Raw genomic sequence first — 144179 nt, 5'->3', positions numbered from 1 at the left:
CGGTCAGTTGAGTCATAGGCTTTCTTAAAATCTACAAATGTACAAATTATGGGAGCATTTCTAATTGCTTTGTGTTTTAATATTGTCTTTAAATTAAATATTTGTTCTATGCATGAGCGACCGGGTCGGAAGCCTGCTTGATAATCACCAATTTGGCATTCCAGCTGCTCTTGTGTTCTTTTCAGCAGGCATGTTGAGAGAATTTTGTAGGTGACTTGTAAAAGTGAGATTCCCCTGTAGTTATTGACATTTGTTCTGTCTCCTTTTTTATGTAACGGGTGAATAAGGGCACATTTCCACTCCTCTGGTAATTTTTCTGTTTCCCATATTTTTGTTATTATTTTTGTGAGCTCTTGCAACGTCTTTGGTCCTAGGTTTTTTAATAGCTCTGCAACAATGCCATCTTCGCCAGATGTTCTATTATTTTTTAAGTTTTTAATGTGACATTTGATTTCTTCCTGTGTTGGTGGTAATGAATCCGGTTGAGCGTTGGCACAGATTTCTTTGGGAAACCTTAAACTAGGTTCTGGGCAATTTAGTAGGTTAGAAAAATATTGAGCCAATACTTGACAGTTTTCCTGGTTTGTTAGGGCTAATTTACCATCTGGTTTTCTGAAACATAAATTTTGAGGGATATATCCTCGTATTTTATCTGCGAAAGTTCTGTAGAAGTCTCTTGTATTATAGTTTTGGAAATTTTCTTCTATGGCATCCAGTTGTGCCTTTGTGTACTTCCTTTTTGCTTGCCTAATAGATTTTGAAACCTGTTTTCTAACCTCGTTAAATAAATGTAGACTTTCTTGTGATTTTTTACTGTTATATTCTTGAAATGCCTTTTTTCTCCTTTCCAATGCATTTTCACAGTCCGAATCCCACCAAGGGTGTTTGAATATCTTTTTCAAGGGAATAGTTTCCTTAGCTATTCGCGTGATTTTAGAATGAAATTCTTCCCATGTGTTTGCCTTTTCCTTCTCCCATTCTTCTTTTACTTTAGATTCTTTAATCTTCTTGGTGTCATATTTCTGTATTTCTGTTTTCTTCTGATGACTTCTTCGTGCTGTAAACTTGATTTTAATTCTAGTTAGGTAATGGTCTGAATCAATGTTTGCTCCTCTGCGTACTTGGACGTCGTTAATTTCTTTTTGTACTGGGTATGAAATCGCCACATGATCTATTTGAAACTCGCCAATTTGTTGTATAGGAGATCTCCATGTCTTTTGTTTTCTTGGACATTTTCTTAGAGATGTTGACATTATCTTCAGGTTATTCTGCTTACATAGTTCGACGAGCCTTGTACCATTTTTATTGGTAAATTTATGTGCAGGATATTTGCCTACGGTTTTTTGGTGGATTTTCTCTCTACCCATTTGGGCATTATATATATATATATATATATATATATATATATATATATATATATATATATATATATATATATATATAATAAGAGAAATATGTGAGTAAGGAATGAAAGATTACATAAGAATTTCAGTTTAAAAGAAAACATTTGTGATGAGTTAGAACACGTGAGTACAAGACGTTAAATGTGAATCTATTTTCAGTGCCCTCGAAAATGAACGAATGCAAGAAAAGCAGAGTTAACATAATGAAAATGAAGGAATGCAAGAAAAGCAGAGTGAACATAATGATGATTACAGCTGTTGAAAGAAGTGTAATAAGAATGTAACTTGGAAACACATTAGCTTTAATTTATTTCAGAAGCGTGTAACTTACAAGGGAACCTCCCCATCGCACCCCCCTCCGATTTAGTTATAAGTTGGCACAGTGGATAGGCCTTGAAAAACTGAACACAGATCAATTGAGAAAACAGGAAGAAGTTGTGTGGAACTGTGAAAAAATAAGCAAAATATACAAACTGAGTAGTCAATGGGAAGATAAGCAACATCAAGGACTCTATGAACACATGAGCGCCGTGGTCTCGTGGTAACGTGAGCAGCTGCGGAACGAGAGGTCCTTGGTTCAAATCCTCCATCGAGTGAAAAGTTTAATTTTTTTTATTTTCAGTTTATGTGACAAACTATTGTGTTTTCATCACTTTTTTGGGAGTGATTATCACATCCACAAGAAAACCTAAATCGGGCAAGGTAGAAAAATCTTTTTACCCATTCGCCAAGTGTACAAGTTAGGTGGGTCGACAACATATTCCTGTCATGTGACGCACATTCCGTTACCAGTGTCGTATAGAATATATCAGATGTGTTTTCCTGTGGAGGAATCGGTTGACCTATGACCTTGCGATCAAATGTTTTCGGTTCCCATTGGAGAGGCACGTCCTTTCGTCTACTAATCGCACGGTTTTGCGATGCGGTCGCAAGACATAGACACTAAACTTATTGCAGTGAACAGAGACGTCAATGAACGAACGGACAGATAATAACGATGTAAAAATAAAGAAAGTAAAATTCTCACTGGAGGGAAGACTTGAACCAAGGACCTTTCGTTCTGCAGCTGCTCACGCTACCACAGGAAGACTTGAACCAAGGACCTTTCGTTCTGCAGCTGCTCACGCTACCACGAGACCACGGCGCTCCTGAGCTCACATTGTCCATGATGTTGCCTATGTGGCCCATGGACTACTCAGTTTGTATATTTTGCTTATTTTTTCACAGTTCCACGCAACTTCTTCCTGTTTTCTCAATTGATCTGTGTTCAGTTTATCAAGGCCTATCCACTGTGCCAACTTATAACTAAATCTGAGGGGGGTGCGATGGGGAGGTTCCCTTGTTAGTAACCTTTCGTTAAGTTTTGTTAAGCCACTGTTTGGAAGAAAACATTTATAGTTCATGTACAGACAGGAGAATGACATTATAAGGAACTTTAGTTGAAATATAGTTTTTACACAGCGCTCATGTGAATACACTTGTATGAAAAAAAAATTACGAAAGTGAAATTTAGTGGCATGTCAGCCTTTATTATACTTACACACGACAGATAACCCTGAGGAAGCAAAAGGTAGGAGAGTTATTAAGGCCGTTTTGCGACTCGTACAACACCTCCACTTAAGTGAACAGATGACAAAATTACATCTACGTTGACGACATTTGACTTTTCAGGCTATGCAAGGTAAGTGCAAAGGAGCAGTGACCACCGTGCAGCCGACGTCGAGCAACAGACGCTGAGAAAGAGATATTTTACTGTCAATTATAGTACTACGTTCTTTATTTATGTTTTATAGAAAGAAATTATATATATAACATGTCGGCTGCACGGTGGTATATACACTCCTGGAAATGGAAAAAAGAACACATTGACACCGGTGTGTCAGACCCACCATACTTGCTCCGGACACTGCGAGAGGGCTGTACAAGCAATGATCACACGCACGGCACAGCGGACACGCCAGGAACTGCGGTGTTGGCCGTCGAATGGCGCTAGCTGCGCAGCATTTGTGCACCGCCGCCGTCAGTGTCAGCCAGTTTGACGTGGCATACGGAGCTCCATCGCAGTCTTTAACACTGGTAGCATGCCGCGACAGCGTGGACGTGAACCGTATGTGCAGTTGACGGACTTTGAGCGAGGGCGTATAGTGGGCATGCGGGAGGCCGGGTGGACGTACCGCCGAATTGCTCAACACGTGGGGCGTGAGGTCTCCACAGTACATCGATGTTGTCGCCAGTGGTCGGCGGAAGGTGCACGTGCCCGTCACCTGGGACCGGACCGCAGCGACGCACGGATGCACGCCAAGACCGTAGGATCCTACGCAGTGCCGTAGGGGACCGCACCGCCACTTCCCAGCAAATTAGGGACACTGTTGCTCCTGGGGTATCGGCGAGGACCATTCGCAACCGTCTCCATGAAGCTGGGCTACGGTCCCGCACACCGTTAGGCCGTCTTCCACTCACGCCCCAACATCGTGCAGCCCGCCTCCAGTGGTGTCGCGACAGGCGTGAATGGAGGGACGAATGGAGACGTGTCGTCTTCAGCGATGAGAGTCGCTTCTGCCTTGGTGCCAATGATGGTCGTATGCGTGTTTGGCGCCGTGCAGGTGAGCGCCACAATCAGGACTGCATACGACCGAGGCACACAGGGCCAACACCCGGCATCATGGTGTGGGGAGCGATCTCCTACACTGGCCGTACACCACTGGTGATCGTCGAGGGGACACTGAATAGTGCACGGTACATCCAAACCGTCATCGAACCCATCGTTCTACCATTCCTAGACCGGCAAGGGAACTTGCTGTTCCAACAGGACAATGCACGTCCGCATGTATCCCGTGCCACCCAACGTGCTCTAGAAGGTGTAAGTCAAATACCCTGGCCAGCAAGATCTCCGGATCTGTCCCCCATTGAGCATGTTTGGGACTGGATGAAGCGTCGTCTCACGCGGTCTGCACGTCAAGCACGAACGCTGGTCCAACTGAGGCGCCAGGTGGAAACGGCATGGCAAGCCGTTCCACAGGACTACATCCAGCATCTCTACGATCGTCTCCATGGGAGAATAGCAGCCTGCATTGCTGCGAAAGGTGGATATACACTGTACTAGTGCCGACATTGTGCATGCTCTGTTGCCTGTGTCTGTGTGCCTGTGGTTCTGTCAGTGTGATCATGTGATGTATCTGACCCCAGGAATGTGTCAATAAAGTTTCCCCTTCCTGGGACAATGAATTCACGGTGTTCTTATTACAATTTCCAGGAGTATAATGTTTAACCTTCACTAAAGTAGAAGGAAGTTCATGGTTGAATTCGTGAGAGGAAATTTGGTACGTTAAAATGTTCAAATGGCTCTGAGCACTATGGGACTTAACATCTATGGTCATCAGTCCCCTAGAACTTAGAACTACTTAAACCTAACTAACTTAAGGACATCACACACATCCATGCCCGAGGCAGGATTCGAACCTGCGACCGTAGCAGTCGCGCGGCTCCAGACTGAGCGCCTAGAACCGCTTCACCACCGCGGCCGGCTTGGTACGTTATATAATACACATTATGAGAGAGACAATCTCTGTGAGATATAGTTTCAATTTGTATAGATGGTATCCATAAGAAGTGGAGATATCGAGTAAGTACTGAGCAGATATGTGATTTACTCATGCAAGGATTTGTTAAGGTATGATACACTTAGTCATATGAAGTCAGAACACAAACTGAGAATCTGTCATGATGTTACACTACACAGACTTGACGTAAGAACACTTAGGCCTACATTTACCCATGATTTGGTAAATTGTAAGCACCTCCTTTCACACGCCCCTTGAATGTGATGCAAACGTTATACTGTATTATGTTCTCTTTTTATGTAGTAGCTGTATGATTTGGTAGTTTATAGGTAGTGAATAGTTTCTTCCATTCTATCTTTCTTTCTTTCTCCATTATCCTACCACCTCCTGCAGCTGGGTATTGTTTTTTTATGGAATGTAATAGTATGTTGTGTGACAGTAAACTTTCAGGTATGAATAAAAAGACATGAAGAAATTTAAGTATTTTGGAAAAGGATTATTGATGGGTATTACAAGTCTGGGCAACCACTAGCCAGATACGGGATCAAAAGAAAGAAATAAATAATAAATGAAGGAAAGCCCGTGCTTTAAATATTAAGTCTGATATCCCATGGCACCCCCAAACCTGAATAAAGAAACTTAAAATGACCATAAACCCCAATAAAAGAAAGCCAATGGGACTTGGTATAATTTTTAGTGTAAATATTGCACATGCATATTCTTGTAAATTTATATGTATTTGTATATGTGTTAAAACTTTGCATACTGTCAACATATTTTGAAATGTGACCACGAAATGTAAGCTTTCATAATTAACTATGTAAACATGCTTGGACAAAGTGACCTTTGTTAAAATGTAAATATGGCAAAAAGTGTTGCAAACTGTGTTGAACTCTGAACGTTATAAACGACGAATTTTGTGTTATTTGTGAAACTTATGGTGCATAAACCAGATAACTGTTTGTAAACCGATATGAACTGCAATTTACTTCGACGATAATGAGGATTTTCACACTGCAAATGAACTTTTGTTGGCGAGTATAAACAACGTGATACAACACCTACATTTGCGAACTTCGACGCCGTTGTTCCTGGCCGGCCTTCAGATGCTTTGGACACAACAAACTCAGCACCTGTCGTAGGCGATGTGGAGCTTAAAACTACATCGACCAGGAACAATAGTCATGAAAACGCACAAGGACCTGGAGTGTTGTGTCTTAACAGAAGACATGGACATTGCTTCAGATCACGCACACGCTCCGTCTTATGGTGGCACAGGACTTAACATTCCATTTATGCTGGAATAATAACTTGTGATGAACACTATGTGAAAATGAATACTGTGGAAGACAGTTATAACACAGCGATTTTGAAACTGCCGCACGCGAGAATACAGTGACGCTATTACGCATGCGCAGAGACTACGTGCTGCCAGAGATGCATTGGGAAACCAACGCTGGAAGCACACAACATTAACTGTGCTGGCGAGCAGCTTGCTCAAAGAAACTTTATGTAAATATATGTATATTAATATTGTAAAAAGGATCAAAACTGTAACAACTGTATTTAGTTTATAAGTTTAGAAAGTAAGTATTGACAAAGATTATCCCCTATGAATGCACGTGGCCTTTCCTATGAAAATATGTATATATTGACATTTAGGTATATCTATTACATTGTTTGCTAGCCTGCCACGCTTAAATGTTTTAGCGTGACAGTCGAGGGGGCGATGTAGCGGGACTTTGAATTTCGCCGCGCTACACTCGTTCCCTCAGATATAAATTATACCGTCGCAGCTGTATGAGCGCTCGACGGCAGAGAAAATATTTATAAGAAAATGAAGGTACAAAAATTGTAACCCTTTTTGTTTTCTACCCGCTCTTGTCTCTTGAGAGCGGAAGCTTAACTTCAGTTATTCGCTAGTCTTGGTCTGATTAAGATGTAAAAACTTTTTCATGTGCAGACATATAGTATTGTGGAAACTTGTATGAAATTTGGAGGATGGAAGCAGCCGTAAAATACATTGCATTCAATATCAAGATGGTTTTAATTCGTAGACATTAGTAATTCCTGGACGATGAAATTTACTGCAAGATTTTGGAGCAGCTACGACTTTTTCATGCAGAAATGAAGCAGGAGATTGTTGGAGAACAAGACCTGAACGCCGCACGAGAGGAGACATATTAACTTGGTAATGAATGAACTCTTATCTACGCCATTTCCCCCTGTTAATCACATTTTGTTATTCTCTGTTCTCTTTCAAATAATTTTTGTAGTGAAAATTGGTTTGACTTTTGCTCAGAAACGCCACAAGGACCACCCCAACAATAGCTTTTCCGAATCACGAAGTCCGATAGCTTTTCTGTAATACGGAGTCTGATTTGTATTTCACTCTTTCCCCTTTTCACGGTCATAAACGATTTTAAAGCCCCTTTTTATTCACCATTTCTTCCCACATTTTCAACTTTTTCTTTTCTTCTCTTTCTTTTTTATTAACCACTACAATTCTTTCATAACTGATTGACTTTCATCTAATCCTCTGGACAGATATTGGAGACATACTTTGTTATATCTGTGATGCAATTGTCCCTTCAACATTTATTCACTATAAAACTAGTTCAGGTCATTCATTCTCTGGATTCACCCAACCATGAATTAGACTATCCGTTTATGGTGTATCCCTTTATGTTTATGTGCTAACTCCCTATATATCTGGATACACTTCATCTAATTTGTGTAATCGTATGTGCAGTTTCTGACCTTTGCTTTCTCCTGAGCACAGTGACCTTACCGAGCTATAAAACACACCAGTTTTGAATATTTCTCGGGTATGCAGCCAGGTAGCGTCGTCCAAAATGCGCGATATTTCAGCAAGCCGACTTCTTGTCATCTACAGGCGTTCTTGGTGTCTTATTGATTTATGATGGATGCCGACTTTATATAATCTGCACCCCTCTCTGGATGCATGACGAACTAATAAATAAAGACAGCGGTTTCCAGTTAAGCAAAACATGGGATCCAGCTTTGAGTATGATTAAAACACAACGACAGTCTGCACGGAAATCCGCTCCTGTCAGGACACCTGAAGAAGAAGAGGAAGAAAAAGAAGAAGAAGGAACATTGTCACCATGACAGCAGAGTTCCACAAGCGGCCGTAGCCGTGGAAGGACTGCGGCCCATGATCTGTCGCGGAGCGCCGCCCTTCCCCCACCATCGGCCGCAGACCGCTCGGAAGCACCCAGATGGAGGCTACGAGAGAGGGGTGGAGAAAGTCGGCATCCATCAGAGATCAAACAGACACCAAGAACGCCTGAAGATGGCAAGAAGTCGGCTTGCCGAAATATCGTGCCTTTTGGACGACGCTACCCAGCTGAATACCCGAGAAATTGGAAATACAGAAGCGTCCGATCTTACCCGTCGGCTTTGACCCATGACGTCACAAATACCGCGGAAACGACCATAAACAACAATTCCAATATGGCGGATATAAAAACATCGAATACGTATTGTAAACACTGAAATACACAAGTTTCACAAAAAGCCTAATGACTGTAACGGGACAAGCGTGGGAAATTGGGGGTTTTTGGGTGGGGAGAAACTAAATATGTCGTTATGCGGTGGGGGGAGTCTGCAGTGCCCCCCCATCCCCCCACAGGCTTCATTAGTGTCAAATCAATATTTTCGAATCATAGGCGGCCGCTGCCGCGGCCGCATTCCAAAAAAAAAAACTCCCAACCTAACCTCAAGTGGGCTACGCTACACATCAATATGTTCATCAAATTGCTTCATATTACGTATACATGTTCTTTAAACAAGAGTACATCAAACCATGTATTAGGTTTTCCGCGCCGTAATGACGTCACACACCACAACACGCTTACGTCACGGGTCAAAGCCGACGAGTAAGATCGGACCTTTCTGTTGACCCGAGAAATTTTCAAGATTTCTGTACGGCGGGAAAACATCAGATCACACACCAGTTTTGTTTTCCTCCCCTCAACACTTCAAATGATCATTGCAATACCCCTATCTTGCATGCAATAGGTAGCACATTCTTATTATTAGCCAAGCAACAAGAGTTGCCACATACCTCTGCCCTATGTACCTTACCTCCTGTGTTTACATGTTACGATGTCATAATATCTTTCACCGGATTCAAGCATACTACTCTCCCTCTTTCACCAGATGCTGTGACTTCCTAACATTTGCCTTTAAATATGATTGAATTAATTCTAACTCTCTTTGCCATTTGTCCATGTCCCTGTGTTATGTGTGTGATACCTTACATCTCTAACTTACTCCCTGAATACAGGTTGTAATGACCTTTATTTGCTGCAGATAAAGGTAGGGTTACAGCGATAGTAATGTTTGCATATGGGAAGAGGGAAAATGGTGTTGGTACTCCTATCGGGGAAGAAAGAAGGGGAAGGGAAAAGAATAGGCATTGTAAGATTGAAGAAAGAAAGATTATAGACCCCAAAGACTGACTCCCTTCCCATCCTCCACTCCAAGGTCCCCTACTTGATGAATACTTCACCATGACACTACAGAATGAACTTGTCACCGTATCACTTTTACAGGCCCCAGAAACTTAACACACTGCTACTAATAGTGTGTAGATATGCAGTGGTGACATGTCAGTTGTCAGTCATTTGTAGTTGGGCATCTTAATGTCACTGTTAGTCACATACTATCACATGAAGCATATGTATGTATGCAGATCATTACACAATATATTCCATGTACATAATTTGTATTTTGTACATAATGATTTATAGGATTTATTACTTTGCTCTGTGGAGGAATTACGCATTCATTATTTGTTTATTGCTACTACTGCCCTTGATGCTGTATAGTAGCTGCCTTGGGGAATTGAATTCCTCTGAAAAGGATCGGATTCTCCTGAGGTTATGAATTTCTCTAATGTATTGACATTGTAAAGTCGTTTTTCTTTACCTGTTCTTGGGTTTACCAAAACCTCCGCTTTAGGATGTGTCATCCCCACTACCTTGGAAGGTCCACTACACACAGGAGAAAACTTGTCATACATCTGGAATGAGGACGTATGAGCTTCCTCACTGTATTTCCTTAATTGTAACTCTGCCTGTTGTATAGATAAATCACCTGTTATATTATGTAGCTCATTTGAGTCCATCTTTCTTAAAGTAAACCATTTAAATAGTTTTAATAATGGCTCACCAATAAAATTCTTATTCATTACACCTACAGGGAATAGTCCTGTAGATATAGGTGGCAGCTCATTCAAGATTACATTGAACTTCAGGATCATTTGAGCCCAAGTTGTATATCAGGACAGTATCTCTTACATAAACGTCGAGTCTCTTTCACAACTCACTCACATGGATTTGATTTTGAATGGTACTTCGATATACAAATGTGTCTAACTCTTTCCACACTAAGAATTCTTTGAAATTATTACTACTTAACTGTGGCCCACTATCTGTTAACATTGCCCGTGGTTTTCCTACATTTACAAAATATTCCTATAAGCAATTTAATGCAGTGGCTGTCACAGCCTGTATAATTGAATATAACTTTATGTATTTGTATCAACATTCTATGGCGACAAAAATTTGTGTCACTCCTCCTCTTTCTTCACTAACTGACCAAAAAAATCTGCAGCTGTTAAATCATGTACTGCCTCTGGAATTATAGGACACATTGTGTATGCAACATTAGTGTTCCAGAAAGAAACTTTCACTCTGCAGTGGAGTGTGTGCTGATATGAAACTTCCTGGCAGATTATAACTTTGCCAGACTGAGACTTGAACTGTGGACCTTTGCCTTTCACAGGTAAGTGCTACCAACTGAGCTACCCAAGCACAACTCACGACCTGTCCTCACAGCGAGTTACCCTAGGTTTAGACTAGGGAGATTATGGGAGTTAAGGATGTGGTGTAAGGATAGCTCCCATCTGCACATATGGGAGCTACCCTTACAGTACATCCCTTTCCCATTTTCCCCTCCCAATATTTGTGAGGTTTGTGTATCTGCCAATGACGCAATGCTTCTGCCTTTCAGTGAGACATCTCTTTATTCCTAAGTCATTCTGTTCACATCTTTCTTATTTATTACCAAAATATTCACCAGTTTTTTCGCCTTGTTTTATTCGCAATGCTACTCTCCTCACTTCATCACTAGTGCAGCTTATATCCAGAAAATCAATCAAAAAAATAACTCGTGGTCCACTAGTATGTGTAATTTCATTCATGCCTAATGGTAATTGTGAAAATGCATCTGGTACTATATTCTCTGGGTATTTTATGTAATTTATTTCTATTTGAAGTTCTTGTTGCAATAAGTCTCAACACATTAATCAAATAGGTACTAACAGCTTCCCATTAAGAGAGGAAAAGGCTTGGCGGTCCATATACATTACGACATTAGATCCCCAAATGAGCATCTGAAACTTTTGTATGCTGAATACGATTGACAACAATTCCTTCTCCATCACTGAGTAGCTGAATTCTTCTTTACTGGTACTCCTATCAGTGAAAGCTAGTGTCCTATGACCTTCTAATGTTGGATTCCACTAAACCTTGAAACAATTCACAAGCAATACCATACCCAGAAGCATCAGCTCATAACTTAAAAGCTTCATTCACTACTAGGTGTTTTGAAATGAAATGTCGTGTGACGAGGGCCTCCCGTTGGGTAGACCGCTCGCCTGGTGCAAGTCTTTCGATTTGACGCCACTTCGGCGACTTGCGCGTCAATGGGGATGAAATGATGATGATTAAGGACAACACAACACCCAGTCCCTGAGCGGAGAAAATCTCCGACCCAGCCGGGAATCGAACCCAGGCCCTTAGGATTGAACCACTCAGCTACCGGGGGCGGACACTAGGTGTTTTAAGATGGTGACTAAAACTAATTTAATATTATTAAATGCTTCTGATGCTCCTTCATCCCATATCCACTTTGTTCTTTGTCTTAACAAGGATAACAACACTGGATCATTCTTTGGTTCACATTTGTTTAACAGCTATAGAACCCAGCTAAAAAAAAATAAAAAAATAAATAAATAAAAAGGATCATAACTGTTGGACATTTTTAGGTTCAGGCACTCTTCGATGGCTCTTATTCTTTCTGGATATGGCCTAATTTCTTTTGTTCCTGCCAGGTGCCTAGAATTTTAGTTGTTCTCTTCTGAAGTGTAATTTTGAAAGATGCATTCTGATGCCATTCCATAAAATTTATCTGAAATTAAGTTAATAATATACAGTGTTCTTCTCAAGTCTGGGATAGTAGCAAATAATGATCTACATATATAATTAATTCCTCTAATAATTCCTTACTCAGAGCTTTATCTAGTGCTCGTATGAACATCAACACCAATATGTTTCAGTAAAAAGATAATACTTTAAACTGTTAAGATTTACCAACTCAAAGAGAAAAGCAGTATAGTTTCTTGAGTCATTATGTAATTTAACCTTACAATACCCAGCCATCATATCCATCAAGCTCAAGTATATTCCTTGCTCAAACTTACCTAGCAAATCATCAATACATATTGTTCTGCCCCTTTCTGTTTCTATATATTTGTCCAATATATGAGCATCTAAAACTAAGCTCACACTACCTGTGGCTTTTTTCACTTCTAGTAAAGGGTTCTTATTCATGCTTAGACTACTTTCTATTACCTTATTTTCTACCATCTTATTTATTTATTCATTCAAACCTGATCTTAAACTTTGTGTAACTGTGTATGGCTTACAAAAGATTGCTTCATAATCCCTTATCTTAAAGCCAAAAATGCAGTCTCCTATAAACCCTGGCTTATCAGGCAACACACTCCCATACTTAAATAAAATATAGTATAAATCTTTTGTTTCTCCTGTGTTAACAGACGTGATTCATGAGGATGAAACATTGTGTGTTCCTTCAACACATTAATGTCTTATATTGGTTCTTCATTACTTTCTATTTGAGCTGTAGCAGCTAACTGTATCATATTTAATGATAAGTCAACATTATGTTCTATGAGATTTGCCTTAAATGATGTAACATAATTCTGACAACTGTGATTCCAATATAATAATGTATTGTCGATTTTTAATTTGTACTTTACTAACCAATCAACACCTAATAATACAGGTAATGTTAGGTACCATTAATGAAGTCTGGATAAACTTAAAATGACTTAGTTCTGTAGGTAATTATCTCTCTTGTCTAATTTGTTTTCCCTTATTGGCAATGATTCCTATAGTGTACACTCCAGTAACTGGTAGAATAGGACATGTATTTCTAATTCTTTCCAGGCATTCCTGTGATAATAATGAAATTTCGCTTCTGTTTTCTATGTGTATATTTACACTCTTCCCCCACACCTTTCTTCTTATTAATGGTTTTGCTTGTTCCTTCTCTATTTTATCCTTTTGTAAAGTCTCTCCCTTGTAGGTATTGTTTGAGTAAAACATCATCTAATACGTGGGGCTGTAATTGGTCTGTTATAACCTGGATCCTGCCTATGTTCCAGGATGTTGAATGTTTTCCATCACTACTACAGGAATATTTATTTTTCCAAACATTGGGCCTCCTATCTACATAACAAGAATTACTTTATTTTGCTCTTTGATGTAGAGTGATCATCCTCATTACTCTCTGGATATTGAACTCCAGTACTCAAATTTTCTCCCTGACTATAATCTCCTCTTTCTTTATTTAATGTATCTAACCTTTCAATGAATGTTAACAAATCATCCACATAAGTCCATTCACTATATAATATCTCCTCTAGTATATGGTAATCACCCCTCAGGAAACTACTGAATGCTTCTCATGTAGTGGGTTGTCTAAATATTTTGATCTGGTTAAATGGCATTCAATATACTTCTTATATGTTCCTCATGAGCTATTGTAGTACTTTGGGTCTAATAGTTCCAAAAGTTTATTTCTCTTGCATACTTGCTGACCAATATTTTCTCTTAAATTTTTCCTGTAAGTTCAATTCAATTCAATTTATTAGCATCCTCGTAGTACATCATCAAAATGACATAGGACTTGTCAATAAACATTACAATTTAAAATACACGTACATTAAAATTTATAATTGAATTCACTTGTCACTTAGACATTACAATTTTAATAGAACTATAAGAACATTAACATAAAAATATACAAGTAGGAAAAACAACATACAAAAAAAAGGTAGTGATTCTCACATCAAAGATTATTTCCGTTCTTACATTAACACTGTTTCACACTTTCATAGAAACAGCAAGTATTTAAATGTGAGCAATTACACATATTTATTATGTCAGGGAAATATTAACTACACTTTTATTGTCAATGATTCATAAACTCTTCAATACTGTAAAAACTATTTCTCAATAACATGTTTAATAATTCTCTTTTAAATATGTGAAGTTTTGGTATTATTTTTAGTTCTTTGGGGAGAGCACTGTAGAGGGTTTTGGGTTGGTATAGTACACTTTTGTGATACATAGCTGTTTTATGAATTTCTCTGTGGAAATCATTTCTATTCCTCGTTTCGTAGTTGTGAAATTCTCTGTTTAATGTAGAAAATTCCTCGTGTTCTTTTTAGAAACATATGCTTTGAAAGCATGCCTACTATAGTCTCTATATCCTATACCTTTTATTATTCTGACTGCCTTCTTTTGTAGTCTAAATGAATCTTTTGTTAGACTGTTGTTCCCCCAAAACTGTACACTGTATCTTAATAAACTGTGCATGAATGAGAAATAAACACATAACACTGTTTTAATATTAAATGTGCTTTTAAGCATTCTAAGTATATAACATGTTTGACTTAATTTTTTGTTCAATGATATTACCTGCTTTTCCCATCGTAAGTGTTCATCAAACCATATTCCCAAGATTTTAGTGTATGATGCTAGTTCAATCTTACACTTACCCAGTTCTACTGTGAGGTTAGTTTTTATTTTATTTGTGATATGTCTGAAGTTGATCCACATTGTTTTTTTGGCATTCACAATGAGTCTGTTTTCATTAAACAATCTGTCTGCTTCGTCTGTTGCTAACGTGACTTTTTCCTGTAAGTCAGCTTCACTATTTGCTTTAACAAACAAACTTGTATCGTCAGCAAACAGTGCTGCCTGTGCTTCAGATAGTTTACTTAGTAGGTCATTGATAAATATTAAAAACAGTAATGGCCCTAATACAGATCCCTGGGGTACTCCGTACAAAACTCTCTCGAATCTTGATGAATGTGTCCTATCTGCATGGCTTATCTCCACCTTCTGATACCTGTCCAACAGATATGATTCAAACCATTTGTGGGCAACTCCACGTATCCCATAGGCATATAACTTCCTAAGCAGTAACTTATGGTCGATGACATCAAAGGCCTTTGATAAGTCTAAAAACAATCCACAATTTAATTCCTTTCTATTTATGGAATTTAGAACAAGTTGCAAAAAATTGCAATTGAAATCCTCCTGTGATTTAAATTCCTCAGAAACTGCTGACCACCACTCTGTGGCATGTGGTGGTACATGTTGCTATTCAAGGAAGCTATACGTCTACCTTCCTTTCTACTATGTCGATGAAAGATGGTCATGCAGAAATCTTAATTTATGATAGCAGTGGCAGAGGAAAGACCACCTACTGTGCACGCATTTTTTATTTATATGGAGATACAAAACACAAATGAAAGCACAGTACAGCCGCAAGATGCAATGGAGACTGAGTGTTTTACTGGTGAGCTTTGACATCGTGACTTGGGGGTGCCATAGACACCAATGAACAAGAGGTCATGACAACAATGGCTGTGGCTCTGAAAAAGAAAAATGAAAGACAACTGAATGGAATTACTTAACGAATTACTAACTTCTTGACTTTGGGATACTAACAGCGTACCCATCGACAAGTTTTGTTATTAAGAGCTTAAATGTGAATGTTTAATTGATGTGGTAAAAGTGTTGTGGTGACTGTAACATACAGAAGGATTCTGAAAAGAATGATTTCGTAGCTAGTGGGTAGCAAACATAATCGTCAATTATCACAGCACTTTTCTACAGACGGTGAAGAAGTTCAACATAGCTATAAGTGACACTGCATAGCAGGACCACAATTTCAAGGAGCAACACAAGTGCAGAAAGAGAAGATTTGAAGGTAAAGGTACGAACATACGACTGACAGATCACATTAACAGAAATGGTACCCTAGTTAAGTACTCTCCAGCAGCGAATAACAGCAGTAACATTCCAGATAGTATCTTTCTGTTTGACTACTGACTATTATACAGTGAGGCAGCAAACTGAAGACAATCTCACAAATTCCCCACTGTCAATTAATCTACACCTGGGGCAACGGCCTTGCCGCAGTGGCTACACCGGTTCCCGCGAGATCACCGAAGTTAAGCGCTGTCGGGCGTGGCCGGCGCTTGGATGGGTCACCATCCCGCCGCCATGTGCTGTTGCCATTTTTCGGGGTGCACTCAGCCTCGTGATGCCAATTGAGGAGCTACTCGACCGATTAGTAGCGGCTTCGGTCAAAGAATACCGTCCTAACGGTCGGGAGTGCGGTGTGCTGACCACACGCCCCTCCTTATCCGCATCCTCCTCGGAAGATGACACGGCGGCCGGACGGTCCCGGAAGGGCCACTTGTGGCCTAAAGACGGAGCTTTTTTTTTTTTATCCTATCATATCATTTGATACTAACCATTGCACTAATGGCTGCCTAATAAGTAAGGAACAAAATGGAATCAAGATACCAATCAGTTGTCAGCTTAACAGTGCAGAAATTAATTACAGCTGCTAGCTGTGGCATTCGGTGCAAATTACTTCAAGTACTACTTTTATGGCACACGTTTTCCAATAGTCACTGACCATGCTGCACTACTATGGCACCTACATATGAAAGCTCAAAGTATTTGATTGAGTTGATAGACCCTAAAGCTGCAAGAGTATGATTATGAGGTTTGTCATAAACCAGGCAGACTTCACCAAAATGCCAATGCACTGAATGGAAAAGCCAACATATTACAAATGAACAAAGTACGTACAGTTGAACTGTAGAAGACACAGGAACAGGATGAAAAATGCCAGCAACTTCCTTTTTACTGGAATTTGTGTCAAAAGGCAATATTTTATAACATAAAACTCTGCAAGGAAACCAATTCACAATACCAAAAGTTCTTCAGCAGCAGATTACAGAACAATGTAATCACAGTATTCAGTCTTGTCAAAGGAGAAAGCAGGTAACTGTTGTGGACTGGGGCGCATCCACTTTGATGAGAATCTCACTGCCAGTGAAAAGACTAATACAGGAGTCCCAGTAGGAAAGATGTATGGGTTCTAGGGCAGTGAACACATAATGAAAGTATTATTCAGCTTTGGTAACACTGGTTACAGCAATTGTAGAAAGCAAATTTAGCCTTCTGTCCTGTGTTGATTACAGTTCCAAGAACACAAACTAAATAATGTTCTCTGAACTAAAGATGGAAGAAAACTAATCTTCTTTTTTGATGTACTATTGGAAGAATTCCAACTAATAGTATTCAGTTAAATCTCTAGGCAGGTGATCTCTGTCCATACATGACAATTTTATTTACTGTTCTGTTTCTACTGAAGACTAACCGCTGTCTATCAGGCACTGTTTCTCTTACACTCAGTGACTTGAAGACATGATGAAAGTTCTGCAGGAACTCCCTAGAAAGACTCAGACTGCCTTACAACATCCAACTGGGAACTTTTGCTTGTACCCAGTTACTTAAGCACTCGTCTCTCTTCTTGGTAGTATTGCCTTTCCATGGGGCATGATTCTCATGGCCAGCATGATTGCTTTACACCCAGCCATGTTCCTGTTGTGGATGGACGTCCCAGGTACTTCTGGTACCAACAGTAACACTCTCTTCTTGTGCGGTACCTCAGTAGACCACAGCAATAAATGTCTGTGTGGCAATGAGGCATTCGTGGAAAGGTTGATAATGAGACACTAAAAATTATATCCATACCTGCATCCTTTCTGCATAGATCACATAAAATGTGAACTATAACAGCACACAGCTTTAGGGAAGTGGAACATCCTGGAGGTTTACTGAACACCAAAAAAACTTTTAAAAACATTTATTCGATGTCAGTAGCCCAAACAAGAATCAAACATTGCTGAACAAGTGTAATATTGACTAAACAAGTAAATTCTCTTTTAAATTTTATGTAGAATGCAAGTTAATGAAGTTCATAAAATAAAAACTCCTTATGCTGAGCTTTGAACAACTGCACTCTGAACACACTTGTTTCACAAAAAGGCAGAAAATTTATAAACCTTTTCTTGTCATTAGCAAGCATATACACCCATTTAAAAACCATACATTGAAATTCAATTTATACCTGATAATTAAAAGAAATTTACTTCTTAAGCACTAACCATCCCTCTGACTGGTTTATTTCTCAAAACTTCAGGCAGTTTTACTCTTTCTCTCTGACTTTACATGAACAAGACAGCAAACTTGAACGTAGTTTATCAAATTACCAATTGTCAGCCCTGACAGTCACATTCTACCTCTATTGAATTAACTATTATACACTCTAATCACGTATGTTAGTGCAATCATATGGCATAACTGTCACTTCTCTGGTTACTAAACCTGCCAATTTCCCACATTCACATACCGTCTGTATTAGCATGTAGGTGAACATCAGCTGTGCTCCTCTGTCCTTAAGGATGCCTTGCCAATCTACGCACGGTGATATACGATAGTTGAGCAGCAACTAAGGGATACAACTTCTGTCTCCACGCTGTCCACCTCACCAACAGTTGCCAAGTCCACTGCTCTCCTTGCTACGTGTGTCAGTGCCCAGGAGTATCATACTGTTGGGCTCGGTGCATCCTCTTTGTTGATCACAGTCACTTCCAGATGACAGAGTCAAACTCGTACCCACTATTCTATCCGCAACTCCACTCCCCATCTCATTTCCCTTTGCTCTCTCTCTACAGCACTCAGATATTGATTATATAGGCTAGGTGCGTAGCTGGTGCGTCTGAAAAACAGCTGAAAAACTATGGCTCAACCCCAGTCTAGAAAGGTCGATACTTCAATACAGCTCAAAACCAGACCTAAAATTCCACTGCAAATACTCTCCAAACCCTTTCAAATAGTAGCTTTGAACACACTAAGACTGTTCCCACAAATGCATTTAAAAAACAATTACACATTATCAGTCATTTATCACTTCTCCTAATTTCTAGTCCTGGTCCACACTGTAGTCACGGCAGCAGAAACTGTGGCAAAAGCATTCATTATATATTTAGTTCCACATTTTGGAAGTTCTGACATGATATTTACAAATAAATAGACAAATTTCAGGTCTTAATTATTCCTACACATTCGTAAACTTCTGAGACTTAAGAAATGGAGGACAACACCTTTTCATACTAATGTGAGTGGAAGGTTGGAGCACGAACACAAAACCGTAACTAATAGCTTTCTTACTATATTAGCATAACCCAAAACAGCTGGGTTAAGTATTTACCTTACATTAAATCCGTCTATAAAAGTCCAGTTCATGAGTCGACTGGGTATACTCCCTAAGAGGCTGTGTAGAGATGAAAAATGAGCTACCCTTTTGAATTAGAAAAAATACTGGCAGGTACTGATTCATGTGAAAGAGAGTGCAGGAGAACAACTCTTGATCAATCGCAAGACAAATACAAAGAGATAATAAACTCCAATTTTACCATCCTATTGATGGGGGAGTGGGTCTATTGAGAAATTTTGCAATTATACAGTTTGAAATGCTGAACTCATATCATGGTCATCCGAGTCCCCCTACACTGCCACACCAATTGTGAGTTCTGCTGATCCTCCATGATCTGAATCTAGTACCTCAAAATGGACTAAATGATTAAAAAGTTAGACATCGAGTCTTCCTCACTCAAATTACGATTTTCTTAATCTTAGTCGTGGCAATAGCTGCATTTTGTGGTGATGGCAGTAGTGGGTGCACCTAGTGTGTTGAGGTGGAATCCCACATGCAGAGCTGCATTTTGTGGTGATGGCAGTAGTGGGTGCACCTAGTGTGCTGAGGTGGAATCCCACATGCAGTGTAGCTTGGAGACCTGATGTATGCACCTCTTCTAACAGCAGCCGGTACCCCCACTGACACAGCACTCTCACATACTGCCCGCTTACCTCATGCCCCTCATTTCTGCCAAGCCAGCAGACCCCCCCCCCCCTCTACCCCCGCCCCCACCTCTTTTGCCATCTCTTGTCCAATACAGCCTTGGTACTGATGGTCTTCTTTATATAATGGCAGCCATGTGCACCCCTTTTTCCTTACACATACCCTCCATCCAAGACCAAGCTTCCCTTTACCAGAAGTTTTACCCTCTTCCTTGCTACTCCTTGGCCTCCATCTTGCATTAGTGACGTAGTGTAAGTGCCATCCCTAATTGCTGCCCTTACCTTACCAACACATGGTCTTTTGTTGAAGCACTTTCAAACAACTTTTGACAGCACCTGGCCACGTATTCATAGTGTGCCACTGTCTTACACATCTCATCTCTGCCAGGCCAGAAAAGTACAAATAATCACGTTCCCTAACATGCTCCTGATCTCTTTTCCTTCACTGATAGCTGCACTCCTGTTAGGAGTGGCTGTAAGATTTTTAAATTAACAGGTTTTGTAAATGTTTTGTGCCACTACAATGAAATACTTACCGAAAATCAACCCTGTAGTAATTATAATTAATAGGGTTTGCTTTACTCTAAATCGGCATCCCCATAATCTTGCCTTAGTATGTCAAAAAATTTCAGGCAGCTGAAATGCCTACTTCATTTTACACTTTTTCAGTGCAATTGTATCATTTTGTGCTAATCTTCCATTTTGTTGGAATAGGATGAGGGTTCATTCCCTTCATCTTTACGTCATTGTTCTAATTAAACCAAAGCATGAACTTACTTGCATAGCCTTCAGAAAATAAGCTTTCAGTAGTTTGCCACAGCTGTGACTTCTTTCATCACTTCCATAATTCTAATGTATGTATGATATGTCTAATAATTACATGAAAATCATTAACAGCTGTGGATGTATAGTGGCCATCCTGTAATTTTGTATTAAAAACAAATCATGTCACATGACATGAGCCACACATATGCTGCAATTTGCTTACTTAATGCTGAATCAGCTTCACATATTTTATTGGGACTATTTCTTCTTAACTTTTAGTTTCAAATAACTGCTGTACTTTGGTAAATAAAAGTGCTTACATCTATGCACACTTTTTACACTTTCCCTTTAATCTCAACTACCTTGCATCTTTATGTTTTTATGTTTATTGTTCAACTGTAATTGGCTCTGTGTACTTTCAATTCTGCTTAGTGAAAGTTTAATTTTGACTCTGAATTTTGATTTCTTGCCAGACCTTGTGATATTCGCTATTTTTGGCTTCATTAAAACAGCAAATAGTTAATACTTTCAGCCAGAAGGCAAATACTTGTTTATAAAGAATTATTAATGTATAATAAGGCATCGCATAGCGATGGTGGAATTTCCTAAATAAAGTAATTCGTCGTCTTTGGGCGGCAACATAAACAGAAAAATACGGATAGATATGCGATCCTTCACTATTTTGTTCGCTAGAGAACAAATGAAGCCTTGAGCGCTAAACACTTGTACTGTTTTTCTTAAGTAAGACGGACGCAGATTTGTGGCGGTCTGATCTAATTTTTTTTACTAAATAAATAAAAACGTGTTCCGTCTAAGTTTGAGTGGAGTGTGAAAAGAAGAACTGTTATAACATATCGTGACGATGCACGAGCGACTCAAGAGGACAATGGCTATCTATATAAAAAGAGCGCTCAATGGACATGAAACGGACATAAAAATCTACCGTCACTGTAGTACTAAGCTTAAGGTACGATACATGTTTTAGTTATAATAAATATTTGTTCTGGAAATATTGGATCATTTAGCAGTGCTCATTCCTATCATCTCCTCAGTATTATTTTCATTTTAATTATGCATTTTGCTAAGATTCCAGACACCAAGATCAGCAGTCCAATGTGCGTGTTACATTGACAAAAAGAAAACTGTTTTATCGTTTTCTTGCATCAGCTTTAATATTGAATTTCCCTTTTGTGTGATGTTACAGGTGTTTTTGCACCCTTAAGAACTTTCTGGTCCCCTAGGAAATTGTTTTGTCATAAGAATAACTTCACAACCGGGTATGATCGTATCTACGATCATGAAGTAATTAGAAAGACGATAATGCAATTTCTTAATCAATAGCACGCTAGCTGTGACTGCTTCAAGCCACGTGAAAGTGCAAGTAATGACTATTCACATTTCATAATGCAATATTTTATGATAATGGTCAATCCATGATTCTTACGCCAATTGTGATTGATAAAACAGTAAGCGAAATCTCAATTTCCAACTTTTCCATTGAATAACAATATCACTTTTATTTTGTTACATCACAACCTGTAAAGTCACTATACCTATGGCCAAGGGTTTTACTTACTAACTTTCAATTATCTTGTTTATTATATTTAATACACATGCTATTATGAGAACATACTTTTGTTCATTATCGGCCAGTTGTGATTATATATCTTAGTAACTAATGGACTCAATTAGCTGTCTTCTTTAAGTCAAGTTTAAATAACTTAACAAGACATTTAAGTCACAGCTGTTGCATTTGCCACTCAAGGCAGACTTTTATCTTCAACTTATCTGAGTAACTGCTATTAAGGTTTGCCACTGAATTCTTTCATTTTTTCGAGTGACCAATTCCATGAATTTGTTGTATCTAATGTGCTATATTGTGACACACTCATTTTGAGTATTTGGTTTATTGTAATGGGTTTTCCAAAACTGACCACAGTAGACTGAATTATCTTAATATTAATATATAAATGTCCTTTATCAGAACAACCCTCCACTATGGAAACACGATAATAAAATGCTATGCTGCTCTCATTAATGGAAACAACACTTGTTGCTGCATGAACAAGACCCTGATCCAGAAAGGCTAGTTGACAATTCCTTTTACTCCAAAGACGGGCTAGATCATAACACTCGTTACATTGCATCCAAGTATCATCTCTCCTTACAGGTGACATGGAATTTGATGGTATTAAGATAAGCCAAACATGCTGAGATGGTTCTGATATCTGGGAGAAGGAATACCCACGTTGTCAAAGACGATTTGAGCCAATGACCCACAACAGACCAGCCTTTACCAATCAAAGATGGATGATGGAAAGCAGCTACAGAACAAGCAATATCAAATAGTATTCTGGCATCGCAGGATGGGTGCAGAGTGCAGTTGTAGTGTTACATGTCTAGTATAATGGAAAGTGGCACTGTACACCTTTTAGGCTCTACGAGAGGTGGAAAGTATCTGCATGAAGAAAGAGAAAGGTTTTAAGTTAAGGAAGACTGATCAGAAGCAGTAGACTGCCCTAGGCTTTCTGTTTGTGCAGAGCTGCCCACCTAGCACAAGTGGATATTCATCATGCATCTCCACCTGCTGGAGAAGACAAAAGACTTTAATTAACAATTAATCTTTGATATATTCTTCAGTTTTTCTTCTTCTTCCTCTTCTTCTTCTTCTTCTTCTTCTTGAACTTGGTATGGAGTGAGTACTTGAGGCAGAAGTAAATTTTGAAATGAGGTCCACAAGGCTGGACAATATAACATAACCAAGTTGTATTGTCCACTGATGAGAGAATACAAGTTTTAAAAGGAAAAAGGTGTTCAGGTGCTTTTGCAGCTAGATCAAGACTTAAGCTCATTCTCAGCGTATTTCTTAAATCTTTGGAGAAGAGGACCCGGTCACAGCACAAAGAAGACGAGAGAATGGAACTGAATAGCACGGCCAGCTCTGGATTCTGAAATAAATAATATAGGCAACCGTATATTCAATGAAGTTGTGTCGGGCAAGTATACATGGACCTCAAGACATAAAGAAACTTCGATCGTTGAATTTGGTACACATGTAAGCAATCTGAGAACAAACTAAGACCCAAACCAAGTGAAAACAACTCACATGTCAACCATATTGGCCAAGACAAAGGAAATACTGTAGAAGGAGAGTGAAGATTAAACAGAGCAGCAATTTACAGAAGATTCTACGTTAATATTCAAGGAGAAATCTAAAAGAACACATATTTTTTATAATGACGTGAGAAGAGTTGATAAAATAATAAATACAAACAAATATGCCAACAAATGGTTCAAATGGCTCTGAGCACTATGGGACTTAACATCTGTGGTCATCAGTCCCCTAGAACTTAGAACTACTTAAACCTAACTAACCTAAGGACATCACACACATCCATGCCCGAGGCAGGATTCGAACCTGCGACCGTAGCAGTCAAGCGGTTCCAGACTAAAGCGCCTAGAACCGCACGGCCACACCGGCCGGCAATATGCCAACAATTTTGAGAGAAAAGGAAGATTGTTAATAAAGGCTAAAGAGAAAAATGTAGTCGAGTATAGCAACAAAGTCCACTGCTACAGAATTGTGTTTGTGAGACAAAAAGAAAAAGACGTATCACACATGTACAGTTGGTGTTATGATAAGGAAGAGGTCTCAGCAAGTTCGGTGAAGAAGAGTAACAACAGGGTAACAATTGATGGACGTCGCGCTCATCGCCTGACTCAGCACCACAAAGTCCCAGGCACTGGCTCCACTACAACAGCAGCTGATTAATGGGACACAACTACAGGATGTCAGCACAGAGTAAAGAAATTAATTTTTGATATCAGCTAAGTGTCAAACAACATGACTTTATGCAGAGTGTACTATAACTAACAAGTAATTTTAAATTCAGTAGACAGAATCTGCCGAGGGACAGGGAACGAATATGGATATTTTACTAGCAAAGTGTGAGGAGAAGCTCACTAGCAATAAGAAAATAGAAAAAGATAATTAAGATTCAAGGTATAACCTTAATAGCAAGATGCTTCAAATGCAAGAAAGTATAACTAAGCTAGAAAAGAATAATGAGAAATTAGAAGAAGATGATTTGGGAAAGTTATGAGGTTCTGAAATCAGACCTCAAGATGAGGCTAGATAATAAATTAGGTGACAAACTGTCAGCATTAAAAAAAAAAAAAAAAAAAAAAAAAAAAAAAAAAGAGTACAATTTGGTGAGATGTGGAATACATGGTCATATTAAAGAATTACTCACTAATGTAGATCATTTACATGATATCACTGAGAAGGAATGCAAATATGTAAAGGATCAAATCTCAGAGGCACAAGACTGCATCAAATTATTAGAACAGAGAAATAAACAACAGTGATAGCATTTGTTCACAAGACACACTTACTAGTTTGGAGGAAAATGCACAAGAATTAGTAGACCAAAAATTTCAAGAAAAGGCAGAGAATGTGAGTAGTATCAACATTTAAGGGGTCAGGCTACTCAACGAAACCATAAAAGAACTTAAAGAAAATCAATGTGTGGGAAGATTTCGTAACACTATCACCTTACTTGAAGATTTGCAATTAGGAAGTGGACAGAATCTGCCGAGGGCATGATTTTGTATAAACATTTTCCAAAATTTAAACCTGATGGCAAAGTGCATCCTACTTCCTTCTTGGGTTTAGTTTCTAGGTCCTTACCACAAAAGTGGGAGGATTATAAAAAGATAATTAGGCATTGATTTACTTGGGAGGGTATGCAGAGGAATTGGGAGACACTCACTCTTCGGACGATTTTCAGGAAAAAGTAGACGAAAATAATGGCCAGAAGCTATGCAGGAGAAACTGACGTCAGAATTACGGGACCCAAAATGTTTTAACAGTTCATGGGGCCATTTAAAGATGCATATAGAATGGCACCTTACATGATTTAAGTATTTAGATAACCCACTCAATAAAGTACATTTAGCAAAGGTACTAGTTAGTCATTTATAATAGTATGTCCATAAAGAAATTTTGTTTGGAGGCTGCTCAACAGTAAATGAATTACATACCTTTGTAGAACGTTTAGATACCCTGAACAAGAAGAGAGGAAACCAAAATGAAGAAGAGCCAAGTCACAACAATAGTAGACCTAATTCGAAATTTCAGTAAGGGAAAGAAGCACACTTTTGTCAAGTAATGAACTATACATGCGGTAAGAATAAACAATGGAAGAATAGACTGACAAATTCAAATACACAAACACTTAGTGATATTGAAAGCATAATATGATAACACAGATAGCTGCACTGTAGGTGCAACCACAATGGAGGTGCTTCTGTTGGGAGGCCAGACAACAAATGTGTAATTCCTGAAGAGGGTAACAGTCTTTTCAGTAGTAGCAGGGGCAACAGTCTGGATGACTGACTGATATGTCCTTGTAACATCAACCAAAATCAGCCTTGCTGTGCTAGTATTGTGAACAGCTGAAAGCAAGGGGAAACTAAAGCCATTATTTTTTCCCGGGGGCATGCAGATTTACTGTGTGGTTAAATGATGATGGCATCCTCTTAGGTAAAATATTCCAGACCTAAAATAGTCCCCCAATTCGGATATCCAGGCAGGGACTACTCAGGAGGATGCAGTTATCGGGAGAAACAAAACTGGCTTTCTACAGATTGGAGCATAGAATGTTAGATCCCTTAATAGGGCAGGTAGATTAGAAAATTTAAAAAGGGAAATGGATAGCTTAAAGTTATGTATAGTGGGAATTAGTGAAGTGTGGTGGCAGGAGGAACAGGACTTCTGGTCAGGTGAATACAGGGTTACACATACAAAACCACATAGGGGTAATCCACGAGTAGGATTAATAATGAATAAGAAAACAAAAACATGGATAACCTACTGTGAACAGCATAGTGAATGCATAATTGTAGCCAAGATAGACATGAAGCCCACACCCACCACAGTATTACAAGTTCATAAGGCAATTAGCTCTGTAGTTAATGAAGAGATTGAAGAAATGTATAATGAGATAAAAAAAATTATTCAGATAGTTAAGGGAGATGCAAATTTAATAGTCACAGGGGACTATAATTTAACAGTAGGCAAAGGAAGTGAAGGAAAAATAGTAGATGAATACAGACTGGGGGAAATGAATGAAAGAGGAAGCCGCTTGGTACAATTTTGCACAGAGGGTAACTTAATCATTGCTAACACTTGGTTTAAGAATCATGAAAGAAGGTTGTACACGTGGAAGAGACCTGGAGACACTGGAAGGTTTCAGACAATGGTAAGCCAGAGATTTCAGAACCAGATTTTAAATTGTAAGACATTTCCAGGAGCAGATGTGGACTCTGACCTCAAATTATTGATTATGAACAGTAGATTAAAACAGAAGAAATTGCAAAAAGGTAGGAATTTAAGGAAATGGGACTCGGATAGCAGAAGAAGAATGGTTAGCTTTGAGGGAGAAAATAGTGAAGGCAGCAGAGGATCAAGTAGATGAAAAGCCAACAACTAGTAGAAATCCGTGGGTAACACAACAGATACTGAATTTAATTGATGAAAGGAGAAAATACAAAATGAAGTAAACAAAGCAGGTGAAAGGGAATACAAACAGCTAAAAAATGAGGTTATTTAATTCGATAGATAAAAAAATCTACTCACCAAGTGGCGGCAGAACACACTCATAAAAGACTATTGTGATTGGCAAACTTTTGGAGGCAGTGGCTCCTTCTTCAGGCAGAAGGGTTGAAGTGGAAGGAAGAAGGGTGAAGGAGGAGGACTGGAGAGGTCTAGGAAAAGGGGTAGATTTTGGGAAAGTCACCCAGAACCGCAGGTCAGGAGAGACCGTATGGAACGAGAAGGAAAGACTCCGAGATGAGATTGATAGAAAGTGTAAAACGGCTAAGCAGGAATGGCTAGAGGACAAATGTAAGGATTTAGAAGCCTATGTCACTAGGGAAAAGATAGATATTGGCTACAGGAAAATTAAAGAGACACTTGAAGAAAAGTAACCGTTTTTTTGAACATCAAGAGCTCAGATGCAAAACCAGTCCTAAGCAAAGAAGGGAAAGCTCAAAGATGGAAGGGGTACATAGAGGGTCTACACATGGGAGATGAACCTTAGGGCAATATCATAGAAATGGAAGAGGGTGGAGATGTCATGGGAGATAAGATACTGCGTGAAGAATTTGACAGAGCACTGAAAGACCTAAGCTGAAATAAGGCCCTGGGAGTAGACGACATTCCATCGGAACTACTGATAACCCTGGGAGAGCCAGCAATGACAGAACTCTTCCATCTGGTGAGCAAGATGTATGAGACAGGCGAAATACCATCAGACTTAAAGAAGAATATAAAAATTCCAATTACAAAGAAAGCAAGTGCTTACAGATGTGAGAACCAAAGAACTATCAGTTTAATAATTCATGGTTGCAAAATACTAACATGAATTCTTTACAGAAGAAAGGTAAAACTGGTAGAAGCCAACATCAGGTTAGATCAGTTTGGATTCCAGAGACATGTAGGTGCAAATGAGGCAATACTGACTCTATGACTTCTCACAGAAGATAGATTAAGGAAAGGCAAACCTACATTTATAGCATTTGTAGACTTCGAGAAATGCTTTTGATAATGTTGACTGGAATACTCCCTTTCAAATAATGAAGGGGGCTGGGGTCAAATATAGGGAACAAAAGGCTATTTACAACTTGTACAGAAACCAGATGGCAGTAATAAGAGTCAAGGAAGATGAAAGGGAAGCAATGGTTGGGGGGAGGGGGATAGAGAGAGAGGGAGAGGGGGATAGAGGGAGAGGGGGGGAGGGAGGGCAGGGGGGGGGGGGCGGGGGTAGCCTATCACTGATGTTAATCAATCAGTACACTGAGCAAGCAGTAAAGAGAACACAAGAAAAATTTGGAGCAGGAATTAAAGTCCAGGGAGAAATAATAAAAACTTTGAGGTTTGCCGCTGACATTGCAAATCTGTCAGACCGCAAATGACTTGGAAAAGCTGTTGAACAGAATGGACAGCATCTTGAAAGGAGCATATAAGATGAATATCAACAAAAGCAAAATGACAACAATGGAATGTAGACTAATTAAATCAGGTAATGCTGAGGAAATGAGATGCTTAAAGTAGCAGATGAGTTTTGCTACTTGGGCAGCGACATAACTGATGAAGACCGAAGTAGAGAGGATATAAAATGTAGACTGGCAATGTCAAGCAAAGCATTTCTGAAGATGAGAAATTTGTTAAAACTGAGTAGAAATTTAAGTGTCAGGAAGTTTCTTCTGAAAGTATTTGTATTGAGTGTTGGCGTGCATGGAAATGAAACATCGACAATAAACAGTATGGACAAAAAGAGAATAGAAGCTTTTGAAATGTGGTGCTACAGAAGAATCTTGTAGATTAGATGGGTAGATCATGTAACTAATGAGGAGGTACTGGACAGAACTGGAGATAAAAGAAATTTGTGGCACAACCTGACGAGAAGAAGGGATCAGTTTGTAGGATACATTCTGTGACATCAAGGGAAAACCTGTTTAGTACTGGAGGGAAGCGTGGTAGGTAAAAATCATAAGGGGAGATCAAGAAATTAATGCAGAAAGCAGCTTCAGGAGGATGTAGATTTCAGTAGTTACTCAGAGATGAAGAGGCTAGCACAGGATAGAGTATAATGGAGAGGTGCATCAAACCAGTCATACTACAATATTTCAACAATATTCACCATCACAAACCACATTAGTTGCACAAAATGGACATCGTACTGGTCAAAGGGCCATCACAAGGTGTCTCACTGTAAGATGAGGCCCATATATAGAAAAATTAGTACTAAAGAAATGGTTGCTGGAGGAGGAACAGAAAAATCATTACTAAACCCATTGTTAAAGGATTCGTGAATAATTATGGAATCGAAATACATGCTGATTCAAAAAGCGGAAACTCTATTGTTTCTGAATCTTCACTGGTCCTGCTGAGACAAAGAACATTATATACTAAACTTCCAGCGGCTGGAGTGTATGTTACTGCTACACAGAAGCCAAAGCCAGACAAATCAAACAAGAACTTCCTGTAAGTCTTACTCTAAGAATAACCAATCTTTTGTTTATCCAAACATGTTTGGTAGCCCCTAATGTTAACGTACAATATTGCTACTTGGGATAGACTGGATCATTACATATAACATAATCTTAGATTTTGCAACTTAGCTATAATGTAGCTATAATAACCAGGTGTTGAGATAACATTTAAAAATAAGAATATTGTAGACATGGGAGATTATGAAATACGCTTAACTGCTACAAGAAAGACAGTAAGTTCTGAGGATCCAATCAATCCTCAAAATGCGCTACAGGCGCAGACAACGATTATTCAGCTCTATGGATTTGACTGCCAGATTCTGATTGGTGAAACTGGATGCAGCATCTAAGAAATTCACAGCTTTTTTATGTAAAGCTAAGTCATCAGTTTAAAGTGTTGCCATTTGGACTGAGCATCTCAGGATCTGTATTTATTCAAGCTTTAAATGCTGCCTTAGGGAATGAGTTACTACAAGACTTAGTCATTTATGTGGATTATATACTTCTAGTATCCAAAATTTGGGAAGAACATTGTGGTTATTAACAAATACTTTGTAAAGCTTTTATGTGAGCAAAGACATACTTTGCTGCAGAAGAGTTAAAATTTTTAGGACATCGAGCAGCAATAAACAGGTTTAAACTGGATCCAGAAAGAATTAGAGCAATTAAAGATTCTCCAGAAAGGCAATTTAATTCATTTTTTGAGTTAACAGGGTTCTACTGTTGCTACATTCATGGTCAATCTGTGAATGATCCGTGTCTATTGAAAATTTAGCAACAGAAATCAAAATGGATTTGGGAAGAGGAAGAATCAGAAACCTTCAACAACATTAAGTTAGCACTGGTGAGTTCACCCATTTTACAACATCCATGTATGAATAAACAATTTCAACTAGGTACTGATGCTTCAGAGTATGGGATAGCTCGTGGACTATTTCAGACCCAATAGGACAGTGCAATACATGGGCATTTGCCAGTAGAGCATTAAGCAAACACAAATTAATATATACATCCACACTCCGTCTTCAGACCACTAGTGGCCTACTGGGACCATCCGACCACCATGTCATCCTCCGAGGAGGATGCAGATAGGAGGGGTGTGGGGTCAGCACACCGCTCTCCCGGTCGTTATGATGGTATTCTTGACCGAAGCCGCTACTATTCGGTCAAGTAGCTCCTCAATTGGCATCACGAGGCAGAGTGCACCCTGAAAAATGGCAACAGCGCATGGCGGCTGGATGGTCACCCATCCAAGGGCCGGCCACGCCCAACAGCACTTAACTTCGGTGATCTCACGGGAACCCGTGTATCCACTGCGGCAAGGCCATTGCCCAAACTATACAGCCACAGGAAAGCATTATTAGCTACAGTGTTGAGTATACACTAGTTTCAAACTTTGACCTGGAGACCTAAAATAATCATATAGACAGATCACTAAGCACTAGCATTCCTCATGGAAAGCCATTTGTTACAGAGAAGATGTGGTACTATTCTTGCACGAGTATCATATGGAGATCAATTGCATAAAAGGTTCACAAAATGTGCTTCCTGATGCACTATCACATCTTCCATTAGGAATGATTGGTATGGTACGGACAGAAGGTCCTGGAGTTACTTTTAATGTAAATTTTTTAGCATTAAGTTACAGCAACAATAAATCTTGGAACCTTGTGTTATGTATTAAACAAGCTATAATGGATGACCCATACTTTTAAAGATAAATGGTTAACACTCAAACAGGGATTAGCCTTGGATGATAACACATCTGAATGGACTATTCACAAAGATGCAGTGCTCTGAAGAATTACTAAAATAAGACTCGAATGGAGGGGGTATACCTTGCACAGATGAATTAGATCTTAACCCCTGGCGCATACTGTGCCAGATATGGCACATACCCCTTTTCTCTTTGTCAATCTCATATCTGAGAATATATTTCCAAACTGCATGTTGGGACAGATATGGCACACAGTCAAGAGCAGCTGTGCAAGTAGTGTATACCATCTGTTGGGAGAGTAAGGAATTACGTGTTATGAATCTTTGCTTTGTGTTGCTAGCTGTTTACATCCAAGTTTGGTCACACAAACAGCTGCAGTAAACGACTGATTTCAGTGTTTATATTATTTGCAGAGGGAAAAGGGCATCTGTGGACAGTTATAAAGAGGTAAGTTTATATATTTGTTCATTAGAATACATATAATATTGAAAAATAGGTCTGTGAAAGATATGGCACAACATGCAGCCTTGAAAGCGTAGAGTAAAAATTGAACATAACCTAACCTTTCCTACTAACATATAGCACTTCGTTTTCTTTCTTTTCAGCTTTGTTACTGCAATGAACGTAAGAAAGTTTTATGGCTCTTCGGCCACAATAAGAGTTATAGAGGACGGAAATGCTAGTGAGGATCCTGATATGTCAGATGACGAAACATTGTCCATGGAAAAAAACTTGCAAAATAGACATCTCGTTTTCTGTTTGGAATCAGACAGTGATGATGATATTAGGCCTAAGAGTTACAATACAAAAAAATAAAAGTACTGTGATATCAGAAACAGAGTCAGAAACAGAAGACAACAGTGAGATTTGGTCTACTGATTGTGACCTTGAAAGCATTCCTCTTGCAGACAGGATGACAGCAATGCAATGAGATTCAAAACCTTCAACTAAGGTGGGGAAACCTACCATACATTGGAAACCAGGACATATGATTAGAGGGGATGATGAGACGAAATTCGCCGGAAATACTGCTCTTCCTCAGGAAGTATTGGAACTTGACACTCCAGTGGAATATTTCCAGTATTTCTTCACTAAAGACATAGTGCAGTACATAGTCCAACAATCCAATCTGTATTCGATACAGTGCCGACACAATAAATATGTAAATGTTAGTGCTGGAGAAATTGAACAATTTATTGGTACTGCCTTGTTTATGTCAGTCATTCAACTCCCAGCAACAAGACATTATTGGTGCAAATATCTTGGCCACCCTGTTGTGAGTGACATAATTAGTTGTAATCGATGGGAAGAAATAAAGCATTTCATACACTTCTGTGATAACAGTAATCTAGTTCCCGCTGGTGAACCCAACCATGGCGAACTTTTCAAAATTCGCCCACTGCTAGACCAACTGCGTGAAAGACTCTTGAGAGTACCAAAAGAGGAATTCTTAGCTGTGGATGAACAGATTATTCCAACAAAATGCAGATCTTCACTAAAGCAATACAACCCCAGTAAACCACACAAATGGGGCTTCAAAGCTTTTGTCCTCAGTGGAGTGTCAGGCTTCAGCTATGATTATGAAAGTTTTGCTGGAGCTCAGAGTAATATCATAATACCTGGTGCTATGGATCTAGGAGCTAGCAGCAATGTTGTTGTGCGTCTTACACAAACAGTCCCACGACATGTGAATCACAAGTTATTTTTTGATAACTGGTTCACTAGTGTACCCTTGGAAGTGTATTTGCACAAGGAAGGTATACAATCACTAGGGACAGTCCGGTCCAATCGAGTACGTGGTTGCATTTTACCTAAGGAGGCAGCAATGAAGAAGAATGGTCAAGGCAGCATGGAGGAAAAGATAGCAACAGTAGATGGTGTGCAACTGTCAGTAGTGTCCTGGTTTGATAATAAAGTAGTCAACACTTTGTCAACTTACGTTGGATGCAAACCAGAAGGCGAGATCAAGAGGCTTTTCAGGAAGGAGAAAGAACACAAAATGGTACCTTGTCCACACTCTGTGATGATCTACAATGACTACATTGGGGGTGTCGATCTATTAGATTCTATGCTAGGATATTACAGAATTCAAATCAGATCAAAGAAATGGTACTTGAACATATTCTTTCATCTAGTTGACTTGGCTTGTGTGAACAGCTGGCTGTTATGGAGAAGAAGAAATATGGACTACATGCCCCTTGTTGATTTCAAGGTCGCAGTTGCAGAGGCCCTATGTAAAACTGGGAAGTCCTTATCCAAGAAACGTGGTAGGCCAAGCAATGAACTACAAAAACAGCTTGACTGCAACAAGAAGAGGGGCCCTACAGCAGATCTTCCACAGCGTCAGGTGCGACTGGATGGGATAGATCACATGCCTATCGGCTGGAAAACCGTGGTCGTTGCAAGTATCCAGAATGCAAGGGAAAATCCTATATAGCGTGTATGAAGTGCAGTGTGACATTGTGCTTGAATAAGGAGAGGAATTGCTTCATCAAGTTTCATAATGAATAGAGAAAAATGGAAACAGAATTTGTGTTATTTTCTCAAAATATGTGTATTGTAATGCATAGAAAGTGTAGTTGTTTTATATAAATACAGTTCTGCTAGTTCATGTACGTATCTTATTGTATATTTTCCACATTGTGCATCATCAATCCCAAAACTGGTATCACATGGTATTAATCATTACTGCATGCTGTCCCGTATATGGCACAAACCCTTAATTCTGAAATAACCGCCCCTACATAAGATTTAGAATTTTTTAAGCATTTTTTATGAAATCAGAACATCGAACGTAACATGTAACATTTTTTTCAGAAAAATTAAAAAAATCATGCAGTAAGGGGTTAAGTTTATTCAAAATGGTTGTGGACATTTTGGTGTGAGTAAGTGCATAAAGCATAGGATGAAATACTTTTACAAAGAAGTCTTGACAGTAATCAAGACCTGTGAAGTGTGCCAGGGAATGAGGATGACAATCAAGCAGTGATGTATAAGTTGTATCCTGTAATACCCAAAGGATTACATGCCCTCACTGCAGCAGGTTTCTTCGGTCAACTGCCAGCAGGCAGAGGAAGTGTGTCTACACATTTTTATTGACTGAATGTTGGTCGAAATATGTGAAATTTGATCCTTAATCAAGCATGCAAATACAGAAACAGTAATGCAATGCCTAAGAAAATACTTCATAGATATAGGGAAACCTGATAGCCAGTGGGCCGCAATTTATCAGTCAGGCATTTAAAGAATTTTCAGTGTGGGGAAATATAAAACATATTGCTATCTCAAATTACCACCCTCACAGAAAACCTGTGAAAGAGTAATGAAGGAAATTCCAAGTCTTTGTAGAAAATATTGTTCCACAAAACATACATCTTGGACTCAGCTGTTCTTGGGTTTTCAGGTGGTGATGCACAAACTGCCACACATAACAATGGGGTTATCACCTGTGGAGGTAATGGATAAGTCATTTAAAGGAGAGATTATTGAAAATGTTTAGTTGGAATCAGAGTAGCAACTAGTAACAGTAATGTAGGAGATTGTGCAAAAAAAGAAGAGTGGAGCGATACAATGCTCACTTACCAGAATTTCAGATTGGTGACTTAGTTTTAATTTGTGGCCATCTTTTAAGTTTGAAAGTTAAAACAGAGGCAAGCAAATTTTTTCCTAAATATGGGGGACCATATAGAAATAGTGATATTCCTCAACCAAAAGCATTATTGATGTGACTTGCAGAGCACTGTATTTCATTGGGACATTCAATGGAATACAATGGAACAAAAATTTTATCCCCGGTTTCCGGTTTTTGGGATTCCGTAATCAAGGAATCAGCGGAAATACGTCTTGCCAATAATCTTATAAATCGTGACAACGGCTTTCAGCTGGATAAAAATTGGAATCCTGTTATTAAAATTATACAATCACAGCGGAATCGACAGTGTCATTCGATACTCAATGACTAGATGAACTTTTATTTTCACCACCGAGGGCAGCACGTACAACTCGGCTATACTGCGCATGTCAACACCTGATGCATGCGCTGTAGGATGCCAGTACATTTCACATGCGCGAGAATCGGCATAAATACCGCGACTGCACCTGGGCTCTTCAGTAGTTGTGTACTCACCTGATGATGGCCGGACGTCTCTGGGCCGAAATATCGTGGCAGAATGTCGACGGGATCCGGCTGCATACCCGGAAATTATTAGAAAAAGCATTATTCTTTGCAGATCCAACCACTGAGAAGGAGAAACAACTATATAATGTAGAAATGGTGAAACAATTTAAATCTAAAAAATAACCAGTGAAGATCGTGAATATAATGTTATCTTAAATAGCTTAAGTGCTACTTATTAGAAAAAACATTTAGTCAAATTGAAGATACAGCCACAGAGGGTATTTGGACTTGCCTCACACTGTCATCTGCTTCTGTAAAGACCACTTTGCAGTATTGTACTAATGTTGAATTGATATAATCCTGGAACTGATATAATGAACACATTTAGAATAAAGTGACGTCTGAGAATTTTATACCTTTTGCGAGTAACAAAGAAGTGTTTGGGTTAATATACGGTTTTATAGGGGAAGTTTAGAATAGGGACCGGGGTTCGGTTTACATATACTGAACATGATACAGGACATAACATCAAGTGGTATTACTTGCTCTCTATAAGCATGCAATAGTGTAGTGTTGTATTCACTCTTCAGGTCCTGTCCAGGACACGTCCATTCTGTACAGCATGTCAACCACTCTGCATCCTTCGGTGTCACGATGATGCACCCAGCAGGGAGAGTGTCCTAGGGTAAAGAGTGGGAATGGATTCAGTCTTTGGGTTCTATCATCTTTTCTTCTTGATGTCTATCACTCTGATTCCTCCTTTCATTCCTTACTTCTCAGCTCCTAAGGAGTGGCTCCAATTCCCTCTTTACAGATTCATACATTCTATAGATGAAACCATTCCTTTTTTCTGGGTTTATATCTTACTATAAATCCTTACTGATTGACTATAAAGCCTATTTTTGTAGGTTGGACAAAGAGTATGCCTCCCCCCCCCCCCACACACACACACACACATACACACACTGAAGAGCCAAAGAAACTGGTACACCTGCCTAGTATCGCATAGGACCCTCGCAAGCATGCAGAAGTGCTGCAACACAACGTGACATGGACTCGACAAATGTCTGAAGTAGTGCTGTCCATAAATCTGAAAGAGTACGAGGGGGTGGACATCTCTTCTGAACAGAACGTTCCAAGGCATCTCAGATATGCTCAATAATGTTCATGTCTGGGGAGTTTGCTGGTCAGCAGAAATGGTTAAACTCAGAAGTGTGTTCCTGGAGCCACTCTGTAGCAATTCTGGATGTGTGAGGTGTTGCACTGTCTTGCTGGAACTGCTCAAGCCTGTCGGAATGCACAATGGACATGAATGGATGCAGGTGATCAGACAGGATGCTTATGTATGTGTCACCTGTCAGAGTAGTATCTAGACATATCAGGGGTACCATATCACCCCAACTGCACACATCCCACGCTTCCACCAGCTTGAACAGTCCCCTACTGACATGGAGGGTCCGTGGATTCATGAAGTTGTCTCCATGCCCACACATGTCCATCCACTCGATGCAATTTGAAATGAGACTCATCTGACCAGGCACCATGTTTACAGTCATCAACAGTCCAATGTCGATGTTGACAGGCTGAGGTGGGACATAAAGTTTTGTCGTGCAGTCATCAAGGGTACACGAGTGGGCCTTTGGCTCCGAAAGCTCATATTGATGATGTTTCGTTGAACAGTTCGCATGCTGACACTTGTTGATGGCCCAGTATTTAAATCTGCAGCAATTTGTGGAAGGATTGCACTTCTGTCACGTTGGACGATTCTCTTCAGTCATCATTGGTCCTGTTCTTGCATTACCTTTTTCCGGGTGCGGCGATGTCGGAGATTTGATGTTTTACCGGATTCCTGCTATTCACTGTACACTCATGAAATGGTTACAAGGGAAAGTCCCCACTTCATCGCTACCTCAGATATGCCGTCTCCCATCGCTCATATACCGACTATAACACAACATTCAAACTCACTTAAATCTTGGTAACCTGCCATTGTAGCAGTAGTAACCAATCTAACAACTGCGCCAGACACTTTGTCTTATATAGACATTGCCGACAACAGTGCCATATTCTGCCTGTTTACATATCTCCGTTTTTGAATATGCATGACTATGCCAGTTTCTTTGGCACTTCAGTGTGTGTGTGTGTGTGTGTGTGTGTGTGTGTGTGTGTGTGTTGGGGAGGGGGGGGGGCGGTACACATACACAAAAAAATCAGTACTTGCACTTACAGTAATAGTAAGAAGTAATTGTGATCAAGTTGTTAGCTATGTCCTATTTTTCATGGGGAGGAACAACGAGTTGTGATGTTTCTAGATAACAGAAGGGATGAAATGAAATGTTGTGCGGCTAGGGCCTCCCGGTGGGTAGACTGTTTGCCTGGTGCAAGTCTTTCGAGTTGATGCCACTTCAGTGACTTGCGTGTTGATGAGGATGAGATGATGATGATTTGGACAACGTAACACCCAATCCCTGAGTGAAGAAAATCTCCAACCTAGCCATGAATTGAAGCCAGGCCCTTTGGCATGACATTCCATCGCGCTGACCATGCAGCTACCGGGGCAGACACACAAGGGATGACAAACTAACAAGGGAGAGATATAAAGAACACATTCCCACAAATACATGTTTGCATGTGAATAAGGAAGAACACAGGATAGGTGAGAAGGAAAGTGCTGAGTGAATTGTCAGAAGGATTTTGTGGAAGTACTTGTGGGATGTATCTGTTAGATATAAAGGAAAGGCCAGTATAGAGATGTGGAAGTCACAAAGGCCCTGGGGAGAATACATACTTGGAAAGTTGTGGCCAAGTAGAATACCTAGAAGGGGAATAGTGCTGGAGTACTCACTCAAGTAGTAGGCAATGGATGTGTTGCACCTTGTAGATTGAGAATAAGGAGGTTTATTGATAAGTTTCCCCATAGAAGGGAAACATACAACGTTCAAGTGGACCCAGAGAAGGGATCATCAAAACCATATTTATATAGAAGTAGAAGGAGATACATTATATCATAAAGGGAGTAAAAAGGGAAAGGACACTCATCCCTAGAAATACTGAGAAATGAGTAGTTGTTGCAAAGGGAAATTATTGAAGTGCATAGGTTCGAAACAATGAAAAGCTCCCTTTAAAAAAAAAAAAAAAAAAAAAAAGGAATAATTAGTAATTTAGTGTGACCAACTTGTTTCAAGCTTCATGATTAAGTACCTCTGTTTTTTGGAATTTGATCCTTAGGACAAGGCCTTGCCTAATAAAGCAATATACAAGAATAATATGAAAGCCAAGGCACCTTATGCACAATGTATCTGTGGGGATGTGAGAAGGCAACTTTGTATGCAGTGAAGATAAGACACCTAGCACTTCAGGGATTGCACTGTTGCCGATTGTGCACACATTCCAGTACATGTATTTGTTCAGAACCCTGAGATATGGTGAAGCAGATAACAAGAACCTTACAATGTGTTGAACAATATGTAAACCATATCCTACAGACTTTAAATGTCTCCAACATTTGTCTTGTTCTGTGCAAAATGTGACAAAAATCGAGAACAAGGAAAGCTATGCTCAGCTGAAAGACACCATTGTTCTTCTCGAGGTTAACACAGATAGCTCAGAAAAGCAGCCAGAAGTGATCAACATGGTGCAAGGTTGCAAACAGCAGGCAGTTGTGATGCAGCAGCACCATCGCTACCAGATGACACGTATAAATGGCATAAGAGGGGGGTGGGGGGGGGGGGGGGGGCAGTGGCAGCAGCAGTGTATGTCAGTACAAGAATGCAGACGATACCATGCAGTGAAATGCACACATCAACAGCAGCAGCACCAGCAGCTGCAGACAGCAGCACGAGAACCACAGGCAACACTTTGTAATAGACAGCACATGGCAACAACTGGGCAGCAGAAAGAATTCCCATGGTGACTGGAATAGACTAGCAGGCATGTCACATGACAGAGACAGTATTTCATCTATGGTATTGACATGCAACTGTCACCCAATAGGCAATTTCTCAGTTTATCAGAAGCACTCAAATTAATACTGCTGTTGTTGCACTGTACTCACAGTACACTTAACAGGTTCCTGAATAGTTGCAGTATTGCAATGGAACTCATCAATCCAGAGCAGCATGATACTGTGCTGAAATTTGTAAAAACTAAAATAGTACATGTGGCGCATAGTAATTGTTAGGCAGAGACCTAAGTGCCTCTTGGATAGGTGTGCATGCCATGTTAATTGAAAATTATGCCAAAAAAAGACACTCAGTAGTATGTATATCAGATGTTTGCCAGGCAGGAAGAAAGTGGCAAAAGCATTGCACAGAGAGGCTCATGGGTATTGGGATTTGGGTAATCACTAACAAAGTTGCAAGAGCAGAGGAAACTACAACCTTCAGATTACGAAAGGGAAGCTGAATGCCAGGGAGAGGCATTGCTTTAAAGTTATTGAGGAAAATGGAACGTCCGTTTGATGGGCTGACAGACTGAGATTTCTTTACAGAAAATGGAGTCATGATCAATTACACCACCTGAAGGCTGTAGATCCACAGGGAAGGGATCAAAATAAATGCAGAGCGGGAGTGTGAGCTCTACACAATGTAATTACGTATTAGAAATCAGATTATTGCTAATACAATTGCACAACTACAGGAAAGTGAGGGCTCTTTCAGAATAGGCTCAGACATGGCAAGACACTCACATAGAGAAATGAAGACAAGAGACACAAGGTGAGTCCTGCACAGTGCAGAGGGCTCATAAGGTAAAGGCTTGAGTGTGAAGTGAAAAACATGTAGAAATACGAGGGCAAGTAGGGGCAGAAAGCAAACTGCCCATCCACAACAGAGGCAGGCAAAAGAGATTGCTGCAGAAAACCATAAGCGACACAAGCAAGGTGAAGGAAGACTGACTATAGGAGTCTGAGAGGAATGGGTGTGTTGAATAAGAACAAAAGTAAACAGAATGAAGGAGGCTATCAATCCAAAACAGATCTCCAAGGATGTGTATCTACCTGAGGCATTGGTAAAAGTGTACTGAACATTACAGACGATAATGGGTGGAATTCCCTTAGCTGGTAATTGATGAATTCGATTTTGACAGGGCTACAGGGTGACAAGTTGGATGACTTGGTGATATTTGGCTGCTCCTGTTAGCAAATGTAATGTGTGGCTGAGGGAAGTATTTGAAAGAATCTAGATTCCACACTTTAAAGCTACTTGTGAAAACTCAGATTACAAAATGCTATTTGGGCCATATCTTGTCGGCCAATGGCTTGAAGCCAGATCCATAGAACATCACATTAATAAATGAATATCCACAGATTAAAACAATGAAACAACTGAAGGCTAATCAGGGTCTTGTGGGATACCTTAACTATTTTATAAGCAACTTCAGCAAAATTGCAAACATTACACAAATTATTAAAGAAGGAAACCCTTACACATGGGGTGTCAAGCAGGAAAACACTTTACATTTATTACAATAGAAGCTTATCCATTGATATTGCAGTATCCAGACTTTGAAAATGATTTCATAATCACCACAGACACTTGTCAGATATCTATTGGGCTGGCTTTAAGTCAAGCAAAAATAGGAAGGGGCCTACCTGTTGCACATGCTTCAAGGACACAGAATAAGGCAGAAAGAGAGTACAGTACTACTGAGAGGGAGACGTTAGCCATTTGTTGGGCAGTCAAATACTTTAGACCATACACATTTAGCAGAAAGTTCTTGATATGTATTGGCCATAAATCCCTAAAATTGGTAGGTAGTGTATCAGGTCCATTATCAAGATTTAAAAAAATTAGATTAAAGCTGGAGGAATATGACTATCAGGTAACATATAAAAGTAGCAAATGAAACCAAGTAGCCAACACACTCCCGCAAATGAGAAACGCCAGGACTGCTGGCACACAACTGGAAGGCGACAGGAGCCTACATTAGAGGGCAACAGAAGAGGAAGCTGTTGCGTGGGTCAGGGATCCACATGCAGGCAACAACAGCAGTGCTGTTGACACAAGTCAAGAGATGGCAGGTTGTCTGCCAAGTATACACAACAAGAGACAGCTGAACAAGACCTGTGAATGGCATAAATGAGAACAACACATCCCATGATACCATAACAGTGTCACGATCATCCAGTAGGTCATCAAGGAATAGGAAGAACTTACGAACAAATAAAAAAGTGCCGACCATGGAATGGTATGAAGATGGATATAGCAGAATAAATCTAGAGATGCAAGAGCTATCATTATAATAAAATCTTTAGGAGGCACATAAAGATGCTCTAAAGATCACTAAGGCACCGGAAAAGGTTTTTGAGAAGTGCAGCATTGATACAGTAGGTCCATTCATCAGATGGACCAAAGAAATAAGTATATTCTCACATTTCATTTCAGGTTGTGCTGACCATGTTTATGGTAGCTGCCGGCCATTGTGGCCGAGCGGTTCTAGGCGCTTCAGTCCGGAACCGCGCAACCACTACAGTCGCAGGTTCGAATCTTGCCTCGGGCATGGATGTGTGTGATGTCCTTAGGTTAGTTAGGTTTAAGTAGTTCTAAGTTCTAGGGGTCTGATGACCTCAGATGTTAAGTCCCATAGTGCTCAGAGGTATTTGAACCTTTTTTTATGGTAGCTGAACCTTTTAAACAGCAAGATCCTGACATGTTAGCACAAATGCTAGTCGAGAAAATTATACTAAGGTAGTGCTGAGTGACAAATCAAGTAATTTCATGAGAAAAACCATGGAAGGAGTATGCAAATTGAGAAGATACAGAGCTCAAACAAATAGGACAGATGAATTCCATATACAATTTTTGTATTTTATATGATATTGCACAGTGCAACAGGATATACGCCACATGTATTTTTCTTTGGAAGAGCCTGTAACATTCCAGGGATATTACAGAAGGATCCGGCCAACTAAGGTACAATTTTGACCATTATGTGGCAGAACTAAAAGAGCAAATGCAAGAAATGCATCAGTGTGTGAAAGAACACACAGTACAAAATAAGGAACAAGGAATATTATGATAAGATACAGAATTCAAAACAGTTCTGTTTTAGCGATACAATTTTGTTGTTTGATGAGAGCGTATGATGAGGCAGATCAGGTAAGTCAGATACACAATGACAAGGTATGTACACAATAGTATGAACATGGGGATCTAGTGTAGTACTCTGTCTGAAATGAACAGACTGAAGGGATTTTTCTAATTCCAGATGTCAGCATCATAGTGGTTATCAACATTGTTGTCTAGCTAATTGGCATGAGTACGCAGAAGAACTGTACACACAGCTAACAAAGTTCCAGTTTTCATCCAGACTGTATTATGACAACATAGAAAGAGTGAAAATTTACAATGTAACTTAGAGATTTTTTTTTTTTTTTTTCAATTTGCTAGAGTTGAAAGAGAAAATTTTCATACTGAGGTCCTTGAAAGGTGAGCAATCTAATTCCGTAAAGGAAGATTGCCGATGTTTAATAGGAGTACAGTGGAATGTAAAAGTACGGAACGTGCATTACATTGGTATTTAAGGTAAATTAAAAAAGTGCAAGGTCTGGTTGGACAATTGGCATGATGCAAATCAAATTTGAGGAAGCTATGAATCTTGAATTTTATGGGCAAAGTCAGCAAAATCTTGGTGGAAGTGCTTGATGAACATGACGTCACACACTTCTAGGTGAAGAGGTGTGTTCTAGAAGGGAAACAGAAACAGCTTCTAATACTTTTGAAAGAGCAAGTGACCACAGTTAAAACAACTTTAACTAGGTTCGACTAAACAGTGAAAAATTAAAAACTTATCATGCAAGTAATGAAGCACTCTGAGCTGACACATTGTGGAACATATATGACCATGAGAGGTGAGAGGCTAAGACACAGCAACCACCCACAAACTTCTTAAGGCCTGTATGTAGAAGCCTGTATGCAGAAGCGAAGTTCGTACTTTTCACACGTATTTGGGTGTATTTTTGAATAATTTTTCGGACGTAATTCTACGTATTTTTTCGCATTTTTGCACCACCATGGATCCTTGCTCTTTCCATCTGCGTCAATGCAGAAAAGTTTCCTGGTCCCTAGCCAGATCCCAGTCCCACATAGTGTTCCTGAGTTTTTGCTTGGCTCATGAAATCCCCCCTAATGGCCTTACCATAAAATTACCCATCTCTGGTTGCCACCCCTCCTTCCACAATGACCTCCACCTGTTCAGATTACGCCAATCCTTAGCCCTCACCAACATAGTCCTGCAAAACCATATCAACCAAGCCCAATCCTCCTTGCAGTACCTTCTCTCCATCTGCAAAATTCTCCTGCTATGTAATCACAGATTCCTGGAACCCATTACACACACTGAAACTCTTGCCCTGCAGGAACTTGAGCAACATACACAATGCCACCTCAAAAAGCTCTCCATCCTGCTAACTTCCTACTCCCACCTCAAAGTACCACTGTCCACCACTTCTACAACAACCTCCAAACATCCCCCACGCCCCCTCATAGCTGACAAACCTTGTCTCGCAGACCTACTACACTTACTCCACCCTCCGAAACTCCTTCCCACCACCACACAGAACTCAAATCCTAAACAGAACCGCAACACAGTCATGAACCTTTCCTCCAGAAGCCTTAGTCCCACAGAAATATCAGTCCTTTCCAAAGGCCTCACCTTTTGCCCCACTCCCAAATTCAACCATGAATGACTATTTAAAGACCTTCTCTCCTTCTCCCGGTCCCTGCAGTGGAAACACTTTTTCGCCACCAACCCGACCAATCAGACTCAACGAAAGACCAACACTGAACCTTGCCTAACTCGGTTCACTCCTCCATCCAACCATGATCCACCCCCACTGACTCCAAACCATCCCCTGTTAACTTTCCAGAATTTCTTATCCTCGAACCTTGCCTCACCATCATTCCCCAAATCCCTCAACATGCATACTAACCTTACATCCGCACAAAGAACTGCAGTCCGCCATCTAAAAACTGATCCTGATCTTATAATCCTACCTGCAGACAAAGGCTCCACCACCATAGTTTTGAACCACAAGGATTACGTGGTGGAAAGACTCCGTCAGCTGCCAGATACTTTCACCTACAAACCATGCCACAGTGATACCATTCCAGCAATCCAGCAGGATCTCCAGTCACTACCCAAATCCTTAGGCCCATCCCAGAACCTCTCCCCAGAGTCCGTCTCTCTACTTACCCCCACCACTCCCTGCACTCCCACCTTCTAATGCTTCCTTAAGTCCACATCTCAACCACCCAGGACGCCCCATTGTGGCCGGTTACTGTTCCCCCACTGAGAAAATCTCTGCTCTCGTATACCAACACCTTCAACCTATTACCCAGAACCTATCCTCCTATATAAAAGATACCAACCATTTCCTCAACCGACTCTCCACAGTTCCTCTCACTTTACCGCATGGTGCCCTGCTCGTCACTATTGATGCCACCTCCCTGTACACTAACATTCCTAATGCCCATGGCCTTACTGTTATTGAACACTACCTTTCCAGACGCCCTATGGATTCCAAACCAACAACCTCCTTCCTAGTCTCTATGACCAACTATATCCTCACCCACAATTAATTCTCCTTTGAAGGCATTACCTATCAACAAATCCGCAGTACAGCTATGGGAACCCCCATGGTACCATCCTATGCTAACCTATTCATGGGCCATCTAGAGGAATCCTTCCTAAAAACCCAGAATCCTAAACCCCTCACCTGGTTCAGATTCATTGATGACATCTTTGCTATCCGAATTGAAGGTGAGGACACCTTATTCACATTCCTCCAGAACCTCAACAACTTCTCCCCATTTGCTTCACCTGGTCATACTCAACCAACAAGCCACCTTCCTAGGTGTTGACCTCTGCATCAGAAATGGCTAACATCACTACCTCCGTCCATATCAAACCTACTAACCACCAGCAATACCTCAGAAGTCCCTTCCGTACAGCCAAGCCACCCATGGTCATCGCATCTGCAGTGACGAGCAGTCCCTCTCTAAATATACTGAGGTCTCACTGAAGCCTTCACTGACCGTAATCATCCTCCCACCCTTGTACAAAAACAAATCTCCCATGCCTTATCTTTCCAGTCTCCCACCACCTCCCAAAGTCCCACAGTCTGGCCACAGAGGAGCATTCCCCTCGTAACTCAGTACCATCCGGGACTGGAACAGCTGAATTACATTCTCCGCCAGGGTTTCAATTACATCTCGTCGTGCCCTGAAATGAGAAATGTCCTACTCAGTATCCTTTCCATCCCTCCTACCATGGTATTCCGCCGTCCACCAAACCTATACAATAAACTCCTCCACCCTTACACAACCCCTGCTCCCAATCCCTTACCTCATGGCTCATACCCCTGTAACAGACCTAGATGCAAGACCTGTCCCATACATCCTCCTACCATCATCTACTCCAGTCCGGTCACTAACATTACCTATCACATCAAAGGCAGGGCTACCTGTGAAACCAGTCATGTGACCTACAAGCTAAGCTGCAAACACTGTGCTGCATTCTATGTAGGCATGACAACCAACAAGCTGTCTGTCTGCATGAACGGCCACTGACAAACTGTGGCCAAAAAACAAGTGGACCACCCTGTAGCTGAACACGCTGCCAAACATGACACCCCTCATCTCAATGACTGCTTCACAGCCTGTGCCATATGGATCCTTCCCACCAACACCTGCCTTCCCACCAACAGCTGCTTTTCTGAATTACGCAGGAGGAAACTTTCCCTGCAATACATCCTACATTCCTGTAACCCTCCTGGCCTCAACCTTCGTTAGTCACTATCCTCACCCATCCAGTCCCCTCCCTGTTCCCATTCCGGCGCTACACAGTCGTCATTTCACCGCCACACCCAGTCTTTTAATTTATTTTATTTTTATTTCTCTCCTTTCCACTACTTACCCCCTCCCCCCTTCGCACCTTCTCTCCTACCCTCCGTCTAAACTGCAACACTTCACTGTCCGCCACTCCCACCATACTATCCCTCCTGCTCCCCGCCCCACCCAGTCGTCACTCCCATCATACACTGGTGTTGCTGCTCGCAGTGTAGTTTCAGCTCTCTGAGACTGCAGATGTGTGTGCAAGTAGCGCGCGCGCGTGCGTGTGCGTGCGTGTGCGTGTGTGTGTGTGTGTGTGTGTGTGAATCTTTTTATTGTGCCTATTGCGGCTTAGCATCTCTGCTATATGGTGAGTAGCAACTTTCCTTCTCTTGCATTGCTACAGTCCATCCTGGATTTTTCATGTAATGGACTCTCAATGCCAAAAGGTGTGGCCGGTAGAGCTAGGCCACCCATGAGAGTTAAAAGCAGTGGCATGCTGCCTGCAAGAAAATTCTACTGGAGTAGACACTACTCTGTTCAGACCAGGCCTGGGGCTTGGACTGTATTTCCACTCATTCAGTTCTGCTCAGACAAGCATTGAAGATAGTTGTTCAAGTCTTTCCTATTGTGTGCATATTTCCTGCCAGAGTTCCATAATTCCTCCAAAACAGTCAGTTAGCCATCACCAGCTTAACTAACCAAACAGATCTTCCTCAGAATTTATGTCATTAAGCATCTAGACTGCTCACTGGACAATACAGTTCTCCATCTTTGGATATGGCTTTCACAAACTGTTTCATTAAGGCCAACTTGACTTGTAAAGCTGGTAACAGATTTTTTTTAGATCCAGAGTGTTGTTCGGTTAGTTTATTCTGGACCAATAATGAGCCCCTGCCCTACTATTGCATACATTAATTACATTACTAATTGAAACCATATACAAAATACATACAGACAACTCATTAAAATATGTTTTCTTTTCCAAATACTGAGTCTTACTGCAAATAACTGTGGGTTACAGAGGTTTTGTTATCACTGTGGGATTCAACACCCCAAAATCCACAAGGAAAAGTAATTTTCATTAAAAAAAAATGTTCGTTTGTAATTGGTATGCTTAATAAATCTTACTATATTTTCCACAAGGTTGCAGTGCCATATTAGAGTCACTCACATCAGTGACCTAATTGGGGGAAAAAAACTGCACTGGAGTATCTCTGTTTCTGCCACCTTTATCATTCCTGTCACCAGAAAGAAGACTCTTCTGTCCAATACAATGCTGGATCTACTCGGGGAACTGACAGCACAGTTTCACACAAAAACTTGGCAGGCACATTGATTAATCTGAAATAATCTCTAACACGACAACATTTACGACTGGTTTAAGGATTGTAAGGCCTACAATCTGCACAAGCTGCAGAAGATTGAAGAGGAAGTACCCTATCACTTGAGCATTCCATTGCTGCATGTACTAGTGGTGTAGTGGTTCATGGCAAGAGTAATGCAACAGAAACATATTCATACAGTCATTAGAACAATCGCTATACAACTTTTTCTTAACACTTTGTTTTGCTTTACTCTAAAATTATGCAAGCACAGTAAAGAAATCATTATTTACTTCACATTCTGGCACATTAAAAATAGCAGTTATGTCCAAAAAGGTCTTTACAACATTATTTTTTGTTGCTATACAGCTATGAACATCTCATTCTGCAGAGATCTCTAAGCCCACACTTTTCACTTTCTAGCATCAGGTATCATTCACTACCACATGCTGTGGTCTGTAACATGTGCTGTGACTAATCACTTTGCACAATGGAAAGTGCTTTATTATTGATGTAATTTTTTTATTATTTCCATAGATGATATAAATGATAAATTTGGTGAATACTTTTTCATGCACATTTGATGGAAATGCAGGAAGGCCATATACTTTTCAGATTCATGAAGAACTTAAGTTGACTGAAAGTGGTATTACAGGATTTTAACATGATTTTATCAACATCTACCTGTTTTTCAAACACATAGCACAGAAGAGTGTAAGAACTTTGGAGTTGCTAACATCTGTGTCAGAAAATTTTGACACAAACATGGCAAACTTTGCTATGTGCTTATTATTCATGTGCGAGATCTGGAGTAAGTAGCATTAAAACACACTTTTATGATTAAATTTATTTTAAAAAAACCAAATACAAGACAAATCTAAAAATATTAATTATGAACTCTTATTTTACCTCAGGTAAGTAACTGTTATATTAGCTACCCCAATACTTTGCAGGGCAGTAAGATATTACAGACTTCAAAAAAAGGCAATCTATGTGCAGTCTTTTAAATTACTGGAGTTTTGAAAATGTGGATGTATGATAGTAAGGTCAAAGGATCCATTTTGAACTAGGTGGAGTCGATAGAACAAAAATAAAAAGTATCATGTTCATAATCTGATAGGTTGTGAGGGACTCAAGAATTAACCTACTAGGGAAGTTACACCCTAGTTTATCTTAGTATGGTGGCTCAAATCCTCTGTTCGTCACTGCTTGATCGATACTGTTCTCTGGTGGCCCTCCATCTCAGCATGTGCTTAATGGCAAATGTTGAACACACCCAAGATGAGATACAGTTAGGGGAAAGCGTCTTTACTGTTGCTTGTGTAGTTATTTCACAACAGCATTGGAAATATATGGCAACTCTTATTTCCAGGTGTAGTACCAAACTTACTGCTAAATTCACTTAATAATCTGTTATCACCTCAATGAAACATTAACAATAATTCTCAATTAAGATATTATACTGAGGTAACGAATTTGGTTTTTTGTCTAAACACTACAGGAATGTCATTTACATGTAAGTTACAACTGCTCAACAATTTTTTGACAGTTTGGTTTTTTATCTACACACTACAGGAATGTCATTTACACCTAAGTTACAACTGCTCAAGAATTTTTTGACAATTCAACAGTGTCTCAATTGTAAGAGAGGTATCAGTATACAACTGTTATCATTATAAATGTTGTGTGTAATTTCCACATTGGGATTTTAAAGCAAAAAATTAAAAAAACCTAAATAATATTGTCAATCTGCCAAGAAAAGTACTAATGCAAACTGCAGACATTTGTAAATAAATAGTTAAAAGTGAAGAAGCATACAAACAAAACAGTCCCCACATTTCTGCACTTACTCTGTCATTTCCAAAATGTGTGAACAGTTAATGACTTATATATGCAAAATGCATGTAGTTATCTAGCAGAGGCTGTAAACTGTAAAGTACAAAGTACTTAATGTAACTAACTGTCTCTTCCCTTTAAATGTAGGCCAATAACCACACATTATTAATTAGAGCTATTGTTTTTAACATTTTGTTTTAACAAAAATATCCCTCATTATGACTTGAATAGAAGATTATCACATAATAATAGATATGAGCAATCAGAAAAATGAAATGAGAATGATATATAGACAGATGATTTAATTCAACGGTGCTTGGCGTTTCTTTATAACTTCATCACAGTACACTATTGCCAACATTACTCAAGAAAAAAATATTGTAATCAGTCTATTATAACTTTCATAAAACGTATGGTATTACAGCTTTCCTTTCCTTGGGGTAGTTGGGAAATGTTGCCTTATACCACCAATGTGACAGGAGTCCACTTTCAACCTAAAACAGAAAGCACAAACTGAAAAGTAAGTGCAGCAAAAAATCTGAACCACACTTTCATTAAAGAATTGAATCAGAAGTAACATGTTTGATTAGAACTGACAATGGGAGAATGTGAAGCATTAAGTGCTAGGCCCAATCCTCCCAAACACACACACACCACCATCAACCAACAACACACACTAAACACTGACAGTGGAAGAATGTGAAGCATTAAGTGCTAGCCCCAATCCTCCCAAACACACACACACACACACACACACAAACCCCACCATCAACCAACAACACACACTAAACAAAACAACTCTCTCTAGCTTTTACATCTTAACTGATAGAAGGAATTTATTCTTCTGAAGGCTTAAATTCAATCATTATACTACAACCATGCACATAACAATACCTATCACGAACACATGTGAACTGCACACAAAATCACTATCCCTTTTAATTATATCGTAGGCCACTCATAACGGGGCTGTTACACCCACCAGTATTTCCCCCATGCCCGCGGGTTGTTTTGTGGCTGGGCCACAGGCATTTATCATTTGAAGCGTCAGTTCCTTGCTACGATGTAAACACATCGCATATAGTGGCACTGCAATCACGAAACTAATTTCTCCATTCGAGGTCACACGGATAATCACATCTGCCCAAACACCATCCATCCAAAATGGCGCTGCAATCAGTGATTACATGTATATCAATCCACATGCCTTTATAGGCCATGACAAGGTCACCAGTAGGCAGACAGTTATCCACTGAGGACAATTATGGATCACTAGTGCAACAGTAGGGAGTCACTGGCAGCCACCTGGAGTGCCAGCCGCAGTGCCGCATTGTCACTGGATGGTGGTGGGGGAGGTGGAAGCGGATGCAACATCATCACTCGACGTCAGAGCTGGGTGTGGTGGCGGCACTCAAACCCTTTCTGTATTTGGACGAACATAAACTGTCGCCTGTGGGTCTTCACTACCGCCACCGGCGTCCAAGCCTCAGTATACCCATGGCCACACAGTCACACTAGGTGCCCAACATTGCAAGGAACAGAGGCGGGGTTCTGAAGGGGGCAGTGTCAGAAGGTGAAGCAGAGGCCACAGTTGCCAACCGTGGGGTATCTCAGCAGTGCTAAGATTTTTAATCAGTGTGATTCAATAGGTGTTCAAAAATAGGTTGCGAACCAACGTAGTGACAGAGGTTATGACAGCTTTTTTCATTTGCTGCTTAAGTCCAAATGTGACCTTCTGCTTCACAATTTGAGGAAAGACTGTGCAAATGTTCTATGTGACTGGCCTCAGAGAACCCTTCCAATGTGGACTATGGACATTGTGGTCCATTATCAGAGACCAACGCACAAGACAACCATTTGATGGCCCAAACCTCGATCAATGTGGAGAGTGTGGTGTCAGTCATGGTGGATGTCACAACATAACATATGGGTACATTAAATAAGCATTTACAATGACCAACCACATTGGTCCCGATAAAAGGCCCCCAAAAACCAAGACTGATGTGCTTCACAGGGAAAGGGGGGGGGGGGGGGGACAAGGGGTGAAAGTGAAAGATTATGGCGGTGATACTTGGCACCGTGCTCATGCCGTGCAGCCACGGACGATTCTTTCAGTGTTGCAATTGATCCATGGCCAGTACACATGGCAAGCTAATGCCTTCATGCAGGATGTGTCCCAACGCCCCAGGCAGCAAGCTCAATACCCAGTGGCACATCCTGCCAAGATGACAACCTGACATACATCCATCTCAGTGTCGCAAACAATGACATCATCAACAACAGAAAGCCTAGATGAAATGTGTTTTCAGGAGCTGAACTCATCTGCCATCCAGTGAGTGAGGGAAGTTGGCCCACCATAGGTCAAGTAGTAGAATACATGCCACAAGGTGGGATCATGGTATGTGGTGGCAGTGACACGGGCATCCGTAATGGGGAAATCATCCTATGTATGTTGCTGTTCACAAGGGAAACTCCCCATCGCAATTTCAGCATGAAGGGGTCACCCAGATGGATTACTAATTGCAGCACTTGTATAATGTAATGTACTGGTGCACTCGTGAGGCAGGATGTGAGCAGATTGCACAGCTTCATGCACTGAACAGAGATGCCTCTCTTCGCCACAGCACGTGCAGAACCCCCACCAATACAAACAGTCTTCTCAGGAGCAAGTGGAAAAATGTTGCAGCATGAAGGGAGCAGCACCCTTGATCACAGACGAGGGACGATCAGAGGTTCAGACACTACAGACATCCTACACCTGTGATGCAAGGGGGTAATGTGAGGTGCCGTGTTAAACTGCCGTAAATTGTTGCATGAGCACGAGTTGTTTGTTAGCAGCCTGCACAATTCTGAATGAAAATGTGATGCATAAGATGTCTTCCAACAATGGTTTATGCCATTTAAACACCACTGTACAGACTATAAAACGGGCACCATTTGAACTGTGACATCATGAACCAAGAAGTCCATACAGGAAGCCTTGCAGCCCAGACTAGTGCAAGGAAAATCAAATTTGCGACAAAAGACTTTGCAAGTCAGTGACCCTGGAACAGTATGATTGTCTAGACTGTTCACGGTATTGGTGAAACTCATACCCAGACACAACCATGACATCTCTGGGAATAATACTTAGTCAACAGAATACATATCACCTGAAACAAGAGTGTGACAGGGTCAGAGAGACATGACAATTTTCAGAGCAGAAAAAATGTTTGGTGAAGCCCATAACAGATATAACAATCACTGCAGTGAATCATCTGTAACTTGAAATGCTTTGAAATGTTGCTTCAGTCAGTGTAAATTAACATCCCAGCCCTCTACAGCATCCCTGAATTGAAGAAATGGCTGAGGATGAACAGCGATGTTGACTGCTGAGGCCTGGAACAGAGTGACCTCACATGTTTGGAGTTTGTCTGCCTGCAGCTGAAACGACTTCTGTAACATGTCTATACAAAGCTCCTGCTGTTGCATTAGCTGCTAAGATTGCTCCAGCAGGCAAACCAATTTAGTCTCCATGCTTCTTTACAACTTTCTTTTTCTCATTACCAATGCTATAACCACGAGTAGCTGCATATCAGCACTCAGGAGAGAAACGGACAAAGCAACAGTAAGGAACGGCCACCTGCAGGAGAGAGCAGAGCACCAAGCAATAATCAAGCGAAACATGGCCAACTGACAGCAAATGGGACAAAAACTAGGAAGAGCTCTAGGTGACCTATGCAATGAGGTGCAAAGCAGAAACCTATGTCACAACAGTGTCAACAGGCTATGAGCAAAGAGAGACAGAATCCGAATCGCAACCAGAAAGAAAGAAAGAAAGATGAAGTGCCAAGCGAGGTTGCTATCAATAGTCTGTAGCATAGCAATGACAGTAACTGACAGTATCAGAGGCAAGCACAGAACCGACTGACAGTTCATTGGGCATCCGTATTTATTCAGGTAGTGAGGAACACTACTGGCCAGCGTATTCATGTGCTGGGACAGGTGATAAGTTCATTATGTGAGTACAGTGTCATGTCGATAGTATGTCACCTAAAGTGAGCTAGGTCAATTTCCTATGGTGGTCATTAAACTTCCACAGAGACAGACTACATAATTATTATTGTTATTCCAAATGTTCATTTTATTATTAAATACATCCCCACTCTCCAGATCAACGTGAAATGCATGGAATAGGGTAGTTCCCATCATACCATGCATCGAATGTGGAAAAAATACTTACATGGCTCAGCACACATTGTAATTAGTCTAATGTTGCTTTTGTAGTCCATGCAGGATGGATAGTAAGGGTTTCTAGTGTATTCCTACATTCCTCACTTAATAGTGGTTCTTAAAATTTTGTAAATGGACTTTCACAGTATTGTTACCTTCTATCTTCGACCATCTACCAGTTAAGGTTTCTTGGCATGCTACCATAGGTCACGAAGCTGTGACCATCCATGCTGCTCTTATTTGCAGACATTCAACACCCAAGCTAGCCCTGTCTCACATTGGCCCCACACACTTCAGCAATATTCTACGATGGGTCACGCAAGTGTTTAGTAAGCAACCTCTTTTGTGAACTGACTGCATTTTCCCAGTATCCCACCACCTGTTTTACTGGTGACTTAGTCTAAGTGATCATTCCATTTCAAATCATCACAAACTGTTACACCCCAGTATTTATATGAGTCAACTTCTTGTAACTGTAACTCATTGATAGTGTAGTCATACATAGGGAGAGGAAAAAAATTGTTTTAACTTACAGCCAATTTTGATATTTTGTTTCTATTCCACGTTATTTTCTGCCAATTCTAGTGTTTTTTCTGAAATTTTTGGTGTTTTTTGTGTCAATTTTGATCTTAGTTTCTGACAGCTTATTTTTCTTCTTAAAAATAGTCTTGTCACTATTTTCCAAAGCTATGTTCAAAATGAAAATATACAGATACATCACACTTAATCACATTGCAAATTAAATTTAACCAATTAAAGAAAAAATAACTTTACAACAACACATTGAAAAAAGTCTTTCAAAAGAAAGTATTCTTAGAACTTCAAAGTTCTCTTCTAAGACATTTTGCCACCAATCTGACAACAGCTCACTATAGATTGAAAAACGTCCACATATCCTGGAGATATGGAAAGCTGCCTTTATAATGAATTATGAACGAGTATGTACTCCTTCAGAATTTTTTAAAGGGCTGATACATGTCATTCTAGATAAACCCAACAGACCTTTTGCCATGACAGTATGAATGGTGTTCATTATCATTCCATGGTCTAAACTTCAATGTACTCCTGTGAACACAGATTACATAGATGTGTGTCCATACGAGTTGTTAGCCAATTTTGAAGGTGCAGCCCACTTGGTTCAGTATTTCCTTTACCCCTACTTGAAGTATTTTTCCCTTCAAATATTTCAAAATCTTGCTTGTTTAATCTAAAAAAAATCATTTTCCCAGAATGATGAAACAATCCTCACTTTCAACTTTTACTACAGATAATGGTTTTATTTGATAGTGCCAGAGTTCCAAATATTTTTGTCCGATAAATTATATTAAAAAATGGTGCTGTTGTGAGGAATCTTATACTGGGGCCTAGGTTAGGCTGAAATGATATCAGGTGTCATGTCTGCACAACTAAAGTGCCATCTGCTTTGTTGTTTTTCACATTTATAATTGCACACCAATTAAACTGCATATTTTAGTGTTGTGAAAGTATAAATACGACAGTAACCAGGTACGGCACTTTACCTTCACAAACCCATAAATCAAAATGGCAACCGTTGGGTTGCTTTTATCACCCAATCAGAGAACAAAAAACATGATGTTATGTAAATGTTTTTCTCACAGTCAAACAGAAAACTAAGAACAGTTATTTTAATATTTGTGCAATATTATTTTTACTACTTCATGAATGATTTTTGTAATGGTACAATAATCTGTTACATAGACTGGGGCCTAGGTTAGGCTGAAATGATATCAGGTGTCATGTCTGCACAACTAAAGTGCCATCTGCTTTGTTGTTTATCACATTTATAATTGCACACAATGAAAATACGTAGTTGAAGTGATGCATCACATTAAGGTCTCTCAAAATTGCGTAATTTTTGTATAATTGGTTATGTAAAAATATCAGGAAATAACTAAAACTGTTACTGAAACAAATATCACTGAAAGTAGAGTATTTTCATTTGACTTCACATCCAAAGCCATCAGTGACAATGAGGATTTCTTGTGGACCTCATAGGATCACAGTTTTTATGGGAAAATCAATTGTCATTTTAAGATTATAAACAATTCTCAGTACTGAGAAAATAAAGTCAAAATTAAGTTTCACCATTCAATAACTCACAGTTACTCATAATAGTAAACTACTGCCTTCAGATTATGATACATTTACACAGAAAAGGAAAATGCCAAATTTTGCGACATTTCGTGGAAACTGCTGATTTTGTGTTATGTCACAGAAAATTGCACATTGCAGATTATTTTTGCTTTATCATTTAGACACAATTTTCCTGTTCCTACTCAGATGATAATACATTTTCCTTTTTGTTATGTGGACAATTTTACCTTTCTGAATATCTGAAGCAAGTTGCCAATCTTTGCACCACTTTCAAATCTTGACAAGATCACACTGAATATGTGTACAACATATTTCAGACAGTACTTCAATATTGATAACTGAAGCATGAAATGAGATTTTTATTAACATTGCTTGCCAGGTCCTTAATATACAACTGAGGAGCAAGAGTCCCAACACATTTCCCTCTGGTATGCCTGAAACTTTCATACTGTATCTGTCAATCACTTTCCATCTAAGGTAAAATGCTGCATCCTCACTACCATGAAATCATTACTCCAGTAATAAATTTCATTTTACACCTTGTATGACCATATTTCTGTAAATAAGCATTGGTGTGGCACAGAGTCAAATGCTTCTCCAGAATCAAGAAGTACATATCTACCAGGTTGGTTAGTCCTACAGCTTTCAGGGTGTCAGGTCTGTATGACCGATGTTTTTGGAATCTATGCTGGTTTCATGGAGTAGGTCATTCTGTTTCCGATATTCCATTATGTTTGAGCTCAGAACATGTTCTAAGATTCTACAATGTATGGATGTTAATGATACTGGATGGTAGTTTTATGAATCAACACCCCACAGTTGGACAAATGTTTTCTTCCAACTCCTACTCACAATTTTTGATTCCCGAAATCTACAGCATGTTATGATTAAATCAGAGTCTAACTCAGCCATGAATTCAGTAAAGAATCTGACTGGGATTCTGTCAGTCTCTGGGATTTAATTCAATTTTAGCTATGTCAGCTGTTTCTCAACACTGCTGACACTAATACCTAGCATTGTGGTGTCAAATTAAACCGAGGTAGTACTTCTGGATTTTCATTTGTAAAAGAACATTTTATAACATAGGTTGGCATTTCTGCTTTTGCTAACTTTCAATTTCAGTTCCTGTGTCATCCACGATTCCTGGACACTATCCTTCATGCCACTGACAGCTTTACATATGATCTCTCATTTGCACCTTTTTATGAGACACTCGAGTGGAGAATGAACTTCCAAATACCAAATACATTAAAACTGTCTGCTTGCCCAGTACTAAGATCTATAACACTAGTGCAACACGAAGTGGAGAGAGAGAGAGAGAGAGAGAGAGAGAGAGAGTGTGTTTAGTTGGTAGAAGTATAAATTCCACACACACTGAGCAGGGACCTAAACACGAGTTGCTTTTCAAATAGGCAGGACTACACAGTTCCCCACTCCACTATGTCAGCGATTTAAACAATCTTCTTATGTGTGTCCCAAATGACAATCAAGAACTTTCGACTAATACTCATATTCTCACATAAATGGTTTCCTCACTAAACTACATATCTGGTACAAACATTATGTCTGGTATATAGCCATATTTGGTGTTTTTGAACTGTCACAGTCAGCTAAAATTTCTTGTAACAAGTTGTGGTTATTAAGAAAGTAATTACTATATCCAAACATTCATAAATGATGTACGAGATTCATAATTTCATGGCAGAGTTATTTGTTTCAAAAAGAACATTGAGAATCACAGTAGATGGTACTATAAGAGGAGAAATAGCAAAGGAGAAATAGCAAATCAATTTGCTATGAGGCTACAAACTGCTGATTTTACTGCTTCAAATGCATGAACTAATAATTTCAAGCAATGTGACCATGCAAGTAAATGTGCCTCAAAACAATAAGCATATATGTTAAACACAAACAATCCTGTTGGAAGAACATCCGCAACTGAGCATTATAGCAGAGGTTGAAAATACCGCTTCAGTTGTAAATTACTTTAGTTTCATACGGCTGGTTTCGGACTGTTATAAGCTCACCCTCAGGTGTAGTACTGGAAATAGCAAAAGACGGGAGATAATTTTTACACACCACAACACATCTCTCTCTCTGTCTCTCTCTCTCTCTCTCTCTCTCTCTCTCTCTCTCTCTCTCTCTCTCCCCTCAGCGATCACAGGCCCTGTAGACCACACGCTGCATCAACGATCTGCTTCCACCGCCTTCTATCTCTCGCAGCCTCTCTCCACCCTGTGGAAATTCCTAATGTCCTTCTCTATGTCATCTTTCCACCTTGTACGAGGTCAGCCTGATGGTCTTGTTGCCTGGAGAGTTCCTTCAAATGCTTTCTTGGTGATTCTGTTGTTTTCCACTCTGGCCACATGTCCAGCCCATTGCAGTCTCCTACTTTTTAATTTCTGGATGATAGTGGAATGCTTCATTAACTGATAAATTTCCTTTTTCTTTCGAATTCTGCATATGCCATTCTCCAACACAGGTCCCCAGATTTTTCTCATTACTTTTCTTTTGAAAACATTCACTTTTTCTCTTTCATTCTTTGTAAGCGTCCAGCTTTTTTAGCCGTACAGTACTATGGGGCAGATAATAGTGTTGTATATCTTCATCTTTGTGGTGACTGACAAAGCTTTACTTTTGAGTGGGTTGCTTAGTGAGTACAGAATCTTGACCCTGAGGCTATTCTTTCATTTATATCCATTGTTATGATATTTTTACTGTTGAAACATGATCCAAAGTATTTAAACTGGAGAACTTTTCTGAATTTAGAATGTTGGTCAATTTCAAAGTAAGGATTTTGGTTTATGACACGACCTATTTCCATATATTCGGTTTTCTCTTGGTTAATCAAAAGCCCAATATTGCTGGCACTGTGCCTGAGAGATCTATACATGTCTTTCGGTTCTTCCTCAGTTTCACTCAACAACACTATATCATCTGCATAAGCCAGCAGTTTTACACTGTGGTAGAAACTGGAACTGTCATAAGAATATGTTCAAAAGGAATCCAACACCTGTCTGCCAAACATGGCCAATGAAATGATCTTGCTGGTCCTGCTGGTGCCATGAAGTTCAAATCAGAGACCATTGAGTAGATGTAAATTACTCTCCCGATCCACTTTCTCTAATGCAAAGTTGAAGAGGACACATGAAAGAGTATCTCCCTGTTGTAAGCTTGTTTTAATTGGAAAGGTGGGAGATATGGATCCTCTGAACTTCACTGCTGCCTTGGAGCCATCCATGCACATTTGTATCATCCTAATGATTTTACTGGGTATACTAAATTCTCGTAATGTGTTGTAGAGGCTACTTCTGTGGATGCTGTCATAGGGTCGCTGGAAGTCAATGAAGAGACAGTGGATGTTTTTGTTAAATTCCCAGTATTTCTCAAAGATCTGTTGTATAGTAAACAAATTATCAGTTGTAGAATGGTTTGTTCGAAATCCAGCCTGGTAATCTTGAATAATGTTTTCTGCATAAGGTTTAAGTTTTTCCAGAATGGTCATTGGCAGGATTTTGTATGTTATGTTCAGCAAACTGATTCCTCTGTAATTTTTACATTCCATTCTGTTTCCTTTCTTGTGTATGGGACAAATTATTGCAGTTTTCCAATCTTCAGGCAGTGTTTCAGTTTTCCAGATCATTGTTAGAAGGTTATAAATTTCTTTGTGTAGTTTGTTTCCACCCTCTTTTAACAGCTCTGCTGATATCTGGTTCTCGAACATCTCTGCTGATATCTGGTCCTCGCCTGCCGCCTTCTTGTTTTTGAGCTTTTGAATGGAGTGGATCACTTCCTGTTCTGTGATTCTACATTCATCATTATTAATGTTGTCACTATCAGACATTGCGTAATTGAAGGTTATGTGCAGATCAGTGCAATTTAACATTTCTGAGAAATACTCTGGGTCATTCCATGTCAGTTCAACCAGGGGCTCCAGCTCATAGTCTCAGATTTGGCTGATATTCAGTACACTAATTCTACCATGTGTGGAACACTCGTGTACAAAGTATTAGTTTCCCCTGTCAATTAGTTCCAGAATTATGACTTGTGAAAGAAGGTGGCGTGACCCGGAAGTTGCAACCCGCATCTGGCAATCTATCTTCAGACCCAACTTCAGGTCTTAATAACTGTGGAACTATTCCACACAGTCCAGTGAAATTTTTACAACCCAGTAATGTCCATTTAGAGAACACACTATATGAATCAAAACACCAACAACATATTTCTGAGGGAAAATAAAAAATTCCAAAATGTGATTAAAAAAAATGTAATACATTAAAAGGAACATATTGTAGGTGCCCTCTATGCCAAATATAATTCACTCAAAAAGGGTATAAATTTTTTTGTGGTAAGCTTAATGTGGCCTAAACACACACAGAACTCATATTGCCCATATCAGTCACACAAACAGAGTTACATGCACACGAAAATACAAAAATTTGAAAAATTGCCCAAAAAACATGAATTTTCGAAGTGTGGTAGCACAAAAGGGACAAGTGATATCCAAGCCAAATTTCAAACACTGCATAAGTAGACCACAATGATATATATCTCAAAATTTCAACATGTTATTGCAAGACATTTGTGTTCAATGGAAGTTGACAGATGTATTTGGTGATGTGGCCATGTTCCACAACACAATTTTGTAAAAACAAATCATAAACTGTTCTGCCTCTTCTTATCCTCTCCCACAACTGTTTAATCACTAAGCAACAACATATAGACAGATTAACGCAACCTATCATTAATGTTTACTGCACCTTGACTTCTAAAAACCAGTCGATTGTGCTTCAAACAGAAGTTCTCCCAAACTTTACCTACTGTACTCTGTCCATTGAGTGGCAAATTGTACTGTCTTCCTGACACTGTGGTAGAAACTGGAACTGTCATAAGAATATGTTCAAAAGGAATCCAACACCTGTCTGCCAAACATGGCCAATGAAATGATCTTGCTGGTCCTGCTGGTGCCATGAAGTTCACAAATACATCACCTTCTGCTTGACAGCACTCTGCAACACATCCTAAGTACCATTTGTCATCATAAACAGCAATAACATAGCAACCTGGTTGTATGTTGCTGCTTTTGCTTCTGAGTCAGACACACTGTGAGGACACATGTTGTGCATGAACCTATAGTTATAACCAGACAGTCTGCTCCTCTGCAAATTGTCAGAGTCCGCTGGAGAGAAGTGATGATGGCTCCTTGTGCCTGCAACAGTTTTAACGTGTTCTAGTCTGCTTTTTAGCAACTCTTCGAATGATTTCACCTCATCTTTCGAAACATAGAATGACTGTATGCCAGAGATATTTTTCTGTACTCAGGTAAATAATTGAAGAGGTGTTAGAATGTGACCTTCTGTAGGGTGCTACAGACTAGCTCGTGATGCCATGTGCTTAATGGTAGCACAAATACCATCACATACAGTTTTACCATGACTTGTTGCGAAAAAATTCCATTCTGCATGAATCTGAAAATCATGGTAATGCATGCATAAATTTTTGAGATTTTTACAGTTTTTGTACTGACTAGCTGCCCCATCACTGAAGTATTTCGCAAAATGTATGTGAGGCAGCTTGTTTTTCACATATGCCATGACAGTGCGAATGTGGGCATGAACTGCAATGGCATCATGAATTAAGCAGTCACTAAAAACGCACAGGTTCACGACAGATACATCACCTGATTCACCTCTATAGTAAATCGCAAATGGCTGGAGAGTTGCTTGACTGTTGTCCCAATGATATCCTTGGATGGCATCTTGAACTATAAATGCATAATTTTCAGAAAAGTCTAGTATTACTATAATTTCATCTTGTTTCAACTTATCCTTACAAAACTGGAGATAAGCTGATTGTGCTGTTGCTGTGAAGCTGTGTGTGGTCAGTTTGTCCATTTTTGACAACACATTTCAACAAAATCTTCCACTGTACTTTGCTTTGTTTCAAGACGTGTGCGATCCATATGTGTCCATTGTTTATAAGAAACAAGTTCATCATCATCCATAAGGAGTTCACCATACAGTTTATTATTCGTGTGTTCTGCAAGATTTGCCTTACCAGGACAGTTTTCACACCTGTGTATCATGCACTGGTAGGAACTGATGTCACACACTAGCAGCTTCATTGCACCTTTGTAATCCATACCAGAATCCTTTGTAGCAGCAAACATCAGCTTAGCATTTTGATGAGTCTCAAATACACAAACATTGTGTGTGCCCCTTGCACTTACAGGCACAACCCATTTTGGCTGAAGATTGAAAAAAGATGATGAACCTACTTTGGTACTGGGATACTTTTCCTTGAATTCTACATATAGTTCTGATATGTTGCATAGCAACAGTCCTTTTTGCATCTGTACACATACATTTCCCATTTTCACCATTACATAGTCTTTTTCCCAGGCATTATTTGGCTGTAGTCATTATATTCATAAAACTCCGACACTAGCACCTTTATTTCTGAACTCAATTGCTTACCCTGAGCCTGCTGAAGTTGTGGAAGCACTCCTTGGGTTGCTTTTATTTTCCTAGCTTGCTTTACCATATATGTAGAAACATTGAATTCCTTTGCATTGTAGTCAATAGACTAGCTGGAAGATGCAAGGGTAAGAATAGCTACTTTTTTTCTGGCGTGTGGATATGGCACATTTTTCTTTCAAATCATGGACAATTTTGTCAAAACCATAGCATTTCTGGCATGATTTCTGTTCCTTTGGAGCAGGTAGTTCTTCCTCTTCCACCATTAGTGTGTCAGCTATTTTGTGTTTTAATTCCATTTGAGCTTCTTGTAGTTTTCTTCTACCATAGCTGGGCCTGTCTCTTTTCCCAACTTTGTGTGTCTTCATGGGAGACAAACCAAGAGCAGTCACTGAAGTATTTAATTGCTCATCTGCTGTGGTTGTAGGTGGCTGATACTTTTCGTCACTGTCATGTAAATTATCAGAATATTCTTCATTTTTATGAAGTGTAACACACCTGGAACATAACTTTTGCCCCGGTTTCATGTTAAGTCCCACGCACTGATTCACTTTCAATACTGATTTTATATCAAATTCTCTGAGGCTACACTTCACTGTCTTCTTATGAAACTGAAATGGATCAAAACAACTTCTTTGTAGGAAAGAATACTTATCCAGAAACACTTTCATATGATGATAACAAACACTAAAGTTTCCTGGAACTGTACTTCTTGTGCCCACAGGGTGTATCCTGGATCTCCAAAGCAACAAATCTTGGTCTGATTCATCCAGATTATACAGTACAAAGCGAATGCCACATTTTGTTCCATATGTTGTTTTATGACATTCAGATGCTTGTGCTCTACCAATACTGCAACTTGTTTGAACAAAATCACCACTAGTACATTCTTCTGCCTCCCTACTGACTTTCCACAACAGTACTGACCAGTCTGAATTAGAATCTTAAAAACATGAGTATCCCGTAATTGTTGCTTGTTTCCTTCGTTGTTCCTGTCTAAGAACGACTCATTCTGTCCCTGAAAACTACCATTGTTTAACTTTCTGTTGCCTAATGGTTCCCAACAATTGCTGCAGCTTTATCTGAAACAAGCTGTCTGCATCATCACTATTACTTGCTAAATCGTGATAAAGAAACGTAACCAAATACATATTTGTCAACTTTTATTGTACACAAATGCCTTGCAATAACAACTTGAAATTTTGCCACATATTATATTATGGTCTACTCAGGCAGTGTTTGAAATTTGGCATGGATATCAATTGCCCCTTTTGTGCTACCACACTTCGAAAATTCATGTTTTTTGGGTAATTTTTCAAATTTTTGTATTTTTGTGTGCATGTAACTCTGTTTGTGTGACTGATATGGGCAAGATGAGTTCTGTGTGTGTTTAGGTCACATTAGCTTACCACAAAAAAAATTTATACCCTTTTTGAGTGAATTATATTTGGCATAGAGGGCACCTACAATATGTACCTTTTAATGTATTACATTTTTTAATCACATTTTGGAATTTTTTATTTTCCCTCAGAAATATGTTGTTGGTGTTTTGATTCATATAGTGTGTTCTCTAAATGGACATTACTGGGTTGTAAAAATTTCACTGGACTGTGTGGAATAGTTCCAACCTGAAGTTGGGTCTGAAGATAGATTGCCAGATGCGGGTTGCAACTTCCGGGTCACGCCACCTTCTTTCACAAGTCATAATTCTGGAACTAATTGGCAGGGGAACTTAAAATGTTGTACGTGACCGTTTCACACTTGGTAGCATTGGTGTGCTAAATGTCAGCCAAATCTGAGACTATCAGCTGGAACATTTTCTCAAATTGGTTGAATTGACATGGAATGACCCCTTTCCATCTTTCTAGGATACCTTCCAGCTGTGTTAGCATATTCTGATTTTTTTATCTTTTATGACTAGGTTTTCACTTTGATAACCTCTCTAACTTTTCTTTGTATACCAGAACAACTTCTTTGACTTTCCATTCCTGCTTTCCACTTCTATAGATCCTAGGACTCCAGTTAGATATTTCCCTTTCTCTGTTCGTAGAACTCTTGCTGTTTCTCTTCTAACCGCATTGAACATCTCCCTCCTGTCCTCACTCTCCTTATTATGCAGCCATAGCATCCTGGCTTCTTTCCTCCTTTATACTGCTCTCTGACACTTTTTTTGAACCATTTCTGTTTCTTCGTTTTCTTTTCCTTGCCCAGTGTTTTTTATGCTGCATCTGTTACTACAGTCTTTATTCTTTCCCAAGCCTTCTCGACACTATTTTCCTCCTCAGCTTCTTGCAATGCTGTAAATCGGTAACTTATTTCAATCACACAGCTTCTTTATCAGACAGTTCCTTCAGTCATTCGATGTCTAAAGTAGGTTTTGGTAAGGTTTTTGGCTGTTGATTCCAAATCATCTTGGTTTTCATCTTTCCTACCACTAGGAAATGATCTGAGCCAATTTCAGCTGCTCTGTACGTTATGACATCTCTTATAAATGAAGTGAAATGTTGATCTGTCATAACATGGTCAATCTGATTTACTGTTTTGCCATCTGGAGAGCAACATGTACGTTTGTGTATATCTTTGTAAGGGAACATCGTCGAGCAAATTCTCATATTCTTTGACAGTGCAAAGTTCATCCTTTTTAATCTATTTTCGTTTGTGGTCAAGTGCTTGCTACGTTTTCCTATTGTGGAGATGAACATATCCTCCTTACCTATTTTTTCCATTAAAGTCCCCTATGATTATTCTCATATTTCTTGTTGGAATACTTTCGACTACTCTCTCTAATTCTTCATAGTACTCATCTTTCTCATCCTCAGCTGAATCTTCAGTCGGTGCATGGACATTTATGAATGTTATATCGTACAACTGGTGTTTGATTGTTTTGTAAGACATTCTTTTGTTAATGGGATGGAATTCCTTAACCCGACTAACAATCCTGTTCCTAACATCAAAACCAGTACCATATTCATGATGTTTTTCATCTCCCCCATAAAAAATGACACAATTATCCTCCGTGTGTATCCCTTCTCCAAGCCGCTTAACTTCCTGTAGAGCTACAATATCTGTCTTGTATATTTTTAGTTCAGATATCAAAGTCGCTGCTGCAGTTGGTTTATTAAGATTACGAATGTTCCATGTCCCAAATGCAAAGCAGTGTTTCTTGTTTCTATCTCACGAATTTCTATTCCTTAGCCTATGTCCGTTTCCTTTGAATCTTATCCGAGGCAAATTGTTGATGTGAGCCAGTAGGTATAGAATCCCCTGGCCAAGTTACAAGCGCTGCGCAGGTTAAGCTTGGTGATGGGGCTGCCACCTCACAGCTTCCAAGCTTGCTGAGTAATATTTTGGATTACCAATTCCTAGGCAGATTGCCTTTCCCAGTCTCCACACATAAAAAACAAAAAACAAATTTTTCTAAAAAGTTTTGAAAACTTTTAAAAAACATTTCAAAACCGCCGGTCGGGCTAGGTGCTACGAAACCTATGTCAATGCACAAGTGGCACCATACAGAACCACAGACAACTGCATGGGTAGGGAATATATACAAATGATACTACTACACTAACACTGAGCTGGGGTCCCCAAGCGCAGCGTGTACCAGGCGCGGCCCCGTGTTCTTCCGTCCTTCAATAGATGGCAGCACTTTTGCCACTCTGGTTTACCAATTTGCCTCCTCGTTCGCATCCGCTACTCCCTGTTCTGCGCTCATAGGCTGGTACATGCTGGTATATGCGGTGCTCAGGGACCATAGCACAGCGTAAGTGTAGTGATATCATTTGTATATATTCCCTATCCAGGCAGTCATCCGTATTACTGTCTGGTGCCACTTGCGCATTGACATAGGTTTCATAGCACCTAGCCCGACTGGCGGTTTCGAAATGTTTTTTAAAAGTTTTCAAAACTTTTTAGAAAAATTTGTTTTTTACTTTTTGTATGTGTTGCGGCGTGTGAAAATTATCTCCCATCTTTTGCTATTTCCAGTACGACACCTGAAGATTGGCTTATAACAGTCAAACCGGTCGTGTGAAAATAAAGTAATTTACAACTGAAGCGGTATTTTGAAGCTCTGATATGTTAAACAAATATGAACACAATTTTCTCTCTAAAGTAAGTTTCTAGCTATTAATTTGAAAAAGAAAGAAGTTTATTTATTATGTTAAAAAGCATAGAATCTAAAGTTTCTCAATTACGTTAATGTACTATTTTATTTTTTATTTTCTGAAAGATTAGCTCTCTTTATTGTAACTGATTATATCTTATTTTGCACACCCAAACTTCTCCTTACCTGATTGCTCAGAACCCAAAGAAAGACTACATGCCACGTGTTTGCTGCTCTTAAAATTATTGATATTGCCATATACATTAATATTTCAGCAAGAAAATGTGGAGATGACACAAGTTCAAACCATCCTCCGTAGGGTATACTATGTTTTGTTGTTACAACCTGGCCTGGCAAAAAGATGAAAAATAAACAGAAATAATTATTAATACATTTAACCACACAAGATGTTAAGGTAAATGATACATGATTATCCCAAAATTTCAGTACATAGTATCAACAACAATAGTACAAGAAAATATTTTTCTACAGGGCAATTTTTTCCACTGTGTACAAACTCTTGGGATTGATCAAAGAGAAGATACAGAACAACAAAAGGTCTAATGAACTTACATTTCCATGCTAGAGACCATTTATTCAATCATACGAGGGCCGTTCAGAAAGTAACCTCCGGTTGATTTAAAAAAATACACCAAGTTAAATAAAAATATTTTAATATATACATCTTACAACTACATCTTTGCACTATTTTTCTACATAGTCTCCATAGCGATTGAGGCACTTATCGTATCTCTTCACAAGCTTTGAAATTCCTTCTGCATAAAAATCACCTGCTTGTGCCTGGAGCCAGCCTGTGACCGCATCTTTGAGCTCTTCGTCGTCATCAAACCGCTGTGACCCGAGCCATTTCTTCAAATGCATGAAGAGGTGATAATCACTTGGCGCCAGGTCTGGGCTGTAAGGTGGATGGTTGATAACGTCCCACTTGAAGGACTCAAGAAGGGCCGTTGTTCTGCGAGCAGAGTGAGGACGGGCGTTATCGTGCAAAAAAACGATACCGGAAATCAGCATACCATGGCGTTTGTTCTGTATAGCCCGTCGTAACTTTTTTATTGTTTCACAGTACACGTCTTGATTAATGGTCGTACCACGTTCCATGAATTCAACCAACAACACCCCTTTGGCATCCCAAAACACCGTTGCCATCAGTTTTCTGGCAGAAAAATCTTGCGAGGCTTTTCTTGGTTTGGTAGGCAAATTTGAATGTGCCCACATCTTTGATTGTTCTTTTGTCTCGGGGTTCACGTACTTAATCCAGGTTTCGTCACCGGTCACGATTCTGTTTAACAATGGTTCTCCTTCGACCTCATAACGTGACAGAAAGTCTAATGCAGAGGCCATTCTTTGAGTTTTGTGGTGGTCGGTAAGAATTTTGGGCACCCATCGTGCACAGAACTTACGGTAACCCAATCTTGCTGTCACTATCTCGTACAAGAGAGTCTTAGAAATCTGTGGAAAACCAGTAGACAACTCCGACATTGAGAAACGTCGATTTTCACGAACTTTTGCATCAACTGTCTGAACGAGTTCGTCAGTCACCAATGATGGTCTACCACTCCTCTCTTCATCATGAACGTTTTCTCGTCCACTTTTAAATAAACGTACCCATTCACGGACAACTCCTTCACTCATAACTCTTGGTCCGTACACGGCACAAAGCTCACAATGAATAGCTGTAGCAGAATATCCTTTGGCTGTAAAAAACCTTATGACAGCACGCACTTCACATTTGGCGGGGTTTTCTATTGCAGCACACATTTCAAACTGCCACAAAACCTAAACTAGCGCAGGTACGACGTTCACTCGACCACGGCTTGATGCCGATTGACATGTTGAGTGCGTGAACGCACAGATGGCGTTGCTACTCCCCCCACAACCCGCACTGTGACCAATCGGAGGTTACTTTCTGAACCGTATATTATTACAGATGCTGTGGTCTAATACTGCACCATGCAGCCACAGTTACAGTATGCATGGTTTCTTGCTAGAGGGTGGTACTGTTTCTCATATGTCATGCCCTAGCGCCCTCTCCTGCCATAGTAATTGGCGAAGTTGTGTCCGATTCACTTTTCTTGCTGACCTATCTTGCAGTGGATGTGATACAGCACTGTACACAATGGTTTCATATTCAAATTGAGAGCTTGCCGACATTGTGTTTACTCACATAAATGCAAATGACAACTGGCAGTGGGCAGCGATGTTGTATCAGGAGATCTGTCCCCACCGACAACCACCACAGCAATCAATGTTGGCTACAGTGCTTTGCCATTTGTCCAAGACAGACTCATTTCAGGAAGCAGGAAATCATGGAGGACATACCCGAAATGTCTGAACACCAGACTTTGAGGAAAATGCAATTAACGCTATGGAAGGTGACCGCCTTGCAGTGACAGGCAGATGTCCCACTAGTACAGAGTAAGCCAGATGAGCATGTGGAACATTCTCCATAACAATTGTTACTACCCTTATCACTTACAATGTGTGCAGCGCTCACCAGAGACAGACTTATGGGGCCATCTCAAAAGTATTGTGTATGCAGAGCCCATTCCAGATGCGGAAACACTGGAGCAGCGTACTCAAGCTGCCTTTAACACTGTTTGGATGCAGCTTGGCAAATGTGAACATGAGAGACAGAACATGGTATGGCACATACAAGCATGCATTGAGGCACATGGAAACCATTTTCAACACACACTGTATCGGTGGCTGCACGGTACAGTGCATATTAGACCACAGTCTCTGTAAGAATGTATGATTGAATTAATGGTCTCTAGCATGGAAACCATGCATATTTTGACATAAGTTCATTAGATCTTTTTTGTTCCATATCCTCTCTTCTATCAATCCCTAGAGTTTCTACATGGTAGAGAAAGTTATCCTGTAAAATAGAGGCAAAAAATTTATACCATACTGCATTTTTGTTGCAGGAGTCTTCTATTCTACTGCACAAGGAAATAACTTTAGTTTTCACAAAATAACAAATTAAAAACATAGGACAGTGACTAAAATGATGTTAACAACTGAAAAGTTGTACAAGTATAACCAGGCAGATAAGATGAAAACATTGTAATTATTCACTACACAAAATTCTGGAGAACATTTGAGGTAAAACTGGTATGCACTTACCATTTTTGTTTTTTCTCAAGTTTGCAAGAATTATCGCAGACCTGTACTGATTGTAGCATGCCCAAAGAAACATAGTCACTCCAATGACTTCAAGGAATGAGATGTCCCCAAAATTTAACTGCACTCTTTGTTCTGGTCAATTGAGGAAATATGATCATAAATTTGTGAAACAAAATGCACAATGACAAAAGTCAACAATCACCACCATAAGCAGAATCATTGAAATACATGCATGAATGTATTAAAATGGGTAGGAGGAGGAAAATCTGGACCAACAGTCCCCATAGTGATGTGCTACTAATATTGAACAAAATTGGGCTTTTTCATTATCCACCTGACTTTATAAAACCTATACTGTGGCAATTTGCTGCTTGCAAGTTCTTCTATGGCTACAATGCGATACAGTGATACAAAATATGACCTAGTGGGTGTAATGAAAAGATAGATTTAGAATAAGGTGCAGGAACTGAATGAACAGACAGATGATGAGATACATAAAACACACAAAGAAATGAAAGACTAGGATTTACATTTGGGATGAAAAACTGCTTCTCACAAGAATACTTTACATTTTACATGCCCAACTAAGTTTAAAATGTTACGCCACCAGCACGTGCTACATGTTGAGAGCACTAATACATTATGTGAATATGAAATACCACATACACAATGTAACTTGGAACTTTCCCGGGAATGAAGGAATGGAAGGAAGTCAGTTGTGTTTGGTCAGGTGTGGATTATTTTCATCTGTTGTTAACCTCAGCTAGGAAACAACATAGCATGCCATTGTAATACAGAATTGTGGTAAGTATCATGAATGCAATGTTAACTCTAGTGTGCTGCCTGCCTAGCGAGGAGATGATGTTGCTTGTCCTCCCCCCCCCCCCCCCCCACACACACGCACACTTCTGTTCCTCCAGCAGTAGCCCATTATTGATCTCTGTGACTTGCAAGAGGTGTCCAATGAACAGCAGCAGAGTGAAAGAAAGAAGATCCCTATGTCTTTATTAAACTGGTTCCTGCAGGCGACATTCCTACAGTCCCTTATCCATGGCTTCATGTTTTTTATATTCCCCCAGCTTTGACATGACATGCTACTCGCCTCACATGCCTATCTCCTCTCCAGCTCACCACATAGCAGTCCTCATTTGACTGCTTCAAACTGCCTTCCTTACATGTACATCACAATGTTTCATTCACTCCATCTCTTCTTGCACAAGATACTCCAATCTTCACTTGAAACTACACTTTCTGTTTTCCTAAGTGTACATCTACATCAATACTCTGCAAATCACACTTAAGTGCCTGGCAGGGGTTCATCGAACCACCTTCACAATAATTCTCTATTAATAATGATCCTTTCTCCCTATGTATGTCGGCATCAACAAAATATTTTCACATTCAGGGGAGCAAGTTGGTTACTGAAATTTCATGAGAAGATTCTGCCACAGTGAAAAACACCTTGTTTTAATTTTTCCACCCCAAATCCTGAATCATGTCAATGATACTCTCTCCCCTATTTCTCGATAATACAAAACATGCTGCTCTTCTCTGAACTTTTTTGATGTACTCCGCTAATCCTATCTGGAAAGGATACCACACCACGCAGCAGAACTCCAAAAGAGGACAAACAAGCATGGTGTAGGCAGTCTCTCTAGAAGATCTGTTGAATCTTCTAAGTGTTCTGCCAATAAAACACAGTCATTTTCTATGTGCTCTTTCCAATTTAAGTTGTTCATAATTGCAATTTCTAAGTATTTAGTTGAATTTACACCCTTTATATTTGACTGATTTATAGTGTGAACGAAGTTTAACAGATTCCCTTTAGCACTCATGTGGATGACCTCACACATCATCACACTGTCCATCAGTTGATGGTTGGAGTGCTGACACATTATCTGCGAATCCAGTAATGCTGGCAACTGATGGGTTGTGCATGGGGATCGTATCAACCTGTACTGCATCAAAACAGCCTGAAGATGACACAATGAAGCACTGAAACTGGTAGCGACAAAATAAAATAAAATCAGGACGGCTGTGGGTGTTTTTTATTTTCTGTCACAATAGTAAATGGCCGTCGTCCCAGAGAAGTCCTGCTAAAAAGATGGACATACAAAAGCTGAATGGATGCAGGTGATCAAACAGAATGCTTACTTACATGTCACCTGTCAGAGTCATATCTAGACGTATCAGGGATCCAGTATCACTCCAACTACACATGGCCCACACCATTACAGAGCCTCCACCAGCTTGAACAGACCCATGCTGACATGCACGGTCCATGGATTCATAAGGTTGTCTCCATACCCCTACACGTCCATCCACTCAATACAATTTGAAACAAGACTCGTCCGACCACATGACGTTTCCAGTCATCAACAGTCCAGAGTCAGTGTTGATGGGCCCAGGAGAGGCGTAAAGCATTCTGTTATGCAGTCATCAAGGTTACACGAGTGGGCCTCTGGCTCAGAAAGCCCATATTATTAATGTTTCATTGAATGGTTCGCAAGCTGACACATGTTGATGCTCCAGCAATGAAATCTGCAGCAATCTGCGGAAGAGTTGCCCTTCTGTCATGTTGAACAATTCTTTTCAGTCACTCTTGGTCCCATTCTTACAGGATCTTTTTCCAGCCACAGCAATGTCTGAGATTTGATGTTTTATCATATTTCTTATTTTCAAGGTACACTTGTGAAATGTTCGTACACAGAAATCTCTATTTCATCGCTACCTCGGAAATGCTGTGTCCCATCACTTGTGCACCAACTACAACATCCCGTTCAAACTCACTTAAATCTTTATAACCTGCCTTTGTAGCTGCAGTAACCAATCTAACAACTACCCAAGACACTTCTTGTCTTATATAGGCATTGCCGACCTCAGTGTCGTATTCTGCCTGTTTACATGTCGCTGTATTTAAATATGCATGTCTATACCAGTTTGTTTGGCGCTTCAGTGTATTATTATACTTTGAAAATCATGAATTTTTTGTGCTCAAGACAATTACCAACAGCTGCAATCTCTAATTACCTGTGTTCAAGTTTGTTGAACTATAACACAGTACATGTCAACATGTGATACTGTCGGGTGAGCTCCCCGCACATTAGCTTTGTAATACTGTAATTTCACAAACTTAAGCCATTCTTTTGAAATTTTGTACATGGCTGGAGCAGGAATCACACGATGAAATCTTCTTGTAGAAGTAATAAAAAGCCGGTCAGTTGAAAAATGGGAGGTCTATTTAAGTACCTTACCATGGTTGCAACGTTTATAAAAATGTCTTCTTCGGAAGGTTGTCACTATTTCCTTCTGAAGAAGCCATTTTTATGAACATTGGAACCACAGTAAAGGGGTTTAAGTAAACCTTCCACTTTGCAAACTGACTGGCTGTTTATTAATTATACAAGAAGATTAAGGTCTTCTGTTGTACTGAACTTAATACAATGTATGTCTGGGAACTCTTTCCAAGTCACACAGAGATCTTTTCAAGGGATCCATGTACTATGACTCAAACTATAAAGCACTGTAAAACAGACCACTAGCCACACAGTAAGCAAACTTAGCATACATATACTGTATATAAACAAGAATTTGTAACTTATTTATCTATAACTGGATAAACATACACATATATTAAATACAAACTGTTCCATTTATCTGACGACAGCACACGCAGGGTTGTGTTTGCTGGCCACCAGAGCCTCACAGATCGATCAAATGGGTCCCACATCAAGGTCAGTGTCATTCCAACAGTGAAACAAACATTACAAGTGTACAGTGAAGTTCGTGAATGCAACAATTACAAGATGGAATTATTTCATTCAACAACAAGTGTTCAGTCACAATTTAAGTATTCGAATTCTGAGTCGTGATGCAAATCAAAAATTAATGAACAAATTTCATGAAAGAGGAAGTGTCATGACAAGAAGCATATACAACAATGTACAATGTCTGGAAAACTCCCACATAAAGTCTTCTAGACATCTTGCACGATGAACACAAACTTCTTGCACCTCTGTAACAAAGAGCTGCTAAGTTACTTGGGCTAAGGCCCTATGAAGTAATAGTATTGCAACAACATTAACCTGGTGATCCTACACACAGGGTTAGATTGGTTTTGAAACAGGTACATGACGGTGAAGTGAATCTTTACCACATTCTGTTTTATGATGAGGCTTGGTTTCATTTAAGTGGGTACCATATTTTATGGACTATAACACACACACACACACACACACACACACACACACACACACACACACACACACTTTTTTTAAAAAGAAAAAGTCTCCAAAATTCAGGTGCATCTTATACTCTGAATTAATATAAAAATGTCCAATGTTTGATTTAAAATTCTCATCAATCTTAGAAATGGACATATACTCATGGAAGCATGTGATCCACAACCAAAATATCTCCAAAATATCTCAGAAAATGCCACAAGAGAGAATATTACCAGTATCTTTCCATTACTTTATTATTCAACATCAAAAGGAAACCAATGTGGAACTAAGCCAAAAAGCTAACATGGACAAAACTCCTCTGAAATTTGATGTGCCAGTTTTGGAAGTGCCAAGTAACAGAACTCTTGCCATGAAAACCGTAACTATAAAAAGAAATAGACACGAAAAAAATTCACTACACTGTTGTCCTTTCATGTTGTGCTGGAAGTACTAAACTTAATCCAATGATCATATTCAAGTGCAAAACAGTTCCAAAACCTTCTGAAATATCGCCAGGTGGTGGTGTTCATGTATATAAGGGTTGGATGGACGAGGCTGGTATGAAATTATGGATTAACAGAAGTGGGAGAAAAGGGAAGGTGCTTTATTGAAGAAGAGTTCTCTTCTTGTGTTAGATCAGTTTAGTAGTCATTTGAAAAATTCTGTGGAAGAGAAATTGAGACAGGGAAATACAGAACTTGCTGTTATTCTGGAAGGACTTACTTCACAATTGCGGCCTCTTGATGTCTCAATAGTTAAACCATTTAAAGTGTATATGAAAGTGGAATATTTCCAAAACTGCAGCAAAAGTAATGCTTTTGATGACAGTGAAGACAATCTTATATATGAAGAGGGCAATGATGACGACAGAGAGGAGGAGGAGGAGGAGGAGGAGGAGGAGGAAGAAAGTTCAGATGAAGATTTTCAGGGATTCTGAAGGTTTGTTCAGTTTTATAATCTAAGATTTTTTTTTATTCTGGCTTTGTAACCTAATAAAAATAGTAAAAATGTTATTTTTGAAAAAAACTGCTTAAAAATTAAGGTGCATCTTACAGTCTGTAGCATCTTACAGTCCATAATACATGGTTCCCAAAACTGTTGACATTGGAGTGCCAATAGATCTAGTCTCCTGCTTCATACAGAACCTCTTCACAATCAGAAAACAGGAGTGAGATGCACAGTTAGTGGTGACATAATAATAGGACCAATTCTTTAATCACACAGTGAAAGACACATGCAAAACATTTTGCAACCATTTTTAACGAACTGAGTGACACAGAATGAAGCCCCAGGTTTTCTCTACAGGATTCAGCAAGGGCTCATACAGCCATTGTTTCTTTGCATGCAGTTCATGGTGTGTTCCATGACAGAGACATTAGCAACAATATCTGGCTCACTAGAAGTCCCTATTTAACCCAGTGTGATTTCTATCTGTGGGGAGCAAAAAATAATGAAGTTTACAAAATGAATCTGCACACATTACAGAAACTCAATGATAACATAAGAAAGTCAATTAATTCAATTTCTCAATGAGAATTACACCATGTGATGATTAATTTCTTGAGTAGATGTGAGAAATGCATGGAAAACAATGGCAGGCAATTCCAGCATCTCCTTGCATGACATGGGTGAGTACAAAATTTATTTGCATAGATTTTAAATTTAGTACTGCAGTAGTAGAAGGGCAACATGGCATCTGCTTCACCCAGCAACTGAGTGCTCACTGCCTGCCATCTACTGCACTGTGCTTGCAATCATCAGATAAATGGAACACCCTTTATGTATGGTTCATGGCCACAATTACACAATAAGTCTTTATATTTTCTTACCTTGGTTATTTATAAAACCAGGAGACTCACACAGAACAGCCATAACTGATCCGAAGTAATGTCCATAACCAATGATGTAATGATATATATTTATGTATGAGTTTGAATATATGCTAATGAACCATGTCTCGTAAAAGCGGTGCCAAGACTGCAGAGTTAACAGGAACAAAGCAAGCAGTATTGACGTAGGTGAAACTGCAATAAAAAAAGAAGTATGTAAGAGTATTACAGGGAAGTCATGCTTTAAAAATAAAAGCAGTCACTTCCTGTAAGTAATTCACCATCATCGTACTAAACATACAGATGAAATGTCTTATTTTCTGTTATTCTGCTACAGAATGAGGGATTTCTGATCACAAAAGCTGTATCGAAACACTGAGCATTAGAAAATCCAGATTCTGATCCAGTACAGCTTCAAATAAAATGTCTATTTTATCATGGTCATCTTACTAGAAGTCCTCTGCCACACAGTTACAGTAAACTTATCTACATGTCATAGTTAAATACTTCCACACCCTTGCATATTATGAACTTGCTATTTACCTTTAACTTAAGGATAATGGCAAACTTTGTACAAAAGAATAGTCTCTTCCTTTCATCTACTGACAGTCTGAATATGACCTCTGTGTAGTCAAAATCAGTTACAGCACTGTGAAATGCTTACATGATAGTGCTGCATAAAATATAACACGTAGCAGAGCATTTGCACAGATTGTTAGGAAGTAAGGTACCTGATTGCCCTATTTATAAACTCAACAATGCAAGAAAATATATATCTTTTCATAAAATAGGAGAAAAACGAACATAAGACATCAAGCACATGACAGTGTAAGAGAGACTGGCTCCTCATCAACCAAAAGTTGGAACACCACAACAGGGCTCACCTTCAATGTCCACAAGTTCCTGTTGCTGGTGGCATGTCATTGTGTTACTCTCCACTGTGAACGGACTTATCCAGTAACTGATAGGGGGGATCTAAAGTTGAACATAGGATCTTAAAGATGCTGCAGTGGTGAAATTTTTGATAAATGATATGAGAAAAAAGTTACCAGGACTAACTAGCTGTCAAATACAGAACCATTTAATCTGTAATGTAGCACTTACCCAATCAGTCACAAAAACAGCATAATTAGATTATGGAAGACATAGCTCATCTTACAAAACAAATGGAGTTTGGTAACAGAAGAAAGAATTATGACAATGTAAGTGATGGATGGAAAAGGAACAGTGCCTGAGAAGATGAACCACTACTCACTGTGATGGGTAAGAGTCGGGTAGCATACAGACCGCCACTAATCTTCTGAATTTCCATCCTTTGTTGGGATAGTAAAGATCTCAAAACAGATACACTAGTAAGTTTGGTACTGCAGACTGAGTTACATGAGATACTGACAATTACAAGTATGGAAAGGAAATGAAAGCTGACGCACGAGAAGGTAGTGGAACACTTCACAGAACTGATGAAGGGAAGGATGAAAACAATAGTTTAATGCTGAGGCCGTAAAGACACAGAGAACAAACTTATAGTGAAGAAAGTTGAGGAAGCAAATTGGCTGTGGCCCATTTGAAATAAACATTCTGGCTTTGGCCTGAAAGTCTTATTGAAACAATGGAAAATCTTAAACTGAATGACCAGAGGGGGATTTGAATTTTGGTGCAATGGTACAAAGGGAAACGGGGGTACTGCTTTATTATGTGAATATTACTGGACGGTGAAAAGGGATGCTCTTTCAAGGAAGTACTAGAGGCAAGCCAAAAAGAAATGCTCTAAAGGTATTTGATTTTTTTCCTATTTTTGTGTACAATACAATAAACATTACTGGAAAAATATGAGAGCCTTTTCAGCTTCACTTTCTGGTTCAGTGAAACAAAAAAACACAAAGAAATATTATTCACTCACCATAACAGTCAACATTTATGGATCACGGTTATCACAAGGAGAACATAACAGTATTGCATACTGCCTTTTTGCCAGCTTCTGAAAGGGCTGAGTTAACCCAACCAATGTGCAAGCCTCTCCAATTTGAGTTTCATGTCCTGTTACTGGAGGAAATTAAATTATGAGTAGCTGATCAGTTATGATATAAAAGTTACTACTTCATAGTTTATAGGCTGGAAAATGATTACTTGCACCATTGTTCAGAATCCACATTACACTGTAGGTCCCCTTGTAACTGGATGTGTAAGTCAGTTTATAGGTCAGAAGAGGTCAAGGGCATACCACCTTCAATAAAACCATGCCTAATAAAGCATTCTGGTGTTCAAACTAACCTTTGGGTTGATGACTGCTTTACTTTTTCACAAACCACTGTTGTTTTTGGAAGTTGTGGGACAAGCATGACATTAAAAACCACTACAATTTCAAAGAATGGCAAATGAGACAACTGCATACTGCTGGGCAGGAGAACGTAAAGAATAATCTATCAGCTGCGCAAAGTCACACTGCTTCCGCTTCATATTACATTAGGACTGATGAAGAATTTTGTAAGGGGCTTGATAAACACAGTGTCGCTTTGAACTGTTTGAATAAACTTTCTCAAGAACAAGTCGAGTTGGAAGAAGCTATGTTTGTCAGACCAGAAATCAGAAATTTGTTGATCAATGAGGCCTTTGATGTTAAAGTAACAAATGTCGAGTTACATTCTTGGACTGCTTTCGAAGCCATTGTTCATGGCTTTTGGGCAACAGAAGAGAAGAACATCACGTTTCTGTAGTAAATGCACTGTTGGAGATCTACAGAAAATGGAAAACTGAACCCTAAAAATACACTTCTCATATTTGTATCTTGATATTTTCTGTTAAAACTTGGGTGTTGCAAGGAACGAACAGGGTGAACACTACCACCTAGACATTCCTACAGTTAAACATAGCTATCAAGGATGCTGGGATCCTTCACTGTTGATCATCATTTAGAAATACTGATGAGACATCTTACAAAAGAAAAGAATCTACATTCCATTTCTCCATATAAACTGACATTATACTTTGTAATACATTAACATTTCTAATTATGATTACTGTTTGGACTGTATATGTGACCTTTGTAACTAAGATGATGATACTGATGTTTTATGTAAGTATTTGAATAGCTTTTGGTTCATTTGTACTATAGAAGCTTGACTCAAAAAGCAATGTCTCGTGTCTTGCATAAAATTTAATAATGATCATATAACAGCAGAACTGACGCAGAAGATTGAGCTGTCCTCTAAACAACACTACCATTCAACTTACAGTTTGTTCACAAGACAAAGAGCAAATTGTGAGAGGGATGCAAGGAGAATGGTAAGCAAGCTCCATCCACTGACCACCAGTACACAGACTGTCGAGAGGAGAGGGGCAGTGGGAGGGGAACATGCTAATGTAGAGCAGTGCTGGAAACACACTTGCGTACAAATGCAACCTGTACTCCTAGTGGCATTGGCAGTCCATCTATTAGCCACCACCACAACAGTTGTCAACTACTCTACACAGTGTCTGTCTGTGAACAGAAAAATAAATCAATATGACTCGGTCTCATTAAGTTTCTCATTTGTGCATGATGCATTATTTTTGCTACTGCAATTCAATATTACCATTGTTGATACTGATTTCATCTATTTCAAGTTTGATGACACCTTTGCGCCTCCAGTAACCTACTTCTAGTTGCTGGACCTTCCTGAAGTACCCTTCCCAGCCATTAGCAGTTACCGACAGAAAGGATTCTCTTGCAATCTTAAACAGATTGCCTTTGGACACTCATCCTGAAGTGCTGCGGTCATGCTAGTTCCAATGCACTCAAATCACAAGTATAGGCAGGTGCACAACCGTGTGACCTTCCTCTTTTGCCATTTTATCAACTACATATGTTTTTCTAGCAGGTCTATGTTCTTGAATTGAAAGCAAGCAACCCTGCTTTCTCATGCTCTCATTACAGGCAACACACCTCTTTTGCAGCTATTCCTACATCCTCACTTTGGTATCATATCATGTGAGTGTTTTGTCCACCTTTCTGTTGTTATGGTATAGAGGTTTGCTCATTGCAATGATTGACTTTTGAGAAGATTTGGGGGAATCATATCTGCAGAACTGCTTTCAAAGTTTACAGTGGTCACTTGACTATGGTAATCACCATTCGTAGGTTCAGTCCAGAATTTTAGTTGGGATTCTCTGACAAACCCTTCCTCAATCGAAGCTTCCAATAACAAGTCTTTTAGAGGAGGTTCCCCATCTCGTAAAGCTGACATCATCATCCTACTGCCAACATTTACCATTATATTACTGTCTATCCAAGTTTCATTCAAACAGAATATTTCTGTGGCTGCTTTCCTGATATTTCATTCCTGCCAATCAACAATGTCTCTATGCTCTAGCAGTAAAGATCTCTTATTCTGTACTTTTTTTCCACACAAATCCCATGGCTAACAAAATATTCCACAGAGATGTAATACCCCAACTTCAGTCGATATTTTCATTAAGTATTGGTTGAAGTTTCTGCAGACTGGGAGCAATCTCTGCACCATGTAGAATTGTTCAATTGTTTGTTTCAAGACAGCCATGTCGGAATTACTGGATGCACAATGTATAGTTAGAAGTAATGAGAAGAGGCCCAAAAGGGAATGATCCACTTTCTGAAACCACTTATAAAGTAGTGTAGGTTACGGTAGCAAGTATCACACATTGCTGCCAAGAGCAATTGAATAAAAATACTGATGGCAGTCATTTCTATCACAAAAGACTGTACAGTCAGAGCAACCACAACTTTGAGTATGTATCTTGGAAAACAGATAGCCACTTCATCTGAAGCAGTTTTCTATTTTCCATGATGCATTTCTAGTTTGATGCGCACAAAAATAAAAAATCCTGACATGTGACAGGAGTTGTTCCCACCACCTTTGGCCTAGCGACCTAGCACCTTAACCATCAGACTATGTTAGGGTTTGAGAGAAATGTGTGTCACCTATTGGATAATAAGAAATTCTTTTACACTCAAAACAAGATGACACTTTAAAGTAATTTAGACAAAGCAGAAGGCAGTTTTGAAGCACTGTCGAACAGAAAAAATATGAACTGAAATTTAATTCTTCTCACCAGGAGTTTCTGGTCATTTCCCAGGATTCTCTTTGCAAAATCTGCAAATTGTTTTCACTGAGATGAAGCTTGCCCATGTATATGTCATGGTACATCTTGTCGGGTGAGAGAGGATGAAACACTCTGGCTCGCAACATTCAGCAATATCATTAATTAACTTCCTTGTTCCATTCTGTAATGTGGTACCCCTAGTCCTTCTCTGAGGAATGGTAGGAGTATCAGGAGTTGGCCTATATGGGCCGGGAAGTGCTTCATCGTCACACATCAAGTGATGTATTATTTTACTGTGGAGTTCAACACGGCACACCAGTCACTTCACAATGGCTACATACAGAATGTCCTGTATTAGATTGCTGAGGTAGGCAGTGCCCAGACGAAGAAAACCAACTGACTCCTATCGACTTCTGCTGACTTTAGGCCTAAGGAGCCCTTGCTCTTCTCTTTGTGAACAAGCTGTGGTCACTATGCCGCTGTACACATTTGTGCCATCATTGGACTCGGGCATCAAAACCAGTTTGGATAAATTTACGATTTTGCTTCTTGACTCATTAGTGTATGCAGTCTCGTCGGTAGTTCTGTTGCATCTTGTAAGTGTGTTTTGTCTATGAAACACAGTCTTTGATTGTCTTCCTCATAATATTTCCAATGTGACTGCTTCAATTTAAGATGTCTGTAATGGTAATCGCTAGAGTAGAGTTGGTGAAAAATGTTCTCTGGCGTTTGCAGTGGGTTTGGCAAGGCTACTTTGCACGTCAGTCTCAACCAGTCACATAACTTCATTTTGTATGTCTCTATAGCTACATTTCAGTGATGCCGTAGCTCTATAGATGACTATTGTTTTCACTTGCAGCCATTTTCACTTTGCACTTGAAAGCTGGCAGTAGCAATGTCAACTGTCAGGGATCTCCTTTCGCCGACTCTGCTGTTGGCACGTAACTGAATCTACAACCATTAAATTTGTGTTATTTATTGCATAACCAAAGTGTAATGAGATTTTTTAACACTCTTATGGAGGATCTCTACACATTTTATTATTTAAGCTGAATCATGCAGAAAACCAATTTCAAGCATTTTGCTATTCATGTTGATCTTCTGATGACTTTACTAGATGCTAAATGACAGCATTAACAACACACAATCTGAGATGGATACTCATATTGGCTCCTACACTGCCTGTATAAATTAAAAACAGTAGAGGGCCTATAACAGTTTCTTGGGAACTTCAGATATCACTTTGGTTTCACTCAATGACACCCTGTCAATTACCACAGATTGTGACCTTTTTGACAGAAAATAATGAACCTAGTCACACAACAGAAACAATACTCCATACACTGGCAGTATTATAAGAAGTCACTTGTATTGTACAGTGTCAAAAGCCTTCTGAAAATCTAGAAAAAAATGGAATCAATTTGACAGCCCTTGTCGATACTACTCATCACCTCATAAGAATGAACAGCCAATGTGTTTCGCAAGAACAATATTTTCTGAATTCATGGTAGCTGTGTGTCAATAGTTCATTTTCACCAGTGTATTTCATAATGTTGGAACACACTACATGTTCCAAAGTCTTGCTACAAATCAATGCCAATGATACAGGTCTATAATTCAGCATATTGCTTTTATTTCCTTTGTTGTGTGTTGGTGTGACATACAACTTCCCAGGCACTACATCAGAATTCTTTGCTGAAATTTAACAATCTGTCTCCACCATTCAGTCTCAATACACTAGCCACTGTTCATTTTATAGTGCATTTTTGGGATTGTCTTCAAACCACGGCAGTTAATCAACAAAAGTCAAACATCTAAACAAATAATAGTGAGTCTAGGTAAGCAGTGTGGAAGAGACATGAAAGTTTGAAAAAGAAGAAAATAGAAAGTGGTATGAGAGAAAAAAAAGAACAGGTAAGACAGAAGAGAGTAAGTACAAAATAGGGAGGAAAAAGACAAAGTGGAGGAATAGATGATAAAATAAAATAGGAAACAGAAGGACACTCAAAACTCCCTGGTTGAGCAGCAAATCACTGGTGGAAAGGGGCACAAGAGGGCTAGCTGAATCAATACAAACTGAACACACTTCAAAGATACTGAAAGTTTTCCCTCACCAAAGATAATCTAGCACGACTTAATTGGCAGACAGTACTTATTGTGAGTTTAGCGAGTGTTCACATTTGTCTACAAAACTCAACACAGTGAAGACACCGAGAATGATTACTGCCAGTGTACACAGGGCTATTGTTGGCAGTGCAGTTCAACGTCTTATTCCATCATGCAGCTTATACATATGAACAACCTGGAAACAGGAGGAACTTTTATTATTATAGATAGTACACAAAAAATGACAGCAGGCAAACACAGATTCACTGTTTCTGTATTATGGCCAGGCCACAGCACTCAACACCACTACCAATGCCATTAATATTCCCTGAATGGTTGGCTGATAATCTTCCCTTCTTCTATTGTTTATAGTTCACTCAGGATACAGCAGTACCATATCATAAGAGGAAATTACAAAATATTGAAGAATTACCATTTGCTCTGCGGCTAGTTGACCCAAGCAAATCCAGCAAAGCAAGCAACAATGGATGTGGCTTGCCGTGAAAAACGTATACTCTCAGTACAACCACAAATATTAATGATGTGAAAAAAGCTCCAAAAACATAAAAATGGCGAAACCACCTGCGGAGAAAAAACGAACAGCCTGCATGAAACACCACACTTCTGCCAACAGGTAAGCATCATCTGATTAAAAATGTAATTTTATCAAAAGAAAAATTCACTTCCAAAGACTATATAAAATTATGAGACAGAATTGCTAACCATCACTTTCCTTCAGGAGGCAAAATATCAATACTGCTTATACACAAATATAATTGTAGACACAAGTATACCGTGCCTACCTTTATACGCATCCGTCACCTCCTGATGATAAATACTACACAAAAATTGTCCCATAATTTTTTAAAAAACTATAATTTAATTGAAAGTATACAATACTGTGTTTACACAGCTACAGAAACTACCAATTTGTAAAACAAGACAGCACTTTCCTGGAAGCTGCCTAACCTGCAGAAACTAGGGCTCCAGTTACATATCCCCCCCCCCCTCCAATCTTGGTTCTGGTGATAATTGATTGATTGACTGACAGAGGGGTTATGGGGCCAAACGACGAGGTCATCAGTCCCGTGATTCCGAAGTGAGTTACAGAAGAAAGAGGGCCTGCTAAAAGTGGACGGATCCAGTCAGGGGAGTCCAGTTATAAAATTTAATGAACATTAATCACACAGTAATGGCATACAAGGTGAGAAAAAAACAAAACAAAAAAAAAAAAAACTGGAAGAAAAAGGGGGGGGGGGGGGTCGGGGGTCACAGACTGAGAAGACTGTAAAAGAAGTCCCAACCACATCCAACCTGGTTGTGGTGATAGCCTGATCTGTAGCGCAACCCCAGGTCTAAGGTTAGGTTTGAAGGTGACAATTTGGTTGTGAGTTGGCGATGCCAATGAATGAGAAAGCAGAAAATTTGATTGCGGTAACAAACTGACTGACAATGAAGCCTAATTTTTATGCCCACGCCATACTGACAAATGCAAGGAGTTCCGATATGCAACTTTTTCCAAAACTGGAGTACATTAAGCTAAGAGCTGCTGAGCCAAAGAGTTAAATGTTCTACAGAGATCAGTACAAACTAAATTTTCATATCTCTACACAACTAATTTACATGTTATTTTAATACACAAATTGCAATGCTCTAAAGAGAATTCTCTATAAAAATGTAGTCCACACAATTTAGTGCCTTAGAATAACCTCCAAAACACCAATGCACTGAGCATGATACCAATACACGTAGGGCATAGCATTATGCTGTTTGATCACACAATATACTTCTCAGCTCTAAACTGTTGAATCTATATTTTTTTCCATAAAGTTTGGCTCCATTTTCCTTCTCCTTCATTCATGCACACATAAACTGCTGTTGCAGAGCTGAGTTTCCCACAAAAATAAATATTCTCTGTCTAATGTGAAAAGTAATCAGTGCTTACTAGATCGGCATATGTAGCTCAAGCAGAAATGTTACATGTGTCTTACATGACAACTCACAAAACATTATTTTACTTTCACTATTAGGCACTACTCAATCACCACTGTATGAAAAATAGTATCATAAGGAAACTTGAGAAAGAGTAAAATTATAGAGAGACCGAATGATTGGGAGAAAAAATTCTAAGTAATGTGGATTGATAAGTTCAGCAGTAGAAAAAAAAATTATATGTTAAAGGAAAGAACGGATGGAGGGTCACCTAAGCCTGGAGTCTTGAGTGACCTTACTGTACTTTCCACCCTTCCCACTCCTCTTTTCTCCCTGGAAAAGCAACTAACAGTTCCAACAGCTACATACAACACACCTCTTTATACAGACAGCTGCAAATGTATCATTTCACCTTCCATGTTAAAACAATGTAAATCTCATCTAAAATTTTTTTACGTGTTTTCCATGTCAGTAAGCAGTTATGACGTATATAATAATGAAGGTTACATTTTCTTGTGGTGTATCTGAATCATTCCAGATCAATCTCAGAACCAACTGTTCTACAGAGTCACAGTCAACATATTCCCCTACCCTTGCCAGAACTGAACCATCACGGTATACCGCATTCTAAGCAACAACCATTTATCAACTTATTTTACGACCTTGCCGTGTATCTTCATCACCTAGCTGTCCCTTGCCTTTCATTATCCCTTCCTGCAGACAACAGATCAAATGATAATTAAACTATCAGTCAAAGGCACCTTACTATAGTGTACTTATGCTAGTATGGTGTAAGGCATGTCAATTAAACGTGCATTTTTTGTGTAATGTGAATGTATTTACTTCCTAAGCAAAAGACAGTGCACCTTTTGAGCTACCTGTTAACTTTTATAAGACATCATGGGGAACACGGAAGCATCCGATTCCACCCGTCTGTTTTGACCCCATGATGTCACCAATATGGCGGAAACAATAATTCAAAACAATTTCCATATCGTGCCTACGACATCATTATGTGAACATGACAACAAACACGAAAATAGATCAAAAAACCATCACACACATCTTCCTCCAAAAATATATAATGAAACTAACAGGACAAATGTAGGAAATTGGAGGTTTTTTGGTGGGGACAAACTAAATACAAACACACGCCACTGTACCAAACAACACAAAACAACAAAATAAAACGACCCACAACCTTCCCAAATTCCACTACACACCATATCCTCTGGAATCGGTCACTTCCCTTGACCTACATAGGTCAACAGCAACTCACAATACCGAATCACCGAAACAAAACAACCAAACAACTAACAAATACCCAACCAACCATCCAAACAGGGGGAGGGGGGAAAAAAACAACTTACTAGAAAAAAGTTCCGGCACTGCACTCTAGGGGACACACACACACACACACACACACACACACACACACACACACACACAAACCACAACCAAAAATAATTCCCAACCCACACCGCTCCCCTCCCCCCCCCCCAAAAAAATCAAAGACCCATAAACAAATAAAAACCAAAAATATCTCAATCACACACTATAACTCAACAACAACTGCAACAAGAGAAATCCTCACAACAACATCACAAAACAACCACCATTCCCCACCCACCTCCAAACAAAAAACCCTGCCAACAACTCACCTCTCCGCCCAAGCCGCAGCCAACGTCCCCCCCCTCCCCCCCGACACCTCCCCAACCAACAACCTTCGACCAATACATCCTACTAACAGCCTTTAAAAAAAAAACCCTAAAAATACTATAGCCCTCAGGGACTCTCTTCCACCAACAAAACTCATCTAAATGAGGCTGAAGGTTAGAAGAGCGCCTCTTCCCCCTCCCTATAAGTGACTTAACGGCCGCCCAAAACCCCTCTATGGTATTCGTACAGGCTCCGGTCTCATAATTTTTAAACTTAACACTATGATTAACTACTAAATGATTGCATCCCCGCTTACCCAAACCCAAAGATGAAAACGCATCTGCGTCTGCAACTATGGTACTACCCTCTTCTATGAAATTTTCAATGAATCCCACTAATTCCCTTTTCGTCCGCCCCTCCAAAATCCTAAATACACATTCTGAAAAACCACCCCCCGATAGAGCAGCTGCCCCACATCCATACACCAACCAAAGAGTTACCCCTCCCATACTGCGACTCATCAACCTCCTCCACTACCACCACCCCAGGCCCACCCAACTTACCCCTGTAGTTAATATACTCCGAACACACTTTACGACAAAATGAAAACCAATCAAGCACAGTCCTCTCACTCACACCAATCTCATGCACACAGAAACTGTGAGAGGATGACAAAAACGATAAGTCATTAACACAATTTCTCGCATGCCCAGTCTAGACTTCTCGAACCAGGAACCTCGCCATATAGAGCACCACAGGTTATCCCTATGGCATCTCCACCACATGTAACCGTCCCTGGTCCAAGATGCCGGAACTTTTGTCAATTGCATTTCCTCCAGACAGACACACAGAGCACTTCACTCCTTCGGCCAACAGCCCAAAAAGCTGGAGAAACTTGATGTGGGACAAAGCACTGCCCCCCATCTACGCACACAAACATGTACTATTCAATTTGTCAGTCATATCCATACCCAATTAAGGCATAAGCAAAGTAATTAAAAAAATTCACACATGACGAACACCAAACAACACTACAATAACTTAGACACAACAAAAACTAAATCGTTAACTCACTGAAAACTATTCCTGTAAACGTACAGTCAACACAAATACCTAATGTGCCAAGGACTAACAAGCAAGTACACCCTATACACCACATAACACACAATCCATAAAGACACCACCGACCACATCAAAACGACACCTATAAACACTTCACACTCAAACTAAACTCCACGCCATCGTGACATCACACACCACACCAGGATTACATCACAGGTCAAAGCCTACGGGTGAAATCGGACGTTTCCGTTGATGTATAGTGGACAAGACCATTACGACCCCATGTTGAGAGGGATTCACTTGCTCTAACGCCTCTTAACAAAATTCTACAAAGTGCCCATATAGAGTGTATGAATAATAAATTTAAAAAAAGGAACATAGGAAATGGATTAAAAATAAGAAATACTATACAGTTAAGTTACATTATTTAAAATAATAAATACAGTAAAACTTTAAAAGGGCTTACTACTAGCACTGTAACCTACAATAATGTGAAACAAATTAGCCTAACATGTAATGTGTAAAATGCACGGTGTAAATGTTATGTAGTACTTTGTTTACAGTTTCATGCAAACTTTGTCAACCCTGATTGTACTGAAAAATGTTCAAAGGTGACAAAGTCTTGTATACGCCATTTTGTTCGAAGTTTTAATTCGTTACTTGCTGAATCTCTGAATCGTGTGTGGTGTGAATATGAATGATGACCGCATTCTGAGTGGTAGTCATATTACGCCCAAAAAATCAGGGCTTCTCAACCATGGAAGTGGACACCATACATACATCAGCTCTATTCTTTTATACGGTATTAATATCGTGCAAAAAAGAATTCAGGGATTCTCACTTAAGGAAGAGAGCTCTATAGGCCTACATATATTAGCCCTATTTACAATACTGTACAGTTTCGTAATTTAAATTAACGTTCACAATCAAAAGCAGATTTCAACTAAACTTACCAACTGTGTAAAAACATCTTAAAAACCAATTTCATACAAACACTTGTTCTTAGTCGCATGAACTGTCAGAATTACTTACGACATAGGCCTACCTTTTAGGAACTTCGATGGGTTTCAGAAACGTATCTTTGCCTTGATAAGCGAATCTACCGTATCTAAAAGTCTGTTTCACAAAACTAGGCAAACGTTTCTCAACTGTATTCATAAGGCTTCCCAAAACTATCATCACCAGAGTTAATAACGCAAATCCAATTTTTAGCAAGTTTAGATCAAGCATTGTGAATGCTAGACTTCACAACGGGCAGCAACACAGCAATGACTTCTCGTGAAAGAGGTATAAAAACTTGGTGAAAGGTGGTTTTCTTTTCCGTGCTACTAACACACTTTTCCCAGTCTGCAACTCATTATCTACAGAATGAGAGTAACGCATTTTTACCCTCTCGAACGTGATCGCCTGCGTAAATTACTGAGCTCTGATAACAAGTAATCAAAAAACTGATACTAGGTCTAGTTCAAAGTTTTCAAACGCTATTCATTTCAAACTAACACAAATATAAACAAACACAGTCCATGTGCACCGCACATCACTGACCAAAGATGTTCAACGCTTGGAAGAAAGACCAAAATCCAACGTTCATTCCACCTGCAACGATGTGACTGCGCCAAAGAGTTACGCAGAAGTTAGAATGCATCGTTCAAGGCACAGACCAGATATACGCTCCTGGAAATTGAAATAAGAACACCGTGAATTCATTGTCCCAGGAAGGGGAAACTTTATTGACACATTCCTGGGGGTCAGATACATCACATGATCACACTGACAGAACCACAGGCACATAGACACAGGCAACAGAGCATGCACAATGTCGGCACTAGTACAGTGTATATCCACCTTTCGCAGCAATGCAGGCTGCTATTCTCCCATGGAGACGATCGTAGAGATGCTGGATGTAGTCCTGTGGAACGGCTTGCCATGCCATTTCCACCTGGCGCCTCAGTTGGACCAGCGTTCGTGCTGGACGTGCAGACCGCGTGAGACGACGCTTCATCCAGTCCCAAACATGCTCAATGGGGGACAGATCCGGAGATCTTGCTGGCCAGGGTAGTTGACTTACACCTTCTAGAGCACGTTGGGTGGCACGGGATACATGCGGACGTGCATTGTCCTGTTGGAACAGCAAGTTCCCTTGCCGGTCTAGGAATGGTAGAACGATGGGTTCGATGACGGTTTGGATGTACCGTGCACTATTCAGTGTCCCCTCGACGATCACCAGTGGTGTACGGCCAGTGTAGGAGATCGCTCCCCACACCATGATGCCGGGTGTTGGCCCTGTGTGCCTCGGTCGTATGCAGTCCTGATTGTGGCGCTCACCTGCACGGCGCCAAACACGCATACGACCATCATTGGCACCAAGGCAGAAGCGACTCTCATCGCTGAAGACGACACGTCTCCATTCATCCCTCCATTCACGCCTGTCGCGACACCACTGGAGGCGGGCTGCACGATGTTGGGGCGTGAGCGGAAGACGGCCTAACGGTGTGCGGGACCGTAGCCCAGCTTCAAGGAGACGGTTGCGAATGGTCCTCGCCGATACCCCAGGAGCAACAGTGTCCCTAATTTGCTGGGAAGTGGCGGTGCGGTCCCCTACGGCACTGCGTAGGATCCTACGGTCTTGGCGTGCATCCGTGCGTCGCTGCGGTCCGGTCCCAGGTCGACGGGCACGTGCACCTACCGCCGACCACTGGCGACAACATCGATGTACTGTGGAGACCTCACGCCCCACGTGTTGAGCAATTCGGCGGTACGTCCACCCGGCCTTCCGCATGCCCACTATACGCCCTCGCTCAAAGTCCGTCAACTGCACATACGGTTCACGTCCACGCAGTCGCGGCATGCTACCAGTGTTAAAGACTGCGATGGAACTCCGTATGCCACGGCAAACTGGCTGACACTGACGGCGGCGGTGCACAAATGCTGCGCAGCTAGCGCCATTCGACGGCCAACACCGCGGTTCCTGGTGTGTCCGCTGTGCCGTGCGTGTGATCATTGCTTGTACAGCCCTCTCGCAGTGTCCGGAGCAAGTATGGTGGGTCTGACACACCGATGTCAATGTGTTCTTTTTTCCATTTCCAGGAGTGTAACTTCGACGGCGCATTTCCCCATCTATGCCGTGTTAACTCTTGAAACCAACATCCACTCACAAGAGTCGGGGCAGAAAGCAGAGTTCCTGTCATTACGCGCTGTGTGAAATGGAGATGACAGTTGCTCTCGTTTACAGCTGAAATCAAGCATTGATTTTAACAATTCAAAGAACTGTAGTAATTCTCTTGCACATGTTGTAGTGCAGTTAACCGAGATTCTCCGAAATTCCTGATAATGAAATAGTGGTTATGGTTTTTACATGATGTCAAGTTGAGACGAATTGACAGTGCTTTTAATAAGCGACACAATGATTTTCTATAGTGAATACTTCTTTTTTCGCTGTGAATTCTTGTAGTTCGCCGCTTCCACAGGAGTGGAAGACAAATTAACAATTTCGAACGCAGCATTCCACAAGAATATATGTGAAGTGCTTTAGTAAGCTTTTGTTAGAAAGGAAATTCGTTTGTGTGCATAATGTCAGGTATGTACACATGATAAGCGCAATTTTTTTTCTTAGTTTTGCTTAGTCCAGTACAGACACCGAAACGATATCAAGATAGGAAGCGTTATATATTACAAAACGTTGATTATACAGTGGTAGTGGGCTAGATATTAATGACATGTCGTCTCAAAATCTTAGTCATTCGCCAAGTTTTACATCCAAGGACTACATCCTAACTTTCAACTAATGGAAATACCTCCGCAAGTATTTTAAAGTAATTCACTTACACAACTGAGATTTTCGTCACTTTAGCTAATCTGAAGAATACAAAGCAAGACTAATTGAGCTCGTGTGAAGGTCTTTACTTCTGTATCTGTTAAAATGCACAACATTTGATCTGTAACAAAAACGTTATAAATTGTGCACTATAAATGCGTAATGACATGCTCGGCTTCGTGCACCAAGTCACGTGAGTTAGATGTTGGTTTCAGTAAAATGACGTTACGTGCAGTTTATGTTATCTGTGGTCTGTGGTTCAAGGCATGGAACCTCCATGGATCAAGCAGGTTAGGTTAATGCTCGGTTTACACTAGCAAGCTATTGCAGCAATTTACTTGCGCGGAGGAACTTGCCGCGCGATTTGCGAGTATAAACATATCGCCGAGTCGACTTGCGACTGTAGCAATTTATTGCGGAAGTGACTTGCTGCACGTTTACCGCTTCCAGTGTGAACACCACGCAAGAAGTATCTGCAAGTAACTTGCAGCTTTTAGGATTTATTTCTATTTCCTGCAAGTAGGAAGCGCAAGTTGTAGTAAGTATGTCGTCTGCATAACATTCATATTTAACATTTTACTTAATGTGGTGACTTAATTTTATGCAACCATCTTACGTATTATATGCAAACAAATTTCAGAAATGGAGGAGACACGGGAAGCAGGATACAGAACATTTTATTGAAGCCGTGGAGAGCTACCCCGAAATACGGAACGTGCATAACCGAGACTTTAAGGATAGAGTGAAGAAGATGAGCGCTTTAAATGAAATCTCGTCGATATTCGACACATCTATAAAAGAAGTACATAGAAAGTAGCATAACTTGGAGACACAACACCTTTGCCACCTGCAGCCACTCGCTTGTTGTTTTAGGAGTCTAGAAAAAGACGATGTGTAATTATAACATGTTCCATTTACTTAGCTATTCACTTTCTATTTTATGAGCATTAGAAAAAAAACTTTTTATAAGCATATCATTCTGTAAAATGCAGTTAATTTTAATAAAAATTTAATTTCATTGTTGTGTTTTCACATACCTTCAAATAATTTTCCCTTTTCAAGATTTTAAAAAGGCTCTACATACATCGGGTACGATCAGAGAAATCGTGCAGACGGGAATATGAAACAAGTACATTAGGGACTTGTATGAGTCTCCTACAAAGAAAAGATTTCAAAATTCAAACTTTTTTGGTTGTATGTTTCACATAAATAAATGAAATGCCTATTTTATTCGTAGCTCACCGGTAGCTATAAATCATAGAGTGACTAGCAAACGTTCCTTTGCTAAAATAGCAGTACCGAAGTTTGTGTCTCGTTTTGATATGACGGGCGCTATTAACATCAACAAATACTCAGGATCATTTGAGGACATTCTGCAAAAGTATCCATGCTCTCGATACTAAGTTCTTGCAAAAGGTTATTACAGGCACCATTTTGCGATCTTCTCATTATCTACTCTCTAACCAAAATACTTCTCTTTTTGTTTTTCACGTTTTGCATTACAATTACAAGAGCTGCAGCATATCTCACCCGCCTACTTGTCATTTTATACTTCGGCTGACACTCGTAGTGGTACTGAAAGCATATGTAATCAGTATCAGCAAGTTGTTGACGCAAGTTTCTTGCCAAAGAACTTGCGGAAGAATCTTGCTTAATTCTTGTGCTGCTGTGTAAACACAGCTGCAAGCGGCTAGCAATAACTTCTGCAAGCGACTTGCTAGTGTAAACCCAGCTTAAGGGAGATGGCGTTATCTATGCCGAGCACAGACGTCAGTTGAAGCCAGAGGGCCCAGGAGTTCGCCATCTTGGGGAGTCTTAGAAGTCTGTTTCTCCGTTAAAGCCCTGTCTTAAATCTACGATCATATCGTTAATGCGTTGCACTGACAGTCAGTTGTGAGTATGTACTGCAAAACGTATAGATGAATGAATATTTACAGATACCGAGACATGAAAACTAATTTTTGTAACGCCAATTCTCATTCGTCAAGCCTGGTGTACATCGTGGCAAAACAGCCGATAATTTTATTCCTGTTTCAAGTGAGATCGAAGTATCAGTAGTAGTAACTCGGTGAGTACACACAAAACAAGACCTTTCTAATGTTCTCACTACCAGATATAGTGATTGAATTAAGATTATCGGCGCCCGCGCGGGATTAGCCGAGTGGTCTAGGGCGCTGCAGTCATGGCATATGCGGTTGGTCCCGGCGAGGTTCGAGTCCTCCCTCGGGCATGGGTGTGTGTGTTTGTCCTTAGGATAATTTAGGTTAAGTAGGTCTAGTGTGTAAGCTTAGAGACTGATGACCTTAGCACTTAAGTCCCATAAGATTTCACACACATTAGGACATTTGAAGATTATCGGCACTGAGGTAACGGCTTTTATGAGAATCAAGGCAGTATGGCACAAAAATTATTGGTACACATTCCAGACGAAAAAAACATTTGAATTGAAAGTGTTATGTATGAGGTGGAACTATGGGCCTCATGGAGAAAGGGTGACCCGCCTGAGCCACACAATTTGACTCTTAGTCTGATCACGAGGAGTGCCATTAATTGCACACGTTGATCACGTAGGCTGATGTGAGGATCAATGAACTATACTTGACGGTATGTATCTGGAACATCTTAGGTGATTAGAAAGGTAGTAGACAGGAATACAATTAAATACTTAGTTTTAATTCAGCATCAGCAGTGAACGTCGATCTTGACTTTGTACAATAATATTTACCAGTGCAGTTATAGACTGAACTGCGAATACTACTTTACAATTCTGATTGCTTCACACATATAGATGAATTCTCAATGCATAAACTGTATGTGGCGCCTAGCTAGGTAGTTGCTACTGACTTAGCTGAAGGCTATGATAACTAGCATCTCTACAAATCAGATATCAGAGTGAACCATTCCTATTAAAGTCAGCTCTAGAACTGGCCAAAGCGCTAGCTTGTTTCGTTAAGACGAGCTGAGTGGCGGCGCTCGGTCTGCTAGCGTCGACAGTGGCGACTCGCGGGTCCAATGTGTACTGACAGACCACGTCCGATTTGAAGCCTACAACCTAGCAAGTGTGGTGCCTTGCGGTGACACCACAGAGAGAACTCATTCTTTAATTTCTTAAAACATATAGCAATAACATGTGTTTCTGGAATGCAGTGGCCTAAATTCTGGATAGTCTAAGAAATGTGTTGGAAGATGCCTTTTTCCTTCACTTTTAATGTACACTTACATAACTTTCCTATCGACCACCACCACTACTATTACTACTACAACAACTACTACCACTATTAGGACGACGACAAAGACTACTATTACTGCTACTACTACTAGTAATAATAATAATAATAATAATAATAATAATAATAACAGGTCACCCCAGTCAGAATTAGAAAACATCAAACAATAAGTACAACAAAAAGTGGAACAAAATAATGTGCAATCAGAAGAAGCAGAAAATACAGTAATGGACTCAAACATCCCAGAGCAAACAAACAAAGAACAACATGCATCAATCAAACAGTCAGAGGAAAACGAAATCTTAGGACAGCAACCAGAACAAGCACAAATAGAACATGAAGTGACAAACATGTTAGACATAGAAGAAAAATTTCAGCTGACGTATATGGAATACAAAGACACAAATACAGACATTAGACCATTCTTGCATAGACCGCCAAATAACCCACAAGTCGAAACATCAATAACAACTATCAACACAATCATACACAAAAAAATAAATGAAAATACAACTACGGAAGAGTTACAACTACTGGTTTATATAGGAGCACTCACTACACTAAATATACACACTAGGCAGAGATCAGAACCAATCAACTCACAGAAGAAACCCACAGAACCAGCATGGCAACACAGGCTACAAATCAGAATAGAAAAACTGAGAAAAGACATCGGACAGCTAACACAATTTATAAGAAATGAAATATCAAACAAAAAACGAAAAAGGTTAGGTAAAATCTCACAACAAGAAGCGATAGAGCAATTAGATGAAAAGAAACAGAAATTACAAGCAATGGCCAAACGACTTAGAAGATACAAAAAAAAGTGAAAATAGAAGGAAACAAAACCAAACATTCAACACAAACCAAAAGAAATTTTACCAGACAATAGATAACACACACATTAAAATAGACAATCCACCAAACATAACAGACATGGAAAACTTCTGGAGCAAAACATATGGTCAAACCCGGTACAACATAACAAGCATGCACGGTGGATACAAGCAGAAACAGACACATACAAGATGATACCACAAATGCCTGAAGTGATAATTTTGCAACATGAAGTCACCCAAGAAATTAATTCTACTCACAATTGGAAAGCCCCTGGAAAAGGTAAAATAGCAAATTTCTGCCTAAAGAAATTCACCTCAACACATTCACATCTAACTAAATTATTTAACAGTTACATTGCAGACCCATACACATTCCCTGATACACTTACACAAGGAATAACTTATCTGAAACCTAAAGATCAAGCTATATACAAAATGTTAACTTCAGTCATTACACAGAAATTAATGACACATGCAACACAGAACAAAATTATAGAGGAAGAACAAAAAGGATGTTGCAAAGGAGCATGAGGATGCAAAGAGCAACTGATAATAGATGCAGAGGTGACGTATCAAGCTAAAACTAAACAAAGGTTGCTACACTAGACATACATTGATTACCAAAAAGCTTTTGATAGTGTAACCCACTCATAGTTACTACAAATATTGGAAATATACAAAGTAGATCCTAAATTGATACAGTTACTAAACATGGTAATGAAAAATTGAAAAACCACACTTAATGTCCCAACAAATTCAAATAATATCACATCACAGCCAATACAGATTAAGTGTGGAATATACCAAGGAGACTCATTAAGTCCTTTCTGGTTCTGCCTTGCTCTGAACCCACTATCCAACATCCTAAATAATTATGGATACAATATTACTGAAACATACCAACACAAAATCACATATTTGCTATACATGGATGTTCTAAAACTACTGGCAGCAACAAATCAACAACTCAACCAATTACTAAAGATAACAGAAGTATTCAGCAATGATATAAATATGGCTTTTGGAACAGACAAATGTAAGAAAAATAGCACAGTCAAGGGAAAACACACTAAACAAGATGATTACATATTGGATAACCGCAGCGACTGCATAGAAGCAATGGAAAAAACAGATGGCTATAAATATCTAGGATACAGACAAAAAATAGGAATAGATAATAAAAATATTAAAGAAGAACTAAAAGAAAAATATAGACAAAGACTAACAAAAACACTGAAAACAGAATTGACAGCAAGAAACAAGACAAAAGCTATAAATACTTGTGCTACACCAATATTGACCTACTCATTTGGAGTAGTGAAATGGAGTAACACAGACCTAGAAGCACTCAATACACTTACACGATCACAATGCCACAAATATAGAATATATCACATACATTCAGCAACAGAAAGATTCACATTAAACAGAAAAGAAGGAGGAAGAGGATTTATCGACATAAAAACCTACATTATGGACAGGTAGACAATTTAAGAAAATTCTTTATAGAACGAGCAGAAACTAGCAAAATACACAAAGCAATCACTCATATAAATACATTGGCTACACCACTGCAATATCATAACCACTTCTACAACCCTTTAAATCACATAACATCAACAGATGCAAAGAAAGTAAATTGGAAAAAGAAAACACTACATGACAAGCACCTGTATCATCTAACACAGCCACACATCGATCAAGACGCATCCAACACATGGCTAAGAAAAGGCAATATATACAGTGAGATGGAAGGATTCGTGATTGCAATACACGATCAAACAATAAACACCAGATATTACAGCAAGTATATTATTAAAGATCCCAATACCACAACAGATAAATGCAGACTTTGCAAACAACAAATAGAAACGGTAGATCACATCACAAGTGGATCTACAATACTAGCAAATACAGAATCCCCCAGAAGACACGACAATGTAGCAAAAATAATACATCAACAACTTGCCATACAACATAAACTAATAAAACAACACGTTCCCACATACAAGTATGCACCACAAAATCTACTGGAGAATGATGAATACAAATTATACTGGAACAGAACCATTACAACAGATAAAACAACACCACATAACAAACCTGACATCATACTCACCAATAAAAAGAAGAAATTAACACAACTAATCGAAATATCCATACCCAATACAACAAATATTCAGAAGAAAACAGGAGAAAAAATTGAAAAACACATCCAACTGGGTGAGGAAGTCAAGGACATGTGGCATCAGGATAAAGTTGACATTGTACCAATTATACTATCAACTACAGGAGTCATACCACACAATATCCACCAGTACATCAACGCAATACAGCTACATCCAAACGTATATATACAACTACAGAAATCTGTAATTATTGATACATGTTCAGTTACCCGAAAGTTCCTAAATGCAATGTAACATATACCACACAGTTAAAAGGAAGTCACACTTGATCAAGGTGCGCGTCACTTTCCATTTTTAACTAGACATAATGTCTGAGAAAGGAGTATAATAATAATAATAATGATAATAATAATAACAATAATGACATTCATTTTTATTTCCAAACGAACTGGTAGATTGATCATTTGAGTGTTGCTACTTGTAAAACAAGTTCACTTGACCATCCTTTTTCTTCCCGAATCTTTCGATAACGTCATCATACTTTGTGTCTCAGCTCTCAAGTATTCGCAGTACTGATTTTTCAGCTGAGGTACAAGTAAGAGCTGCTAAGCGATCCTGTGCCTATTATTCCTCAAATACGTTTTTAAGTGAAGACAAAGAAAACGCCTTTCAACTAAAGCAAATTTTGCAGGAGTGGCAGAAATTAGGCAAAATAGTCTGAAAGCTTCTGGGAGAATTTGGTCCGTTTCTTTCACAGACATTCTTTTGATTATGTCTCCCAAACTGACAGAGTGAAATGTTGCTTTATGCTGGGAAGAAAATAGTCTCCACTTCTACACACAATTGCGAGTGACTGAAGGACACACTGCACATTTGTTACAATGAATCCACACCATCTATAGGGAAATGCTGAGTATAATCAGCGAAATGAGTGGTATTGCCTAAGTTAAGGAAGGTCAGTTAATCACAATGTGAAAATCTTGTTTCCACTTATGTAACAATATTATCCAATACCTCGAAGTACTCCTGTCTGAATTTTGACAATGTATTCATCTACCATTTCAGCTCTATTCATGAAAGCTTCGAGGAATTTAGAAAAAGTCGATCAATTTACCTTTGTTTTTAAAGTTATTCATGTAAGCTATGCATTCTGCGATAGCATTGTTGCAAAACTATGCCTCATTGTTTTTTCTGATGGATGTTGAAAGCAGTTCAGTCTTTAAAAACATGCTTCGAAAAAACAGAGAAAAGAAAAAGTCCAGAAGGCTATTATTGAAACCACGGGCTTCTCTTGTAGCCACTGCACTAGAATGTGGACTGTCAGTTACACAGGTCTGAAGGTGCGTTTACACAGCGATTTGTATCGGCACATGTATGAGATACATGTATATGCGACTTTCCGACATGTATCGCGACTTGTATGTGTTGACAAGTATCAACCTCATACAGGTATGAGCGTGCGTTTGCACTGGTTGATTTGTATCACTGTGCGATGGCTTCCGACGACGATTTGGAAGATTTCACTTTTTTATGTGCTGGTACACTTGCTCTTTTGGAAGATGGTAGGAAGAAATGGGGGAGGAAGCGTAGATGGTGGCAGAGAGAGTTTCTTCGCAAACGCGCTACTCACGGAGCTTACACAATGCTCGTTCAGGAATTAACGCTGGAGGATGGCGCATATTTTAGAAATTATGTTAGGATGAGTATGGAGGATTTCCGCGGTTTGTTATCTCTTGCGGATCCTCTTGTGTCCAAAACCAGCACAAACTTTCGGGAAGCGATTCCACCAGAGGATCAGTCGGCAGTAACACACCGTTTTTTGGCCACTGGGGATTCCTTTTCTATGTTAATGTATCTGCATAGAATATCAAAAAGTGCCATATGCAACATTATTCTTCGTGTTTGCGAGGTCACTGTGCTAGTTTTATCACAAGAAGTGAAGGTAAAAGTTTTATATATATCAGAGTATGTAATACATCATACAATTTTTCCTGCATCTGGCACGTATATCAATTTTTTGCTATTATTCCGGCGGCCTCGCGTGATAATGTCGACAATGGATGCTAATGCCGACAATCGTGTGTGAGACGTCGGCATTAGCAATCGCGCGACAATGCGAATGTTTTGTCATGAAATCTTCGTTTTACGAGGGCAATTACTTTTAACGAGCGGACGAGGGTACATACAAGTAAATGTCAACTGGGAACAGCAGCACAAATTTTCTACCGCGTCGTTGATGTTGCCAACATAACCACGTGAGGCTGCTGGAATAGGAACTAAAATTTTAACGGCACATACATTTTGCACCATTAATTTCTCAAATTTTGCTGAAATGGGTTAGCTTTTAGTTCTTTGGAACGACTGACATGCTTCACTCAGTAATACAATATCACAATTTCTGAGGATACTTTCTGCACAGTAAAGATATCCAACAACATTAATTTGTATTTAGTTTTATTAAGTAGTACTTGACAGCACATGACATGCATATTTCAACATTTATGCATCTTTTTAAAGAATCCATAAATTATGTTGCATTTGCATCTATTAGTTCATCGTTTGCCTCCTGCAGACATCTGTATATTCCGTTCTCAAGTCTTGCCATAATTCTAGTATGGCCATTTTCATAAAGAAATCTGAGCTTATTGGCGATAAAGTCACCCAAGTGGGTAAACTGGTCCCTTTTTCTGCCTGCTAAATTGTCGCCAACTTTTCTTAAGGTCTGTAAAAGACCTTCTCGGTCTTTATCCAAGTCTCTCCTGGCTCTCTTCAGTGCACTTGATCTACCTCTTCCAATCGGACTTGGAGATCCACTTTCACGTGGAGGCACAGAGATGACTGGAGGGGTTTCCACTTCCACAATGTCTTGTGGGGGCGTGGCAAATGTCACCTCCTCCATTTCTGTTACATCGAAAGGGAAACTAATGCTTCCTTCTCCTTCTCCTTCACCATCTCCTTCTGTGGCTGGGGTTTCCATGACCTTTAAAATACATAACACATTTCTAAGGCAAAGTGAGCTATATGTTATACATACATTATAATCAAAGTATCTTAATGTATTGAGAATTTTTTGAGTGTCCATGCGTAAATTAATTTAAAAAAGTAACAATTTTCATTCCAGCTTCCTGCTACTGAAGAGGAATGGCTGAAAATTGCCAAAGAATATGAAGAAAAATGGAATTTCCCCAGGTGTTTTGGAGCTATAGATGGGAGGCACATTGACATTGTGGCACCATCCAACAGTGGAACAGTTTATTTTAATTATAAAGAGCGCTTCAGCATTGTTTTGCTAGCAATTGCTGATGCTAATTATAGAATAATTTACGCTGATGTTGGCACACAGGGGAGGATTTCAGATGGTGGTGTCCTTAAAGACACCACATTTTACAAAATGTTAGAAACCAAAACTCTAAATTTACCATCATCAACTCCTCTTCCTGGTAGGAGCAAGCCGGTTCCATATGTTTTCGTCGCTGACGAAGCCTTTGGCCTAGAGGAAAATATTGTGAAACCATTTCCAGGTCTGCATGAAAAAAATAGTTGGCAATGTATTTTTAACTATAGAGCATACAGAGCAAGAAGAGTAATTGAAAATGTATTTGGGATTATATGTGCTGTTTACAGAGTGCTGAGGAAGCAAATGCCTCTCAGTCTGGAAAAGGCTACAGTGGTGGCATTAGTCTGTGTTTAATTGCATAATTTTCTTTAAAACAGAAAATCTCAAAGGTATTGTCCAGCAGGAACATACGACAGAGAGGGAGATGATGGCAGCGTAATACCTGGGTCCTGGAGGGACACCCCTACTGTGCTGGAGCCACTGCCCAGAACTGGCCGAAGAACTTCATTGCTGAATGACAACAGAAGAGAATATGCTGAATACTTCTGCAGCATTCAGGGCTCCATCCCATGGCAGTATGGAAAATAAGTTCCACATCATTGTTAAATGAAGACATAAAGGAATATGCTCTATTCTCCTGCAGTATTCAGGACTTCAAACCATAGCAGTATGGAGAATCGTCTTTTTCAGTGATATCGTAAATAATTGTATATATTCACATTACGTAAAGCATTAGAACGAAAAAAATGTTGCCAAATATATGATTAATAAAATAATATAAGAAATTTACTTACCGGTACTACTTCATGTGTGCTCCTATGAGAGAGTGGTTTGTAATTGTCTCTTATGAACTTCTTACTTTCAAAAGCATAGCATGTAGAGTGGTACACATTGCTCGTGGCACTTCCAGTTCCTTTGCTGTTCTTCCTTTTCGCTAACTCGCGACTATATTGGCTTTTTAAATAATGCCACTTGTCCTCACATTCCTTCCTTGACACGTTAAATGCCTTAGCAATTTCCTCCCACTCGTCGTACCTTTTCTGAGTGTTCTTACAGTCTCCTAGTTTCACATCCCATATACAGGGATGCCTGCGCACTGCCTTTATAAAATGCAGTGTATTTTGCTTTGACCAAGAACTCATCGCAAATTTTAAAGTATTACACGCGGGCACAACACGCAACACAATATGCAAACATCTACACAACAAACGACAGTTGGCACCTCCAAAACTCAAACAGCCGCCAAAAAGCCTGGTACCACGCGTGCGCTAATCGTCAAAATAAGCGGCAGGCGAAAAGACGACAGGAAATGATGGTACTGCGCAGGTACGAGTTCTTCAAATGTCACTCATACATGTCGCGTATATGGCCAAAAAGCGATATACAAAATATATACACGACATGTATGAGCTTGAGGGTCCGCATACAAGTTCCGTGAATTTTTGTATGAGGTGATGTATCGCGACATGTCAAATTGACATGTCGCTCATACATGTCGCGATACATGTATCCCAGTGTAAACGTACCTTGAGACATAAAATTTTTTTCAAATTTATTAAGTGATTTTTATGTTGTTTTCAACGCTGATTTCGGGGAAAATAGTGAAAAAGTTTTATCACATACAGTTATTTCACAAACTGCTTGTCTAGTTTTAGCTTTTTTCGATATTTCATCACTATGGTGAGTTTGAATTTTGGTTTTTAGGATCTCCATAAACTGTTATTTAGCCTTTTTATACAAGATATACGTAAAATAAAGAGTAATTAGGAGAAACCAGCAGTATTTTCATGTCAGTGCCTATCTGTCACACTGCTCCTTCCCCCACCATCACCAAGCAGTGAGCTTCTGCTATTGTCCTTTTGTTCACAGTACCTCTTCACTCTGTGCTGTTCATGTGTTGTTGTTACTAGTGCTTTAAAGTAGTGACTGTTTTCTTGTGTTGTGAAGTTGTTTTAAGGACAATGGACAATGGCTACCACAGGATGTATAAACTCGCCAGCTTGCTTCTGCTACATTTGAGGTAACTGTACCGTTAGAAAGCAACAAAGAAACATTTCCGATTTTCTTGAAAAAGTATTTTACGCCTATTTTGGTTAAAGTTAGGCGATCAAGATAAGCCTTGGGCCCCACACAAAGTTTGTTCAATGTGTGTGGAAGAACTGAGGCAATGGTTTCAACGTAAAAAGCAGTCATTACGTTTTGGAATACCAATGGTTTGGAGGGAGCCCAAAAATCCTAGAGATGATTGCTATTTTTGTTCTTGCAATGTACACCCCTGGAAATTGAAATAAGAACACCGTGAATTCATTGTCCCAGGAAGGGGAAACTTTATTGACACATTCCTGGGGTCAGATACATCACATGATCACACTGACAGAACCACAGGCACATAGACACAGGCAACAGAGCATGCACAATGTCGGCACTAGTACAGTGTATATCCACCTTTCGCAGCAATGCAGGCTGCTATTCATTTCCACCTGGCGCCTCAGTTGGACCAGCGTTCGTGCTGGACGTGCAGACCGCGTGAGACGACGCTTTATCCAGTCCCAAACATGCTCAATGGGGGACAGATCCGGAGATCTTGCTGGCCAGGGTAGTTGACTTACACCTTCTAGAGCATGTTGGGTGGCACGGGATACATGCGGACGTTGAAAGGTGGCTACACTGAGCCACAGCGCCAGAGATCGCTAGAGAGCATTGTTCCGCCGCCTCCACGGGCTGTCATTATTGAGATGTGCTAGAGGTCACTGCTTGGGGAGAGCTCGTAGTAGTCAGTTGGTGTTCAGATGTGCTAGTAGGGAGTGCTTGCTGAGATGTGATACTGAAAGGTTCTTGTTCAGATGTGGTAATAGCGAGGCGGTGTGGAGATATATTGTAATTATGAGAGTGATTTTGGTCAATATATGAAGGTAACGAAACTTGATTTATTTTTCATTATTTCCATGTTTTAAATAATGTGCCATTACAGGTTCAGTCAACAAAGCATCTGGCTTGGGTTCTTGGATTAGAGTGTAATTGTGGTTCTCTTGAGTAATTATGGTATTTGTATTTTCTTTAATTAATTCAGTATAATGTTATTTAAAAATTGTTGTGTTGTTGAAGAAGAACCGTGCCAGATGCGTACGTTGAGTCACACTCCCACACACAGAACAGTTACTCTTGTGCTTGTTGTTGCGTTGGTTTTATAGTTGCTGGGGGCTTAATTAATTAACTGTGTTAATGAAAATTTCCATTTCATTCTTTGTTATTGTTCTAAGCAGTCAGATTGCGTAACAATAACAGTCAGGGCCAACCGTTACGAGACTTCATAATCGGACAGACAGCTACTAAAGCAAAAAAAAAAAAAAATTTAAAATTATTTGCATTAATATTTTTATTAAGCCCCCATGCACGTGGCGACCCTGCCAGGATCGTCCCTTGGAATTCTTCTGATTGTAGAAATAGTAGACAGTAGGATTGTTGTAGTAATTTGTAGTTAGTAATTGTAGTCTATATTGCATGTGTAGATTTGGTAATTAGCATTCTTCTAATGGTATTTTTCAAAATTTAATTTTTATTGCCTTGTATACGCGTTTGACAATTTAATGCAATTATTTCAATTGTTCGTTAAACGTGTTTGAGGGAAGCATTTCGTGTGAAGGGTATTGTTGGAGATAAAGAGTCATTGTGTGTAATTTTCATATAGTGACGAGTTTTGTATATTTTGTAAATGATTACGCGATCAATGAAAAAGGCAAAAATGATGAATAGTGAGAATGACGAAATTGTTGACATGGCGAACTCGCCAACACAGGAGAACAGTATGTTGAATAATGAAGTGGAAATCAATTTAATAAGTCGGGAAAGTAGTCCGGAACCATTTCAAAATTTTTCTCAATCAGAAAATTCACAGAATACGAGATTAACGATAGAAAATTCTGGAATAGCATCAAACACAGATAGCTTTACAGCTATGACGAATGAAACTGGTTTTGCGGGAAATGTTAGGGGCGAAAGGAATTGCGAACAAGCTAATATGGAGCAGTTGATGGGTGCAATATTAAATTTGGGATCACAAATAGGAACAATTAAAACACAGATGGGAACAATGGAAACACGGTTAGACTCACTGGGATCACAGTTACGATCTGAATTAAAAACAGATAGGGGAACAATGGAAACACGGTTAGACTCACTGGGATCACAGTTGGGATCACAAATAGGCACAATTAAAACAGAGATGGAAACAATGGAAACACGGTTAGATTCACGAATAGGGACATGTTTCAAAAATATGAAAGATCAATTAAAGAAAGAAATCAGAGAAGAAGTACAACCGATTTTGAATGCTCACAATAATAGATTAATTGCAGTAGAGATTAGACAAAGGGAACAGGATAGAGAACAGGAGGAGAGAGATCGCGTGATAGTACAGAAATTTTCAGAGTTAAATTTACAACGTGCACACGATAAGGAAGAAATATTTGAGAGAATCGAGGAATCCGTACCAAATGACAGAATAAATAAACTAACACAACAATATGAACAGTTAACTACCAAATGTGTTAATACTGAAACCCGAGTCGTGACACTTACGGAAGACGTAAATAGACAGAAAGAACAAATAGGTGATTTATCGGAAAGAGTTGAGGAGATTTCAGATAAATTGACAAGTCTTAGTTTAAATGGGGATAGAGATTCAGATGATACAGCTCCATTACCATTTGCAGAAACCGAAGAGTACCAGAACATAAATAAGCATGTTGAAAATCAGGGAAAATTTAATGAACGCGTTAAAAGGGAAGTTGAGGCATTACGAAAGCAAGTCAAACAAATCGAAGGCGAAATTGTAGGAAAGGACAGTAGAAGAAATTTAGAATCACAGATAGCAGAGGGCTTTGAAGATAATAATTTGTTTCATTTACGGGATGCAACAAGAGAGCGCCAGGCGCGGGAACTTGACAATAATCGACATTGGGACTGGGACAGACGCGGTAGGTCTTTGTCGCCGCGAGGCGGAAGCTTTGACTGTAAACACTTCTTGACTGTTCGGAAATTTAAGATCTTTTGCAATTCTAGGAATGACATACGTCCATGTTCATGGTTGGATCGATTTACGTGCGCACTTCCACCAAATTTGCCACTGAGTCACAAACTGAAATTAATGTGCAGCTATTAAAGTCCTCAGGGGATTCACTACACTAAGTGAATATGTGCAGTAGCGATCACAGGGCCCCGAGCTGTAGTGGTGCTATTTCCCTTTTAGTTTTCTGCACCGCTGCCTACTCTTTCACTATTCTTTGCATCTATAAAAACAATTCTTCTACTATCCATCTATCTAGACAGTAGGTAAAGATTAACCGGATTTGACTGTTTTACCCAAAAGTGACTTCGGAAATTACCGTTTGGACTTACTGTATCTTCAGCAGCATTCATTCGTAGCTTAAATGAAATTTTACCTGTTTGTCTTCGTGACAATATTACTTCCTATGTTGACGACATTCTTATTGCTAAACGTTCTTGGAGTGAGCACAACAAAATTTTGGATTCATTATTACGTATTTTTGCACGAGTTGGCATGACAGTGAACTTGGAAAAATCTGAATTTGGTCGTTCTCAGGTGAAATTTCTCGGTCACATTATTTCTACAGAAGGTATTCTCCCTGATCCAGAGAAACTAGACGCTATTCATAATTATGCTGTTCCTACCACAAAACGTGATGTTCGTAGTTTCCTTGGTGTCTGTAATTTTCTTAGACGCTTTGTTAGATTGGACAATTTGGCCACACCTCGTTTATGTGAATTATCTGGAAAAAATTCTAATTGGTGTTGGGATGAGGAAGCTCAGTCAGAATTTGAACAACTTCGTGATGCTTTAGTTGCTGCCCCACTTCTTTCACATCCGGATTTATCTAAAGATTTTTGTTTGGCGACGGACTCATCATACAAAGGCCTAGGTGCACATTTATTTCAAGAGATAGAAGAAAACGGCGTTGTAGTACAGAAAACTGTTGCCTTTGGAAGCCGTGTTCTCTCTAAATCAGAGAAGAATTATTCGATTACGGAACTTGAAGCTTTGGCTGTTGTATGGGCCTTCACAAAATTTCGCACATTTTTGTTTGGCAGACATACTAAGGTTTACACCGATCATCGAGCTCTGGAATTTCTTATGTCGACAAAATTAACTCATGGCAGATTGTCACGATGGGCGTTGTACCTACAGGAATTTGATTTTAGTATTGTTTACATACAGGGATCTTCAAATATTGTTGCTGATGCTTTATCACGTGCACCTATGGGTTTGAAACAAAGTGCCGAAGTGCCGAAGAGGACGGCAAAGAAAACCATTATTGTTTGATGTACATTCAAGGTGTTGCGTTTGAGAACTTTATTTCGTCTTCGCTCCAGGACATCGCTAAGGAGCAAAATAAGGATCCAATCTGGAATGACATTAAGGAGAAGTGGAGGAGAAAGGAAAGCGTAGCGAGTATGAACGCGGATCTTTGCTCTGTTTCTCGATGGGCACAGAACCTAGGTCTGAAACTAAACCCCAAGAAATCCCAGGTCATACTTATATCTCATCCAAAGTTAATCAGTCGGCACTTTCACGAAACAGTCCCTCAAATACACCTCAATGGTACCCAACTACCATACCAAAAAACAGTAAAAGACCTTGGAATAATCTTGGATGAACACCTAAACTGGGAAGAACAAACAGTTACAGCTTGCCGGAAATCGCTCTCCTCCCTACATGCAATTCAGAAATTTAGAAAAATATTTCCAACCAATGTTAAACAAAAATTAGTCCAAACACTAGTCTTGCCTAATCTTTACTACTGTGATGTAGTTCAACACGGCACAAATAGTGAAAATTCGAGACGCCTCGAGCTAGTGATGAACGCTTGCGTTAGATACGTATGCAATATACGGTTGTATGATCATATCAGTCCTTCATACTCCCAGCTAGGTTGGATACGCCCACATAAGGCACGCGATCTCCACACGATGTGCTTACTTCATCGATTTCTTAGCCACTGGTGCCCCCAATACTTATCTTCTCACATTAAACACCTATCATCATTCCACAACCGCAATACCAGATCGGATACGTCTAGCATCTTGGCTGTACCTTTACATAACACAAAATCTTTCTCCATGTCATTCTCCATCTCAGCCATACGACTATGGAACGCGCTCCCCTGTGATCTGCGTCTTATCCGGAACCACTCAACATTCAAGAGTGAACTCAAGACTTACATATTAGGGACGGTATAGCCACCATTGTTGGGCCCCTCTCATCTCTTTCTTTCTCCTCTCCATCATAGCTTCGAATTTTACCATTCTATTTCTCTTCCTCTAACCTATCTACCTCTTCTATATCTCTTTCACCCCATTCTATCGTCTTATGTCTCTGCTTGATGAGAATAACTCACAAGCTGCAAGAATATAACGAGAAAATTCCCAACTAGCAATAGGACTGACATTCATAAAAGAAAAATATGTTTACTTTCATATACATAGTCATTATTATTATTATTATTATTATTATTACTATTATTATTCTTCTTGATTGTTATAATTAATTTTGATTGTTATAATTATCATTGTACTACGTTTATAATCTCTATTTTTTTCTTAACATTAATACTGTATAACATGTAATATGTCCTTAATGTTCTGTAGAAACTGAAATTTGTTGAATCTGAGTAAGCCTGGTTAGGTGTAAGAGAGGGCCTGAAGGCCCTAATCTTGCCAGGTAAAATAAATGCATAAATAAATAAATAAATAAATATTATTTAGTTCGCAATGATATTCTTTTCAAACGAAAATCGGTCGACAACTCTGTTTGGTTAGTTTGTATTCCTGATGAGTGGGTCAATAAATTGATTTGGTACACACATTTCAGTTATGCGCACTTTGGTCCCAGAAAATGCTTTCATAAATTACGAGAAAATTGCTACTTCAGTAATATGGAAAAACGTATTCGATCTGTTCTTGCCAAATGCAAATTATGTCAAAAGGCTAAGCCGCCAACAGTTTCTCACAGAGCACCGTTGTTTCCTATCATTCCAGCGAAATTAAAGGAGATGGCTGCAGTCGATTTGTTCGGTCCAGTGGTTCGTTCTACTAATGGTTTTGCGTATATTTTCGTAGCAGTGGAATTAACATCAAAATATGTGTGTTTTACACCTTTACGCAAAGCAACAGCTCGTTCAGTATCTAATGCTTTCATCAAACATTTTCTTAAGGAAGTTGGTCATGTTGATAAGGTTATATCAGATAATGGATCACAGTTTCGCTCTAAAATTTGGCTTCGTACTCTACGGCGTCGTAAAATTAAACCAATTTTCATTTCACTTTTTCACCCTCAATCTAATCCTTCAGAGAGATGGATGAAGGAAATCAATAAATTGTGTCGTCTTTATTGTCATCAGAATCACAGAACGTGGGATCAGTATCTTCATCTTTTTCAAAACATTCTGAATGAACTTCCTAATGATTCAACTTCTTTACCGCCTACACTGATATTAAAGAATAAAGCACCGACAAATCGCATTTCTGAAATCGTTCCTTTTCCGCCTTCACGGAAACTGCGGCATTCTGAAGTTGTCAACCTGGCTCTACAAAATATTGCATCGGCGGCTGCTAGAAGAGAGAAATCAGCGAAACGTCCTGGTCGTTTAAAAATCTTGTCGGTTGGCCAGAAGGTGTTAATTAAGTCCCACCGTTTGTCTCATAAAGGAAAAGGCTTGTGTCGCAAATTTTTTCTGCTTTATAACGGTCCATATAGAGTTCGCAAAATTATACATGATAACACCGTTGAAGTAGAAACTCTTAAATCTCGACGCTCTAAGGGAATACATCACATATCTAACGTAAAAATTTTTGTGGAATGACATACTTGTGAGAAACCAACAGTTTACGTAAACATGGAGAGAGTACAAGGATACCGCGCTGTGTTTGGCGGCGGCACATACTCAAAGCAACAGTCAGTCTGCGCGCCGCACAAGGCAGTCGTTGACCGCAAACAATTACCTTCCTACGTCACGCGCCTACAGCTGATCGAGCGCTCAGTGCGAATGCACTGACAGACGTAAACAAATACACAGTCTAATTTCTCCGACTAAATTCTGTATAAAGCTATAAGGACTTCATAAATTATGTTATTAACGTTCAGTATTTTTCAGGATACGGTTGTATAAAGTATTTAAGACCTTCAGGTAAATTCTGTGCGTGTCCGACGTTAAGACGACTTGCTTTGGAGAAAATTTTCAGGAAGAAGGTCATTTCGAAGATGAAACTAATAAACTAAAAAGGGTAACTATTAATTGAGTTTATTTTTCAGGTAACATAATTTCACTTAGGTACGTACTTTAGACGTAATTTGCTGCTCGCGATTACGTGACTCATACTTTGTGTTAAATTTTATGTTCTATGAAATTACTTGTGAAGCGACGTGCTTGTGTACATTTACTGATTTTGACAATTATTGATTAATGAACAGTGTTATTACTTGCGTATATTATGCATCGCTTGGCTGCTATGCTTTTTCACTGACGTCATATTTTTTTTATTATGTGCCTGCTGTGCTTAGTTGTTTAAATTATAATTGTCACCTGATTAATTGTGCTGATGTGGTTAGATATATAAGTTATACTTTGTGATTTATCTGCTTGCGCCTTCATGTTTACTTATTAAGATTACATATGAAGATTTATTTGCTTATGGCGATGTGATTCTAATGACCTGTTTATTGTGTAAGGCATGTTTGCTGCTGTGCGTATGGATTGCATATTTACACATTTCTGTTTTGTTGTCATAACTACTCTTCAATCTAGTATATAGAAATGCTGATATACTGTGTACAAATATAGAGTTTAGGTTACACTGTGGTATTAATTATAGATTGTTCACTTGGCAGAGCCTTGTTGTAGGGATTGTGCTGCATCCACTTGTTGACATTCTGTTCTCTACTGGTATATTTACTCGCTATTGCATGTTTTGCTTACGCTCAGTGCCTTATATTTTTAAGATAAGAAAATGAACTGCTATAATTCGACGAACGACATTAGTAAAAGGAAGTCATAGAAGTCACATGAGCTGAGGTTTTATGGAAGCTGTATAAATTTATGCTAATAGGAAGGAAGCTAACGACATGACAGACCAAAACTAGGTTTAGACCATTGACAGTATTACACTGCATTTTGGTGAGCAATTGAAATAGGAAGTGACACTTGACACAAAAAATACTCCACATGTTTGCTTCTGCTATGATTCTTGAAGTGGTGTACACACTGTGAAATATTATGATCATTCACACTCCGTAATCGTACTTAATCACTGAGAGTTATTCGAACTAAAGTCTGTTAGAGGTCATGTATGCATTTCTTTTATTTAATGATGGACAAGGAACCAAAATGTATCTTATAATTTATAATGAGTAGAAAATTTGGGTCAGATGGATTACACAGAGGTTGTGTGTGGACACTGTGTCTTCGGATTGTATGGGATGATGAATTGAAGTTGCACTAGGATTTTGTCTGTACTTGTTCGAGGAGACTGACTAGAGGAAAGAGTTGTTATGGAAGTGAAATGATATTGGTGCTGAGGTTTATATGTATCGACGTATTATTGAGGTATTGAGATTAGGTGAAGTAGATGATTATTGGAGTTTTCGTGGACAAAAGGTAAGATAAATGATATTGATGATCGACGTATTGAAAAGGTATTAGTGAAGTATTGAGATTAAGTTGATGATTATTGGAGTTTTGGTGGATAAGAGGTAAAGTAAATGAGGAGCATATTTTTTTTTGTTGGTCCATATGGAACAAGGAGGATAAAGATGGCAGACTAGAACACTCAAGTAGAAGGAAGATTGTCTACACACACACTTTGTCAAATCACTAAGCAGTATACACTTTTTTTGAAGAGAGGAAGTATTTGCATATCTTGGCTCACTGACAGTTGTTCAGCAACAGTACAATTTGATCTGGCTTGGCAAACATTGGTCTTGACATGATGACTATGACGTTGACTTAACTATTATTGACTGTTATACATTGCTGCCACTACTACTTGATACACATGATGAACATAAAATTTTGATAGAATTGCATTTACACAGTTAACACTATTCAATTACACAGTAGCACTAATGTGGATGAAAGATGAGTGAGTGTGTTTTGTGTGTTTTCCTTTTATAATCCCAGAGAAGTGATCCCAACCTATCTCCTAAATATTATTTCACTTGTTTGTTGTGGCTTGCACTGACACCCATAAATATTATAGGTTAACTGTTATTGTGTACTGTAATAGTTAATGTGACAATTAACTGATATCATTTGTGTGTTTATTATGATTTGTATGTTTAGTGTAAGAGCATTGATTATATTTTGTTAAAGAAATTGTATGTGCATTCAAACTATTGTTCATGACTGAACTGTCTCATAGTTATGGTGAATAGTATGGACTGTTACTTGCACTTTTTCTACATGATTGGTGCCACAAGGACATGTTTAATTTCTGCTGATGAACTGTGTGATCAGTGATTGTAAAAAAAAAAATTATGGACTGTTACTTGTACCTTTTCTACAATATTGGTGCCACTAGGACATGTTTAATTTCTGCTTATAAACTCTGATGAACAGTGTGATCAGTGACAGTGTATTTTATTGAACTGCTTCTGCTGAGAAATGTGACTTGTTGCTGTGTGTACCTGCTCAACATTGCTGGGTACCACTGATGGACTGTTTCTACTGAAAAGATGTCACCTGTTGATGTCTGCACCTGCTCAACATTGCTGGGTGCCACTGATGGATTGCTTCTACTGAAATGAAGTCACCTGTTGCTGTGTGCACCTGCTCAACATTGCTGGGTGCCACTGATGGACTGCTTCTACTGAAATGAAGTCACCTGTCGCTGTGTGCACCTGATCAACATTGCTGGTGCCACTAATGGACTGCTTCTACTGAAATGGTGTTACTTGTTGGTGTCTGCACCTATTCAACAGTACTGGGTGCCACTGATGGACTGTTTCTATTGAAAAAATGTTACTTGTGGTATTTGCACCTGTTGACCATTGCTGGGTGCTACTGCTGGAACTGTCAACTGCTTATTCTTGGGCTATGGAAAGCGTTTATGTGAATATTTGTATAAACTGATTTATTGTGTATTACTGTTTGTGGAAAGTTATGAGACTCTTACCTGCACATATTCGTCATTGCTGACGCTATTGATTGAACTGTTTAACCACATAATACTTGTATAAACTGTTATGTAAAGTCACATGTATGAAAGAATTTGTATTGCTTACTGTATTCTATATAATAGGTTATTGAAAGGTCAGTGCAAAGCCAAAATTTTATCTAGTTATATGATATTTACGTATTAATATTATCTTTTATTTTTGTCTGTATTTTTTTGACGAATTTGGTGGTATTTTCACCACCAATGCTGGCAAAAATACCATCAAATTCTAGCCGTGGAGGAAGGGCATATGAAAGGTGGCTACACTGAGCCACAGCGCCAGAGATCGCTAGAGAGCATTGTTCCGCCGCCTCCACGGGCTGTCATTATTGAGATGTGCTAGAGGTCACTGCTTGGGGAGAGCTCGTAGTAGTCAGTTGGTGTTCAGATGTGCTAGTAGGGAGTGCTTGCTGAGATGTGATACTGAAAGGTTCTTGTTCAGATGTGGTAATAGCGAGGCGGTGTGGAGATATATTGTAATTATGAGAGTGATTTTGGTCAATATATGAAGGTAACGAAACTTGATTTATTTTTCATTATTTCCATGTTTTAAATAATGTGTCATTACAGGTTCAGTCAACAAAGCATCTGGCTTGGGTTCTTGGATTAGAGTGTAATTGTGGTTCTCTTGAGTAATTATGGTATTTGTATTTTCTTTAATTAATTCAGTATAATGTTATTTAAAAATTGTTGTGTTGTTGAAGAAGAACCGTGCCAGATGCGTACGTTGAGTCACACTCCCACACACAGAACAGTTACTCTTGTGCTTGTTGTTGCGTTGGTTTTATAGTTGCTGGGGGCTTAATTAATTAACTGTGTTAATGAAAATTTCCATTTCATTCTTTGTTATTGTTCTAAGCAGTCAGATTGCGTAACAATAACAGTCAGGGCCAACCGTTACGAGACTTCGTAATCGGACAGACAGCTACTAAAGCAAAAAAAAAAAAAAAAATTAAAATTATTTGCATTAATATTTTTATTAAGCCCCCATGCAACGTGCATTGTCCTGTTGGAACAGCAAGTTCCCTTGCCGGTCTAGGAATGGTAGAACGATGGGTTCGATGACGGTTTGGATGTACCGTGCACTATTCAGTGTCCCCTCGACGATCACCAGTGGTGTACGGCCAGTGTAGGAGATCGCTCCCCACACCATGATGCCGGGTGTTGGCCCTGTGTGCCTCGGTCGTATGCAGTCCTGATTGTGGCGCTCACCTGCACGGCGCCAAACACGCATACAACCATCATTGGCACCAAGGCAGAAGCGACTCTCATAGCTGAAGACGACACGTCTCCATTCGTCCCTCCATTCACGCCTGTCACGACACCACTGGAGGCGGGCTGCACAATGTTGGGGCGTGAGCGGAAGACGGCCTAACGGTGTGCGGGACCGTAGCCCAGCTTCATGGAGACGGTTGCGAATGGTCCTCGCCGATACCCCAGGAGCAACAGTGTCCCTAATTTGCTGGGAAGTGGCGGTGCGGTCCCCTACGGCACTGCGTAGGATCCTACGGTCTTGGCGTGCATCCGTGCGTCGCTGCGGTCCGGTCCCAGGTCGACGGGCACGTGCACCTTCCGCCGACCACTGGCGACAACATCGATGTACTGTGGAGACCTCACGCCCCACGTGTTGAGCAATTCGGCGGTACGTCCACCCGGCCTCCCGCATGCCCACTATACGCCCTCGCTCAAAGTCCGTCAACTGCACATACGGTTCACGTCCACGCTGTCGCGGCATGCTACCAGTGTTAAAGACTGCGATGGAACTCCGTATGCCACGGCAAACTGGCTGACACTGACGGCGGCGGTGCACAAATGCTGCCCAGCTAGCGCCATTCGACGGCCAACACCGCGGTTCCTGGTGTGTCCGCTGTGCCATGCGTGTGATCATTGCTTGTACAGCCCTCTCACAGTGTCCGGAGCAAGTATGGTGGGTCTGACACACCGGTGTCAATGTGTTCTTTTTTCCATTTCCAGGAGTGTACAAGGTTTCAATTTGAAAAACAAAAAGGATACTTCTTACCCTAACATTCAGTCAGCCATTCGCCCTGTTCCTCATGGTCCTGAAGTACCAATACCCTCTCCTCCAGATTCTTTGGATAATATAGATTTTAGGTTAGGGTTAAGCTTTAGCACTTTGATTTGCTCTCTGTTGTTGGTAGTTTAGAAGAAATAACACAAGCTGAAGTCTTTCATGCTCACTTACAAAAGTTTATTGTAGAAATATTTATGGCTACTTCTACTACTATTACTGCTACTACTACAGGAAAGTGAGGAGGCCTTCCCTCTCTTTCCTCCTCTGACCAGCCGCCTTTACTGGGCTGATAAGAGCAAGGAATACTGCAATCATAATAACAAGGCAACTGTTTCTTGCAGTTTCACTGGTGGATAAAATATGCTATTAAACTTCCATAACATCATACATCGGAAGAAGCAATATTCCTGTACTGAACACAACACTGGAAAATAATAATAAAGACAGATGCTTATAGTTCTGAAAGTCTACCATAAAAATGTATAAAAGTTCTCTGGTGTATTTTAGATAGGAAAAAGAGAGTCGCTAAACACTCATAAACAAAGCAAAAAATACAAGGGTTCAATATATAATGCAACACATTTTTTCTGAAAGTAAGTTAGTTTAATTTAGGATTCAAATTCACAATATTATTCCCCACTCTTTTGGCTACAAAACTCTATTTTTCAACGTAATCTTCGTTCAATGTGCCGACCTCTTGCCACGTTACTAGGAGGGCCTATATGCCTGCATGATATCAAACTACCAGTCGACGTCTGAGCCAATGTCACACTGTATCAATAACCTCCCTATAATCCATGTTTGCTCCCCACTGAGTTCATCCTTCATTTGGCCAAACTGGTGGAAGTCAGAAGGTGCAAGATCGAGTCTGTAGGGTTGCATGGAAGAACAGTTCAATGAAGTTTTTTGAGTTCCTCTCAGGTGAAAAGACTTGTGTGAGACCTTGCGTTATCATGGAGAAGATGTTTGTTTACATTTTTGCAGTCATTAACAAGTTACAGTTTCCTGAGGGAAACAAAACACACTTCATAGTTGATCGTTGCACCATGAGGTAGTACATCATATAGAATAATCTCTTCAGAGTCCCAGAAGATCGTCGCCATGACTTTACTGTCTGAGGGTGCAGCTTTGAATTTTTTTCTTCAGAGAAGAATTGCTCTGATGCCACTCCAGGGATTCCCATTTTGCTTCCAGTTCGAAATGATGAACCCATGTTTCATCGCCTGTGACGATGTGTGACAAAAAATTGTCATGATCAGCCCCATAATCCACAATCAGTTCCATACAGATGTTACTTCGTTGGTCTTTTGTTAGGAAACGAGTAACTCAGCTTGTGCTCACCTTTCAGTATCTCAAATATCGACGAGTGTATCAGCACTGCCGACAGAGACGTCCAGTTGTGCAGCAAGATGAGTGATTGTCATCTATTGATCACCTCAAGTGAGAGTGTCTGCACACTCCAACTTTGCAGGAGTCACAGCTGTGTGCAGCCAGGATATGGGACGTTGGACAGGTATGTGCGACCTTGTTGTGATGACAACAGACACCTCGACCAACATGCTTATGTTAACTGTGAGGTTTTCGCCAACATTCTGCAAGCGCCTATTAATATCTATAATGCTCAGGTTTTTCACCGTAAGAAAACAGTGACAGCTCTCTGCTTGGAACCCACCCCCATTATAGAGCCATTTTGAAGGCTATGTATAGCGCCACCATCATGAAACTATAGGGGCTGAAGCGGGAATATTCCACAATGACCCACATATTCCGCATTTTCCAGCGAAATTGGCTGAGAACAAAAATGTGTTGAAAATTCACATCTTTACAACTCATTTCTGATTCCAGGAGTGGTAATGTTGTCAGCCGCTCATGTGGTGAAATTGCTTTCCTCGTACAATAAGTATTTTGTTGTATTATGTAAGAAATTATGAGGTCAGTTGATATTTGTATACCAATAATTCTGTCTGTCGCCAAGTTCACCCTGTAACTTGGGAAGTAAATCAGTATGTAAAAACTATCATCACTCAAGGAACCACTTGCTGTCCCATTTAGATGGTTCATTCTATCTTTGATCCTTCACTTGCCTTTTGCTAAGAGTTTAAGAACATCAATCAAGAACTTCACGAGAAATGTAAATGTATCTGATGTCATGCATGTTAATTAGTCAGCTAACACGAAAACTTGATGTAACTGATGTCATGAAGATCGACATTCTATTCCGGAAGATATTGTTGCTACAAATGGTGTTGGGTCATCTTATCGTCTGTCTTCGGAAACAGTGAGAATCTAAAATAGCATCACCACATTTCTTATTCTAAAGGTGCTGAGTGTATTTCTACAACCCATCTGTCAAATACGAGAGCTTATTCATTCGCAAAACGTTCTGTAGCAGTCCCAGCAATGGGTGACAAAGAGTATCACCATAAAAAGATCTCTCCTCATTCTTGTCTTTTCATAGCTCCAGACTCCAATTTTATAAGTTACATAAATAGTAAGGGTATAACACTTCCAAATACAAGCACTGCTACCTAGCAAGAAGGAAGAAAGATGATTATAGTTTATCATCTTATCAGTGATGAGGTCATTAAAGATGGAACACAAGTTTGAACTGAGGTAGCGTGGAGAAGGAAATCAACCACACCCTGCAAAAGAACCAAATAACTGTTACTGAGACTAGACATTTCTGCACCCATTAGATTTACTGTCATTCTATCATCCCAGACCATTCCACTATCCTTCTCCCTCCCTCAATCCACCACACTCCACTATCCATTCCATCTCTGCTTTCTTTAAAGAGATATTCCAAACCAGCCACTTGTCTGGTGCACACACCCTCTCTCACATTGAAATTTCCTACTGTGGAGTTAATTTTAGTAAACACATAATAGGGAACATCGAAGAAATCAACGACATACTGGACAAAATAATAAAGCAGAAATATAATATAGTAAATGAAGACAGTGTGGATAGTAACGGTGAGGTGCAGAACAGTCCAGCAGAAGTATGTCAACTAGAAGAAAGTAAAAGGTCTATTAGTATAACTAGGCTATGGAAAAATATTTTTGATGTATGTGAGGATGAAGACATAGGGCTCAATAAATTGCAACTTGTGGGTTCTACTACAGAAGACAGCAAGGAATTGGTGGAAGCAATGGGAAATAATGAGGGACTGGACTCTTTGGATAATTTGGAGCAAATGGAAGAAGTAAGAAAAATGTTGCTTCCAGAAATCTCAGAAGGCGAAGATAATCGGAACATACCTGTACCTAGAAAGGAAAAATTAAGTAGTGTAGAGAAAGAAACTGGACTGAAAAATAAAAATTGTGTTCAAAATAACTGGAATGTTATTCATGAAAATGAAGAAGAGTCAGATAGTGATATTGTTGAAGAAAGTGGGAGGTTCCTACCCCATTCTGTGGCATCTAATAGTCAGGCCTGCTATGTGAGTGGCTTGCCAAGCAAGTGCAATTATTATTCATACATCAGAAATATTTTCGTGATTATCGTAACCACTGCTTGAAATATGAACCCTTGTGCCTTTCAGTTAAGCTATAATTTATTCTCATCCTTACGTTTTAATGGAATGGAATGTATAACGCATCTGACAAAGTGCTATTGCTCATTTCTGATGGAGTCACTCCACCCTGGCAAGGCCACATTTCCTTCCTGTCGTATACACGGTGTTACAAAAAGGTACGGCCAAACTTTCAGGAAACATTCCTCACACACAAATAAAGAAAAGATGTTATGTGGACATGTGTCCGGAAACGCTTAATTTCCATGTTAGAGCTCATTTTAGTTTCGTCAGTATGTACTGTACTTCCTCGATTCACCGCCAGTTGGCCCAATTGAAAGCAGGTAATGTTGACTTCGGTGCTTGTGTTGACATGCAACTCATTGCTCTACAGTATTAGCATGAAGCACATCAGTACGTAGCATCAACAGGTTCATCACGAACGTGGTTTTGCAGCCAGAGAAGTGTTTACAAATGCAGAGTTGGCAGATACCCATTTGATGTATGGATTAGCACGGGGCAATAAGCGTGGCGCGGTACTTTTGTATCGAGACAGATTTCCAGAACGAAGGTCTCCCGACAGGAAGACGTTCGAAGCAATTGATCGGCGCCTTAGGAAGCACAGAACATTCCAGCCTATGACTCGCGACTGGGGAAGACCTAGAACGACGAGGACACCTGCAATGGACGAGGCAATTCTTCGTGCAGTTGACGATAATCGTAATGTCAGTGTCAGAGAAGTTGCTGCTGTACAAGGTAACGTTGACCACGTCACTGTATGGAGAGTGCTACGGGAGAACCAGTTGTTTCCGTACCATGTACAGCGTGTGCAGGCACTATCAGCAGCTGATTGGCCTCCACGGGTACACTTCTGCAAATGGTTCATCCAACAATGTGTCAATCCTCATTTCTGTGCAAATGTTCTCTTTACGAATGAGGCTTCATTCCAATGTGATCAAATTGTAAATTTTCACGATCAACATGTGTGGGCTGACGAGAATCCGCACTGCATTGTGCAATCACGTCATCAACACAGATTTTCTGTGAACGTTTGGGCAGGCATTGTTGGTGATGTCTTGATTGGGCCCCATGTTCTTCCACCTACGCTCAATGGAGCACATTATCATGATTTCATACGGGATACTCTACCTGTGCTGCTAGAATATGTGCCTTTACAAGTACGACACAACATGTGGTTCATGCACGATGGAGCTCTTGCACATTTCAGTCGAAGTATTCGTACGCTTCTCAACAACAGATTTGGTGACCGATGGATTGGCAGAGGCGGGCCAATTCCATGGCCGCCACGATCTCCTGACCTCAACCCTCTTGACTTTCATTTATGGGTGCATTTGAAAGCTCTTGTCTACGCAACCCTGGTACCAAATGTAGAGACTCTTCATGCCCGTATTGCGGACGGCTATGATACAATATGCCATTCTCCAGGGCTGCATCAGCGCATCAGGGATTCCATGCGATGGAGGGTGGATGCATGTATCCTCGCTAACGGAGGACATTTTGAAAATTTCCTGTAACAAAGTGTTTGAAGTTACGCTTGTACGTTCTGTTGCTGTGTGTTTCCATTCCATGATTAATGTCATTTGAAGAGAAGTAATAAAATGAGCTCTAACATGGAAAGTAAGCTTTTCCGGACACATGTCCACATAACATATTTTCTTTCTTTGTGTGTGAGGAATGTTTCCTGATAGTTTGCCCATACCTTTTTGTAACACCCTGTATATTGTATCCAAAGCTTGGACAACCCAGCAGGAAAATGGAGGTTGTGTTGAAATAGCTCATCAAAATGGCCACCCTCAACTTAATAATCAAGACCACTATTTGTCTCATATATCTCCTCTTTTATTACAATAAATTCTTTCATGCTAATGTTGCAAAATTTCTTGCATTCCACTTAAACACAATAGCAACACAAGTGATTCTCCACCCAATGGGCATTTTACTATTCTATGGTCTTGTAATGTTTCTGTCTATTGCTACTGTGCACTTTCTGGATTGGTAAGGAATCTTTTGCTACTTCATTCTTTCCCACACTCTCGTAATCTCATTCATTACCAACATAACGAATTTACCGACTTTCGTGCTGTCCTGGGAAAAATCATGATTGACCCACTAAGTTCGCTACTGTCTCATGCAAATCACACAGATTAAATACACATAATAAATCACACTGATAGTATAAAACACATGTCTAAAAACAAAATGTTTGGTTTTCTACTCGTTCTGCTTTCCCACACCAAACAAGTCACCCCAGATTCACACGTCACTGACCCACGTAATAATTTTCCTACCACAATCTCCGGAGGATTTATGCCCATCTCCCTGTCCAATGCAACCCTCATGGAGTTGCCGGGTAGATGGCTGACTCACCTTAATTCATTCTTAGAGTATCTGAATATCATGCTGGCGTCTCGCGAATGTACCTCATAATGGAAGTTTTGGTATCTTTTTTATTTCACACACGGATCCCCAACTGAATCCTAAGACAAGCACTTCTATTTCTTTTTATTGTCTCATAGTCCGGTTGAGAATAACACTGTACTCACCATGTGGAAGTGCTTGTCTCTAATTAGAGTTCTGCACATGGAAATCTTAATTATTTTCAAATTAGATTTACACACGCAAGTATTTCATCTTAATACTACCACATGCTAGTATTTCGTCTTATTATTACAACACGTGGTTTCTTTGTCACTTCCAAAGAATCCTATGTTCCTCATGAATTTTTACCTGCCTATCGTTTTAAGAACAATTTACATCAGACTCCCACCAAAAGTTTCTGAAAAGAGAAATTATTAGTTCATCTACACCTAAATATTCTACATGCATACCATTTTCATTTAACTTTGTTTTTCTGGAGCACACATAAAGCACGTCTTCACACCTCAAGAACCAGCAACAGAGTGCTGAAACATGGCCGTTCATCCAGTCATCCTGCACTTTCACAGAAGTGGGGGAGGACCTTGCCACCGTATTGGTCAGCCATATTCCAGGCCCTCTGGTGCTCTGGTATACTTACACTCTTTGGTTCAGCCAAAGGTGACCAGAGAACTGTCTCAAAGATAATTATATAACCTACCTTCACTATCTGTGGTCAGCAGACAAGCAGCCATTCATTCAATTCACAAACATTACCAAACTGGATTCAGGGATCTATTTTAAGGAAGTGCACATCTGAATAATTAAACACACAAATTTCCCTTCTTACCTACATTGGTATCCAGCTTCAGTGTAGTAAATAAAATGGTGTTATTCTACAAAAACGCTCTTCTGACAAGAACAAAAAAGTATATTCTTGTAAATCTTTTCTATGTCAGGCAGTACTGTACCCTTTCAAAGTAATAATGATTTGGATCAAGAAAGTAATTTAAAGGGGTGGAGATGATAATATGAGCCTTAAGGAGCAAGACACCTAGACACCTGGATTAGTACTTGAAGAAGGTGAAGTTAAAATTTTCTATGCAAGAAAGGAAATAAGGACTGATAACTGCCCAGAAAATTGCGGAGCCACTGAGAAGGAAGATAGCCTAAAATTTGTCCTTGAGGAACATGAAAGGAATTGGAATGAGGAATCTCAGATGGTGGAAGAGAAAAAGAATAAGCAGCCACTTGGTAAGAAGAGGAAATGAGAGATGAGATTAACGCATACAACCAGTGATTATTTTATGTTTGAGGAAGTTGAAAGCAAGAAGGGAGGGAAGAGTATATATAACGAATAATTAGACTGATAATAAATGGAAATGAAGGAGAAACCCTTTTATACACAGATAGTTATTTGTCATCATTATCCTTAGCTTTATTTGACACTCTCAGAGAAGAAGAAAATATAGTAAACACGCCAGCCATAGAGGTAAGGACTAAACGGGCAACAGGGAACTTACTCAAACCAGTGAAATATCGAATGTGGAGTACTGTTGCTCTACAAAGACAAGGAATGGAGGTAGAATTACTTCTGATTCTAGAAGTGAATGTAAAAATAGCTTTAGGCATGGATAATGTGAAAAAATATTTTGTGATATAGATTTTGATTGTAATGTTGTGACTGTTAGCACAAGAGCTGAACATGTGTGTGTAAAGCTGTTAAGAAAGGAGATGGAGAAGAGCAGCACAATAAAAAATTAAAATTGATGTGTAATGTAAAAGAGACACCATGGAAATATCATCAGATGGGTTTTGAGGAATATGAAGTGGAAGACCAAGAAACAGAAAAACGGAATTAGAGCCAAGATTCAGAGGTATATGCTGGGAAGCAAAGAAAGGCTGAGGCTGGTTTTAAGAAAGCATCTTATTACAGAAGAGGAGGAAAGTCCATGAGTGAATATTGTGGGGAATTATTGAAAAAATAGATCACCTTCATAATCATTTTGATGATGAGGAGATAACTGACATTTTGTACAGCAGGTTACCTTGTAGCATCGAAAAGATCATGCTCTTGTTAAGATTCATAGATGTCAAATATTTTCTGAGGTTTACAGGGACTTACTTAGTGTTAGAGACAACCTGTTGTTTAGTCTAGAAATGCATGTAACTACATGTAGAAGAGTTGAAATTGTACAAAATTCCTGTAAATAATAATTCAGATTTGATGTCATATTGTATTTTGTTCATATTTTCAGTTGGATATATTTTCTTCACTGTTGGTATAAATTTAATATTTAGAGACTAAATCCATACCGAACAAGTGAATGTAAATGATGGGAAGGTTATGAATATGGAAGTGGAATGATGTGTATGATTTTTTTCTGGTATATTTCCAGTTTCATTGTGCGCATAACATGGAATTTAGATTTTTGGAAATTTTCTTTTGCATTTCATTATGTATGTAGGAAATTGCATTCTATAATCGCTGGAGAATAGGACATTCATCACTTGATTATAAGATTGAAGTTTTATTACATATTACACTAATGCAAAAGACATAAACAGCAGTACATGAGAACAAGATGGAGCTGTCTAGCATCTGACATATATATATATATATATATATATATATATATATATATATATATATATATATATATGTGTGTGTGTGTGTGTGTGTGTGTGTGTGTGTGTGTGTGTGTGTGTGTGTGTGTGTGTATGTGTGTGTGTTTGTGTGTATGACAGTTTTGAGGATATCTTAAAGCGATTAGTATAATATATATTATCCTTGAGGTTCGAGTAAGTAATTTGTTACTAAAGGGTGTAAATCGTGGCATTACTGTGTTGAGGCTTATTAAAGTATAGTGGAGGTTCTTCAGGAACTATGAATATGCCAGTTACTGTAATTCATTGTGTTATTCATAGGGTATGTTTTTTGGCTTATTGTCCATAAGATTGTGTTCTATAAACTCATATGTAATTCTACTTCACATATTTGGGATGCTGCCAATTAGTAAGTAAGCTGTTAAGTAAAGAGAAATGTAGTTAACTTGTCAATTTTCATATATATTTTATTTCATGTATATGAGAAGCTACCACCACATACTTTTTATGTATGTACCAATGTAATTTTCCTCTTGCAAAATTATTATTTGTATTTCCATTGCTTACACCTGGGTATCTACCTTTTCTTGAAGTTTCTCTCATTGAATGATTATCTGTAGGTAAAATTGCTTGGAGTTCATGTCTTGGGGAGAATGTGGAGATGGGTGTGCTGAATTGAGTACTTCCACAAGTGTTCAAGAGAGTGACCCTTGTGAAAATAAAGGGACAAGTGTGACGGAGTGCCAAATTTGCATTTCATTATGTATGTAGGAAATTGCATTCTATAATCGCTGGAGAATAGCACATTCATCACTTGATTATAAGATTGAAGTTTTATTACATATTACACTAATGCAAAAGACATAAACAGCAGTACATGAGAACAAGATGGAGCTGTCTAGCATCCAGTCACAGAGCTTCCGTTAAAGCCCCAGAGACTACTGCCATATATTTATATATATATATATATATATATATATATATATATATATATGTGTGTGTGTGTGTGTGTGTGTGTGTGTGTGTGTGTGTGTGTGTGTGTGTGTGTTTGTGTGTATGACAGTTTTGAGGATATCTTAAAGCGATTAGTATAATATATATATTATCCTTGAGGTTCGAGTAAGTAATTTGTTACTAAAGGGTGTAAATCGTGGCATTACTGTGTTGAGGCTTATTAAAGTATAGTGGAGGTTCTTCAGGAACTATGAATATGCCAGTTACTGTAATTCATTGTGTTATTCATAGGGTACGTTTTTTGGCTTATTGTCCATAAGATTGTGTTCTATAAACTCATATGTAATTCTACTTCACATATTTGGGATGCTACCAATTAGTAAGTAAGCTGTTAAGTAAAGACAAATGTAGTTAACTTGTCAATTTTCATATGTATTTTATTTCATGTATATGAGAAGCTACCACCACATACTTTTTATGTATGTACCAATGTAATTTTCCTCTTGCAAAATTATTATTTGTATTTCCATTGCTTGTACCTGGGTATCTACCTTTTCTTGAAGTTTCTCTCATTGAATGATTATCTGTAGGTAAAATTGCTTGGAGTTCATGTCTTGGAGAGAATGTGGAGATGGGTGTGCTGAATTGAGTACTTCCACAAGTGTTCAAGAGAGTGACCCTTGTGAAAATAAAGGGACAAGTGTGACGGAGTGCCATATTTGAAGAACACAACCGAATGGTTTCTGTTTCTTTTCACTAGAGTGCAGCACCTGGTAACAGAGAGGCACGACCGAGCCGAAAATATCGACTGATCGATATGGATTTTGTCTGCTGTAGGAGGGAGCATGAATCGATAATAGAGAGGCACGTGACAAGATGGCCGTGTTATGGACGATCGACAAAAAAACGTAATAATGGATGCTAGAGGTAGCAAATTAAAATGACTGGAATAGCGCTTCTCTTTGAGCGTGACACCTCGACAGTTTCTCTATACTTAAATGACCAAATATGAATATCAGTTAACTGTGAAAGTATGGTTTCTATTTGACTGTTTCAACTTTCCCAGGGCTCTATTTGTAGCATTCTCAACTGCAATTGTGCTGTATTAAATGAAAAGTGTATTTTTTCAATTTGATGATTTCTGCTACATAGTGATGAAGTTAACAAATGGACGCCAATGCTGTTGAAATGGAAACATCAATAACAATAGACCAATTATGTCTGTATCAATAGTAGCCATGAGTTACATATTTATTCAGTTTATAACACACACACACACACACACACACACACACACACACACACACACACATATATATATATATATATATATATATATATATATATATATATATACAGGGTGTTTCAAAAATGACCGGTATATTTGAAACGGCAATAAAAACTAAACGAGCAGCGATAGAAATACACCCTTTGTTGCAATATGCTTGGGACAACAGTACATTTTCAGGCAGACATACTTTCGAAATTACAGTAGTTACAATTTTCAACAACAGATGGCGCTGCGGTCTGGGAAACTCTATAGTACGATATTTTCCACATATCCACCATGTGTAGCAATAATATGGCGTAGTCTCTGAATGAAATTACCCGAAACCTTTGACAACGTGTCTGGCGGAATGGCTTCACATGCAGATGAGATGTACTGCTTCAGCTGTTCAATTGTTTCTGGATTCTGGCGGTACACCTGGTCTTTCAAGTGTCCCCACAGAAAGAAGTCACAGGGGTTCATGTCTGGCGAATAGGGAGGCCAATCCACGCCGCCTCCTGTATGTTTCGGATAGCCCAAAGCAATCACACGATCATCGAAATATTCATTCAGGAAATTAAAGACGTCGGCCGTGCGATGTGGCCGGGCACCATCTTGCATAAACCACGAGGTGTTCGCAGTGTCGTCTAAGGCAGTTTGTACCGCCACAAATTCACGAAGAATGTCCAGATAGCGTGAGGCAGTAATCGTTTCGGATCTGAACAATGGGCCAATGATTCCTTTGGAAGACATGGCGGCCCAGACCAGTACTTTTTGAGGATGCAGGGACGATGGGACTGCAACATGGGGCTTTTCGGTTCCCCATATGCGCCAGTTCTGTTTATTGACGAAGCCGTCCAGGTAAAAATAAGCTTCGTCAGTAAACCAAATGCTGCCCACATGCATATCGCCGTCATCAATCCTGTGCACTATATCGTTAGCGAATGTCTCTCGTGCAGCAATGGTAGCGGCGCTGAGGGGTTGCTGCGTTTGAATTTTGTATGGATAGAGTTCTAAACTCTGGCGCATGAGACGATACGTGGACGTTGGCGTCGTTTGGACCGCAGCTGCAACACGGCGAACGGAAACCCGAGGCCGCTGTTGGATCACCTGCTGCACTAGCTGCGCGTTGCCCTCTGTGGTTGCCGTACGCGGTCGCCCTACCTTTCCAGCACGTTCATCCGTCACGTTCCCAGTCCATTGAAATTTTTCAAACAGATCCTTTATTGTATCGCTTTTCAGTCCTTTGGTTACATTAAACCTCCGTTGAAAACTTTGTCTTGTTGCAACAACACTGTGTTCTAGGCGGTGGAATTCCAACACCAGAAAAATCCTCTGTTCTAAGGAATAAACCATGTTGTCTACAGCACACTTGCACGTTGTGAACAGCACACGCTTACAGCAGAAAGACGACGTACAGAATGGCGCACCCACAGACTGTGTTGTCTTCTATATCGAGTTTTTCCATTACACACCGTCTTGGACAGTGCTATGTTTGTGTGCAACAACACCAGGCGATGGGAGGTGACAAATGTACTCTGTATTTTACTCATAACCATATTTCCTTCTCAAACTGATCTACCTCCAAGGCACAGCAATCCAACCAGTTAGAGACAACTGCACCACACATGAATACAATCACTTCAGATCTCCAGCAGCTGGCTGCATCACCTATCTTGTCACATCCGACACATCATGTCACTTTGTTTATGGACTGTATCTCCTTTGTTGCTCTCGCACTATGAACATCACCCTGGAAATCTTCCAGACACTGGAGACACCTCAAACTACTGTATTTCTGGTCAGACAAAATTAACTTGCGGTTCGAACAATATATTCAAATCAGATGACATTATCTGCGATGGTACCTAATTCGTAATCTTGTTAACCCACTTAGGAGAATGTGCAGACACAGTAAGTCGTACAATTCTCAGCACTTCAGCAGAGTACAAGTATGAGATGACAATAGCTGCGTTACTCCACCGCCTAACCCATCCTCCAGAGGAGTAAATCTATCATGTCAGCTATGACATAACCTTAAATAGCACAAATCCAATACAATTACGACGTCATCTTTGCACACAGATCGACATCCATCTTACAAATGCCACATGTTATGGATCCTGTTGGTTGTAAAACTACCCACGTAAGTGCAATTAGCGATGGTCGCCCATGAATGTTATCCTTTGCATGTATGCCTTAAGCTTTCCAATTTTATATACTTGTCCAGAAATTTATTTATTTGCTATTTTCCTTTAGAGTGTTATCTACTTGTAGATACAAGAACAGACCACATATTGCACATGAATAGTATGAACATGGCACGTAATATTTTAACGTGATTTCAAGTGCATTAGTATAGCTAATCACTACGATGTTTAAATGGGGGATCCTAAATAAAGAAAAAGAATCATAATAACTTTTAAAAGAAAGCAAAAAGTTATATCCTGTCCTTCGGGGCTTCCAGTGCACTGATATATATCTTCATCCAGAATCCAGAAGTCACATGCTCCTTTTGTTGTTGTGCTTGTAGGCGCTCAATGGCGAGGCTATCAGTGTGCTACGGGTCCACTGTGCTATGCTGCAACACAAATTTTGTAATTTATAGTTCTGGGCAACACTCCTATACACCACTACACTACACTACACAGCACTACGCTGAATTACACTGCACTATTGTACTTGGTATCAGAACAAAGCTCTGTTTGCTCATTTGTCTGGGTAGTTGGCCCTGGCGCGCTGAGGCACTACCCAGAGGCACAGGAGTTGTGCTACTGTACCACACAAGGTATAGAGATTGGGAGATGGCTACCAGGGTCTCAGAATATCCTTCCTAGTCTCCCCTGAGGTTCCTCTCCTCACTGCTTCCAAGGGGTTGTTGTAGGTGAATACCCTGATGTGGCGTGTCTTGTTGTCATGATGTATTACCTTTCCTTGCTTACCTCTTAGCCACAGTTCAAGATGGTGGAGAGTGAGAAGTTAAATGAAGTTCTGCCTCCAGTTTTTATGAATTCTTATAAGTTATTAGGCGTCAAAGGTAATAAGAAATATAACACCAGTTCCAAGTCTTGTGCTACACAAGGAAACTACAGCAAGAAAACCATCCAATAGAAAATATAAGTGTGTGTCGTGTGATGTGTGCCTGAAAAATCTCAACTCGTTGAAGCTATTTACTCACTGCAAGAAACTGTGCGAAGATCAGTGGAGGAAAACAAAGTGCTAGGCTCATAAATATTGAAAGTGAATGTAATAAACTAAAGACAGCCAAGCAGGCCGAAAGCAGATGTAACAAAGGAGAACAATATACAGCGGCTGGAGATAACAGCACTAATAACGGTATTCCAACGCATGCTGCTAGCTACAGCAATCGTAGCGTATATACTACACCGTGTACAGTAAAAATATCTCGTGTGCTGCATCAAAAATGTTAAATGATCAGATTATACGCCAGGAGGAAAAGGACACAATAACAAAGCAAACTGTCTGTTCACGCCAGCTGAAACTGTCACTCAAAAATTAAAAATAAAATATGATTCCAACGTGCAGAGGACGGAAAATATAACTAACACAAGAAATGTCACCAGAAGAAGCAATATATATATTTAGTGGGTTACAGTCACCTTACACGTGTTTCTCTCGAAATAAAAAACTACAAAGGCAGTAATAGTTACAAAAATATATTATACAGAAAACTACAACGGTTTTGCGAGTATTCATAGGAATGAGGTAGACAAATTTGGTAGAGAACTTTACACAGCTTGTGGTCTCCACCTCAATTGATGTGAGAAAAATCATTTAACGACCATAATTTGTGACGTAATTGCAGCTACAAGGGAGAATGTAAACTCAGGACAAACGGATTTGACCAAAGAGTGCTTCACAGCACAAGAAAATATTAGGAATAGGTATAGACAGACTACATTGGACAGTGGGCTGGTGAAAAAAGAAGATTAAACTGCTTCTTCCCAATCTTTCAGTGTGTAGAAAAAAAAACATTTTGGAGAAACGGGTAATGAAAAATACCTTCGCAGACCTTCAACTGAAATTTCTTTTTTAGAGAAAACTCTGTAACTGCTTCTGCAAAACAAAAGCTTTGAATTTGTCACCAAAACATTACAGGCCTCTACAGTAATATCAGTGAACTTAACAATCAATGTCCTTGAGCCATGAGGTATGGATTAGCCCATGGTCTGTGCTTTAGCGAGCACCATATTGATTCTGATATGCAAAAACTTGTGAGAAATAATTATTATTAAGCAGCATTATTCTACATAATATATAAGGAAAGACCTGGTGTGGCCATTTATTTTAAAAACAATGTCATATGTAGAGCAATCCAATTATCGTTTATAACAGGACCTGGTAGTATGTGACGTAGAACAGTCTGTAAATAATTCCCATATATCAGTAGTAACAATAACTTTAGCCTCTTTTTGACGCAGTTAGATGCTCTCCTAACACAGACACAAAAAAGGTGATAATGCTTGGAGAATTCAACATAAACTTTCTAACAAACCCTAGAGACAGATCTGACCTAAAAAATTTGATGTCCACAAATAACCTTGCTTCTGTAGTAAGTTTCCCCACCAAAATAACTTCATGCAGAAGGACACTAACTTTTAATATATTTATATTTTCTGACCATGATATTAATAGTGCTAGTATCTATGAGAATAAAAGTGGCCCCCACTGGAAGATAGCTAGGATAATTAATGATGAAACTATCCAAACTTTTAAATCACATCTCCTACATACAGACTGGAAATCTGTGTATAATTTAGATAATACAAATTCCAAGTACAATCTTTTCAGTAACGAAGTGGCACTGATGTTTGAAAATAACTTCTCAAAAAGGATATATAAGACAAAAACCAAAAAACTCAGCAAAAAGCCCTGAATAACCACTGGTATTAAGATTACATGCAAAAGGAAATGGCAGCTGTAGAGCGACTCAAAAAATTCAGAAAACCCAAACCAATTAAAACACTATAAAAACACTGAAAAATACTAAGTAAAGCTTCTGTCTATGCTCCAAAAGTAATAAATCTAGTAACAAAATGAAAAAGATGTGGAAAGTAATAAGGAGTGAGACTGGGGGAAACTGCCCCAGTAGGAACCAAGACATTGTTTTCAACAGTGTAGGTAGACTAGCACAAAATCAAGAGACTGTAGCAGAAAATTTTAATGAGCACTTTGCAGGTCACAATGGCTCCTTACAAAGTCCATAAAATACTGAAAGATCGTTTCCCAAATTCTCTAGAGTAGATAGATATAGCCTCTACAGCAGCACAGGAAGCAAGAAAAACCATAATTTCTTTATTTAGCAAAAATTCAACTAGTGTCGACCATATAATAAGCAAACTGCTAAAACCCTATTGTAATCTATTCAGTAAGGTCCTAGTTCATTTATTCAGTTTCTCTTTTAAACAATGTATCTTCCCTGACAGGATAGAGTATGCAATTGTAAAGCCTCTCTACAAAAAAAAGCCGATGCCTCAGATGTTACAAACTATAATCCCACCTCTCTTTCGACAGCATTTTCTGAAGTCCTCGAAAAATTAATATATTTTAGGATAGCCAATCACCTAAAAAGCTTTGCATAATTAGTAAAAAGCAGTTTGGCTTCAGAGAATACATCCTCACAAGAAAAGTTATATTTTCATTTACCACTAACATTTTCGAATATCTCGACAACAAGACATTGCCTGCTGGAATATTTCTCGACCTGCCGAAGGCCTTAGCGTCGATCATAGAATACTTACAGAGAATGCATGCCACTAGGGAATCTAAGAACAAATGGGCCACTAGCTCGTATCCAAGCTACTGGGCAGACAACAGGAAATAGTGTTAGATAGTAACAATAGGCAGGTAGGAGGGGTAGAATCCGACTGGGGTACGGTACATTATGGAGATCTACAAGGTTCTGTCCTTAGTCCTCCACCAAATACGACCGACCTCTGTTATCAAACAAAGCAAGCAGTTTTACAATGTTTGCAGGTAGACAACACAATTTCCACCATCGTGGAGTTAAATGCCAGCCAAATACTCACAGATGTACTGAACTGGTTCACAGTAAATTCTCTACCAATAAACCTCAGTCAACTCAATTATATTTATTTCCATTCTGATCACAAAAGCCAACAGGAAACAAACATTGTACATGAGAGCCAGCGGATGCAGAAGGTACATACTTAGCCATCCATATAGAAGGCTTAACTGGGAAAACCACATCCACCAGAATCTGAGAAGTCATAGCTCAGTAACATTTTCCATCCATATAACTGTCGAAATCGGAGGCATCAGTGTCTCAAAATCTGCCTACTTTGTCTGCTTCCATTCACTTACGTGTTATCGAATAATCTTATGAGGCAATTCACCACTGCCGAAAAAAGTCTTTGCAAGCCAGAAAAAGGTTGTACAAATGTGCAGAGTGCCTCCAAGAAACTCATATCGTAATCTGTTTAAGCAGATACAGACACTAATCACAGTTTCACAATATCTCTTTTCAATTATGACAGTCACGCTTCACAACCCTTCTCAGTATCAAACTAATGAGTCATACCATCATCATAATACAAGAACGAAATGCGACATACGCTGTGACCTGAAAACTTGTCTCTTGTGCAAAAAGGTGTAAAATACCCAAGCACAAACATTTTCAAAGCATTCTTGAGTTTCTCCCGGCGTATTTGATAATCAAATGTGTAGAGATCGAGCAAACGTATAGTTGTGACGACCACGGCGGACAGAGCCATCACACCGACGTCACCTCAGACGCCGTCGCAATCTCTTCCACCGCGCGACCGTGGCGCGGGGCGCGAATGGCGGAGTGAGCGCGCCGCGGCGGAAGGTATTTAAATCGGCCGCCGTCGCGACCGAACCTAGTTCCTCCTGAGCAGCCATAGCGTACGGATCTCCGTGCCGGCACGTTCACAAGAGCTCAGTCCGTCAGTTCACCTGATGATGGCGACATGTATGATCGCCGAAATATTGTGCCCGTTGGACACTGTAGACAGGCAGTACACCCGTGGATATTTTGATTTTGAAAGCACTTCCAAGTAAAATTAAGTGTCTACAAGGCAATAATATACTTTTTAAAAATAAGCTAAAGGAGTTATTTTTTGATAAAAGTTTCTGTTATCTAGATGAATTCTTTAGCATAGATTGCTAAGATTACCTCTAGGTGGCAAAAGTCATGGAATACCTGTCAATACTGTGTGGGACCTACTTTTTCCTGTTGTAGTGCAGCAATGCGACATGGCATACTCAACAAGTCATTGGAAATTTCCTTCAGATATACTGAGCCGTGCTGCCTCTATAGCCATCCATTAACTCCCGATTATGTCCCATAAATGTTCAATGGCATTCATGTCGGGCGATCTGGATGGTCGAATCATTGGCTTGAACTGTCCAGAATGCTCTTCAAACCAATCAAAAACAACTATGGCCTAGTGACATGCCACCTTGCCAAGCATAAAATTTAAATCATTGTTTGGGAACATGCAGCCCATTAATGGCTGCAAATGGTCCCCAAGCAGCCGAACATAACCATTTCCTGTCAACAATCAGTTCAGTTGGACCAGAGGACCAATCCATTGCATGTAAAGGCACCCCGTATCATTATGGGTCCACTACCAGCTTGCACAGTGGCTTGTTGACAACTTGGGTACATGGCTTCGTGGAGTTCCCGTCACACCTGAACCCTACCATCAGTTATTACCAACCGAAATCAGGACTCACCTGACCAGGTCACACTTTTCCAGTCGTCTGGGTTCCAACTGATACGTTCACAAGCCCAGGAGAGGCGCTGCAGGTGATGTTGTGCTGTTAGCAAAGGCACTTGTGTTGGTCATCTACTGCTGTGGCCTGTTACCACCACATTTCGCCACACTTCCTAACAGACATGATCGTCGTACGTCCTACATTGATTTCTGCAATTATTTCAAGTAGCGTTGCTTGTCTGTTAGCACTGACAACTCTAAAACCGCCGCTGCTCTCGGTCGTTACGTGAAGGCAATAGGTCACTGTGTTGATGGTGGTAAGAAGTAATGCCTGAAATTTGGTATTCTCAGCCCACACTTGACACTGAGGGTCTCTGAATACTAAATTCCCTACTGACTTCCGAAATGGAATGTCCCATTAGCTCCAACTACCATTCAATGTTTAAAGTCTGTTAATTCCCATTGATTAGCCATAACCATGCAAGAACCCCTTTCACTTGAATCACTTCAGCACAAATGACAGCTCCACTAATGCACTAGCCTTTTATAACTTGTGTATACGATACTGCCGCCATCTGTAGGCCTACATGTGCATATCGCTATCCCAGGACTTTTATCACCTCTGTATATTTCCTATATATCTCTGTGTATTCCTGCTTTAACCTATTTTGATGCTTTAATTAAATTAATTTGTGTTCTGCAAGTCAAGAAGATGGTGTTTCTTACTTTGTAATTAACTGTTTAGATAATATCTGAAAACTGTATCTTAACCTCTGTTTTTGAATATAATTAGAACTTATTGATTCTGTTTTTTTTGTTATTATTTTCTAATTTGTATTCTTAATCTTTATTTGTGGTCCTTAATGGCATAAACTTAATAATGAATTAAATGTTTTGACTCATTCCTCATCCATACGTTTCCACATAAAAATGGATCTATGGAATATGTATCACAATAAATAAGTAAATGTAGGCTTGCAATTCAAAGCTGATATTTTAGCTGTCAGCAAGTCCAGCTTATGCCAGATTTCCTCATTCCTCATTATGTTAAAGCTCATTTTATTACCCAAGATGTCCCGGTCCTAGTCTGTAACATTTTGTCTCCCACAACTGCAATAAGATTGCATTGTGGTGTATTCTCATTACACTTAGTGGCATCTGAAAACTTCTTTGGCCAATTGCTGCCATTTTCTTCGGGATTTTAATGCCTCTCTGACCGATGATTTCTACATGTGCATGAAATTTTTGTTTTTCGCCGATGTTAATGTTATTTCTTGTACAGATGGTCAATATCATGTGTCCTCTGCCTCCTCTTAAAGACGACATTAAGGGCGGTCTGTAGTTCCTCTGTATTTATCAGCAAGTTGTTGATACTGAGCTGAATATGATCAACTTCCTCTGTGACAGGAAAATTTACGGTACAGACTTTTCGATTAAAGTGCCTGACCAGGTGTCTTATTGCTTTGGCTAACAAAGGTATATCCACCAATTTAGCTAGTCTTATCACGTTGTCAGACATTTTGTAAACAGACCAGGGGTCAGCCACAAACTTCTTCCATTTCCGATGTCATGTCCATCGCTGTTTATACACTCTTCATAATTCCTATACTCATCGGTGTCCTAGGAACTGCATAATTTCATCATCTTCTTCTATTAGCTGTTGTGTCCTATCCACTCTGCAACTGTAATATGTTGCGTGTTGTCACACCTTGCATTCGTTGCTCTTTCAGCTTTTTCCTGAATTTGAAAGTACATTATTCTTTAATTCTTCCTTGTGTAGGGATAGGCATGCTGTCCATTCCTTGTTTTCCTTTCTTCTAAGACACTTAAAGAAAGTTCACTCCTTCTCACTATTACTCTTATTATTGGTATGTTTATTGTCCGTGTCATTATCACACTTGTGTATAACGTCAGCCACGTTTTCAGTTTGTGTCACTATGTCTCTTCTTGTTCTGCTCTTCACAGTAGTCCAGGATCTTTTGGTTCTTTCTACAGCCCACTTCCTTTTTGATGGAGGTTTCCTTTTCTTACCGTTTCCCGTTAGATCACAGAAGTTAAGCGCTGTTGAGCTGGGCTAGGACTTGGATGGGTGACCATTCAGTCTGCTGGGCACTAATGGCGAGGGGGGTATGCTCAACCCTTGTGAGGCAAACTGAGGATCTACTTGATTGAGTCTCGTAAACTGATAGATGGCCAGGAGAGCGGGGTGCTGACTAGAGATGGTGGATCCGCTCCTGAACTGGTTCATAGAGTTGAATCTTTCAAAGGAGTGAACAATCAGTGATTCAGAAAAAAGAACGGTAGCTCCAAACGTTTCCCACGGCAGAGAGAGAGAGAGAGAGAGAGAGAGAGAGAGAGAGAGAGAGAGAGAGAGACAGAGAGAGAGAGTCGGTGCAGATCAGCAGGGCCTCTGCTGGTCAGAGCACACTGCAAGCCACACAACACAGCCAGCGCCAACCTCTGCCCTGCTTCTGCCTTGGCTGCCTGAATTATGCAGTGCCCCATTGGATTTTGTTTCACATATGCCGTGCCGTCTCTGTGCTTCTTCTGCCGCGTGCTGTGTCTGGCGCACCTTAACTTAGTATCACACTCCGTCGGCGATCGTTTCAGTCGCACATCGTGCCTTCTGGGCAGTTGATGCAAGCAACAGGACAGAGAGCCTCCTAGCGGAGAACATAAGAACTACTTGCAAACAACCTGCTCACAAGAGAACGAACGATTTGTCTCGGAGCGGGTGACTGGTGGCCGTTCACCGCTCCCCCCAACCTTGGATCTCGCCCGCTCAACGCTCACCCCACCGTTCTCGACTCTAGCCAGAGCATTGAGCAAAGCAACTCAGGTGCCACTCTGGTCTCTGCGGTCTTAGCTCACGAAGTAATACAGCTCGCGGCTCGACCTGCTTGACTCAGCGCCTATGCATCGGAGTTCGTCTCTACTGGCTATTGTTCTTCGTAGTAATACCGTTATGTATATTACACAATTATGTTATGTATACATCATTTGTTTTTATTTTATTTTTATTTGTTTAAACTGATCAGATGAGGTTCCTGACGACTCCTCTTACTATAGGATTTTTTATTATGGACACTCGAATTTACGCTTTAATTACGAGCGAACCGATAAACGAGTAGCAAAATGTGATACACCAAAATTTTCCTTGTTTTATTCTGCGTAAGACTATATGCAGCACTTTGGTCTTACAGTCAAATTTATATATTTTTTTCTTATTGTAGTACGGATTTTGCGATTTTAGGCGTCTTCGGAAGGAAACGTTCACTTTAAAAATATACAGCTTGCGATGTATTTGTACGAGGTTAATGAAATTTTAATACATTATAGCCGAATATATTGTTAATGTAAATATCAAGTTACAACATTTTCCGATAACCCAAAAAAAAGTTCTTATTATTTTCGTAAACTAACTTTTTCTTATCACAGGATAAATATATAACAGAAATGGTGGGTTCGTTTTGAAGATCTCTTTCGTGGTTGTAGGAAGCTGTAACCATTGCGACCATACAGTGGGGTATGGATTTTATACAGAGTGATATTTGATAGTGGTTGTGTGCGTGTTAGACCGTGCAGTTAGCAGTGTCCAGTGGAGCGCAGCTTTGTCACGTGCCGTTTCCTACCCCTGGCAGCTGGGAAAAACAGCCACAGACAAAGCAAGCTCACAGGCGTTAATTCCTTCCCTGCTGCCACTGTTACGCCTGAACGCGGCAACGCAGCAACTGCTTTCCCTACCGCACGCACTATTAAACTCACGGTCAAACACGCTCACAATCGTTATTCAATATCACTCTGTATAAAATCCGTATCCCACTGTAGGATCACAGTGGTTGCAGCTTCTTACAACCATGAAAGAGACCTTCAAAACAAACCCACGCTTGCAGTTATAAATTTATCCTGTGATGAGAAAAAATTAGTTTACGAAAATCAAGAACTTTTTTTGGGTGATCTGAAAATGTTGAAACTTGAGATTTCCATTAACAATATATTTGGCTATAACATATTAAAAGTTCATTAACCTGGAACAAATACATCGCACGCTGTATATTTTTAAAGTGAACGTTTCCTTCTGAAGACGCCTAAAATCGCAAAATCCGTATTACAATATGAAAAAAGTATATAAATTTGACTTTAAGACCAAATTGCTGCATATACCCTAACGCAGTATAAAACAAGGAAAATATTGGTGTACACATTTTGCAATACATTTATTGTTTCGTTCGTAATTAAAGTGTAAACTCAAGTGTCCATAATAAAAATCGGATAGTAGCTTGGCCAGGTCAGGGAACTATAAAACGTAGTACATCACAGCTACTTAACAAATATATTATAACATATGTCTTCTTTATACATGTACTAGGCATTATTATCTTATGCCACTTACGGTAGAAACGATCATACTCTAATGGAAACGAGTATTTCTGCTGTGTTGTCCAGGCAAGAGCCTTTAGGTCTAAGGAAGTAACAAGCAGTAGTTATGGGGTAGTATTGTGTCAATAATAAACTTGATCATTTGGGCTGTGATGCCATCCTGTACAGAGGATGCTCATCTGATACAAATGATGGATTTATCGATAGTGTTTCCAGCTTAAGAAAGAATTTTTCACAACTAATGTTATTTACCTCTGTGAAATATTCGTTTAGGACAATGGGATCAGCTGTAGCTTTTACTTTGCCTTCACTTAGTCAACGGTTGTCTTGTAGATTCATGTATCAGCTTGCCTGAATTGTCTTTTCTCTCACATTGATTGACTCTTCCCTTTTTGCTTGTAATCTATTTGTAGGTTCGATTTGTAGCGTGAGATTCATGTGCTGTTATAATTCATCCGTTAGCCAAGGCATAGGTTTCCCCTTAAGGTTTCCATCTCCAGTGGGCCATATTTATCTTGTGGTCGAGTTACTTTCTTAGTAAATCCAAGTTTGTATTTTATGTCTGGTAACAGAATGGAAGTAGTCTCCTAAACTCTCTCTTGTGCCCCTGCAGCAAGACCAGATACAATGATGCACTTAAAGTCTCTGCAGTGAATTGCGTTTTCTTTCTTGGATATTTTAGCGAGTAGGGCCTACATCTCCAAAATTGTCATGAGCAGAATTCCAAATTTTAATCTTTGAGAGGTATAAATTACGCTGTTTGGAGATTTCGTTTCAAATATATGTATGAAACTATAACTGTTTGCTGCATTATGGATAGGTCCAAGTGGAAGTAGGCAAGTAGCATCATATTTGAAGAGAAAGCTTATGCTTGAATTTCACAGTGGAGATACTGAAAAAGTATGTTAGCGTCACCAACATTAATTGTATGCTCTGACACCAATTCTAAACTTGAAAGGACAGTTTCGAAACACTCTGCATTCAGAGGTTTGTAGAGGATGCAGTTTGAGGGGCCCAACCATGATCCCTGTGATAATTTGGCCTTATGTAATGAAGTCAGGTTTCCTGCTAAATGAAAAAAAAAGTCTTCAGATTTTGAATGTTAATACAATGACTGCATTCACACTAGCGCTGTCGAGAGCACCTTCACCGATAGCTCTACTCTTCCTTTAACCACACAGCTTTCATGAATACCGCTGCAGTCCTTCTCCACGTCAACCGACAACAAAGCAGATTTCCATTTCTCTCGTAGGCGGCCGCTGCTTGTGCCGAAATACCGGCACCAGAAATGTTTGATGTCTCCCACCGGAGGGGTATGCCTTTTGCCTATAATACTATACAAAGTGCCCTGCATAGGCGGAGATCCACAGATAGTTCGTGGTGACAGCCCTCAACACTTCACATTAACATGCAGTTGGGAATTTACACTGTTCAACTTGGGCAGGTTTGCATAAAGGGCCCTAATGTTTTCAGTTTCAGTAGAGGGCACTTTCCAACTGTGAAATCTACTTTGGCATACATAAGAAAGGCCTTTCTGAAAGATGTGGAAAAATAGATGGTAATTATTTTATAATGGGGTCAACTAAAACCAAATCAGATTTGGTTTAATATTACTGTAATGTTAAGTCGCACCTAATACATTGTTAGATTCCTGTTTTTCAGTTCTATTTTGTACTGGTTTTAGATACAGGTTCATCCATTTTAAATGCATATTTTCCTTGTTTAAGTGTATATTTTAGGTATTTGTGTGCGTATTTTAACTATAAATGCGTACATTCAACATGGCAAGGCCAACTTGTGATCTAGCTGGGGCAAAAGCACCGCCGTGTTGACATAAAAAAAGATTTATTGAGATTTTATGAAATCTACCCCAAGTGGGTCTTCACACTTTACACTCCATACAAAGAAATCATTGAATTAAAATGTGTTTTTTTTACCCAAGTCGCAGGAATGCCACTACTTAATATACTGTTGGCCTGTCTGTAAATAGATTCAAATAAACTTCATGCCATCGTTTTGATCAAAACTGTATAATCACTTAAGTCATAGAAAGTGTAGTCGAAATTACATTATACAAAAAAATAGGGGTGGGCCCAAAATCGCAGAGAGCCCTGAAATGCCTTAAAACTTCCCAGCCCCACCATAATTTTCGTTTACAAATGTTAATGCATGTGCATTTGTTGTTATTTTACGTTTTTACTATTTAAGAGGTCTATCTGAAGAGTAAATACTTTAATTTCCAATGTACTTTTCAGTACTGGAGGACAGTATGTTATCTACATCGCCTTCGCCTAGAAGAATTTGGAGCGACATATGGTACCAATTTACCAAAATGGAAAAAAAAGGAAAATGCTGTTACTGCCAGCAGATAATTTCCATTTCCTCTGGCTCCAATTCAAACCTGAAGAGACATCTAAAATCGAAGCATCCAACAATACCTGCGGAACGGTGTGGGTCAAGAAGCCAATCAAGATCACCGTCAATGGATGCAGAAATTCAAGAAATCATTTCTTGCGATTCTACTTCCACTCAAATGAAGGTATTCTCCCAGAAAGCCAAACTGAGTCTCAAGCTGTATCCAGCCTATCACTGTCATCTGGTTCTGGACCATGTCCTGATTTATCTTCTTTTGTGACCCCCTCAACTGCAACCGTTTATCATTTGCAACAACCCAAGTAGATTTGTTAATATTATGAAGCCAATCACTTTAAACAAAAGTATGGCATTAGATAGACAACTTTTGAAAATGATTTGCAAAGAGTACCATCCTTTCTCTATAGTTGAAGATGCAGAGTTTAAAAAATTTATATCTATGCTTTGCCCAAATTATAATTTAGCGAATCGATAAATATTATCTAACTCTTCAATGCCCAGATTGTATCACGAGTTATTTGAAAAAATTTAAAATTATTTGGCTGCTGCAAAGGCAGTTTGCCTTACATCTGACAGATGGACAAGTATAAATAACATAAGTTTCTATGCAGTCACAGCACATTTCATAGATGTGAACAGTCAGCTGAAGTCATACCTTCTAGAGTGCTCACAGTTTGAAGAAAGACACACCGCAGAAAATATTTCGAATAGGGTAAAGGCTGTTATTGCAGTATACAATATCAATTTTAAGGTCACTGCAATGATCACAGACAATGCATCAAACATGAAAGCAGCTGTCGTGCTTCTGAAACTTCCGCATATCCCATGTTTTGCACATATGTTAAATCTCCTTGTGCAACACGCGATACACGAGTCAATTCAGAAAATTTTTGATGAGATGAAAAAGACAGTAATGTACTTCAAGAAGAGTTCTTTTGCATTAAACAAACTTGGTGAAATGCAAAAAAAATTGAAAAAAGATAAATTGAAACTGAAACAAGACATGCCAACGAGATGGCATTCTACTTACGACATGTTAGAAAGATTTCTATTGAATAAAGATCCCATCATTTCTTGCCTAGCTATTTTGGGTAGAAATTCGATTACTTTAAACTTGAAAGACACTGACTGGGATATAATTCAACAATGTATAAGAATTTTGATAGTTTTCGATGAGGTAACCAAAGAGATGTCCTCAGAGAAAACAGTCTCCCTGTCAAAAATGAAGATCTTGCCAAGATTAAGGGCACGGCAACTACAGTCTTTTAAAGACAAAAATGAAAAATATCCTGAAGAAACACATGCATTAATAAATAATTTGCTGAAAGGCTTGTCAGAGCGATTTGGGGTCATCTCCAGCAAGGAAGTGGTTGCACAAGCAACTTTATTGCCCCCCCCCCCCGGTTCAAAAAACAAGGATCTGCTGATGAGTCGACATTCCATGACTGCTACACGAGTGTCATAGCAAAAATGGAAACACTGCTAGCTCAACAAGAAGAAAGATATCAACGATCTGAACCAGTTACCACCATAACAGGCGAGAGCTCTTCAGTTTGGGAGGACTTTGATGAAACAATAAATCAGCTCCAAGGAAGACATGACCCGGGATGTGCAGCAATTGTCGAACTAGACAAATATTTGTCTGAGGCATATTTTTGTAGAAACAGCGATCCATTAAACTGGTGGGGCACTAGAAGGTTGCTGTACCCAACACTGTATGAACTAGTCCTGCAAATGTTTATGCATCCCAGCTACATCAGTTCCCTGTGAGCATATCTTCTCAAAAGCAGGACAAATATGCGACAGAAGGAACAGACTCACTTCGAGTAAAATTGAACAAATTTTATTTATTAACCAGAACATTGATTAGTTTTTCCTATAACATATAACTCATTGTGTGTGTCGACTGTGCATACTAAAATATATTTCAGTTTTTGTATGTTACTTTTAATGCAATTAAAGTTTGTTTACATAATATGAATCAGTCTTATTTTCAAAATTTCCCTACCTGATAAAAATACTTAGAATTTTATTTTAGTATTTTTATTTTTTCCACCAGATGAAATGTATAACTTTTCTATCCCAAAGTGACTCAGGATGTAATACAAACTTATCAGTGATTTGTCCTTCATTGCAGACTACAGTCATACTGTACTTTATGAATGAAAATGCAACCATTTGATTAAGTTTCATTATTACTTCATTTCACACTATCACTATTTAGATGTGGAGGTTTGTTTTGCGGGGCACTCAAAAGTGTCATTATCAGCATGCTATTTTAGCTTTGTAGCCATTATCACGTGCCATATCTGACATGTCTGAATGATTGTTGTCACAATATTACAATCATTCAGACATGTCAGATATTTTATGACTATTTCACCTTTGACCATGGTAATGACTATAAAGCCAAAACCACGATAGTGCAAAATAAATCAATAATCAAAAACTTTGTCATATCGTGGAAATTGCAATAAACAATACAAAATTCTTACTCATTATCTGTGTTACTTCAAAATAGGATCAAATAAGATCAAAATACAGGTATAGTACTGGAATAAACCAAGTTTAAAGGGCAATGTGCCTTCCATTTATTTTCTATTGTGAATGAGTGGTGAGTCATGAAAAAGAGCTAGTTCATTTCAGGGAGTGAACAGTTCAGATCCGATCTCTGTAAAAAACAGTTTTGCCCATCTCTAGTGCTGACTAAATGCCCTTCTATATCTGCATCCAATGACGCCTCTGGGCTGATGATGGCACGGCGGCCGGTCGGTACCGTTGGGCCTTAATGGCCTGTTCAAGAGGAGTTTAGTTTTTTCCGTTTTTTACAAACGTGAGAGGTAGTTTTATAACCCATTTGACCGATGGGTTCGTAGTAAATAGTTTTCTTTGTGGACAGTGTTTCACCTTTTTCGACTGTCAACCTGATATTTGTTGCATTTGTATTTAGTCTCTGGTTTACTGCGATGCTCGTCAGCAGATTATTGAATGCTTCGTAATCCATATTCTATTTTTTTAATTTCCCAGTTCAAGAACATTTGGTATGTCGCACTATCTTTAACTTGTTGGCTGCATGATTTCCTCCTTTTCGAAAATGGGATGCACACTGGAGCTCTGGAGCTCACTTGCTATTTTTTACAGTCTTTTTTCAGATGTTTATATTCTTCACAGTCGGAGCTTGTCAGTTTGTTTCCTATCTATAATTCCCTCCAAGTTATGTTTGAATATTGACTCAAGTAACTTACTTTCTTGTATGTTAACTGGGACATCATACACTGATCAGCCAGAACATTATGACCACCAACATACTATACATGTAAGCCTGTCCAGGAGACAGAAGCGTCACATGGTGGGGAATTATTGCTAGTCAGACACATACACGGTGCATGCAGTATCAGTCAGCATGCTGCCTGCGTATAGAATGGGGAAGGTGCGGTCTGTCTGAGTTTGGCCGATGGCAGATTTTGATGGCCCAGAGGGTCAGCACAAGCATTTCGGAAACACTGGACGACTTGTGTTGTGGTGAGTGTCTTCAACGTGTAGAGAAACCAAGGTGACTTATGTCATTGGGGAGTAGGGTGCCCACCCCTCATCACAAACGTCAGACGTCTTAGGCTGGGCAGACAGGTAAAACAGGACAGATGGCGAACTGTGGTGGAACTAACTTCAGACTTCAATGCTGGACAGAGTACAAGTGTGTCTGAATACACAGTGCACCAA

At 39.5% G+C, this 144179-nt stretch overlaps 3 protein-coding genes across 5 annotated transcripts; 1 reads left to right on the top strand and 2 right to left on the bottom strand.

Annotated features, from left to right (window-relative positions):
- Positions 1-32621: 32621 nt before the first annotated feature.
- LOC126252339 (piggyBac transposable element-derived protein 3-like) lies at positions 32622-34070 on the top strand. The gene has a single exon (XM_049953226.1). It carries the CDS (start codon positions 32622-32624, stop codon positions 34068-34070), a length of 1449 nt encoding a protein of 482 aa, XP_049809183.1.
- Positions 34071-50025: 15955 nt separating this feature from the next.
- On the bottom strand, positions 50026-89215 carry LOC126251985 (polyprenol reductase). Of its 3 annotated transcripts, XM_049952758.1 has the most exons (6): positions 88707-89215; positions 83442-83590; positions 75845-76039; positions 69793-69924; positions 66832-66995; positions 50026-50234 (listed from the first exon to the last, which is right to left on the bottom strand). In XM_049952758.1, exons 1-6 carry the CDS (start codon positions 88889-88891, stop codon positions 50142-50144), a joined length of 918 nt encoding a protein of 305 aa, XP_049808715.1. In that variant the 5' UTR covers positions 88892-89215; the 3' UTR covers positions 50026-50141. The 3 variants fall into 3 exon arrangements, with proteins under 3 accessions (XP_049808715.1, XP_049808716.1, XP_049808717.1); XM_049952759.1 differs by lacking the exon at positions 69793-69924; XM_049952760.1 differs by lacking the exon at positions 75845-76039.
- A 12446-nt stretch (positions 89216-101661) lies between these two features.
- LOC126252337 (transcription factor Adf-1-like) lies at positions 101662-102149 on the bottom strand. Its single transcript, XM_049953224.1, has 2 exons — positions 101802-102149; positions 101662-101688 (listed from the first exon to the last, which is right to left on the bottom strand). The coding sequence occupies exons 1-2, from the start codon at positions 102147-102149 to the stop codon at positions 101662-101664; spliced, it is 375 nt and encodes a 124-aa protein (XP_049809181.1).
- Between the last annotated feature and the right edge of the window lie 42030 nt (positions 102150-144179).

The sequence above is a fragment of the Schistocerca nitens genome, chromosome 4 (genome assembly GCF_023898315.1).
Source record: "Schistocerca nitens isolate TAMUIC-IGC-003100 chromosome 4, iqSchNite1.1, whole genome shotgun sequence".
NCBI classification, from domain to species: Eukaryota; Metazoa; Arthropoda; class Insecta; order Orthoptera; family Acrididae; genus Schistocerca; species Schistocerca nitens.
Note: the sequence above shows the minus strand (reverse complement) of the source record. Positions and strands in the feature narration are given on the sequence as shown.

Excerpts from the sequence above, each read along its gene's own strand:
- LOC126252339 (XM_049953226.1), top strand. The coding sequence starts at position 32,622 with ATGATTAGAGGGGATGATGAGACGAAATTCGCCGGAAATACTGCTCTT.
- LOC126251985 (XM_049952758.1), bottom strand. The coding sequence starts at position 88,891 with ATGCTTGATCTAAACTTGCTAAAAATTGGATTTGCGTTATTAACTCTG. Across the intron at positions 76,040-83,441 it reads AACTAGCCGCAGAGCAAATG|TTTCACCTACGTCAATACTG; the intron begins GTAATTCTTCAA and ends TTTTTATTGCAG. Across the intron at positions 69,925-75,844 it reads TGGTTTTATAAATAACCAAG|AACAAAGAGTGCAGTTAAAT; the intron begins GTAAGAAAATAT and ends TCAATTGACCAG.
- LOC126252337 (XM_049953224.1), bottom strand. The coding sequence starts at position 102,149 with ATGAGTTCTTGGTCAAAGCAAAATACACTGCATTTTATAAAGGCAGTG. Across the intron at positions 101,689-101,801 it reads GCACACATGAAGTAGTACCG|ACGATTCTCCATACTGCTAT; the intron begins GTAAGTAAATTT and ends TCACTGAAAAAG.